The sequence below is a fragment of the Lepisosteus platostomus genome, chromosome 1 (genome assembly GCF_059453375.1).
Source record: "Lepisosteus platostomus isolate fLepPlt1 chromosome 1, fLepPlt1.hap1, whole genome shotgun sequence".
In the NCBI taxonomy this organism is placed as follows: Eukaryota; Metazoa; Chordata; class Actinopteri; order Semionotiformes; family Lepisosteidae; genus Lepisosteus; species Lepisosteus platostomus.
This window is the reverse complement of record NC_142611.1, coordinates 28,879,324-29,023,502: the sequence shown is the minus strand read 5'-3', so window position 1 is coordinate 29,023,502 and position 144,179 is coordinate 28,879,324.

Sequence of the window (144,179 nt, the reverse complement as noted above, 5' to 3'; positions counted from 1 at the left end):
ACTTGCAGAAACATGTTTATTTCTGCTGAAAAACACGTTTTGACACTTTCTGCAAACTGGGGTTAAGAGCAGAGTGTGTGGGCTCTTCTGAGCCTTGCAGTTACATAGGGATTCAGTTGTCTGAAAAAACGCGTTTATTTCGGGCTGAAAAACACGTTTTGAAAAGTGTACTGTAACTGCCCCATAACTTACATGGGGTTGACCAAACTTGCAGAAACATGTTTATTTCTGCTGAAAAACACGTTTTGACACTTTCTGCACACTGGGGTTAAGAGCTGAGTGTGTGGGCTCTTCTGAGCTTTGCAGTTACATAGGTATTCAGGTGTCTGAAAAAACGCGTTTATTTCGTGCTGAAAAACACGTTTTGAAAAGTGTACTGTAACTGCCCCATAACTTACATGGGGTTGACCAAACTTGCAGAAACATGTTTATTTCTGCTGAAAAACACGTTTTGACACTTTCTGCACACTGGGGTTAAGAGCATAGTGTGTGGGCTGTTCTGAGCCTTACAGTTACATAGGGATTCAGTTGTCTGAAAAAACGCGTTTATTTCGGGCTGAAAAACACGTTTTGAAAAAAGTGCTGTTACTGCCCCATAACTTACATGGGGTTGACCAAACTTGCAGAAACATGTTTATTTCTGCTGAAAAACACGTTTTGACACTTTCTGCACACTGGGGTTAAGAGCTGAGTGTGTGGGCTCTTCTGAGCTTTGCAGTTACATAGGTATTCAGTTGTCTGAAAAAACGCGTTTATTTCGGGCTGAAAAACACGTTTTGAAAAGTGTACTGTAACTGCCCCATAACTTACATGGGGTTGACCAAACTTGCAGAAACATGTTTATTTCTGCTGAAAAACACGTTTTGACACTTTCTGCACACTGGGGTTAAGAGCAGAGTGTGTGGGCTCTTCTGAGCCTTGCAGTTACATAGGGATTCACTTGTCTGAAAAAACGCGTTTATTTCGGGCTGAAAAACACGTTTTGAAAAGTGCACTGTAACAGCCCCATAACTTACATGGGGTTGACCAAACTTGCAGAAACATGTTTATTTCTGCTGAAAAATACGTTTTGACATTTTCTGCACACTGGGGTTAAGAGCTGAGTGTGTGGGCTCTTCTGAGCTTTGCAGTTACATAGGGATTCAGTTGTCTGAAAAAACGCGTTTATTTCGGGCTGAAAAACACGTTTTGAAAAGTGTACTGTAACTGCCCCATAACTTACATGGGGTTGACCAAACTTGCAGAAACATGTTTATTTCTGCTGAAAAACACGTTTTGACACTTTCTGCACACTGGGGTTAAGAGCAGAGTGTGTGGGCTCTTCTGAGCCTTGCAGTTACATAGGGATTCAGTTGTCTGAAAAAACGCGTTTATTTCGGGCTGAAAAACACGTTTTGAAAAGTGTACTGTAACTGCCCCATAACTTACATGGGGTTGACCAAACTTGCAGAAACATGTTTATTTCTGCTGAAAAACACGTTTTGACACTTTCTGCACACTGGGGTTAAGAGCAGAGTGTGTGGGCTCTTCTGAGCCTTACAGTTACATAGGGATTCAGTTGTCTGAAAAAACGCGTTTATTTCGGGCTGAAAAACACGTTTTGAAAAAAGTGCTGTTACTGCCCCATAACTTACATGGGGTTGACCAAACTTGCAGAAACATGTTTATTTCTGCTGAAAAACACGTTTTGACACTTTCTGCACACTGGGGTTAAGAGCTGAGTGTGTGGGCTCTTCTGAGCTTTGCAGTTACATAGGTATTCAGTTGTCTGAAAAAACGCGTTTATTTCGGGCTGAAAAACACGTTTTGAAAAGTGTACTGTAACTGCCCCATAACTTACATGGGGTTGACCAAACTTGCAGAAACATGTTTATTTCTGCTGAAAAACACGTTTTGACACTTTCTGCACACTGGGGTTAAGAGCAGAGTGTGTGGGCTCTTCTGAGCTTTGCAGTTACATAGGTATTCAGTTGTCTGAAAAAACGCGTTTATTTCGGGCTGAAAAACACGTTTTGAAAAGTGCACTGTAACTGCCCCATAAGTTACATGGGGTTGACCAAACTTGCAGAAACATGTTTATTTCTGCTGAAAAACACGTTTTGACATTTTCTGCACACTGGGGTTAAGAGCTGAGTGTGTGTGCTCTTCTGAGCTTTGCAGTTACATAGGGATTCAGTTGTCTGAAAAAACGCGTTTATTTCGGGCTGAAAAACACGTTTTGAAAAGTGTACTGTAACTGCCCCATAACTTACATGGGGTTGACCAAACTTGCAGAAACATGTTTATTTCTGCTGAAAAACACGTTTTGACACTTTCTGCACACTGGGGTTAAGAGCAGAGTGTGTGGGCTCTTCTGAGCCTTGCAGTTACATAGGGATTCAGTTGTCTGAAAAAACGCGTTTATTTCGGGCTGAAAAACACGTTTTGAAAAGTGTACTGTAACTGCCCCATAACTTACATGGGGTTGACCAAACTTGCAGAAACATGTTTATTTCTGCTGAAAAACACGTTTTGACACTTTCTGCACACTGGGGTTAAGAGCAGAGTGTGTGGGCTCTTCTGAGCCTTGCAGTTACATAGGGATTCAGTTGTCTGAAAAAACGCGTTTATTTCGGGCTGAAAAACACGTTTTGAAAAGTGTACTGTAACTGCCCCATAACTTCCATGGGGTTGACCAAACTTGCAGAAACATGTTTATTTCTGCTGAAAAACACGTTTTGACACTTTCTGCAAACTGGGGTTAAGAGCTGAGTGTGTGGGCTCTTCTGAGCTTTGCAGTTACATAGGTATTCAGTTGTCTGAAAAAACGCGTTTATTTCGGGCTGAAAAACACGTTTTGAAAAGTGTACTGTAACTGCCCCATAACTTACATGGGGTTGACCAAACTTGCAGAAACATGTTTATTTCTGCTGAAAAACACGTTTTGACACTTTCTGCACACTGGGGTTAAGAGCAGAGTGTGTGGGCTCTTCTGAGCCTTACAGTTACATAGGGATTCAGTTGTCTGAAAAAACGCGTTTATTTCGGGCTGAAAAACACGTTTTGAAAAAAGTGCTGTTACTGCCCCATAACTTACATGGGGTTGACCAAACTTGCAGAAACATGTTTATTTCTGCTGAAAAACACGTTTTGACACTTTCTGCACACTGGGGTTAAGAGCTGAGTGTGTGGGCTCTTCTGAGCTTTGCAGTTACATAGGGATTCAGTTGTCTGAAAAAACGCGTTTATTTCGGGCTGAAAAACACGTTTTGAAAAGTGTACTGTAACTGCCCCATAACTTACATGGGGTTGACCAAACTTGCAGAAACATGTTTATTTCTGCTGAAAAACACGTTTTGACACTTTCTGCACACTGGGGTTAAGAGCTGAGTGTGTGGGCTCTTCTGAGCTTTGCAGTTACATAGGTATTCAGTTGTCTGAAAAAACGCGTTTATTTCGTGCTGAAAAACACGTTTTGAAAAGTGTACTGTAACTGCCCCATAACTTACATGGGGTTGACCAAACTTGCAGAAACATGTTTATTTCTGCTGAAAAACACGTTTTGACACTTTCTGCACACTGGGGTTAAGAGCAGAGTGTGTGGGCTCTTCTGAGCCTTGCAGTTACATAGGGATTCAGTTGTCTGAAAAAACGCGTTTATTTCGGGCTGAAAAACACGTTTTGAAAAGTGTACTGTAACTGCCCCATAACTTACATGGGGTTGACCAAACTTGCAGAAACATGTTTAGTTCTGCTGAAAAACACGTTTTGACACTTTCTGCACACTGGGGTTAAGAGCAGAGTGTGTGGGCTCTTCTGAGCCTTGCAGTTACATAGGGATTCAGTTGTCTGAAAAAACGCGTTTATTTCGGGCTGAAAAACACGTTTTGAAAAGTGTACTGTAACTGCCCCATAACTTACATGGGGTTGACCAAACTTGCAGAAACATGTTTATTTCTGCTGAAAAACACGTTTTGACACTTTCTGCACACTGGGGTTAAGAGCAGAGTGTGTGGGCTCTTCTGAGCCTTACAGTTACATAGGGATTCAGTTGTCTGAAAAAACGCGTTTATTTCGGGCTGAAAAACACGTTTTGAAAAAAGTGCTGTTACTGCCCCATAACTTACATGGGGTTGACCAAACTTGCAGAAACATGTTTATTTCTGCTGAAAAACACGTTTTGACACTTTCTGCACACTGGGGTTAAGAGCTGAGTGTGTGGGCTCTTCTGAGCTTTGCAGTTACATAGGTATTCAGTTGTCTGAAAAAACGCGTTTATTTCGGGCTGAAAAACACGTTTTGAAAAGTGTACTGTAACTGCCCCATAACTTACATGGGGTTGACCAAACTTGCAGAAACATGTTTATTTCTGCTGAAAAACACGTTTTGACACTTTCTGCACACTGGGGTTAAGAGCAGAGTGTGTGGGCTCTTCTGAGCCTTGCAGTTACATAGGGATTCAGTTGTCTGAAAAAACGCGTTTATTTCGGGCTGAAAAACACGTTTTGAAAAAAGTGCTGTTACTGCCCCATAACTTACATGGGGTTGACCAAACTTGCAGAAACATGTTTATTTCTGCTGAAAAACACGTTTTGACACTTTCTGCACACTGGGGTTAAGAGCAGAGTGTGTGGGCTCTTCTGAGCTTTGCAGTTACATAGGTATTCAGTTGTCTGAAAAAACGCGTTTATTTCGGGCTGAAAAACACGTTTTGAAAAGTGCACTGTAACTGCCCCATAACTTACATGGGGTTGACCAAACTTGCAGAAACATGTTTATTTCTGCTGAAAAACACGTTTTGACATTTTCTGCACACTGGGGTTAAGAGCTGAGTGTGTGTGCTCTTCTGAGCTTTGCAGTTACATAGGGATTCAGTTGTCTGAAAAAACGCGTTTATTTCGGGCTGAAAAACACGTTTTGAAAAGTGTACTGTAACTGCCCCATAACTTACATGGGGTTGACCAAACTTGCAGAAACATGTTTATTTCTGCTGAAAAACACGTTTTGACACTTTCTGCACACTGGGGTTAAGAGCAGAGTGTGTGGGCTCTTCTGAGCCTTGCAGTTACATAGGGATTCAGTTGTCTGAAAAAACGCGTTTATTTCGGGCTGAAAAACACGTTTTGAAAAGTGTACTGTAACTGCCCCATAACTTACATGGGGTTGACCAAACTTGCAGAAACATGTTTATTTCTGCTGAAAAACACGTTTTGACACTTTCTGCACACTGGGGTTAAGAGCAGAGTGTGTGGGCTCTTCTGAGCCTTGCAGTTACATAGGGATTCAGTTGTCTGAAAAAACGCGTTTATTTCGGGCTGAAAAACACGTTTTGAAAAGTGTACTGTAACTGCCCCATAACTTCCATGGGGTTGACCAAACTTGCAGAAACATGTTTATTTCTGCTGAAAAACACGTTTTGACACTTTCTGCACACTGGGGTTAAGAGCAGAGTGTGTGGGCTCTTCTGAGCCTTACAGTTACATAGGGATTCAGTTGTCTGAAAAAACGCGTTTATTTCGGGCTGAAAAACACGTTTTGAAAAAAGTGCTGTTACTGCCCCATAACTTACATGGGGTTGACCAAACTTGCAGAAACATGTTTATTTCTGCTGAAAAACACGTTTTGACACTTTCTGCACACTGGGGTTAAGAGCTGAGTGTGTGGGCTCTTCTGAGCTTTGCAGTTACATAGGTATTCAGTTGTCTGAAAAAACGCGTTTATTTCGGGCTGAAAAACACGTTTTGAAAAGTGTACTGTAACTGCCCCATAACTTACATGGGGTTGACCAAACTTGCAGAAACATGTTTATTTCTGCTGAAAAACACGTTTTGACACTTTCTGCACACTGGGGTTAAGAGCTGAGTGTGTGGGCTCTTCTGAGCTTTGCAGTTACATAGGTATTCAGTTGTCTGAAAAAACGCGTTTATTTCGTGCTGAAAAACACGTTTTGAAAAGTGTACTGTAACTGCCCCATAACTTACATGGGGTTGACCAAACTTGCAGAAACATGTTTATTTCTGCTGAAAAACACGTTTTGACACTTTCTGCACACTGGGGTTAAGAGCAGAGTGTGTGGGCATTTCTGAGCCTTACATTACATAGGGATTCAGTTGTCTGAAAAAACGCGTTTATTTCGGGCTGAAAAACACGTTTTGAAAAAAGTGCTGTTACTGCCCCATAACTTACATGGGGTTGACCAAACTTGCAGAAACATGTTTATTTCTGCTGAAAAACACGTTTTGACACTTTCTGCACACTGGGGTTAAGAGCTGAGTGTGTGGGCTCTTCTGAGCTTTGCAGTTACATAGGTATTCAGTTGTCTGAAAAAACGCGTTTATTTCGGGCTGAAAAACACGTTTTGAAAAGTGTACTGTAACTGCCCCATAACTTACATGGGGTTGACCAAACTTGCAGAAACATGTTTATTTCTGCTGAAAAACACGTTTTGACACTTTCTGCACACTGGGGTTAAGAGCAGAGTGTGTGGGCTCTTCTGAGCCTTGCAGTTACATAGGGATTCAGTTGTCTGAAAAAACGCGTTTATTTCGGGCTGAAAAACACGTTTTGAAAAGTGCACTGTAACAGCCCCATAACTTACATGGGGTTGACCAAACTTGCAGAAACATGTTTATTTCTGCTGAAAAACACGTTTTGACACTTTCTGCACACTGGGGTTAAGAGCAGAGTGTGTGGGCTCTTCTGAGCCTTGCAGTTACATAGGGATTCAGTTGTCTGAAAAAACGCGTTTATTTCGGGCTGAAAAACACGTTTTGAAAAGTGTACTGTAACTGCCCCATAACTTACATGGGGTTGACCAAACTTGCAGAAACATGTTTATTTCTGCTGAAAAACACGTTTTGACACTTTCTGCACACTGGGGTTAAGAGCTGAGTGTGTGGGCTCTTCTGAGCTTTGCAGTTACATAGGTATTCAGTTGTCTGAAAAAACGCGTTTATTTCGGGCTGAAAAACACGTTTTGAAAAGTGCACTGTAACTGCCCCATAACTTACATGGGGTTGACCAAACTTGCAGAAACATGTTTATTTCTGCTGAAAAACACGTTTTGACACTTTCTGCACACTGGGGATAAGAGCAGAGTGTGTGGGCTCTTCTGAGCCTTGCAGTTACATAGGGATTCAGTTGTCTGAGAAAACGCGTTTATTTCGGGCTGAAAAACACGTTTTGAAAAAAGTGCTGTTACTGCCCAATAAGTTACATGGGGGTGACCAAACTTGCAGAAACATGTTTATTTCTGCTGAAAAACACGTTTTGACACTTTCTGCACACTGGGGTTAAGAGCAGAGTGTGTGGGCTCTTCTGAGCCTTGCAGTTACATAGGGATTCAGTTGTCTGAAAAAACGCGTTTATTTCGGGCTGAAAAACACGTTTTGAAAAGTGTACTGTAACTGCCCCATAACTTACATGGGGTTGACCAAACTTGCAGAAACATGTTTATTTCTGCTGAAAAACACGTTTTGACACTTTCTGCACACTGGGGTTAAGAGCAGAGTGTGTGGGCTCTTCTGAGCCTTGCCGTTACATAGGGATTCAGTTGTCTGAAAAAACGCGTTTATTTCGGGCTGAAAAACACGTTTTGAAAAGTGTACTGTAACTGCCCCATAACTTACATGGGGTTGACCAAACTTGCAGAAACATGTTTATTTCTGCTGAAAAACACGTTTTGACACTTTCTGCACACTGGGGTTAAGAGCTGAGTGTGGGCTCTTCTGAGCTTTGCAGTTACATAGGTATTCAGTTGTCTGAAAAAACGCGTTTATTTCGGGCTGAAAAACACGTTTTGAAAAGTGTACTGTAACTGCCCCATAACTTACATGGGGTTGACCAAACTTGCAGAAACATGTTTATTTCTGCTGAAAAACACGTTTTGACACTTTCTGCACACTGGGGTTAAGAGCAGAGTGTGTGGGCTCTTCTGAGCCTTGCAGTTACATAGGGATTCAGTTGTCTGAAAAAACGCGTTTATTTCGGGCTGAAAAACACGTTTTGAAAAAAGTGCTGTTACTGCCCCATAACTTACATGGGGTTGACCAAACTTGCAGAAACATGTTTATTTCTGCTGAAAAACATGTTTTGACACTTTCTGCACACTGGGGTTAAGAGCTGAGTGTGTGGGCTGTTCTGAGCCTTGCAGTTACATAGGGATTCAGTTGTCTGAAAAAACGCGTTTATTTCGGGCTGAAAAACACGTTTTGAAAAGTGCACTGTAACTGCCCCATAACTTACATGGGGTTGACCAAACTTGCAGAAACATGTTTATTTCTGCTGAAAAACACGTTTTGACATTTTCTGCACACTGGGGTTAAGAGCTGAGTGTGTGGGCTCTTCTGAGCTTTGCAGTTACATAGGGATTCAGTTGTCTGAAAAAACGCGTTTATTTCGGGCTGAAAAACACGTTTTGAAAAGTGTACTGTAACTGCCCCATAACTTACATGGGGTTGACCAAACTTGCAGAAACATGTTTATTTCTGCTGAAAAACACATTTTGACACTTTCTGCACACTGGGGTTAAGAGCAGAGTGTGTGGGCTCTCCTGAGCCTTGCAGTTACATAGGGATTCAGTTGTCTGAAAAAACGCGTTTATTTCGGGCTGAAAAACACGTTTTGAAAAGTGTACTGTAACTGCCCCATAACTTCCATGGGGTTGACCAAACTTGCAGAAACATGTTTATTTCTGCTGAAAAACACGTTTTGACACCTTCTGCAAACTGGGGTTAAGAGCTGAGTGTGTGGGCTCTTCTGAGCTTTGCAGTTACATAGGTATTCAGTTGTCTGAAAAAACGCGTTTATTTCGGGCTGAAAAACACGTTTTGAAAAGTGTACTGTAACTGCCCCATAACTTACATGGGGTTGACCAAACTTGCAGAAACATGTTTATTTCTGCTGAAAAACACGTTTTGACACTTTCTGCACACTGGGGTTAAGAGCAGAGTGTGTGGGCTCTTCTGAGCCTTACAGTTACATAGGGATTCAGTTGTCTGAAAAAACGCGTTTATTTCGGGCTGAAAAACACGTTTTGAAAAAAGTGCTGTTACTGCCCCATAACTTACATGGGGTTGACCAAACTTGCAGAAACATGTTTATTTCTGCTGAAAAACACGTTTTGACACTTTCTGCACACTGGGGTTAAGAGCAGAGTGTGTGGGCTCTTCTGAGCCTTGCCGTTACATAGGGATTCAGTTGTCTGAAAAAACGCGTTTATTTCGGGCTGAAAAACACGTTTTGAAAAGTGTACTGTAACTGCCCCATAACTTACATGGGGTTGACCAAACTTGCAGAAACATGTTTATTTCTGCTGAAAAACACGTTTTGACACTTTCTGCACACTGGGGTTAAGAGCTGAGTGTGGGCTCTTCTGAGCTTTGCAGTTACATAGGTATTCAGTTGTCTGAAAAAACGCGTTTATTTCGGGCTGAAAAACACGTTTTGAAAAGTGTACTGTAACTGCCCCATAACTTACATGGGGTTGACCAAACTTGCAGAAACATGTTTATTTCTGCTGAAAAACACGTTTTGACACTTTCTGCACACTGGGGTTAAGAGCAGAGTGTGTGGGCTCTTCTGAGCCTTGCAGTTACATAGGGATTCAGTTGTCTGAAAAAACGCGTTTATTTCGGGCTGAAAAACACGTTTTGAAAAAAGTGCTGTTACTGCCCCATAACTTACATGGGGTTGACCAAACTTGCAGAAACATGTTTATTTCTGCTGAAAAACATGTTTTGACACTTTCTGCACACTGGGGTTAAGAGCTGAGTGTGTGGGCTGTTCTGAGCCTTGCAGTTACATAGGGATTCAGTTGTCTGAAAAAACGCGTTTATTTCGGGCTGAAAAACACGTTTTGAAAAGTGCACTGTAACTGCCCCATAACTTACATGGGGTTGACCAAACTTGCAGAAACATGTTTATTTCTGCTGAAAAACACGTTTTGACATTTTCTGCACACTGGGGTTAAGAGCTGAGTGTGTGGGCTCTTCTGAGCTTTGCAGTTACATAGGGATTCAGTTGTCTGAAAAAACGCGTTTATTTCGGGCTGAAAAACACGTTTTGAAAAGTGTACTGTAACTGCCCCATAACTTACATGGGGTTGACCAAACTTGCAGAAACATGTTTATTTCTGCTGAAAAACACATTTTGACACTTTCTGCACACTGGGGTTAAGAGCAGAGTGTGTGGGCTCTCCTGAGCCTTGCAGTTACATAGGGATTCAGTTGTCTGAAAAAACGCGTTTATTTCGGGCTGAAAAACACGTTTTGAAAAGTGTACTGTAACTGCCCCATAACTTCCATGGGGTTGACCAAACTTGCAGAAACATGTTTATTTCTGCTGAAAAACACGTTTTGACACCTTCTGCAAACTGGGGTTAAGAGCTGAGTGTGTGGGCTCTTCTGAGCTTTGCAGTTACATAGGTATTCAGTTGTCTGAAAAAACGCGTTTATTTCGGGCTGAAAAACACGTTTTGAAAAGTGTACTGTAACTGCCCCATAACTTACATGGGGTTGACCAAACTTGCAGAAACATGTTTATTTCTGCTGAAAAACACGTTTTGACACTTTCTGCACACTGGGGTTAAGAGCAGAGTGTGTGGGCTCTTCTGAGCCTTACAGTTACATAGGGATTCAGTTGTCTGAAAAAACGCGTTTATTTCGGGCTGAAAAACACGTTTTGAAAAAAGTGCTGTTACTGCCCCATAACTTACATGGGGTTGACCAAACTTGCAGAAACATGTTTATTTCTGCTGAAAAACACGTTTTGACACTTTCTGCACACTGGGGTTAAGAGCTGAGTGTGTGGGCTCTTCTGAGCTTTGCAGTTACATAGGTATTCAGTTGTCTGAAAAAACGCGTTTATTTCGGGCTGAAAAACACGTTTTGAAAAGTGTACTGTAACTGCCCCATAACTTACATGGGGTTGACCAAACTTGCAGAAACATGTTTATTTCTGCTGAAAAACACGTTTTGACACTTTCTGCACACTGGGGTTAAGAGCAGAGTGTGTGGGCTGTTCTGAGCCTTGCAGTTACATAGGGATTCAGTTGTCTGAAAAAACGCGTTTATTTCGGGCTGAAAAACACGTTTTGAAAAAAGTGCTGTTACTGCCCCATAACTTACATGGGGTTGACCAAACTTGCAGAAACATGTTTATTTCTGCTGAAAAACATGTTTTGACACTTTTTGCACACTGGGGTTAAGAGCTGAGTGTGTGGGCTGTTCTGAGCTTTGCAGTTACATAGGTATTCAGTTGTCTGAAAAAACGCGTTTATTTCGGGCTGAAAAACACGTTTTGAAAAGTGCACTGTAACTGCCCCATAACTTACATGGGGTTGACCAAACTTGCAGAAACATGTTTATTTCTGCTGAAAAACACGTTTTGACATTTTCTGCACACTGGGGTTAAGAGCTGAGTGTGTGTGCTCTTCTGAGCTTTGCAGTTACATAGGGATTCAGTTGTCTGAAAAAACGCATTTATTTCGGGCTGAAAAACACGTTTTGAAAAGTGTACTGTAACTGCCCCATAACTTACATGGGGTTGACCAAACTTGCAGAAACATGTTTATTTCTGCTGAAAAACACGTTTTGACACTTTCTGCACACTGGGGTTAAGAGCAGAGTGTGTGGGCTCTTCTGAGCCTTGCAGTTACATAGGGATTCAGTTGTCTGAAAAAACGCGTTTATTTCGGGCTGAAAAACACGTTTTGAAAAGTGTACTGTAACTGCCCCATAACTTACATGGGGTTGACCAAACTTGCAGAAACATGTTTATTTCTGCTGAAAAACATGTTTTGACACTTTCTGCACACTGGGGTTAAGAGCTGAGTGTGTGGGCTGTTCTGAGCCTTGCAGTTACATAAGGATTCAGTTGTCTGAAAAAACGCGTTTATTTCGGGCTGAAAAACACGTTTTGAAAAGTGCACTGTAACTGCCCCATAACTTACATGGGGTTGACCAAACTTGCAGAAACATGTTTATTTCTGCTGAAAAACACGTTTTGACATTTTCTGCACACTGGGGTTAAGAGCTGAGTGTGTGGGCTCTTCTGAGCTTTGCAGTTACATAGGGATTCAGTTGTCTGAAAAAACGCGTTTATTTCGGGCTGAAAAACACGTTTTGAAAAGTGTACTGTAACTGCCCCATAACTTACATGGGGTTGACCAAACTTGCAGAAACATGTTTATTTCTGCTGAAAAACACGTTTTGACACTTTCTGCACACTGGGGTTAAGAGCAGAGTGTGTGGGCTCTTCTGAGCCTTGCAGTTACATAGGGATTCAGTTGTCTGAAAAAACGCGTTTATTTCGGGCTGAAAAACACGTTTTGAAAAGTGTGCTGTTACTGCCCCATAACTTACATGGGGTTGACCAAACTTGCAGAAACATGTTTATTTCTGCTGAAAAACACGTTTTGACACTTTCTGCACACTGGGGTTAAGAGCTGAGTGTGTGGGCTCTTCTGAGCTTTGCAGTTACATAGGTATTCAGTTGTCTGAAAAAACGCGTTTATTTCGGGCTGAAAAACACGTTTTGAAAAGTGTACTGTAACTGCCCCATAACTTACATGGGGTTGACCAAACTTGCAGAAACATGTTTATTTCTGCTGAAAAACACGTTTTGAAAAGTGTACTGTAACTGCCCCATAACTTACATGGGGTTGACCAAACTTGCAGAAACATGTTTATTTCTGCTGAAAAACACGTTTTGACACTTTCTGCACACTGGGGTTAAGAGCAGAGTGTGTGGGCTCTTCTGAGCCTTGCAGTTACATAGGGATTCAGTTGTCTGAAAAAACGCGTTTATTTCGGGCTGAAAAAACACGTTTTGAAAAAAGTGCTGTTACTGCCCCATAACTTACATGGGGTTGACCAAACTTGCAGAAACATGTTTATTTCTGCTGAAAAACATGTTTTGACACTTTCTGCACACTGGGGTTAAGAGCTGAGTGTGTGGGCTGTTCTGAGCCTTGCAGTTACATAGGGATTCAGTTGTCTGAAAAAACGCGTTTATTTCGGGCTGAAAAACACGTTTTGAAAAGTGCACTGTAACTGCCCCATAACTTACATGGGGTTGACCAAACTTGCAGAAACATGTTTATTTCTGCTGAAAAACATGTTTTGACACTTTCTGCACACTGGGGTTAAGAGCTGAGTGTGTGGGCTCTTCTGAGCTTTGCAGTTACATAGGGATTCAGTTGTCTGAAAAAACGCGTTTATTTAGGGCTGAAAAACACGTTTTGAAAAGTGTACTGTAACTGCCCCATAACTTACATGGGGTTGACCAAACTTGCAGAAACATGTTTATTTCTGCTGAAAAACACGTTTTGACACTTTCTGCACACTGGGGTTAAGAGCAGAGTGTGTGGGCTCTTCTGAGCCTTGCAGTTACATAGGGATTCAGTTGTCTGAAAAAACGCGTTTATTTCGGGCTGAAAAACACGTTTTGAAAAGTGTACTGTAACTGCCCCATAACTTCCATGGGGTTGACCAAACTTGCAGAAACATGTTTATTTCTGCTGAAAAACACGTTTTGACACTTTCTGCAAACTGGGGTTAAGAGCTGAGTGTGTGGGCTCTTCTGAGCTTTGCAGTTACATAGGTATTCAGTTGTCTGAAAAAACGCGTTTATTTCGGGCTAAAAAACACGTTTTGAAAAGTGTACTGTAACTGCCCCATAACTTACATGGGGTTGACCAAACTTGCAGAAACATGTTTATTTCTGCTGAAAAACACGTTTTGACACTTTCTGCACACTGGGGTTAAGAGCAGAGTGTGTGGGCTCTTCTGAGCCTTGCAGTTACATAGGGATTCAGTTGTCTGAAAAAACGCGTTTATTTCGGGCTGAAAAACACGTTTTGAAAAAAGTGCTGTTACTGCCCCATAACTTACATGGGGTTGACCAAACTTGCAGAAACATGTTTATTTCTGCTGAAAAACATGTTTTGACACTTTCTGCACACTGGGGTTAAGAGCTGAGTGTGTGGGCTGTTCTGAGCCTTGCAGTTACATAGGGATTCAGTTGTCTGAAAAAACGCGTTTATTTCGGGCTGAAAAACACGTTTTGAAAAGTGCACTGTAACTGCCCCATAACTTACATGGGGTTGACCAAACTTGCAGAAACATGTTTATTTCTGCTGAAAAACATGTTTTGACACTTTCTGCACACTGGGGTTAAGAGCTGAGTGTGTGGGCTCTTCTGAGCTTTGCAGTTACATAGGGATTCAGTTGTCTGAAAAAACGCGTTTATTTCGGGCTGAAAAACACGTTTTGAAAAGTGTACTGTAACTGCCCCATAACTTACATGGGGTTGACCAAAATTGCAGAAACATGTTTATTTCTGCTGAAAAACACGTTTTGACACTTTCTGCACACTGGGGTTAAGAGCAGAGTGTGTGGGCTCTTCTGAGCTTTGCAGTTACATAGGTATTCAGTTGTCTGAAAAAACGCGTTTATTTCGGGCTGAAAAACACGTTTTGAAAAGTGCACTGTAACTGCCCCATAACTTACATGGGGTTGACCAAACTTGCAGAAACATGTTTATTTCTGCTGAAAAACACGTTTTGACATTTTCTGCACACTGGGGTTAAGAGCTGAGTGTGTGTGCTCTTCTGAGCTTTGCAGTTACATAGGGATTCAGTTGTCTGAAAAAACGCGTTTATTTCGGGCTGAAAAACACGTTTTGAAAAGTGTACTGTAACTGCCCCATAACTTACATGGGGTTGACCAAACTTGCAGAAACATGTTTATTTCTGCTGAAAAACACGTTTTGACACTTTCTGCACACTGGGGTTAAGAGCAGAGTGTGTGGGCTCTTCTGAGCCTTGCAGTTACATAGGGATTCAGTTGTCTGAAAAAACGCGTTTATTTCGGGCTGAAAAACACGTTTTGAAAAGTGTACTGTAACTGCCCCATAACTTACATGGGGTTGACCAAACTTGCAGAAACATGTTTATTTCTGCTGAAAAACATGTTTTGACACTTTCTGCACACTGGGGTTAAGAGCTGAGTGTGTGGGCTGTTCTGAGCCTTGCAGTTACATAAGGATTCAGTTGTCTGAAAAAACGCGTTTATTTCGGGCTGAAAAACACGTTTTGAAAAGTGCACTGTAACTGCCCCATAACTTACATGGGGTTGACCAAACTTGCAGAAACATGTTTATTTATGCTGAAAAACACGTTTTGACACTTTCTGCACACTGGGGTTAAGAGCTGAGTGTGTGGGCTCTTCTGAGCTTTGCAGTTACCTAGGTATTCAGTTGTCTGAAAAAACGCGTTTATTTCGGGCTGAAAAACACGTTTTGAAAAGTGTACTGTAACTGCCCCATAACTTACATGGGGTTGACCAAACTTGCAGAAACATGTTTATTTCTGCTGAAAAACACGTTTTGACACTTTCTGCACACTGGGGTTAAGAGCAGAGTGTGTGGGCTCTTCTGAGCCTTACAGTTACATAGGGATTCAGTTGTCTGAAAAAACGCGTTTATTTCGGGCTGAAAAACACGTTTTGAAAAAAGTGCTGTTACTGCCCCATAACTTACATGGGGTTGACCAAACTTGCAGAAACATGTTTATTTCTGCTGAAAAACTCGTTTTGACATTTTCTGCACACTGGGGTTAAGAGCAGAGAGTGTGGGCTCTTCTGAGCCTTACAGTTACATAGGGATTCAGTTGTCTGAAAAAACGCGTTTATTTCGGGCTGAAAAACACGTTTTGAAAAAAGTGCTGTTACTGCCCCATAACTTACATGGGGTTGACCAAACTTGCAGAAACATGTTTATTTCTGCTGAAAAACACGTTTTGACACTTTCTGCACACTGGGGTTAAGAGCAGAGTGTGTGGGCTGTTCTGAGCCTTGCAGTTACATAGGGATTCAGTTGTCTGAAAAAACGCGTTTATTTCGGGCTGAAAAACACGTTTTGAAAAGTGCACTGTAACTGCCCCATAACTTACATGGGGTTGACCAAACTTGCAGAAACATGTTTATTTCTGCTGAAAAACACGTTTTGACACTTTCTGCACACTGGGGTTAAGAGCAGAGTGTGTGGGCTCTTCTGAGCCTTGCAGTTACATAGGGATTCAGTTGTCTGAAAAAACGCGTTTATTTCGGGCTGAAAAACACGTTTTGAAAAGTGCACTGTAACAGCCCCATAACTTACATGGGGTTGACCAAACTTGCAGAAACATGTTTATTTCTGCTGAAAAATACGTTTTGACATTTTCTGCACACTGGGGTTAAGAGCTGAGTGTGTGGGCTCTTCTGAGCTATGCAGTTACATAGGGATTCAGTTGTCTGAAAAAACGCGTTTATTTCGGGCTGAAAAACACGTTTTGAAAAGTGTACTGTAACTGCCCCATAACTTACATGGGGTTGACCAAACTTCCAGAAACATGTTTATTTCTGCTGAAAAACATGTTTTGACACTTTCTGCACACTGGGGTTAAGAGCTGAGTGTGTGGGCTCTTCTGAGCCTTGCAGTTACATAGGGATTCAGTTGTCTGAGAAAACGCGTTTATTTCGGGCTGAAAAACACGTTTTGAAAAAAGTGCTGTTACTGCCCAATAAGTTACATGGGGGTGACCAAACTTGCAGAAACATGTTTATTTCTGCTGAAAAACATGTTTTGACACTTTCTGCACACTGGGGTTAAGAGCTGAGTGTGTGGGCTGTTCTGAGCCTTGCAGTTACATAGGGATTCAGTTGTCTGAAAAAACGCGTTTATTTCGGGCTGAAAAACACGTTTTGAAAAGTGCACTGTAACTGCCCCATAACTTACATGGGGTTGACCAAACTTGCAGAAACATGTTTATTTCTGCTGAAAAACATGTTTTGACACTTTCTGCACACTGGGGTTAAGAGCAGAGTGTGTGGGCTGTTCTGAGCCTTGCAGTTACATAGGGATTCAGTTGTCTGAAAAAACGCGTTTATTTCGGGCTGAAAAACACGTTTTGAAAAAAGTGCTGTTACTGCCCCATAACTTACATGGGGTTGACCAAACTTGCAGAAACATGTTTATTTCTGCTGAAAAACTCGTTTTGACATTTTCTGCACACTGGGGTTAAGAGCAGAGTGTGTGGGCTCTTCTGAGCCTTACAGTTACATAGGGATTCAGTTGTCTGAAAAAACGCGTTTATTTCGGGCTGAAAAACACGTTTTGAAAAAAGTGCTGTTACTGCCCCATAACTTACATGGGGTTGACCAAACTTGCAGAAACATGTTTATTTCTGCTGAAAAACACGTTTTGACACTTTCTGCACACTGGGGTTAAGAGCAGAGTGTGTGGGCTGTTCTGAGCCTTGCAGTTACATAGGGATTCAGTTGTCTGAAAAAACGCGTTTATTTCGGGCTGAAAAACACGTTTTGAAAAGTGCACTGTAACTGCCCCATAACTTACATGGGGTTGACCAAACTTGCAGAAACATGTTTATTTCTGCTGAAAAACACGTTTTGACACTTTCTGCACACTGGGGTTAAGAGCTGAGTGTGTGGGCTCTTCTGAGCTTTGCAGTTACATAGGTATTCAGTTGTCTGAAAAAACGCGTTTATTTCGGGCTGAAAAACACGTTTTGAAAAGTGTACTGTAACTGCCCCATAACTTACATGGGGTTGACCAAACTTGCAGAAACATGTTTATTTCTGCTGAAAAACACGTTTTGACACTTTCTGCACACTGGGGTTAAGAGCAGAGTGTGTGGGCTCCTCTGAGCCTTGCAGTTACATAGGGATTCAGTTGTCTGAAAAAACGCGTTTATTTCGGGCTGAAAAACACGTTTTGAAAAAAGTGCTGTTACTGCCCCATAACTTACATGGGGTTGACCAAACTTGCAGAAACATGTTTATTTCTGCTGAAAAACATGTTTTGACACTTTCTGCACACTGGGGTTAAGAGCTGAGTGTGTGGGCTGTTCTGAGCCTTGCAGTTACATAGGGATTCAGTTGTCTGAAAAAACGCGTTTATTTCGGGCTGAAAAACACGTTTTGAAAAGTGCACTGTAACTGCCCCATAACTTACATGGGGTTGACCAAACTTGCAGAAACATGTTTATTTCTGCTGAAAAATACGTTTTGACATTTTCTGCACACTGGGGTTAAGAGCTGAGTGTGTGGGCTCTTCTGAGCTATGCAGTTACATAGGGATTCAGTTGTCTGAAAAAACGCGTTTATTTCGGGCTGAAAAACACGTTTTGAAAAGTGTACTGTAACTGCCCCATAACTTACATGGGGTTGACCAAACTTCCAGAAACATGTTTATTTCTGCTGAAAAACATGTTTTGACACTTTCTGCACACTGGGGTTAAGAGCTGAGTGTGTGGGCTCTTCTGAGCCTTGCAGTTACATAGGGATTCAGTTGTCTGAGAAAACGCGTTTATTTCGGGCTGAAAAACACGTTTTGAAAAAAGTGCTGTTACTGCCCAATAAGTTACATGGGGGTGACCAAACTTGCAGAAACATGTTTATTTCTGCTGAAAAACATGTTTTGACACTTTCTGCACACTGGGGTTAAGAGCTGAGTGTGTGGGCTGTTCTGAGCCTTGCAGTTACATAGGGATTCAGTTGTCTGAAAAAACGCGTTTATTTCGGGCTGAAAAACACGTTTTGAAAAGTGCACTGTAACTGCCCCATAACTTACATGGGGTTGACCAAACTTGCAGAAACATGTTTATTTCTGCTGAAAAACATGTTTTGACACTTTCTGCACACTGGGGTTAAGAGCAGAGTGTGTGGGCTGTTCTGAGCCTTGCAGTTACATAGGGATTCAGTTGTCTGAAAAAACGCGTTTATTTCGGGCTGAAAAACACGTTTTGAAAAAAGTGCTGTAACTGCCCCATAACTTACATGGGGTTGACCAAACTTGCAGAAACATGTTTATTTCTGCTGAAAAACACGTTTTGACATTTTCTGCACACTGGGGTTAAGAGCTGAGTGTGTGGGCTCTTCTGAGCTTTGCAGTTACATAGGGATTCAGTTGACTGAAAAAACGCGTTTATTTCGGGCTGAAAAACACGTTTTGAAAAGTGTACTGTAACTGCCCCATAACTTACATGGGGTTGACCAAACTTGCAGAAACATGTTTATTTCTGCTGAAAAACACGTTTTGACACTTTCTACACACTGGGGTTAAGAGCAGAGTGTGTGCGCTCTTCTGAGCCTTGCAGTTACATAGGGATTCAGTTGTCTGAGAAAACGCGTTTATTTCGGGCTGAAAAACACGTTTTGAAAAAAGTGCTGTTACTGCCCAATAAGTTACATGGGGGTGACCAAACTTGCAGAAACATGTTTATTTCTGCTGAAAAACATGTTTTGACACTTTCTGCACACTGGGGTTAAGAGCAGAGTGTGTGGGCTCTTCTGAGCCTTGCAGTTACATAGGGATTCAGTTGTCTGAAAAAACGCGTTTATTTCGGGCTGAAAAACACGTTTTGAAAAGTCTACTGTAACTGCCCCATAACTTACATGGGGTTGACCAAACTTGCAGAAACATGTTTATTTCTGCTGAAAAACACGTTTTGACACTTTCTGCACACTGGGGTTAAGAGCTGAGTGTGTGGGCTCTTCTGAGCTTTGCAGTTACATAGGTATTCAGTTGTCTGAAAAAACGCGTTTATTTCGGGCTGAAAAACACGTTTTGAAAAGTGTACTGTAACTGCCCCATAACTTACATGGGGTTGACCAAACTTGCAGAAACATGTTTATTTCTGCTGAAAAACACGTTTTGACACTTTCTGCACACTGGGGTTAAGAGCAGAGTGTGTGGGCTCTTCTGAGCCTTACAGTTACATAGGGATTCAGTTGTCTGAAAAAACGCGTTTATTTCGGGCTGAAAAACACGTTTTGAAAAAAGTGCTGTTACTGCCCCATAACTTACATGGGGTTGACCAAACTTGCAGAAACATGTTTATTTCTGCTGAAAAACACGTTTTGACACTTTCTGCACACTGGGGTTAAGAGCTGAGTGTGTGGGCTCTTCTGAGCTTTGCAGTTACCTAGGTATTCAGTTGTCTGAAAAAACGCGTTTATTTCGGGCTGAAAAACACGTTTTGAAAAGTGTACTGTAACTGCCCCATAACTTACATGGGGTTGACCAAAATTGCAGAAACATGTTTATTTCTGCTGAAAAACACGTTTTGACACTTTCTGCACACTGGGGTTAAGAGCAGAGTGTGTGGGCTCTTCTGAGCCTTGCAGTTACATAGGGATTCAGTTGTCTGAAAAAACGCGTTTATTTCGGGCTGAAAAACACGTTTTGAAAAAAGTGCTGTTACTGCCCCATAACTTACATGGGGTTGACCAAACTTGCAGAAACATGTTTATTTCTGCTGAAAAACATGTTTTGACACTTTCTGCACACTGGGGTTAAGAGCTGAGTGTGTGGGCTGTTCTGAGCCTTGCAGTTACATAGGGATTCAGTTGTCTGAAAAAACGCGTTTATTTCGGGCTGAAAAACACGTTTTGAAAAGTGCACTGTAACAGCCCCATAACTTACATGGGGTTGACCAAACTTGCAGAAACATGTTTATTTCTGCTGAAAAATACGTTTTGACATTTTCTGCACACTGGGGTTAAGAGCTGAGTGTGTGGGCTCTTCTGAGCTATGCAGTTACATAGGGATTCAGTTGTCTGAAAAAACGCGTTTATTTCGGGCTGAAAAACACGTTTTGAAAAGTGTACTGTAACTGCCCCATAACTTACATGGGGTTGACCAAACTTCCAGAAACATGTTTATTTCTGCTGAAAAACATGTTTTGACACTTTCTGCACACTGGGGTTAAGAGCTGAGTGTGTGGGCTCTTCTGAGCCTTGCAGTTACATAGGGATTCAGTTGTCTGAGAAAACGCGTTTATTTCGGGCTGAAAAACACGTTTTGAAAAAAGTGCTGTTACTGCCCAATAAGTTACATGGGGGTGACCAAACTTGCAGAAACATGTTTATTTCTGCTGAAAAACATGTTTTGACACTTTCTGCACACTGGGGTTAAGAGCAGAGTGTGTGGGCTGTTCTGAGCCTTGCAGTTACATAGGGATTCAGTTGTCTGAAAAAACGCGTTTATTTCGGGCTGAAAAACACGTTTTGAAAAAAGTGCTGTTACTGCCCCATAACTTACATGGGGTTGACCAAACTTGCAGAAACATGTTTATTTCTGCTGAAAAACTCGTTTTGACATTTTCTGCACACTGGGGTTAAGAGCAGAGTGTGTGGGCTCTTCTGAGCCTTACAGTTACATAGGGATTCAGTTGTCTGAAAAAACGCGTTTATTTCGGGCTGAAAAACACGTTTTGAAAAAAGTGCTGTTACTGCCCCATAACTTACATGGGGTTGACCAAACTTGCAGAAACATGTTTATTTCTGCTGAAAAACACGTTTTGACACTTTCTGCACACTGGGGTTAAGAGCAGAGTGTGTGGGCTGTTCTGAGCCTTGCAGTTACATAGGGATTCAGTTGTCTGAAAAAACGCGTTTATTTCGGGCTGAAAAACACGTTTTGAAAAGTGCACTGTAACTGCCCCATAACTTACATGGGGTTGACCAAACTTGCAGAAACATGTTTATTTCTGCTGAAAAACACGTTTTGACACTTTCTGCACACTGGGGTTAAGAGCTGAGTGTGTGGGCTCTTCTGAGCTTTGCAGTTACATAGGTATTCAGTTGTCTGAAAAAACGCGTTTATTTCGGGCTGAAAAACACGTTTTGAAAAGTGTACTGTAACTGCCCCATAACTTACATGGGGTTGACCAAACTTGCAGAAACATGTTTATTTCTGCTGAAAAACACGTTTTGACACTTTCTGCACACTGGGGTTAAGAGCAGAGTGTGTGGGCTCCTCTGAGCCTTGCAGTTACATAGGGATTCAGTTGTCTGAAAAAACGCGTTTATTTCGGGCTGAAAAACACGTTTTGAAAAAAGTGCTGTTACTGCCCCATAACTTACATGGGGTTGACCAAACTTGCAGAAACATGTTTATTTCTGCTGAAAAACATGTTTTGACACTTTCTGCACACTGGGGTTAAGAGCTGAGTGTGTGGGCTGTTCTGAGCCTTGCAGTTACATAGGGATTCAGTTGTCTGAAAAAACGCGTTTATTTCGGGCTGAAAAACACGTTTTGAAAAGTGCACTGTAACTGCCCCATAACTTACATGGGGTTGACCAAACTTGCAGAAACATGTTTATTTCTGCTGAAAAATACGTTTTGACATTTTCTGCACACTGGGGTTAAGAGCTGAGTGTGTGGGCTCTTCTGAGCTATGCAGTTACATAGGGATTCAGTTGTCTGAAAAAACGCGTTTATTTCGGGCTGAAAAACACGTTTTGAAAAGTGTACTGTAACTGCCCCATAACTTACATGGGGTTGACCAAACTTCCAGAAACATGTTTATTTCTGCTGAAAAACATGTTTTGACACTTTCTGCACACTGGGGTTAAGAGCTGAGTGTGTGGGCTCTTCTGAGCCTTGCAGTTACATAGGGATTCAGTTGTCTGAGAAAACGCGTTTATTTCGGGCTGAAAAACACGTTTTGAAAAAAGTGCTGTTACTGCCCAATAAGTTACATGGGGGTGACCAAACTTGCAGAAACATGTTTATTTCTGCTGAAAAACATGTTTTGACACTTTCTGCACACTGGGGTTAAGAGCTGAGTGTGTGGGCTGTTCTGAGCCTTGCAGTTACATAGGGATTCAGTTGTCTGAAAAAACGCGTTTATTTCGGGCTGAAAAACACGTTTTGAAAAGTGCACTGTAACTGCCCCATAACTTACATGGGGTTGACCAAACTTGCAGAAACATGTTTATTTCTGCTGAAAAACATGTTTTGACACTTTCTGCACACTGGGGTTAAGAGCAGAGTGTGTGGGCTGTTCTGAGCCTTGCACTTACATAGGGATTCAGTTGTCTGAAAAAACGCGTTTATTTCGGGCTGAAAAACACGTTTTGAAAAAAGTGCTGTAACTGCCCCATAACTTACATGGGGTTGACCAAACTTGCAGAAACATGTTTATTTCTGCTGAAAAACACGTTTTGACATTTTCTGCACACTGGGGTTAAGAGCTGAGTGTGTGGGCTCTTCTGAGCTTTGCAGTTACATAGGGATTCAGTTGACTGAAAAAACGCGTTTATTTCGGGCTGAAAAACACGTTTTGAAAAGTGTACTGTAACTGCCCCATAACTTACATGGGGTTGACCAAACTTGCAGAAACATGTTTATTTCTGCTGAAAAACACGTTTTGACACTTTCTACACACTGGGGTTAAGAGCAGAGTGTGTGCGCTCTTCTGAGCCTTGCAGTTACATAGGGATTCAGTTGTCTGAGAAAACGCGTTTATTTCGGGCTGAAAAACACGTTTTGAAAAAAGTGCTGTTACTGCCCAATAAGTTACATGGGGGTGACCAAACTTGCAGAAACATGTTTATTTCTGCTGAAAAACATGTTTTGACACTTTCTGCACACTGGGGTTAAGAGCAGAGTGTGTGGGCTCTTCTGAGCCTTGCAGTTACATAGGGATTCAGTTGTCTGAAAAAACGCGTTTATTTCGGGCTGAAAAACACGTTTTGAAAAGTCTACTGTAACTGCCCCATAACTTACATGGGGTTGACCAAACTTGCAGAAACATGTTTATTTCTGCTGAAAAACACGTTTTGACACTTTCTGCACACTGGGGTTAAGAGCTGAGTGTGTGGGCTCTTCTGAGCTTTGCAGTTACATAGGTATTCAGTTGTCTGAAAAAACGCGTTTATTTCGGGCTGAAAAACACGTTTTGAAAAGTGTACTGTAACTGCCCCATAACTTACATGGGGTTGACCAAACTTGCAGAAACATGTTTATTTCTGCTGAAAAACACGTTTTGACACTTTCTGCACACTGGGGTTAAGAGCAGAGTGTGTGGGCTCTTCTGAGCCTTACAGTTACATAGGGATTCAGTTGTCTGAAAAAACGCGTTTATTTCGGGCTGAAAAAAACGTTTTGAAAAAAGTGCTGTTACTGCCCCATAACTTACATGGGGTTGAACAAACTTGCAGAAACATGTTTATTTCTGCTGAAAAACACGTTTTGACACTTTCTGCACACTGGGGTTAAGAGCTGAGTGTGTGGGCTCTTCTGAGCTTTGCAGTTACCTAGGTATTCAGTTGTCTGAAAAAACGCGTTTATTTCGGGCTGAAAAACACGTTTTGAAAAGTGTACTGTAACTGCCCCATAACTTACATGGGGTTGACCAAAATTGCAGAAACATGTTTATTTCTGCTGAAAAACACGTTTTGACACTTTCTGCACACTGGGGTTAAGAGCAGAGTGTGTGGGCTCTTCTGAGCCTTGCAGTTACATAGGGATTCAGTTGTCTGAAAAAACGCGTTTATTTCGGGCTGAAAAACACGTTTTGAAAAAAGTGCTGTTACTGCCCCATAACTTACATGGGGTTGACCAAACTTGCAGAAACATGTTTATTTCTGCTGAAAAACATGTTTTGACACTTTCTGCACACTGGGGTTAAGAGCTGAGTGTGTGGGCTGTTCTGAGCCTTGCAGTTACATAGGGATTCAGTTGTCTGAAAAAACGCGTTTATTTCGGGCTGAAAAACACGTTTTGAAAAGTGTACTGTAACTGCCCCATAACTTACATGGGGTTGACCAAAATTGCAGAAACATGTTTATTTCTGCTGAAAAACACGTTTTGACACTTTCTGCACACTGGGGTTAAGAGCAGAGTGTGTGGGCTCTTCTGAGCCTTGCAGTTACATAGGGATTCAGTTGTCTGAAAAAACGCGTTTATTTCGGGCTGAAAAACACGTTTTGAAAAAAGTGCTGTTACTGCCCCATAACTTACATGGGGTTGACCAAACTTGCAGAAACATGTTTATTTCTGCTGAAAAACATGTTTTGACACTTTCTGCACACTGGGGTTAAGAGCTGAGTGTGTGGGCTGTTCTGAGCCTTGCAGTTACATAGGGATTCAGTTGTCTGAAAAAACGCGTTTATTTCGGGCTGAAAAACACGTTTTGAAAAGTGCACTGTAACTGCCCCATAACTTACATGGGGTTGACCAAACTTGCAGAAACATGTTTATTTCTGCTGAAAAACACGTTTTGACATTTTCTGCACACTGGGGTTAAGAGCTGAGTGTGTGGGCTCTTCTGAGCTTTGCAGTTACATAGGGATTCAGTTGTCTGAAAAAACGCGTTTATTTCGGGCTGAAAAACACGTTTTGAAAAGTGTACTGTAACTGCCCCATAACTTACATGGGGTTGACCAAACTTGCAGAAACATGTTTATTTCTGCTGAAAAACACGTTTTGACACTTTCTGCACACTGGGGTTAAGAGCAGAGTGTGTGGGCTCTTCTGAGCCTTGCAGTTACATAGGGATTCAGTTGTCTGAAAAAACGCGTTTATTTCGGGCTGAAAAACACGTTTTGAAAAGTGTACTGTAACTGCCCCATAACTTACATGGGGTTGACCAAACTTGCAGAAACATGTTTATTTCTGCTGAAAAACACGTTTTGACACTTTCTGCACACTGGGGTTAAGAGCAGAGTGTGTGGGCTCTTCTGAGCCTTGCAGTTACATAGGGATTCAGTTGTCTGAAAAAACGCGTTTATTTCGGGCTGAAAAACACGTTTTGAAAAGTGTACTGTAACTGCCCCATAACTTCCATGGGGTTGACCAAACTTGCAGAAACATGTTTATTTCTGCTGAAAAACACGTTTTGACACTTTCTGCAAACTGGGGTTAAGAGCTGAGTGTGTGGGCTCTTCTGAGCTTTGCAGTTACATAGGTATTCAGTTGTCTGAAAAAACGCGTTTATTTCGGGCTGAAAAACACGTTTTGAAAAGTGTACTGTAACTGCCCCATAACTTACATGGGGTTGACCAAACTTGCAGAAACATGTTTATTTCTGCTGAAAAACATGTTTTGACACTTTCTGCACACTGGGGTTAAGAGCTGAGTGTGTGGGCTCTTCTGAGCCTTGCAGTTACATAGGTATTCAGTTGTCTGAAAAAACGCGTTTATTTCGGGCTGAAAAACACGTTTTGAAAAGTGTACTGTAACTGCCCCATAACTTACATGGGGTTGACCAAACTTGCAGAAACATGTTTATTTCTGCTGAAAAACACGTTTTGACACTTTCTGCACACTGGGGTTAAGAGCAGAGTGTGTGGGCTCTTCTGAGCCTTACAGTTACATAGGGATTCAGTTGTCTGAAAAAACGCGTTTATTTCGGGCTGAAAAACACGTTTTGAAAAAAGTGCTGTTACTGCCCCATAACTTACATGGGGTTGACCAAACTTGCAGAAACATGTTTATTTATGCTGAAAAACACGTTTTGACACTTTCTGCACACTGGGGTTAAGAGCAGAGTGTGTGGGCTCTTCTGAGCCTTACAGTTACATAGGGATTCAGTTGTCTGAAAAAACGCGTTTATTTCGGGCTGAAAAACACGTTTTGAAAAAAGTGCTGTTACTGCCCCATAACTTACATGGGGTTGACCAAACTTGCAGAAACATGTTTATTTCTGCTGAAAAACACGTTTTGACACTTTCTGCACACTGGAGTTAAGAGCTGAGTGTGTGGGCTCTTCTGAGCTTTGCAGTTACCTAGGTATTCAGTTGTCTGAAAAAACGCGTTTATTTCGGGCTGAAAAACACGTTTTGAAAAGTGTACTGTAACTGCCCCATAACTTACATGGGGTTGACCAAACTTGCAGAAACATGTTTATTTCTGCTGAAAAACACGTTTTGACACTTTCTGCACACTGGGGTTAAGAGCAGAGTGTGTGGGCTCTTCTGAGCCTTACAGTTACATAGGGATTCAGTTGTCTGAAAAAACGCGTTTATTTCGGGCTGAAAAACACGTTTTGAAAAAAGTGCTGTTACTGCCCCATAACTTACATGGGGTTGACCAAACTTGCAGAAACATGTTTATTTCTGCTGAAAAACTCGTTTTGACATTTTCTGCACACTGGGGTTAAGAGCAGAGTGTGTGGGCTCTTCTGAGCCTTACAGTTACATAGGGATTCAGTTGTCTGAAAAAACGCGTTTATTTCGGGCTGAAAAACACGTTTTGAAAAAAGTGCTGTTACTGCCCCATAACTTACATGGGGTTGACCAAACTTGCAGAAACATGTTTATTTCTGCTGAAAAACTCGTTTTGACATTTTCTGCACACTGGGGTTAAGAGCTGAGTGTGTGGGCTCTTCTGAGCTTTGCAGTTACATAGGGATTCAGTTGTCTGAAAAAACGCGTTTATTTCGGGCTGAAAAACACGTTTTGAAAAGTGTACTGTAACTGCCCCATAACTTACATGGGGTTGACCAAACTTGCAGAAACATGTTTATTTCTGCTGAAAAACACGTTTTGACACTTTCTGCACACTGGGGTTAAGAGCAGAGTGTGTGGGCTGTTCTGAGCCTTGCAGTTACATAGGGATTCAGTTGTCTGAAAAAACGCGTTTATTTCGGGCTGAAAAACACGTTTTGAAAAGTGCACTGTAACTGCCCCATAACTTACATGGGGTTGACCAAACTTGCAGAAACATGTTTATTTCTGCTGAAAAACACGTTTTGACACTTTCTGCACACTGGGGTTAAGAGCAGAGTGTGTGGGCTCTTCTGAGCCTTGCAGTTACATAGGGATTCAGTTGTCTGAAAAAACGCGTTTATTTCGGGCTGAAAAACACGTTTTGAAAAGTGCACTGTAACAGCCCCATAACTTACATGGGGTTGACCAAACTTGCAGAAACATGTTTATTTCTGCTGAAAAATACGTTTTGACATTTTCTGCACACTGGGGTTAAGAGCTGAGTGTGTGGGCTCTTCTGAGCTATGCAGTTACATAGGGATTCAGTTGTCTGAAAAAACGCGTTTATTTCGGGCTGAAAAACACGTTTTGAAAAGTGTACTGTAACTGCCCCATAACTTACATGGGGTTGACCAAACTTCCAGAAACATGTTTATTTCTGCTGAAAAACATGTTTTGACACTTTCTGCACACTGGGGTTAAGAGCTGAGTGTGTGGGCTCTTCTGAGCCTTGCAGTTACATAGGGATTCAGTTGTCTGAGAAAACGCGTTTATTTCGGGCTGAAAAACACGTTTTGAAAAAAGTGCTGTTACTGCCCAATAAGTTACATGGGGGTGACCAAACTTGCAGAAACATGTTTATTTCTGCTGAAAAACATGTTTTGACACTTTCTGCACACTGGGGTTAAGAGCTGAGTGTGTGGGCTGTTCTGAGCCTTGCAGTTACATAGGGATTCAGTTGTCTGAAAAAACGCGTTTATTTCGGGCTGAAAAACACGTTTTGAAAAGTGCACTGTAACTGCCCCATAACTTACATGGGGTTGACCAAACTTGCAGAAACATGTTTATTTCTGCTGAAAAACATGTTTTGACACTTTCTGCACACTGGGGTTAAGAGCAGAGTGTGTGGGCTGTTCTGAGCCTTGCAGTTACATAGGGATTCAGTTGTCTGAAAAAACGCGTTTATTTCGGGCTGAAAAACACGTTTTGAAAAAAGTGCTGTTACTGCCCCATAACTTACATGGGGTTGACCAAACTTGCAGAAACATGTTTATTTCTGCTGAAAAACTCGTTTTGACATTTTCTGCACACTGGGGTTAAGAGCAGAGTGTGTGGGCTCTTCTGAGCCTTACAGTTACATAGGGATTCAGTTGTCTGAAAAAACGCGTTTATTTCGGGCTGAAAAACACGTTTTGAAAAAAGTGCTGTTACTGCCCCATAACTTACATGGGGTTGACCAAACTTGCAGAAACATGTTTATTTCTGCTGAAAAACACGTTTTGACACTTTCTGCACACTGGGGTTAAGAGCAGAGTGTGTGGGCTGTTCTGAGCCTTGCAGTTACATAGGGATTCAGTTGTCTGAAAAAACGCGTTTATTTCGGGCTGAAAAACACGTTTTGAAAAGTGCACTGTAACTGCCCCATAACTTACATGGGGTTGACCAAACTTGCAGAAACATGTTTATTTCTGCTGAAAAACACGTTTTGACACTTTCTGCACACTGGGGTTAAGAGCTGAGTGTGTGGGCTCTTCTGAGCTTTGCAGTTACATAGGTATTCAGTTGTCTGAAAAAACGCGTTTATTTCGGGCTGAAAAACACGTTTTGAAAAGTGTACTGTAACTGCCCCATAACTTACATGGGGTTGACCAAACTTGCAGAAACATGTTTATTTCTGCTGAAAAACACGTTTTGACACTTTCTGCACACTGGGGTTAAGAGCAGAGTGTGTGGGCTCCTCTGAGCCTTGCAGTTACATAGGGATTCAGTTGTCTGAAAAAACGCGTTTATTTCGGGCTGAAAAACACGTTTTGAAAAAAGTGCTGTTACTGCCCCATAACTTACATGGGGTTGACCAAACTTGCAGAAACATGTTTATTTCTGCTGAAAAACATGTTTTGACACTTTCTGCACACTGGGGTTAAGAGCTGAGTGTGTGGGCTGTTCTGAGCCTTGCAGTTACATAGGGATTCAGTTGTCTGAAAAAACGCGTTTATTTCGGGCTGAAAAACACGTTTTGAAAAGTGCACTGTAACTGCCCCATAACTTACATGGGGTTGACCAAACTTGCAGAAACATGTTTATTTCTGCTGAAAAATACGTTTTGACATTTTCTGCACACTGGGGTTAAGAGCTGAGTGTGTGGGCTCTTCTGAGCTATGCAGTTACATAGGGATTCAGTTGTCTGAAAAAACGCGTTTATTTCGGGCTGAAAAACACGTTTTGAAAAGTGTACTGTAACTGCCCCATAACTTACATGGGGTTGACCAAACTTCCAGAAACATGTTTATTTCTGCTGAAAAACATGTTTTGACACTTTCTGCACACTGGGGTTAAGAGCTGAGTGTGTGGGCTCTTCTGAGCCTTGCAGTTACATAGGGATTCAGTTGTCTGAGAAAACGCGTTTATTTCGGGCTGAAAAACACGTTTTGAAAAAAGTGCTGTTACTGCCCAATAAGTTACATGGGGGTGACCAAACTTGCAGAAACATGTTTATTTCTGCTGAAAAACATGTTTTGACACTTTCTGCACACTGGGGTTAAGAGCTGAGTGTGTGGGCTGTTCTGAGCCTTGCAGTTACATAGGGATTCAGTTGTCTGAAAAAACGCGTTTATTTCGGGCTGAAAAACACGTTTTGAAAAGTGCACTGTAACTGCCCCATAACTTACATGGGGTTGACCAAACTTGCAGAAACATGTTTATTTCTGCTGAAAAACATGTTTTGACACTTTCTGCACACTGGGGTTAAGAGCAGAGTGTGTGGGCTGTTCTGAGCCTTGCAGTTACATAGGGATTCAGTTGTCTGAAAAAACGCGTTTATTTCGGGCTGAAAAACACGTTTTGAAAAAAGTGCTGTAACTGCCCCATAACTTACATGGGGTTGACCAAACTTGCAGAAACATGTTTATTTCTGCTGAAAAACACGTTTTGACATTTTCTGCACACTGGGGTTAAGAGCTGAGTGTGTGGGCTCTTCTGAGCTTTGCAGTTACATAGGGATTCAGTTGACTGAAAAAACGCGTTTATTTCGGGCTGAAAAACACGTTTTGAAAAGTGTACTGTAACTGCCCCATAACTTACATGGGGTTGACCAAACTTGCAGAAACATGTTTATTTCTGCTGAAAAACACGTTTTGACACTTTCTACACACTGGGGTTAAGAGCAGAGTGTGTGCGCTCTTCTGAGCCTTGCAGTTACATAGGGATTCAGTTGTCTGAGAAAACGCGTTTATTTCGGGCTGAAAAACACGTTTTGAAAAAAGTGCTGTTACTGCCCAATAAGTTCCATGGGGGTGACCAAACTTGCAGAAACATGTTTATTTCTGCTGAAAAACATGTTTTGACACTTTCTGCACACTGGGGTTAAGAGCTGAGTGTGTGTGCTCTTCTGAGCTTTGCAGTTACATAGGGATTCAGTTGTCTGAAAAAACGCGTTTATTTCGGGCTGAAAAACACGTTTTGAAAAAAGTGCTGTTACTGCCCCATAACTTACATGGGGTTGACCAAACTTGCAGAAACATGTTTATTTCTGCTGAAAAACACGTTTTGACACTTTCTGCACACTGGGGTTAAGAGCAGAGTGTGTGGGCTCTTCTGAGCCTTACAGTTACATAGGGATTCAGTTGTCTGAAAAAACGCGTTTATTTCGGGCTGAAAAAAACGTTTTGAAAAAAGTGCTGTTACTGCCCCATAACTTACATGGGGTTGAACAAACTTGCAGAAACATGTTTATTTCTGCTGAAAAACACGTTTTGACACTTTCTGCACACTGGGGTTAAGAGCTGAGTGTGTGGGCTCTTCTGAGCTTTGCAGTTACCTAGGTATTCAGTTGTCTGAAAAAACGCGTTTATTTCGGGCTGAAAAACACGTTTTGAAAAGTGTACTGTAACTGCCCCATAACTTACATGGGGTTGACCAAAATTGCAGAAACATGTTTATTTCTGCTGAAAAACACGTTTTGACACTTTCTGCACACTGGGGTTAAGAGCAGAGTGTGTGGGCTCTTCTGAGCCTTGCAGTTACATAGGGATTCAGTTGTCTGAAAAAACGCGTTTATTTCGGGCTGAAAAACACGTTTTGAAAAAAGTGCTGTTACTGCCCCATAACTTACATGGGGTTGACCAAACTTGCAGAAACATGTTTATTTCTGCTGAAAAACATGTTTTGACACTTTCTGCACACTGGGGTTAAGAGCTGAGTGTGTGGGCTGTTCTGAGCCTTGCAGTTACATAGGGATTCAGTTGTCTGAAAAAACGCGTTTATTTCGGGCTGAAAAACACGTTTTGAAAAGTGTACTGTAACTGCCCCATAACTTACATGGGGTTGACCAAAATTGCAGAAACATGTTTATTTCTGCTGAAAAACACGTTTTGACACTTTCTGCACACTGGGGTTAAGAGCAGAGTGTGTGGGCTCTTCTGAGCCTTGCAGTTACATAGGGATTCAGTTGTCTGAAAAAACGCGTTTATTTCGGGCTGAAAAACACGTTTTGAAAAAAGTGCTGTTACTGCCCCATAACTTACATGGGGTTGACCAAACTTGCAGAAACATGTTTATTTCTGCTGAAAAACATGTTTTGACACTTTCTGCACACTGGGGTTAAGAGCTGAGTGTGTGGGCTGTTCTGAGCCTTGCAGTTACATAGGGATTCAGTTGTCTGAAAAAACGCGTTTATTTCGGGCTGAAAAACACGTTTTGAAAAGTGCACTGTAACTGCCCCATAACTTACATGGGGTTGACCAAACTTGCAGAAACATGTTTATTTCTGCTGAAAAACACGTTTTGACATTTTCTGCACACTGGGGTTAAGAGCTGAGTGTGTGGGCTCTTCTGAGCTTTGCAGTTACATAGGGATTCAGTTGTCTGAAAAAACGCGTTTATTTCGGGCTGAAAAACACGTTTTGAAAAGTGTACTGTAACTGCCCCATAACTTACATGGGGTTGACCAAACTTGCAGAAACATGTTTATTTCTGCTGAAAAACACGTTTTGACACTTTCTGCACACTGGGGTTAAGAGCAGAGTGTGTGGGCTCTTCTGAGCCTTGCAGTTACATAGGGATTCAGTTGTCTGAAAAAACGCGTTTATTTCGGGCTGAAAAACACGTTTTGAAAAGTGTACTGTAACTGCCCCATAACTTACATGGGGTTGACCAAACTTGCAGAAACATGTTTATTTCTGCTGAAAAACACGTTTTGACACTTTCTGCACACTGGGGTTAAGAGCAGAGTGTGTGGGCTCTTCTGAGCCTTGCAGTTACATAGGGATTCAGTTGTCTGAAAAAACGCGTTTATTTCGGGCTGAAAAACACGTTTTGAAAAGTGTACTGTAACTGCCCCATAACTTCCATGGGGTTGACCAAACTTGCAGAAACATGTTTATTTCTGCTGAAAAACACGTTTTGACACTTTCTGCAAACTGGGGTTAAGAGCTGAGTGTGTGGGCTCTTCTGAGCTTTGCAGTTACATAGGTATTCAGTTGTCTGAAAAAACGCGTTTATTTCGGGCTGAAAAACACGTTTTGAAAAGTGTACTGTAACTGCCCCATAACTTACATGGGGTTGACCAAACTTGCAGAAACATGTTTATTTCTGCTGAAAAACATGTTTTGACACTTTCTGCACACTGGGGTTAAGAGCTGAGTGTGTGGGCTCTTCTGAGCCTTGCAGTTACATAGGTATTCAGTTGTCTGAAAAAACGCGTTTATTTCGGGCTGAAAAACACGTTTTGAAAAGTGTACTGTAACTGCCCCATAACTTACATGGGGTTGACCAAACTTGCAGAAACATGTTTATTTCTGCTGAAAAACACGTTTTGACACTTTCTGCACACTGGGGTTAAGAGCAGAGTGTGTGGGCTCTTCTGAGCCTTACAGTTACATAGGGATTCAGTTGTCTGAAAAAACGCGTTTATTTCGGGCTGAAAAACACGTTTTGAAAAAAGTGCTGTTACTGCCCCATAACTTACATGGGGTTGACCAAACTTGCAGAAACATGTTTATTTATGCTGAAAAACACGTTTTGACACTTTCTGCACACTGGGGTTAAGAGCAGAGTGTGTGGGCTCTTCTGAGCCTTACAGTTACATAGGGATTCAGTTGTCTGAAAAAACGCGTTTATTTCGGGCTGAAAAACACGTTTTGAAAAAAGTGCTGTTACTGCCCCATAACTTACATGGGGTTGACCAAACTTGCAGAAACATGTTTATTTCTGCTGAAAAACACGTTTTGACACTTTCTGCACACTGGAGTTAAGAGCTGAGTGTGTGGGCTCTTCTGAGCTTTGCAGTTACCTAGGTATTCAGTTGTCTGAAAAAACGCGTTTATTTCGGGCTGAAAAACACGTTTTGAAAAGTGTACTGTAACTGCCCCATAACTTACATGGGGTTGACCAAACTTGCAGAAACATGTTTATTTCTGCTGAAAAACACGTTTTGACACTTTCTGCACACTGGGGTTAAGAGCAGAGTGTGTGGGCTCTTCTGAGCCTTACAGTTACATAGGGATTCAGTTGTCTGAAAAAACGCGTTTATTTCGGGCTGAAAAACACGTTTTGAAAAAAGTGCTGTTACTGCCCCATAACTTACATGGGGTTGACCAAACTTGCAGAAACATGTTTATTTCTGCTGAAAAACTCGTTTTGACATTTTCTGCACACTGGGGTTAAGAGCAGAGTGTGTGGGCTCTTCTGAGCCTTACAGTTACATAGGGATTCAGTTGTCTGAAAAAACGCGTTTATTTCGGGCTGAAAAACACGTTTTGAAAAAAGTGCTGTTACTGCCCCATAACTTACATGGGGTTGACCAAACTTGCAGAAACATGTTTATTTCTGCTGAAAAACTCGTTTTGACATTTTCTGCACACTGGGGTTAAGAGCTGAGTGTGTGGGCTCTTCTGAGCTTTGCAGTTACATAGGGATTCAGTTGTCTGAAAAAACGCGTTTATTTCGGGCTGAAAAACACGTTTTGAAAAGTGTACTGTAACTGCCCCATAACTTACATGGGGTTGACCAAACTTGCAGAAACATGTTTATTTCTGCTGAAAAACACGTTTTGACACTTTCTGCACACTGGGGTTAAGAGCAGAGTGTGTGGGCTGTTCTGAGCCTTGCAGTTACATAGGGATTCAGTTGTCTGAAAAAACGCGTTTATTTCGGGCTGAAAAACACGTTTTGAAAAGTGCACTGTAACTGCCCCATAACTTACATGGGGTTGACCAAACTTGCAGAAACATGTTTATTTCTGCTGAAAAACACGTTTTGACACTTTCTGCACACTGGGGTTAAGAGCAGAGTGTGTGGGCTCTTCTGAGCCTTGCAGTTACATAGGGATTCAGTTGTCTGAAAAAACGCGTTTATTTCGGGCTGAAAAACACGTTTTGAAAAGTGCACTGTAACAGCCCCATAACTTACATGGGGTTGACCAAACTTGCAGAAACATGTTTATTTCTGCTGAAAAATACGTTTTGACATTTTCTGCACACTGGGGTTAAGAGCTGAGTGTGTGGGCTCTTCTGAGCTATGCAGTTACATAGGGATTCAGTTGTCTGAAAAAACGCGTTTATTTCGGGCTGAAAAACACGTTTTGAAAAGTGTACTGTAACTGCCCCATAACTTACATGGGGTTGACCAAACTTCCAGAAACATGTTTATTTCTGCTGAAAAACATGTTTTGACACTTTCTGCACACTGGGGTTAAGAGCTGAGTGTGTGGGCTCTTCTGAGCCTTGCAGTTACATAGGGATTCAGTTGTCTGAGAAAACGCGTTTATTTCGGGCTGAAAAACACGTTTTGAAAAAAGTGCTGTTACTGCCCAATAAGTTACATGGGGGTGACCAAACTTGCAGAAACATGTTTATTTCTGCTGAAAAACATGTTTTGACACTTTCTGCACACTGGGGTTAAGAGCTGAGTGTGTGGGCTGTTCTGAGCCTTGCAGTTACATAGGGATTCAGTTGTCTGAAAAAACGCGTTTATTTCGGGCTGAAAAACACGTTTTGAAAAGTGCACTGTAACTGCCCCATAACTTACATGGGGTTGACCAAACTTGCAGAAACATGTTTATTTCTGCTGAAAAACATGTTTTGACACTTTCTGCACACTGGGGTTAAGAGCAGAGTGTGTGGGCTGTTCTGAGCCTTGCAGTTACATAGGGATTCAGTTGTCTGAAAAAACGCGTTTATTTCGGGCTGAAAAACACGTTTTGAAAAAAGTGCTGTTACTGCCCCATAACTTACATGGGGTTGACCAAACTTGCAGAAACATGTTTATTTCTGCTGAAAAACTCGTTTTGACATTTTCTGCACACTGGGGTTAAGAGCAGAGTGTGTGGGCTCTTCTGAGCCTTACAGTTACATAGGGATTCAGTTGTCTGAAAAAACGCGTTTATTTCGGGCTGAAAAACACGTTTTGAAAAAAGTGCTGTTACTGCCCCATAACTTACATGGGGTTGACCAAACTTGCAGAAACATGTTTATTTCTGCTGAAAAACACGTTTTGACACTTTCTGCACACTGGGGTTAAGAGCAGAGTGTGTGGGCTGTTCTGAGCCTTGCAGTTACATAGGGATTCAGTTGTCTGAAAAAACGCGTTTATTTCGGGCTGAAAAACACGTTTTGAAAAGTGCACTGTAACTGCCCCATAACTTACATGGGGTTGACCAAACTTGCAGAAACATGTTTATTTCTGCTGAAAAACACGTTTTGACACTTTCTGCACACTGGGGTTAAGAGCTGAGTGTGTGGGCTCTTCTGAGCTTTGCAGTTACATAGGTATTCAGTTGTCTGAAAAAACGCGTTTATTTCGGGCTGAAAAACACGTTTTGAAAAGTGTACTGTAACTGCCCCATAACTTACATGGGGTTGACCAAACTTGCAGAAACATGTTTATTTCTGCTGAAAAACACGTTTTGACACTTTCTGCACACTGGGGTTAAGAGCAGAGTGTGTGGGCTCCTCTGAGCCTTGCAGTTACATAGGGATTCAGTTGTCTGAAAAAACGCGTTTATTTCGGGCTGAAAAACACGTTTTGAAAAAAGTGCTGTTACTGCCCCATAACTTACATGGGGTTGACCAAACTTGCAGAAACATGTTTATTTCTGCTGAAAAACATGTTTTGACACTTTCTGCACACTGGGGTTAAGAGCTGAGTGTGTGGGCTGTTCTGAGCCTTGCAGTTACATAGGGATTCAGTTGTCTGAAAAAACGCGTTTATTTCGGGCTGAAAAACACGTTTTGAAAAGTGCACTGTAACTGCCCCATAACTTACATGGGGTTGACCAAACTTGCAGAAACATGTTTATTTCTGCTGAAAAATACGTTTTGACATTTTCTGCACACTGGGGTTAAGAGCTGAGTGTGTGGGCTCTTCTGAGCTATGCAGTTACATAGGGATTCAGTTGTCTGAAAAAACGCGTTTATTTCGGGCTGAAAAACACGTTTTGAAAAGTGTACTGTAACTGCCCCATAACTTACATGGGGTTGACCAAACTTCCAGAAACATGTTTATTTCTGCTGAAAAACATGTTTTGACACTTTCTGCACACTGGGGTTAAGAGCTGAGTGTGTGGGCTCTTCTGAGCCTTGCAGTTACATAGGGATTCAGTTGTCTGAGAAAACGCGTTTATTTCGGGCTGAAAAACACGTTTTGAAAAAAGTGCTGTTACTGCCCAATAAGTTACATGGGGGTGACCAAACTTGCAGAAACATGTTTATTTCTGCTGAAAAACATGTTTTGACACTTTCTGCACACTGGGGTTAAGAGCTGAGTGTGTGGGCTGTTCTGAGCCTTGCAGTTACATAGGGATTCAGTTGTCTGAAAAAACGCGTTTATTTCGGGCTGAAAAACACGTTTTGAAAAGTGCACTGTAACTGCCCCATAACTTACATGGGGTTGACCAAACTTGCAGAAACATGTTTATTTCTGCTGAAAAACATGTTTTGACACTTTCTGCACACTGGGGTTAAGAGCAGAGTGTGTGGCCTGTTCTGAGCCTTGCAGTTACATAGGGATTCAGTTGTCTGAAAAAACGCGTTTATTTCGGGCTGAAAAACACGTTTTGAAAAAAGTGCTGTAACTGCCCCATAACTTACATGGGGTTGACCAAACTTGCAGAAACATGTTTATTTCTGCTGAAAAACACGTTTTGACATTTTCTGCACACTGGGGTTAAGAGCTGAGTGTGTGGGCTCTTCTGAGCTTTGCAGTTACATAGGGATTCAGTTGACTGAAAAAACGCGTTTATTTCGGGCTGAAAAACACGTTTTGAAAAGTGTACTGTAACTGCCCCATAACTTACATGGGGTTGACCAAACTTGCAGAAACATGTTTATTTCTGCTGAAAAACACGTTTTGACACTTTCTACACACTGGGGTTAAGAGCAGAGTGTGTGCGCTCTTCTGAGCCTTGCAGTTACATAGGGATTCAGTTGTCTGAGAAAACGCGTTTATTTCGGGCTGAAAAACACGTTTTGAAAAAAGTGCTGTTACTGCCCAATAAGTTCCATGGGGGTGACCAAACTTGCAGAAACATGTTTATTTCTGCTGAAAAACATGTTTTGACACTTTCTGCACACTGGGGTTAAGAGCAGAGTGTGTGGGCTCTTCTGAGCCTTGCAGTTACATAGGGATTCAGTTGTCTGAAAAAACGCGTTTATTTCGGGCTGAAAAACACGTTTTGAAAAGTCTACTGTAACTGCCCCATAACTTACATGGGGTTGACCAAACTTGCAGAAACATGTTTATTTCTGCTGAAAAACACGTTTTGACACTTTCTGCACACTGGGGTTAAGAGCTGAGTGTGTGGGCTCTTCTGAGCTTTGCAGTTACATAGGTATTCAGTTGTCTGAAAAAACGCGTTTATTTCGGGCTGAAAAACACGTTTTGAAAAGTGTACTGTAACTGCCCCATAACTTACATGGGGTTGACCAAACTTGCAGAAACATGTTTATTTCTGCTGAAAAACACGTTTTGACACTTTCTGCACACTGGGGTTAAGAGCAGAGTGTGTGGGCTCTTCTGAGCCTTACAGTTACATAGGGATTCAGTTGTCTGAAAAAACGCGTTTATTTCGGGCTGAAAAACACGTTTTGAAAAAAGTGCTGTTACTGCCCCATAACTTACATGGGGTTGACCAAACTTGCAGAAACATGTTTATTTCTGCTGAAAAACACGTTTTGACACTTTCTGCACACTGGGGTTAAGAGCTGAGTGTGTGGGCTCTTCTGAGCTTTGCAGTTACCTAGGTATTCAGTTGTCTGAAAAAACGCGTTTATTTCGGGCTGAAAAACACGTTTTGAAAAGTGTACTGTAACTGCCCCATAACTTACATGGGGTTGACCAAAATTGCAGAAACATGTTTATTTCTGCTGAAAAACACGTTTTGACACTTTCTGCACACTGGGGTTAAGAGCAGAGTGTGTGGGCTCTTCTGAGCCTTGCAGTTACATAGGGATTCAGTTGTCTGAAAAAACGCGTTTATTTCGGGCTGAAAAACACGTTTTGAAAAAAGTGCTGTTACTGCCCCATAACTTACATGGGGTTGACCAAACTTGCAGAAACATGTTTATTTCTGCTGAAAAACATGTTTTGACACTTTCTGCACACTGGGGTTAAGAGCTGAGTGTGTGGGCTGTTCTGAGCCTTGCAGTTACATAGGGATTCAGTTGTCTGAAAAAACGCGTTTATTTCGGGCTGAAAAACACGTTTTGAAAAGTGCACTGTAACTGCCCCATAACTTACATGGGGTTGACCAAACTTGCAGAAACATGTTTATTTCTGCTGAAAAACACGTTTTGACACTTTCTGCACACTGGGGTTAAGAGCAGAGTGTGTGGGCTCTTCTGAGCCTTGCAGTTACATAGGGATTCAGTTGTCTGAAAAAACGCGTTTATTTCGGGCTGAAAAACACGTTTTGAAAAGTGTACTGTAACTGCCCCATAACTTCCATGGGGTTGACCAAACTTGCAGAAACATGTTTATTTCTGCTGAAAAACACGTTTTGACACTTTCTGCAAACTGGGGTTAAGAGCTGAGTGTGTGGGCTCTTCTGAGCTTTGCAGTTACATAGGTATTCAGTTGTCTGAAAAAACGCGTTTATTTCGGTTTGAAAAACACGTTTTGAAAAGTGTACTGTAACTGCCCCATAACTTACATGGGGTTGACCAAACTTGCAGAAACATGTTTATTTCTGCTGAAAAACACGTTTTGACACTTTCTGCACACTGGGGTTAAGAGCTGAGTGTGTGGGCTCTTCTGAGCTTTGCAGTTACATAGGTATTCAGTTGTCTGAAAAAACGCGTTTATTTCGGGCTGAAAAACACGTTTTGAAAAGTGTACTGTAACTGCCCCATAACTTACATGGGGTTGACCAAACTTGCAGAAACATGTTTATTTCTGCTGAAAAACATGTTTTGACACTTTCTGCACACTGGGGTTAAGAGCAGAGTGTGTGGGCTCTTCTGAGCCTTACAGTTACATAGGGATTCAGTTGTCTGAAAAAACGCGTTTATTTCGGGCTGAAAAACACGTTTTGAAAAAAGTGCTGTTACTGCCCCATAACTTACATGGGGTTGACCAAACTTGCAGAAACATGTTTATTTCTGCTGAAAAACACGTTTTGACACTTTCTGCACACTGGGGTTAAGAGCTGAGTGTGTGGGCTCTTCTGAGCTTTGCAGTTACCTAGGTATTCAGTTGTCTGAAAAAACGCGTTTATTTCGGGCTGAAAAACACGTTTTGAAAAGTGTACTGTAACTGCCCCATAACTTACATGGGGTTGACCAAACTTGCAGAAACATGTTTATTTCTGCTGAAAAACACGTTTTGACACTTTCTGCACACTGGGGTTAAGAGCAGAGTGTGTGGGCTCTTCTGAGCCTTACAGTTACATAGGGATTCAGTTGTCTGAAAAAACGCGTTTATTTCGGGCTGAAAAACACGTTTTGAAAAAAGTGCTGTTACTGCCCCATAACTTACATGGGGTTGACCAAACTTGCAGAAACATGTTTATTTCTGCTGAAAAACTCGTTTTGACATTTTCTGCACACTGGGGTTAAGAGCAGAGTGTGTGGGCTCTTCTGAGCCTTACAGTTACATAGGGATTCAGTTGTCTGAAAAAACGCGTTTATTTCGGGCTGAAAAACACGTTTTGAAAAAAGTGCTGTTACTGCCCCATAACTTACATGGGGTTGACCAAACTTGCAGAAACATGTTTATTTCTGCTGAAAAACACGTTTTGACACTTTCTGCACACTGGGGTTAAGAGCAGAGTGTGTGGGCTCTTCTGAGCCTTACAGTTACATAGGGATTCAGTTGTCTGAAAAAACGCGTTTATTTCGGGCTGAAAAACACGTTTTGAAAAAAGTGCTGTTACTGCCCCATAACTTACATGGGGTTGACCAAACTTGCAGAAACATGTTTATTTCTGCTGAAAAACACGTTTTGACACTTTCTGCACACTGGGGTTAAGAGCAGAGTGTGTGGGCTGTTCTGAGCCTTGCAGTTACATAGGGATTCAGTTGTCTGAAAAAACGCGTTTATTTCGGGCTGAAAAACACGTTTTGAAAAGTGCACTGTAACTGCCCCATAACTTACATGGGGTTGACCAAACTTGCAGAAACATGTTTATTTCTGCTGAAAAACACGTTTTGACACTTTCTGCACACTGGGGTTAAGAGCTGAGTGTGTGGGCTCTTCTGAGCTTTGCAGTTACATAGGTATTCAGTTGTCTGAAAAAACGCGTTTATTTCGGGCTGAAAAACACGTTTTGAAAAGTGTACTGTAACTGCCCCATAACTTACATGGGGTTGACCAAACTTGCAGAAACATGTTTATTTCTGCTGAAAAACACGTTTTGACACTTTCTGCACACTGGGGTTAAGAGCAGAGTGTGTGGGCTCCTCTGAGCCTTGCAGTTACATAGGGATTCAGTTGTCTGAAAAAACGCGTTTATTTCGGGCTGAAAAACACGTTTTGAAAAAAGTGCTGTTACTGCCCCATAACTTACATGGGGTTGACCAAACTTGCAGAAACATGTTTATTTCTGCTGAAAAACATGTTTTGACACTTTCTGCACACTGGGGTTAAGAGCTGAGTGTGTGGGCTGTTCTGAGCCTTGCAGTTACATAGGGATTCAGTTGTCTGAAAAAACGCGTTTATTTCGGGCTGAAAAACACGTTTTGAAAAGTGCACTGTAACTGCCCCATAACTTACATGGGGTTGACCAAACTTGCAGAAACATGTTAATTTCTGCTGAAAAACACGTTTTGACACTTTCTGCACACTGGGGTTAAGAGCAGAGTGTGTGGGCTGTTCTGAGCCTTGCAGTTACATAGGGATTCAGTTGTCTGAAAAAACGCGTTTATTTCGGGCTGAAAAACACGTTTTGAAAAGTGTACTGTAACTGCCCCATAACTTACATGGGGTTGACCAAACTTGCAGAAACATGTTTATTTCTGCTGAAAAACACGTTTTGACACTTTCTGCACACTGGGGTTAAGAGCAGAGTGTGTGGGCTCTTCTGAGCCTTGCAGTTACATAGGGATTCAGTTGTCTGAAAAAACGCGTTTATTTCGGGCTGAAAAACACGTTTTGAAAAGTGTACTGTAACTGCCCCATAACTTCCATGGGGTTGACCAAACTTGCAGAAACATGTTTATTTCTGCTGAAAAACACGTTTTGACACTTTCTGCAAACTGGGGTTAAGAGCTGAGTGTGTGGGCTCTTCTGAGCTTTGCAGTTACATAGGTATTCAGTTGTCTGAAAAAACGCGTTTATTTCGGGCTGAAAAACACGTTTTGAAAAGTGTACTGTAACTGCCCCATAACTTACATGGGGTTGACCGAACTTGCAGAAACATGTTTATTTCTGCTGAAAAACACGTTTTGACACTTTCTGCACACTGGGGTTAAGAGCAGAGTGTGTGGGCTCTTCTGAGCCTTGCAGTTACATAGGGATTCAGTTGTCTGAAAAAACGCGTTTTTTTCGGGCTGAAAAACACGTTTTGAAAAAAGTGCTGTTACTGCCCCATAACTTACATGGGGTTGACCAAACTTGCAGAAACATGTTTATTTCTGCTGAAAAACACGTTTTGACACTTTCTGCACACTGGGGTTAAGAGCTGAGTGTGTGGGCTCTTCTGAGCTTTGCAGTTACCTAGGTATTCAGTTGTCTGAAAAAACGCGTTTATTTCGGGCTGAAAAACACGTTTTGAAAAGTGTACTGTAACTGCCCCATAACTTACATGGGGTTGACCAAACTTGCAGAAACATGTTTATTTCTGCTGAAAAACACGTTTTGACACTTTCTGCACACTGGGGTTAAGAGCAGAGTGTGTGGGCTCTTCTGAGCCTTACAGTTACATAGGGATTCAGTTGTCTGAAAAAACGCGTTTATTTCGGGCTGAAAAACACGTTTTGAAAAAAGTGCTGTTACTGCCCCATAACTTACATGGGGTTGACCAAACTTGCAGAAACATGTTTATTTCTGCTGAAAAACTCGTTTTGACATTTTCTGCACACTGGGGTTAAGAGCAGAGTGTGTGGGCTCTTCTGAGCCTTACAGTTACATAGGGATTCAGTTGTCTGAAAAAACGCGTTTATTTCGGGCTGAAAAACACGTTTTGAAAAAAGTGCTGTTACTGCCCCATAACTTACATGGGGTTGACCAAACTTGCAGAAACATGTTTATTTCTGCTGAAAAACACGTTTTGACACTTTCTGCACACTGGGGTTAAGAGCAGAGTGTGTGGGCTCTTCTGAGCCTTACAGTTACATAGGGATTCAGTTGTCTGAAAAAACGCGTTTATTTCGGGCTGAAAAACACGTTTTGAAAAAAGTGCTGTTACTGCCCCATAACTTACATGGGGTTGACCAAACTTGCAGAAACATGTTTATTTCTGCTGAAAAACACGTTTTGACACTTTCTGCACACTGGGGTTAAGAGCAGAGTGTGTGGGCTGTTCTGAGCCTTGCAGTTACATAGGGATTCAGTTGTCTGAAAAAACGCGTTTATTTCGGGCTGAAAAACACGTTTTGAAAAGTGCACTGTAACTGCCCCATAACTTACATGGGGTTGACCAAACTTGCAGAAACATGTTTATTTCTGCTGAAAAACACGTTTTGACACTTTCTGCACACTGGGGTTAAGAGCTGAGTGTGTGGGCTCTTCTGAGCTTTGCAGTTACATAGGTATTCAGTTGTCTGAAAAAACGCGTTTATTTCGGGCTGAAAAACACGTTTTGAAAAGTGTACTGTAACTGCCCCATAACTTACATGGGGTTGACCAAACTTGCAGAAACATGTTTATTTCTGCTGAAAAACACGTTTTGACACTTTCTGCACACTGGGGTTAAGAGCAGAGTGTGTGGGCTCCTCTGAGCCTTGCAGTTACATAGGGATTCAGTTGTCTGAAAAAACGCGTTTATTTCGGGCTGAAAAACACGTTTTGAAAAAAGTGCTGTTACTGCCCCATAACTTACATGGGGTTGACCAAACTTGCAGAAACATGTTTATTTCTGCTGAAAAACATGTTTTGACACTTTCTGCACACTGGGGTTAAGAGCTGAGTGTGTGGGCTGTTCTGAGCCTTGCAGTTACATAGGGATTCAGTTGTCTGAAAAAACGCGTTTATTTCGGGCTGAAAAACACGTTTTGAAAAGTGCACTGTAACTGCCCCATAACTTACATGGGGTTGACCAAACTTGCAGAAACATGTTTATTTCTGCTGAAAAACACGTTTTGACACTTTCTGCACACTGGGGTTAAGAGCAGAGTGTGTGGGCTCTTCTGAGCCTTGCAGTTACATAGGGATTCAGTTGTCTGAAAAAACGCGTTTATTTCGGGCTGAAAAACACGTTTTGAAAAGTGTACTGTAACTGCCCCATAACTTACATGGGGTTGACCAAACTTGCAGAAACATGTTTATTTCTGCTGAAAAACACGTTTTGACACTTTCTGCACACTGGGGTTAAGAGCAGAGTGTGTGGGCTCTTCTGAGCCTTGCAGTTACATAGGGATTCAGTTGTCTGAAAAAACGCGTTTATTTCGGGCTGAAAAACACGTTTTGAAAAGTGTACTGTAACTTCCCCATAACTTCCATGGGGTTGACCAAACTTGCACAAACATGTTTATTTCTGCTGAAAAACACGTTTTGACACTTTCTGCAAACTGGGGTTAAGAGCTGAGTGTGTGGGCTCTTCTGAGCTTTGCAGTTACATAGGTATTCAGTTGTCTGAAAAAACGCGTTTATTTCGGGCTGAAAAACACGTTTTGAAAAGTGTACTGTAACTGCCCCATAACTTACATGGGGTTGACCAAACTTGCAGAAACATGTTTATTTCTGCTGAAAAACACGTTTTGACACTTTCTGCACACTGGGGTTAAGAGCAGAGTGTGTGGGCTCTTCTGAGCCTTACAGTTACATAGGGATTCAGTTGTCTGAAAAAACGCGTTTATTTCGGGCTGAAAAACACGTTTTGAAAAAAGTGCTGTTACTGCCCCATAACTTACATGGGGTTGACCAAACTTGCAGAAACATGTTTATTTCTGCTGAAAAACACGTTTTGACACTTTCTGCACACTGGGGTTAAGAGCTGAGTGTGTGGGCTCTTCTGAGCTTTGCAGTTACCTAGGTATTCAGTTGTCTGAAAAAACGCGTTTATTTCGGGCTGAAAAACACGTTTTGAAAAGTGTACTGTAACTGCCCCATAACTTACATGGGGTTGACCAAACTTGCAGAAACATGTTTATTTCTGCTGAAAAACACGTTTTGACACTTTCTGCACACTGGGGTTAAGAGCAGAGTGTGTGGGCTCTTCTGAGCCTTACAGTTACATAGGGATTCAGTTGTCTGAAAAAACGCGTTTATTTCGGGCTGAAAAACACGTTTTGAAAAAAGTGCTGTTACTGCCCCATAACTTACATGGGGTTGACCAAACTTGCAGAAACATGTTTATTTCTGCTGAAAAACACGTTTTGACACTTTCTGCACACTGGGGTTAAGAGCTGAGTGTGTGGGCTCTTCTGAGCTTTGCAGTTACCTAGGTATTCAGTTGTCTGAAAAAACGCGTTTATTTCGGGCTGAAAAACACGTTTTGAAAAGTGTACTGTAACTGCCCCATAACTTACATGGGGTTGACCAAACTTGCAGAAACATGTTTATTTCTGCTGAAAAACACGTTTTGACACTTTCTGCACACTGGGGTTAAGAGCAGAGTGTGTGGGCTCTTCTGAGCCTTACAGTTACATAGGGATTCAGTTGTCTGAAAAAACGCGTTTATTTCGGGCTGAAAAACACGTTTTGAAAAAAGTGCTGTTACTGCCCCATAACTTACATGGGGTTGACCAAACTTGCAGAAACATGTTTATTTCTGCTGAAAAACTCGTTTTGACATTTTCTGCACACTGGGGTTAAGAGCAGAGTGTGTGGGCTCTTCTGAGCCTTACAGTTACATAGGGATTCAGTTGTCTGAAAAAACGCGTTTATTTCGGGCTGAAAAACACGTTTTGAAAAAAGTGCTGTTACTGCCCCATAACTTACATGGGGTTGACCAAACTTGCAGAAACATGTTTATTTCTGCTGAAAAACACGTTTTGACACTTTCTGCACACTGGGGTTAAGAGCAGAGTGTGTGGGCTCTTCTGAGCCTTACAGTTACATAGGGATTCAGTTGTCTGAAAAAACGCGTTTATTTCGGGCTGAAAAACACGTTTTGAAAAAAGTGCTGTTACTGCCCCATAACTTACATGGGGTTGACCAAACTTGCAGAAACATGTTTATTTCTGCTGAAAAACACGTTTTGACACTTTCTGCACACTGGGGTTAAGAGCAGAGTGTGTGGGCTGTTCTGAGCCTTGCAGTTACATAGGGATTCAGTTGTCTGAAAAAACGCGTTTATTTCGGGCTGAAAAACACGTTTTGAAAAGTGCACTGTAACTGCCCCATAACTTACATGGGGTTGACCAAACTTGCAGAAACATGTTTATTTCTGCTGAAAAACACGTTTTGACACTTTCTGCACACTGGGGTTAAGAGCTGAGTGTGTGGGCTCTTCTGAGCTTTGCAGTTACATAGGTATTCAGTTGTCTGAAAAAACGCGTTTATTTCGGGCTGAAAAACACGTTTTGAAAAGTGTACTGTAACTGCCCCATAACTTACATGGGGTTGACCAAACTTGCAGAAACATGTTTATTTCTGCTGAAAAACACGTTTTGACACTTTCTGCACACTGGGGTTAAGAGCAGAGTGTGTGGGCTCTTCTGAGCCTTGCAGTTACATAGGGATTCAGTTGTCTGAAAAAACGCGTTTATTTCGGGCTGAAAAACACGTTTTGAAAAAAGTGCTGTTACTGCCCCATAACTTACATGGGGTTGACCAAACTTGCAGAAACATGTTTATTTCTGCTGAAAAACATGTTTTGACACTTTCTGCACACTGGGGTTAAGAGCTGAGTGTGTGGGCTGTTCTGAGCCTTGCAGTTACATAGGGATTCAGTTGTCTGAAAAAACGCGTTTATTTCGGGCTGAAAAACACGTTTTGAAAAGTGTACTGTAACTGCCCCATAACTTACATGGGGTTGACCAAACTTGCAGAAACATGTTTATTTCTGCTGAAAAACACATTTTGACACTTTCTGCACACTGGGGTTAAGAGCAGAGTGTGTGGGCTCTTCTGAGCCTTGCAGTTACATAGGGATTCAGTTGTCTGAAAAAACGCGTTTATTTCGGGCTGAAAAACACGTTTTGAAAAGTGTACTGTAACTGCCCCATAACTTCCATGGGGTTGACCAAACTTGCAGAAACATGTTTATTTCTGCTGAAAAACACGTTTTGACACTTTCTGCACACTGGGGTTAAGAGCTGAGTGTGTGGGCTCTTCTGAGCTTTGCAGTTACATAGGTATTCAGTTGTCTGAAAAAACGCGTTTATTTCGGGCTGAAAAACACGTTTTGGAAAGTGCACTGTAACTGCCCCATAACTTACATGGGGTTGACCAAACTTGCAGAAACATGTTTATTTCTGCTGAAAAACACGTTTTGACACTTTCTGCACACTGGGGATAAGAGCAGAGTGTGTGGGCTCTTCTGAGCCTTGCAGTTACATAGGGATTCAGTTGTCTGAGAAAACGCGTTTATTTCGGGCTGAAAAACACGTTTTGAAAAAAGTGCTGTTACTGCCCAATAAGTTACATGGGGGTGACCAAACTTGCAGAAACATGTTTATTTCTGCTGAAAAACACGTTTTGACACTTTCTGCACACTGGGGTTAAGAGCAGAGTGTGTGGGCTCTTCTGAGCCTTGCAGTTACATAGGGATTCAGTTGTCTGAAAAAACGCGTTTATTTCGGGCTGAAAAACACGTTTTGAAAAGTGTACTGTAACTGCCCCATAACTTACATGGGGTTGACCAAACTTGCAGAAACATGTTTATTTCTGCTGAAAAACACATTTTGACACTTTCTGCACACTGGGGTTAAGAGCTGAGTGTGTGGGCTCTTCTGAGCTTTGCAGTTACATAGGTATTCAGTTGTCTGAAAAAACGCGTTTATTTCGGGCTGAAAAACACGTTTTGAAAAGTGTACTGTAACTGCCCCATAACTTACATGGGGTTGACCAAACTTGCAGAAACATGTTTATTTCTGCTGAAAAACACGTTTTGACACTTTCTGCACACTGGGGTTAAGAGCAGAGTGTGTGGGCTCTTCTGAGCCTTGCAGTTACATAGGGATTCAGTTGTCTGAAAAAACGCGTTTATTTCGGGCTGAAAAACACGTTTTGAAAAAAGTGCTGTTACTGCCCCATAACTTACATGGGGTTGACCAAACTTGCAGAAACATGTTTATTTCTGCTGAAAAACATGTTTTGACACTTTCTGCACACTGGGGTTAAGAGCTGAGTGTGTGGGCTGTTCTGAGCCTTGCAGTTACATAGGGATTCAGTTGTCTGAAAAAACGCGTTTATTTCGGGCTGAAAAACACGTTTTGAAAAGTGCACTGTAACTGCCCCATAACTTACATGGGGTTGACCAAACTTGCAGAAACATGTTTATTTCTGCTGAAAAACACGTTTTGACATTTTCTGCACACTGGGGTTAAGAGCTGAGTGTGTGGGCTCTTCTGAGCTTTGCAGTTACATAGGGATTCAGTTGTCTGAAAAAACGCGTTTATTTCGGGCTGAAAAACACGTTTTGAAAAGTGTACTGTTACTGCCCCATAACTTACATGGGGTTGACCAAACTTGCAGAAACATGTTTATTTCTGCTGAAAAACACATTTTGACACTTTCTGCACACTGGGGTTAAGAGCTGAGTGTGTGGGCTGTTCTGAGCCTTGCAGTTACATAGGGATTCAGTTGTCTGAAAAAACGCGTTTATTTCGGGCTGAAAAACACGTTTTGAAAAGTGTACTGTAACTGCCCCATAACTTCCATGGGGTTGACCAAACTTGCAGAAACATGTTTATTTCTGCTGAAAAACACGTTTTGACACTTTCTTCAAACTGGGGTTAAGAGCTGAGTGTGTGGGCTCTTCTGAGCTTTGCAGTTACATAGGTATTCAGTTGTCTGAAAAAACGCGTTTATTTCGGGCTGAAAAACACGTTTTGAAAAGTGTACTGTAACTGCCCCATAACTTACATGGGGTTGACCAAACTTGCAGAAACATGTTTATTTCTGCTGAAAAACACGTTTTGACACTTTCTGCACACTGGGGTTAAGAGCAGAGTGTGTGGGCTCTTCTGAGCCTTACAGTTACATAGGGATTCAGTTGTCTGAAAAAACGCGTTTATTTCGGGCTGAAAAACACGTTTTGAAAAAAGTGCTGTTACTGCCCCATAACTTACATGGGGTTGACCAAACTTGCAGAAACATGTTTATTTCTGCTGAAAAACACGTTTTGACACTTTCTGCACACTGGGGTTAAGAGCTGAGTGTGTGGGCTCTTCTGAGCTTTGCAGTTACATAGGTATTCAGTTGTCTGAAAAAACGCGTTTATTTCGGGCTGAAAAACACGTTTTGAAAAGTGTACTGTAACTGCCCCATAACTTACATGGGGTTGACCAAACTTGCAGAAACATGTTTATTTCTGCTGAAAAACACGTTTTGACACTTTCTGCACACTGGGGTTAAGAGCAGAGTGTGTGGGCTCTTCTGAGCCTTGCAGTTACATAGGGATTCAGTTGTCTGAAAAAACGCGTTTATTTCGGGCTGAAAAACACGTTTTGAAAAAAGTGCTGTTACTGCCCCATAACTTACATGGGGTTGACCAAACTTGCAGAAACATGTTTATTTCTGCTGAAAAACACGTTTTGACACTTTCTGCACACTGGGGTTAAGAGCAGAGTGTGTGGGCTCTTCTGAGCCTTACAGTTACATAGGGATTCAGTTGTCTGAAAAAACGCGTTTATTTCGGGCTGAAAAACACGTTTTGAAAAAAGTGCTGTTACTGCCCCATAACTTACATGGGGTTGACCAAACTTGCAGAAACATGTTTATTTCTGCTGAAAAACACGTTTTGACACTTTCTGCACACTGGGGTTAAGAGCTGAGTGTGTGGGCTCTTCTGAGCTTTGCAGTTACCTAGGTATTCAGTTGTCTGAAAAAACGCGTTTATTTCGGGCTGAAAAACACGTTTTGAAAAGTGTACTGTAACTGCCCCATAACTTACATGGGGTTGACCAAACTTGCAGAAACATGTTTATTTCTGCTGAAAAACACGTTTTGACACTTTCTGCACACTGGGGTTAAGAGCAGAGTGTGTGGGCTCTTCTGAGCCTTACAGTTACATAGGGATTCAGTTGTCTGAAAAAACGCGTTTATTTCGGGCTGAAAAACACGTTTTGAAAAAAGTGCTGTTACTGCCCCATAACTTACATGGGGTTGACCAAACTTGCAGAAACATGTTTATTTCTGCTGAAAAACTCGTTTTGACATTTTCTGCACACTGGGGTTAAGAGCAGAGTGTGTGGGCTCTTCTGAGCCTTACAGTTACATAGGGATTCAGTTGTCTGAAAAAACGCGTTTATTTCGGGCTGAAAAACACGTTTTGAAAAAAGTGCTGTTACTGCCCCATAACTTACATGGGGTTGACCAAACTTGCAGAAACATGTTTATTTCTGCTGAAAAACACGTTTTGACACTTTCTGCACACTGGGGTTAAGAGCAGAGTGTGTGGGCTCTTCTGAGCCTTACAGTTACATAGGGATTCAGTTGTCTGAAAAAACGCGTTTATTTCGGGCTGAAAAACACGTTTTGAAAAAAGTGCTGTTACTGCCCCATAACTTACATGGGGTTGACCAAACTTGCAGAAACATGTTTATTTCTGCTGAAAAACACGTTTTGACACTTTCTGCACACTGGGGTTAAGAGCAGAGTGTGTGGGCTGTTCTGAGCCTTGCAGTTACATAGGGATTCAGTTGTCTGAAAAAACGCGTTTATTTCGGGCTGAAAAACACGTTTTGAAAAGTGCACTGTAACTGCCCCATAACTTACATGGGGTTGACCAAACTTGCAGAAACATGTTTATTTCTGCTGAAAAACACGTTTTGACACTTTCTGCACACTGGGGTTAAGAGCTGAGTGTGTGGGCTCTTCTGAGCTTTGCAGTTACATAGGTATTCAGTTGTCTGAAAAAACGCGTTTATTTCGGGCTGAAAAACACGTTTTGAAAAGTGTACTGTAACTGCCCCATAACTTACATGGGGTTGACCAAACTTGCAGAAACATGTTTATTTCTGCTGAAAAACACGTTTTGACACTTTCTGCACACTGGGGTTAAGAGCAGAGTGTGTGGGCTCCTCTGAGCCTTGCAGTTACATAGGGATTCAGTTGTCTGAAAAAACGCGTTTATTTCGGGCTGAAAAACACGTTTTGAAAAAAGTGCTGTTACTGCCCCATAACTTACATGGGGTTGACCAAACTTGCAGAAACATGTTTATTTCTGCTGAAAAACATGTTTTGACACTTTCTGCACACTGGGGTTAAGAGCTGAGTGTGTGGGCTGTTCTGAGCCTTGCAGTTACATAGGGATTCAGTTGTCTGAAAAAACGCGTTTATTTCGAGCTGAAAAACACGTTTTGAAAAGTGCACTGTAACTGCCCCATAACTTACATGGGGTTGACCAAACTTGCAGAAACATGTTTATTTCTGCTGAAAAACACGTTTTGACACTTTCTGCACACTGGGGTTAAGAGCAGAGTGTGTGGGCTCTTCTGAGCCTTGCAGTTACATAGGGATTCAGTTGTCTGAAAAAACGCGTTTATTTCGGGCTGAAAAACACGTTTTGAAAAGTGTACTGTAACTGCCCCATAACTTACATGGGGTTGACCAAACTTGCAGAAACATGTTTATTTCTGCTGAAAAACACGTTTTGACACTTTCTGCACACTGGGGTTAAGAGCAGAGTGTGTGGGCTCTTCTGAGCCTTGCAGTTACATAGGGATTCAGTTGTCTGAAAAAACGCGTTTATTTCGGGCTGAAAAACACGTTTTGAAAAGTGTACTGTAACTGCCCCATAACTTCCATGGGGTTGACCAAACTTGCAGAAACATGTTTATTTCTGCTGAAAAACACGTTTTGACACTTTCTGCAAACTGGGGTTAAGAGCTGAGTGTGTGGGCTCTTCTGAGCTTTGCAGTTACATAGGTATTCAGTTGTCTGAAAAAACGCGTTTATTTCGGGCTGAAAAACACGTTTTGAAAAGTGTACTGTAACTGCCCCATAACTTACATGGGGTTGACCAAACTTGCAGAAACATGTTTATTTCTGCTGAAAAACACGTTTTGACACTTTCTGCACACTGGGGTTAAGAGCAGAGTGTGTGGGCTCTTCTGAGCCTTACAGTTACATAGGGATTCAGTTGTCTGAAAAAACGCGTTTATTTCGGGCTGAAAAACACGTTTTGAAAAAAGTGCTGTTACTGCCCCATAACTTACATGGGGTTGACCAAACTTGCAGAAACATGTTTATTTCTGCTGAAAAACACGTTTTGACACTTTCTGCACACTGGGGTTAAGAGCTGAGTGTGTGGGCTCTTCTGAGCTTTGCAGTTACCTAGGTATTCAGTTGTCTGAAAAAACGCGTTTATTTCGGGCTGAAAAACACGTTTTGAAAAGTGTACTGTAACTGCCCCATAACTTACATGGGGTTGACCAAACTTGCAGAAACATGTTTATTTCTGCTGAAAAACACGTTTTGACACTTTCTGCACACTGGGGTTAAGAGCAGAGTGTGTGGGCTCTTCTGAGCCTTACAGTTACATAGGGATTCAGTTGTCTGAAAAAACGCGTTTATTTCGGGCTGAAAAACACGTTTTGAAAAAAGTGCTGTTACTGCCCCATAACTTACATGGGGTTGACCAAACTTGCAGAAACATGTTTATTTCTGCTGAAAAACTCGTTTTGACATTTTCTGCACACTGGGGTTAAGAGCAGAGTGTGTGGGCTCTTCTGAGCCTTACAGTTACATAGGGATTCAGTTGTCTGAAAAAACGCGTTTATTTCGGGCTGAAAAACACGTTTTGAAAAAAGTGCTGTTACTGCCCCATAACTTACATGGGGTTGACCAAACTTGCAGAAACATGTTTATTTCTGCTGAAAAACACGTTTTGACACTTTCTGCACACTGGGGTTAAGAGCAGAGTGTGTGGGCTCTTCTGAGCCTTACAGTTACATAGGGATTCAGTTGTCTGAAAAAACGCGTTTATTTCGGGCTGAAAAACACGTTTTGAAAAAAGTGCTGTTACTGCCCCATAACTTACATGGGGTTGACCAAACTTGCAGAAACATGTTTATTTCTGCTGAAAAACACGTTTTGACACTTTCTGCACACTGGGGTTAAGAGCAGAGTGTGTGGGCTGTTCTGAGCCTTGCAGTTACATAGGGATTCAGTTGTCTGAAAAAACGCGTTTATTTCGGGCTGAAAAACACGTTTTGAAAAGTGCACTGTAACTGCCCCATAACTTACATGGGGTTGACCAAACTTGCAGAAACATGTTTATTTCTGCTGAAAAACACGTTTTGACACTTTCTGCACACTGGGGTTAAGAGCAGAGTGTGTGGGCTCTTCTGAGCCTTACAGTTACATAGGTATTCAGTTGTCTGAAAAAACGCGTTTATTTCGGGCTGAAAAACACGTTTTGAAAAGTGCACTGTAACTGCCCCATAACTTACATGGGGTTGACCAAACTTGCAGAAACATGTTTATTTCTGCTGAAAAACACGTTTTGACACTTTCTGCACACTGGGGTTAAGAGCTGAGTGTGTGGGCTCTTCTGAGCTTTGCAGTTACATAGGTATTCAGTTGTCTGAAAAAACGCGTTTATTTCGGGCTGAAAAACACGTTTTGAAAAGTGTACTGTAACTGCCCCATAACTTACATGGGGTTGACCAAACTTGCAGAAACATGTTTATTTCTGCTGAAAAACACGTTTTGACACTTTCTGCACACTGGGGTTAAGAGCAGAGTGTGTGGGCTCCTCTGAGCCTTGCAGTTACATAGGGATTCAGTTGTCTGAAAAAACGCGTTTATTTCGGGCTGAAAAACACGTTTTGAAAAAAGTGCTGTTACTGCCCCATAACTTACATGGGGTTGACCAAACTTGCAGAAACATGTTTATTTCTGCTGAAAAACATGTTTTGACACTTTCTGCACACTGGGGTTAAGAGCTGAGTGTGTGGGCTGTTCTGAGCCTTGCAGTTACATAGGGATTCAGTTGTCTGAAAAAACGCGTTTATTTCGAGCTGAAAAACACGTTTTGAAAAGTGCACTGTAACTGCCCCATAACTTACATGGGGTTGACCAAACTTGCAGAAACATGTTTATTTCTGCTGAAAAACACGTTTTGACACTTTCTGCACACTGGGGTTAAGAGCAGAGTGTGTGGGCTCTTCTGAGCCTTGCAGTTACATAGGGATTCAGTTGTCTGAAAAAACGCGTTTATTTCGGGCTGAAAAACACGTTTTGAAAAGTGTACTGTAACTGCCCCATAACTTACATGGGGTTGACCAAACTTGCAGAAACATGTTTATTTCTGCTGAAAAACACGTTTTGACACTTTCTGCACACTGGGGTTAAGAGCAGAGTGTGTGGGCTCTTCTGAGCCTTGCAGTTACATAGGGATTCAGTTGTCTGAAAAAACGCGTTTATTTCGGGCTGAAAAACACGTTTTGAAAAGTGTACTGTAACTGCCCCATAACTTCCATGGGGTTGACCAAACTTGCAGAAACATGTTTATTTCTGCTGAAAAACACGTTTTGACACTTTCTGCAAACTGGGGTTAAGAGCTGAGTGTGTGGGCTCTTCTGAGCTTTGCAGTTACATAGGTATTCAGTTGTCTGAAAAAACGCGTTTATTTCGGGCTGAAAAACACGTTTTGCAAAGTGTACTGTAACTGCCCCATAACTTACATGGGGTTGACCAAACTTGCAGAAACATGTTTATTTCTGCTGAAAAACACGTTTTGACACTTTCTGCACACTGGGGTTAAGAGCAGAGTGTGTGGGCTCTTCTGAGCCTTACAGTTACATAGGGATTCAGTTGTCTGAAAAAACGCGTTTATTTCGGGCTGAAAAACACGTTTTGAAAAAAGTGCTGTTACTGCCCCATAACTTACATGGGGTTGACCAAACTTGCAGAAACATGTTTATTTCTGCTGAAAAACACGTTTTGACACTTTCTGCACACTGGGGTTAAGAGCTGAGTGTGTGGGCTCTTCTGAGCTTTGCAGTTACCTAGGTATTCAGTTGTCTGAAAAAACGCGTTTATTTCGGGCTGAAAAACACGTTTTGAAAAGTGTACTGTAACTGCCCCATAACTTACATGGGGTTGACCAAACTTGCAGAAACATGTTTATTTCTGCTGAAAAACACGTTTTGACACTTTCTGCACACTGGGGTTAAGAGCTGAGTGTGTGGGCTCTTCTGAGCTTTGCAGTTACATAGGTATTCAGTTGTCTGAAAAAACGCGTTTATTTCGGGCTGAAAAACACGTTTTGAAAAGTGTACTGTAACTGCCCCATAACTTACATGGGGTTGACCAAACTTGCAGAAACATGTTTATTTCTGCTGAAAAACTCGTTTTGACATTTTCTGCACACTGGGGTTAAGAGCAGAGTGTGTGGGCTCTTCTGAGCCTTACAGTTACATAGGGATTCAGTTGTCTGAAAAAACGCGTTTATTTCGGGCTGAAAAACACGTTTTGAAAAAAGTGCTGTTACTGCCCCATAACTTACATGGGGTTGACCAAACTTGCAGAAACATGTTTATTTCTGCTGAAAAACACGTTTTGACACTTTCTGCACACTGGGGTTAAGAGCAGAGTGTGTGGGCTCTTCTGAGCCTTACAGTTACATAGGGATTCAGTTGTCTGAAAAAACGCGTTTATTTCGGGCTGAAAAACACGTTTTGAAAAAAGTGCTGTTACTGCCCCATAACTTACATGGGGTTGACCAAACTTGCAGAAACATGTTTATTTCTGCTGAAAAACACGTTTTGACACTTTCTGCACACTGGGGTTAAGAGCAGAGTGTGTGGGCTGTTCTGAGCCTTGCAGTTACATAGGGATTCAGTTGTCTGAAAAAACGCGTTTATTTCGGGCTGAAAAACACGTTTTGAAAAGTGTACTGTAACTGCCCCATAACTTACATGGGGTTGACCAAACTTGCAGAAACATGTTTATTTCTGCTGAAAAACACGTTTTGACACTTTCTGCACACTGGGGTTAAGAGCAGAGTGTGTGGGCTCCTCTGAGCCTTGCAGTTACATAGGGATTCAGTTGTCTGAAAAAACGCGTTTATTTCGGGCTGAAAAACACGTTTTGAAAAAAGTGCTGTTACTGCCCCATAACTTACATGGGGTTGACCAAACTTGCAGAAACATGTTTATTTCTGCTGAAAAACATGTTTTGACACTTTCTGCACACTGGGGTTAAGAGCTGAGTGTGTGGGCTGTTCTGAGCCTTGCAGTTACATAGGGATTCAGTTGTCTGAAAAAACGCGTTTATTTCGGGCTGAAAAACACGTTTTGAAAAGTGCACTGTAACTGCCCCATAACTTACATGGGGTTGACCAAACTTGCAGAAACATGTTTATTTCTGCTGAAAAACACGTTTTGACACTTTCTGCACACTGGGGTTAAGAGCAGAGTGTGTGGGCTGTTCTGAGCCTTGCAGTTACATAGGGATTCAGTTGTCTGAAAAAACGCGTTTATTTCGGGCTGAAAAACACGTTTTGAAAAGTGTACTGTAACTGCCCCATAACTTACATGGGGTTGACCAAACTTGCAGAAACATGTTTATTTCTGCTGAAAAACACGTTTTGACACTTTCTGCACACTGGGGTTAAGAGCAGAGTGTGTGGGCTCTTCTGAGCCTTGCAGTTACATAGGGATTCAGTTGTCTGATAAAACGCGTTTATTTCGGGCTGAAAAACACGTTTTGAAAAGTGTACTGTAACTGCCCCATAACTTCCATGGGGTTGACCAAACTTGCAGAAACATGTTTATTTCTGCTGAAAAACACGTTTTGACAATTTCTGCAAACTGGGGTTAAGAGCTGAGTGTGTGGGCTCTTCTGAGCTTTGCAGTTACATAGGTATTCAGTTGTCTGAAAAAACGCGTTTATTTCGGGCTGAAAAACACGTTTTGAAAAGTGTACTGTAACTGCCCCATAACTTACATGGGGTTGACCAAACTTGCAGAAACATGTTTATTTCTGCTGAAAAACACGTTTTGACACTTTCTGCACACTGGGGTTAAGAGCAGAGTGTGTGGGCTCTTCTGAGCCTTACAGTTACATAGGGATTCAGTTGTCTGAAAAAACGCGTTTATTTCGGGCTGAAAAACACGTTTTGAAAAAAGTGCTGTTACTGCCCCATAACTTACATGGGGTTGACCAAACTTGCAGAAACATGTTTATTTCTGCTGAAAAACACGTTTTGACACTTTCTGCACACTGGGGTTAAGAGCTGAGTGTGTGGGCTCTTCTGAGCTTTGCAGTTACATAGGTATTCAGTTGTCTGAAAAAACGCGTTTATTTCGGGCTGAAAAACACGTTTTGAAAAGTGTACTGTAACTGCCCCATAACTTACATGGGGTTGACCAAACTTGCAGAAACATGTTTATTTCTGCTGAAAAACACGTTTTGACACTTTCTGCACACTGGGGTTAAGAGCAGAGTGTGTGGGCTCTTCTGAGCCTTGCAGTTACATAGGGATTCAGTTGTCTGAAAAAACGCGTTTATTTCGGGCTGAAAAACACGTTTTGAAAAGTGTACTGTAACTGCCCCATAACTTACATGGGGTTGACCAAACTTGCAGAAACATGTTTATTTCTGCTGAAAAACACGTTTTGACACTTTCTGCACACTGGGGTTAAGAGCAGAGTGTGTGGGCTCTTCTGAGCCTTGCAGTTACATAGGGATTCAGTTGTCTGAAAAAACGCGTTTTTTTCGGGCTGAAAAACACGTTTTGAAAAAAGTGCTGTTACTGCCCCATAACTTACATGGGGTTGACCAAACTTGCAGAAACATGTTTATTTCTGCTGAAAAACACGTTTTGACACTTTCTGCACACTGGGGTTAAGAGCTGAGTGTGTGGGCTCTTCTGAGCTTTGCAGTTACCTAGGTATTCAGTTGTCTGAAAAAACGCGTTTATTTCGGGCTGAAAAACACGTTTTGAAAAGTGTACTGTAACTGCCCCATAACTTACATGGGGTTGACCAAACTTGCAGAAACATGTTTATTTCTGCTGAAAAACACGTTTTGACACTTTCTGCACACTGGGGTTAAGAGCAGAGTGTGTGGGCTCTTCTGAGCCTTACAGTTACATAGGGATTCAGTTGTCTGAAAAAACGCGTTTATTTCGGGCTGAAAAACACGTTTTGAAAAAAGTGCTGTTACTGCCCCATAACTTACATGGGGTTGACCAAACTTGCAGAAACATGTTTATTTCTGCTGAAAAACTCGTTTTGACATTTTCTGCACACTGGGGTTAAGAGCAGAGTGTGTGGGCTCTTCTGAGCCTTACAGTTACATAGGGATTCAGTTGTCTGAAAAAACGCGTTTATTTCGGGCTGAAAAACACGTTTTGAAAAAAGTGCTGTTACTGCCCCATAACTTACATGGGGTTGACCAAACTTGCAGAAACATGTTTATTTCTGCTGAAAAACACGTTTTGACACTTTCTGCACACTGGGGTTAAGAGCAGAGTGTGTGGGCTCTTCTGAGCCTTACAGTTACATAGGGATTCAGTTGTCTGAAAAAACGCGTTAATTTCGGGCTGAAAAACACGTTTTGAAAAAAGTGCTGTTACTGCCCCATAACTTACATGGGGTTGACCAAACTTGCAGAAACATGTTTATTTCTGCTGAAAAACACGTTTTGACACTTTCTGCACACTGGGGTTAAGAGCAGAGTGTGTGGGCTGTTCTGAGCCTTGCAGTTACATAGGGATTCAGTTGTCTGAAAAAACGCGTTTATTTCGGGCTGAAAAACACGTTTTGAAAAGTGCACTGTAACTGCCCCATAACTTACATGGGGTTGACCAAACTTGCAGAAACATGTTTATTTCTGCTGAAAAACACGTTTTGACACTTTCTGCACACTGGGGTTAAGAGCTGAGTGTGTGGGCTCTTCTGAGTTTTGCAGTTACATAGGTATTCAGTTGTCTGAAAAAACGCGTTTATTTCGGGCTGAAAAACACGTTTTGAAAAGTGTACTGTAACTGCCCCATAACTTACATGGGGTTGACCAAACTTGCAGAAACATGTTTATTTCTGCTGAAAAACACGTTTTGACACTTTCTGCACACTGGGGTTAAGAGCAGAGTGTGTGGGCTCCTCTGAGCCTTGCAGTTACATAGGGATTCAGTTGTCTGAAAAAACGCGTTTATTTCGGGCTGAAAAACACGTTTTGAAAAAAGTGCTGTTACTGCCCCATAACTTACATGGGGTTGACCAAACTTGCAGAAACATGTTTATTTCTGCTGAAAAACATGTTTTGACACTTTCTGCACACTGGGGTTAAGAGCTGAGTGTGTGGGCTGTTCTGAGCCTTGCAGTTACATAGGGATTCAGTTGTCTGAAAAAACGCGTTTATTTCGGGCTGAAAAACACGTTTTGAAAAGTGCACTGTAACTGCCCCATAACTTACATGGGGTTGACCAAACTTGCAGAAACATGTTTATTTCTGCTGAAAAACACGTTTTGACACTTTCTGCACACTGGGGTTAAGAGCAGATTGTGTGGGCTCTTCTGAGCCTTGCAGTTACATAGGGATTCAGTTGTCTGAAAAAACGCGTTTATTTCGGGCTGAAAAACACGTTTTGAAAAGTGTACTGTAACTGCCCCATAACTTACATGGGGTTGACCAAACTTGCAGAAACATGTTTATTTCTGCTGAAAAACACGTTTTGACACTTTCTGCACACTGGGGTTAAGAGCAGAGTGTGTGGGCTCTTCTGAGCCTTGCAGTTACATAGGGATTCAGTTGTCTGAAAAAACGCGTTTATTTCGGGCTGAAAAACACGTTTTGAAAAGTGTACTGTAACTGCCCCATAACTTACATGGGGTTGACCAAACTTGCAGAAACATGTTTATTTCTGCTGAAAAACACGTTTTGACACTTTCTGCAAACTGGGGTTAAGAGCTGAGTGTGTGGGCTCTTCTGAGCTTTGCAGCTACATAGGTATTCAGTTGTCTGAAAAAACGCGTTTATTTCGGGCTGAAAAACACGTTTTGAAAAGTGTACTGTAACTGCCCCATAACTTACATGGGGTTGACCAAACTTGCAGAAACATGTTTATTTCTGCTGAAAAACACGTTTTGACACTTTCTGCACACTGGGGTTAAGAGCAGAGTGTGTGGGCTCTTCTGAGCCTTACAGTTACCTAGGGATTCAGTTGTCTGAAAAAACGCGTTTATTTCGGGCTGAAAAACACGTTTTGAAAAAAGTGCTGTTACTGCCCCATAACTTACATGGGGTTGACCAAACTTGCAGAAACATGTTTATTTCTGCTGAAAAACACGTTTTGACACTTTCTGCACACTGGGGTTAAGAGCTGAGTGTGTGGGCTCTTCTGAGCTTTGCAGTTACATAGGTATTCAGTTGTCTGAAAAAACGCGTTTATTTCGGGCTGAAAAACACGTTTTGAAAAGTGTACTGTAACTGCCCCATAACTTACATGGGGTTGACCAAACTTGCAGAAACATGTTTATTTCTGCTGAAAAACACGTTTTGACACTTTCTGCACACTGGGGTTAAGAGCAGAGTGTGTGGGCTCTTCTGAGCCTTGCAGTTACATAGGGATTCAGTTGTCTGAAAAAACGCGTTTATTTCGGGCTGAAAAACACGTTTTGAAAAGTGTACTGTAACTGCCCCATAACTTACATGGGGTTGACCAAACTTGCAGAAACATGTTTATTTCTGCTGAAAAACACGTTTTGACACTTTCTGCACACTGGGGTTAAGAGCTGAGTGTGTGGGCTCTTCTGAGCTTTGCAGTTACATAGGTATTCAGTTGTCTGAAAAAACGCGTTTATTTCGTGCTGAAAAACACGTTTTGAAAAGTGTACTGTAACTGCCCCATAACTTACATGGGGTTGACCAAACTTGCAGAAACATGTTTATTTCTGCTGAAAAACACGTTTTGACACTTTCTGCACACTGGGGTTAAGAGCAGAGTGTGTGGGCTCTTCTGAGCCTTACAGTTACATAGGGATTCAGTTGTCTGAAAAAACGCGTTTATTTCGGGCTGAAAAACACGTTTTGAAAAAAGTGCTGTTACTGCCCCATAACTTACATGGGGTTGACCAAACTTGCAGAAACATGTTTATTTCTGCTGAAAAACACGTTTTGACACTTTCTGCACACTGGGGTTAAGAGCTGAGTGTGTGGGCTCTTCTGAGCTTTGCAGTTACATAGGTATTCAGTTGTCTGAAAAAACGCGTTTATTTCGGGCTGAAAAACACGTTTTGAAAAGTGTACTGTAACTGCCCCATAACTTACATGGGGTTGACCAAACTTGCAGAAACATGCTTATTTCTGCTGAAAAACACGTTTTGACACTTTCTGCACACTGGGGTTAAGAGCAGAGTGTGTGGGCTCTTCTGAGCCTTGCAGTTACATAGGGATTCAGTTGTCTGAAAAAACGCGTTTATTTCGGGCTGAAAAACACGTTTTGAAAAGTGCACTGTAACAGCCCCATAACTTACATGGGGTTGACCAAACTTGCAGAAACATGTTTATTTCTGCTGAAAAATACGTTTTGACATTTTCTGCACACTGGGGTTAAGAGCTGAGTGTGTGGGCTCTTCTGAGCTTTGCAGTTACATAGGGATTCAGTTGTCTGAAAAAACGCGTTTATTTCGGGCTGAAAAACACGTTTTGAAAAGTGTACTGTAACTGCCCCATAACTTACATGGGGTTGACCAAACTTGCAGAAACATGTTTATTTCTGCTGAAAAACACGTTTTGACACTTTCTGCACACTGGGGTTAAGAGCAGAGTGTGTGGGCTCTTCTGAGCCTTGCAGTTACATAGGGATTCAGTTGTCTGAAAAAACGCGTTTATTTCGGGCTGAAAAACACGTTTTGAAAAAAGTGCTGTTACTGCCCCATAACTTACATGGGGTTGACCAAACTTGCAGAAACATGTTTATTTCTGCTGAAAAACACGTTTTGACACTTTCTGCACACTGGGGTTAAGAGCTGAGTGTGTGGGCTCTTCTGAGCTTTGCAGTTACATAGGTATTCAGTTGTCTGAAAAAACGCGTTTATTTCGGGCTGAAAAACACGTTTTGAAAAGTGTACTGTAACTGCCCCATAACTTACATGGGGTTGACCAAACTTGCAGAAACATGCTTATTTCTGCTGAAAAACACGTTTTGACACTTTCTGCACACTGGGGTTAAGAGCAGAGTGTGTGGGCTCTTCTGAGCCTTGCAGTTACATAGGGATTCAGTTGTCTGAAAAAACGCGTTTATTTCGGGCTGAAAAACACGTTTTGAAAAGTGCACTGTAACAGCCCCATAACTTACATGGGGTTGACCAAACTTGCAGAAACATGTTTATTTCTGCTGAAAAATACGTTTTGACATTTTCTGCACACTGGGGTTAAGAGCTGAGTGTGTGGGCTCTTCTGAGCTTTGCAGTTACATAGGGATTCAGTTGTCTGAAAAAACGCGTTTATTTCGGGCTGAAAAACACGTTTTGAAAAGTGTACTGTAACTGCCCCATAACTTACATGGGGTTGACCAAACTTGCAGAAACATGTTTATTTCTGCTGAAAAACACGTTTTGACACTTTCTGCACACTGGGGTTAAGAGCAGAGTGTGTGGGCTCTTCTGAGCCTTGCAGTTACATAGGGATTCAGTTGTCTGAAAAAACGCGTTTATTTCGGGCTGAAAAACACGTTTTGAAAAGTGTACTGTAACTGCCCCATAACTTACATGGGGTTGACCAAACTTGCAGAAACATGTTTATTTCTGCTGAAAAACACGTTTTGACACTTTCTGCACACTGGGGTTAAGAGCAGAGTGTGTGGGCTCTTCTGAGCCTTACAGTTACATAGGGATTCAGTTGTCTGAAAAAACGCGTTTATTTCGGGCTGAAAAACACGTTTTGAAAAAAGTGCTGTTACTGCCCCATAACTTACATGGGGTTGACCAAACTTGCAGAAACATGTTTATTTCTGCTGAAAAACACGTTTTGACACTTTCTGCACACTGGGGTTAAGAGCTGAGTGTGTGGGCTCTTCTGAGCTTTGCAGTTACATAGGTATTCAGTTGTCTGAAAAAACGTGTTTATTTCGGGCTGAAAAACACGTTTTGAAAAGTGTACTGTAACTGCCCCATAACTTACATGGGGTTGACCAAACTTGCAGAAACATGTTTATTTCTGCTGAAAAACACGTTTTGACACTTTCTGCACACTGGGGTTAAGAGCAGAGTGTGTGGGCTCTTCTGAGCTTTGCAGTTACATAGGTATTCAGTTGTCTGAAAAAACGCGTTTATTTCGGGCTGAAAAACACGTTTTGAAAAGTGCACTGTAACTGCCCCATAACTTACATGGGGTTGACCAAACTTGCAGAAACATGTTTATTTCTGCTGAAAAACACGTTTTGACATTTTCTGCACACTGGGGTTAAGAGCTGAGTGTGTGTGCTCTTCTGAGCTTTGCAGTTACATAGGGATTCAGTTGTCTGAAAAAACGCGTTTATTTCGGGCTGAAAAACACGTTTTGAAAAGTGTACTGTAACTGCCCCATAACTTACATGGGGTTGACCAAACTTGCAGAAACATGTTTATTTCTGCTGAAAAACACGTTTTGACACTTTCTGCACACTGGGGTTAAGAGCAGAGTGTGTGGGCTCTTCTGAGCCTTGCAGTTACATAGGGATTCAGTTGTCTGAAAAAACGCGTTTATTTCGGGCTGAAAAACACGTTTTGAAAAGTGTACTGTAACTGCCCCATAACTTACATGGGGTTGACCAAACTTGCAGAAACATGTTTATTTCTGCTGAAAAACACGTTTTGACACTTTCTGCACACTGGGGTTAAGAGCAGAGTGTGTGGGCTCTTCTGAGCCTTGCAGTTACATAGGGATTCAGTTGTCTGAAAAAACGCGTTTATTTCGGGCTGAAAAACACGTTTTGAAAAGTGTACTGTAACTGCCCCATAACTTCCATGGGGTTGACCAAACTTGCAGAAACATGTTTATTTCTGCTGAAAAACACGTTTTGACACTTTCTGCAAACTGGGGTTAAGAGCTGAGTGTGTGGGCTCTTCTGAGCTTTGCAGTTACATAGGTATTCAGTTGTCTGAAAAAACGCGTTTATTTCGGGCTGAAAAACACGTTTTGAAAAGTGTACTGTAACTGCCCCATAACTTACATGGGGTTGACCAAACTTGCAGAAACATGTTTATTTCTGCTGAAAAACACGTTTTGACACTTTCTGCACACTGGGGTTAAGAGCAGAGTGTGTGGGCTCTTCTGAGCCTTACAGTTACATAGGGATTCAGTTGTCTGAAAAAACGCGTTTATTTCGGGCTGAAAAACACGTTTTGAAAAAAGTGCTGTTACTGCCCCATAACTTACATGGGGTTGACCAAACTTGCAGAAACATGTTTATTTCTGCTGAAAAACACGTTTTGACACTTTCTGCACACTGGGGTTAAGAGCTGAGTGTGTGGGCTCTTCTGAGCTTTGCAGTTACATAGGTATTCAGTTGTCTGAAAAAACGCGTTTATTTCGGGCTGAAAAACACGTTTTGAAAAGTGTACTGTAACTGCCCCATAACTTACATGGGGTTGACCAAACTTGCAGAAACATGTTTATTTCTGCTGAAAAACACGTTTTGACACTTTCTGCACACTGGGGTTAAGAGCAGAGTGTGTGGGCTCTTCTGAGCCTTGCAGTTACATAGGGATTCAGTTGTCTGAAAAAACGCGTTTATTTCGGGCTGAAAAACACGTTTTGAAAAGTGTACTGTAACTGCCCCATAACTTACATGGGGTTGACCAAACTTGCAGAAACATGTTTATTTCTGCTGAAAAACACGTTTTGACACTTTCTGCACACTGGGGTTAAGAGCTGAGTGTGTGGGCTCTTCTGAGCTTTGCAGTTACATAGGTATTCAGTTGTCTGAAAAAACGCGTTTATTTCGTGCTGAAAAACACGTTTTGAAAAGTGTACTGTAACTGCCCCATAACTTACATGGGGTTGACCAAACTTGCAGAAACATGTTTATTTCTGCTGAAAAACACGTTTTGACACTTTCTGCACACTGGGGTTAAGAGCAGAGTGTGTGGGCTCTTCTGAGCCTTACAGTTACATAGGGATTCAGTTGTCTGAAAAAACGCGTTTATTTCGGGCTGAAAAACACGTTTTGAAAAAAGTGCTGTTACTGCCCCATAACTTACATGGGGTTGACCAAACTTGCAGAAACATGTTTATTTCTGCTGAAAAACACGTTTTGACACTTTCTGCACACTGGGGTTAAGAGCTGAGTGTGTGGGCTCTTCTGAGCTTTGCAGTTACATAGGTATTCAGTTGTCTGAAAAAACGCGTTTATTTCGGGCTGAAAAACACGTTTTGAAAAGTGTACTGTAACTGCCCCATAACTTACATGGGGTTGACCAAACTTGCAGAAACATGTTTATTTCTGCTGAAAAACACGTTTTGACACTTTCTGCACACTGGGGTTAAGAGCAGAGTGTGTGGGCTCTTCTGAGCCTTGCAGTTACATAGGGATTCAGTTGTCTGAAAAAACGCGTTTATTTCGGGCTGAAAAACACGTTTTGAAAAGTGTACTGTAACTGCCCCATAACTTACATGGGGTTGACCAAACTTGCAGAAACATGTTTATTTCTGCTGAAAAACACGTTTTGACACTTTCTGCACACTGGGGTTAAGAGCAGAGTGTGTGGGCTCTTCTGAGCCTTACAGTTACATAGGGATTCAGTTGTCTGAAAAAACGCGTTTATTTCGGGCTGAAAAACACGTTTTGAAAAAAGTGCTGTTACTGCCCCATAACTTACATGGGGTTGACCAAACTTGCAGAAACATGTTTATTTCTGCTGAAAAACACGTTTTGACACTTTCTGCACACTGGGGTTAAGAGCTGAGTGTGTGGGCTCTTCTGAGCTTTGCAGTTACATAGGTATTCAGTTGTCTGAAAAAACGCGTTTATTTCGGGCTGAAAAACACGTTTTGAAAAGTGTACTGTAACTGCCCCATAACTTACATGGGGTTGACCAAACTTGCAGAAACATGTTTATTTCTGCTGAAAAACACGTTTTGACACTTTCTGCACACTGGGGTTAAGAGCAGAGTGTGTGGGCTCCTCTGAGCCTTGCAGTTACATAGGGATTCAGTTGTCTGAAAAAACGCGTTTATTTCGGGCTGAAAAACACGTTTTGAAAAAAGTGCTGTTACTGCCCCATAACTTACATGGGGTTGACCAAACTTGCGGAAACATGTTTATTTCTGCTGAAAAACATGTTTTGACACTTTCTGCACACTGGGGTTAAGAGCTGAGTGTGTGGGCTGTTCTGAGCCTTGCAGTTACATAGGGATTTAGTTGTCTGAAAAAACGCGTTTATTTCGGGCTGAAAAACACGTTTTGAAAAGTGCACTGTAACTGCCCCATAACTTACATGGGGTTGACCAAACTTGCAGAAACATGTTTATTTCTGCTGAAAAACACGTTTTGACACTTTCTGCACACTGGGGTTAAGAGCAGAGTGTGTGGGCTCTTCTGAGCCTTGCAGTTACATAGGGATTCAGTTGTCTGAAAAAACGCGTTTATTTCGGGCTGAAAAACACGTTTTGAAAAGTGTACTGTAACTGCCCCATAACTTACATGGGGTTGACCAAACTTGCAGAAACATGTTTATTTCTGCTGAAAAACACGTTTTGACACTTTCTGCACACTGGGGTTAAGAGCAGAGTGTGTGGGCTCTTCTGAGCCTTGCAGTTACATAGGGATTCAGTTGTCTGAAAAAACGCGTTTATTTCGGGCTGAAAAACACGTTTTGAAAAGTGTACTGTAACTGCCCCATAACTTCCATGGGGTTGACCAAACTTGCAGAAACATGTTTATTTCTGCTGAAAAACACGTTTTGACACTTTCTGCAAACTGGGGTTAAGAGCTGAGTGTGTGGGCTCTTCTGAGCTTTGCAGTTACATAGGTATTCAGTTGTCTGAAAAAACGCGTTTATTTCGGGCTGAAAAACACGTTTTGAAAAGTGTACTGTAACTGCCCCATAACTTACATGGGGTTGACCAAACTTGCAGAAACATGTTTATTTCTGCTGAAAAACACGTTTTGACACTTTCTGCACACTGGGGTTAAGAGCAGAGTGTGTGGGGTCTTCTGAGCCTTACAGTTACATAGGGATTCAGTTGTCTGAAAAAACGCGTTTATTTCGGGCTGAAAAACACGTTTTGAAAAAAGTGCTGTTACTGCCCCATAACTTACATGGGGTTGACCAAACTTGCAGAAACATGTTTATTTCTGCTGAAAAACACGTTTTGACACTTTCTGCACACTGGGGTTAAGAGCTGAGTGTGTGGGCTCTTCTGAGCTTTGCAGTTACATAGGTATTCAGTTGTCTGAAAAAACGCGTTTATTTCGGGCTGAAAAACACGTTTTGAAAAGTGTACTGTAACTGCCCCATAACTTACATGGGGTTGACCAAACTTGCAGAAACATGTTTATTTCTGCTGAAAAACACGTTTTGACACTTTCTGCACACTGGGGTTAAGAGCAGAGTGTGTGGGCTCTTCTGAGCCTTGCAGTTACATAGGGATTCAGTTGTGTGAAAAAACGCGTTTATTTCGGGCTGAAAAACACGTTTTGAAAAGTGTACTGTAACTGCCCCATAACTTACATGGGGTTGACCAAACTTGCAGAAACATGTTTATTTCTGCTGAAAAACACGTTTTGACACTTTCTGCACACTGGGGTTAAGAGCTGAGTGTGTGGGCTCTTCTGAGCTTTGCAGTTACATAGGTATTCAGTTGTCTGAAAAAACGCGTTTATTTCGTGCTGAAAAACACGTTTTGAAAAGTGTACTGTAACTGCCCCATAACTTACATGGGGTTGACCAAACTTGCAGAAACATGTTTATTTCTGCTGAAAAACACGTTTTGACACTTTCTGCACACTGGGGTTAAGAGCAGAGTGTGTGGGCTCTTCTGAGCCTTACAGTTACATAGGGATTCAGTTGTCTGAAAAAACGCGTTTATTTCGGGCTGAAAAACACGTTTTGAAAAAAGTGCTGTTACTGCCCCATAACTTACATGGGGTTGACCAAACTTGCAGAAACATGTTTATTTCTGCTGAAAAACACGTTTTGACACTTTCTGCACACTGGGGTTAAGAGCTGAGTGTGTGGGCTCTTCTGAGCTTTGCAGTTACATAGGTATTCAGTTGTCTGAAAAAACGCGTTTATTTCGGGCTGAAAAACACGTTTTGAAAAGTGTACTGTAACTGCCCCATAACTTACATGGGGTTGACCAAACTTGCAGAAACATGCTTATTTCTGCTGAAAAACACGTTTTGACACTTTCTGCACACTGGGGTTAAGAGCAGAGTGTGTGGGCTCTTCTGAGCCTTGCAGTTACATAGGGATTCAGTTGTCTGAAAAAACGCGTTTATTTCGGGCTGAAAAACACGTTTTGAAAAGTGCACTGTAACAGCCCCATAACTTACATGGGGTTGACCAAACTTGCAGAAACATGTTTATTTCTGCTGAAAAATACGTTTTGACATTTTCTGCACACTGGGGTTAAGAGCTGAGTGTGTGGGCTCTTCTGAGCTTTGCAGTTACATAGGGATTCAGTTGTCTGAAAAAACGCGTTTATTTCGGGCTGAAAAACACGTTTTGAAAAGTGTACTGTAACTGCCCCATAACTTACATGGGGTTGACCAAACTTGCAGAAACATGTTTATTTCTGCTGAAAAACACGTTTTGACACTTTCTGCACACTGGGGTTAAGAGCAGAGTGTGTGGGCTCTTCTGAGCCTTGCAGTTACATAGGGATTCAGTTGTCTGAAAAAACGCGTTTATTTCGGGCTGAAAAACACGTTTTGAAAAGTGTACTGTAACTGCCCCATAACTTACATGGGGTTGACCAAACTTGCAGAAACATGTTTATTTCTGCTGAAAAACACGTTTTGACACTTTCTGCACACTGGGGTTAAGAGCAGAGTGTGTGGGCTCTTCTGAGCCTTACAGTTACATAGGGATTCAGTTGTCTGAAAAAACGCGTTTATTTCGGGCTGAAAAACACGTTTTGAAAAAAGTGCTGTTACTGCCCCATAACTTACATGGGGTTGACCAAACTTGCAGAAACATGTTTATTTCTGCTGAAAAACACGTTTTGACACTTTCTGCACACTGGGGTTAAGAGCTGAGTGTGTGGGCTCTTCTGAGCTTTGCAGTTACATAGGTATTCAGTTGTCTGAAAAAACGCGTTTATTTCGGGCTGAAAAACACGTTTTGAAAAGTGTACTGTAACTGCCCCATAACTTACATGGGGTTGACCAAACTTGCAGAAACATGTTTATTTCTGCTGAAAAACACGTTTTGACACTTTCTGCACACTGGGGTTAAGAGCAGAGTGTGTGGGCTCTTCTGAGCTTTGCAGTTACATAGGTATTCAGTTGTCTGAAAAAACGCGTTTATTTCGGGCTGAAAAACACGTTTTGAAAAGTGCACTGTAACTGCCCCATAACTTACATGGGGTTGACCAAACTTGCAGAAACATGTTTATTTCTGCTGAAAAACACGTTTTGACATTTTCTGCACACTGGGGTTAAGAGCTGAGTGTGTGTGCTCTTCTGAGCTTTGCAGTTACATAGGGATTCAGTTGTCTGAAAAAACGCGTTTATTTCGGGCTGAAAAACACGTTTTGAAAAGTGTACTGTAACTGCCCCATAACTTACATGGGGTTGACCAAACTTGCAGAAACATGTTTATTTCTGCTGAAAAACACGTTTTGACACTTTCTGCACACTGGGGTTAAGAGCAGAGTGTGTGGGCTCTTCTGAGCCTTGCAGTTACATAGGGATTCAGTTGTCTGAAAAAACGCGTTTATTTCGGGCTGAAAAACACGTTTTGAAAAGTGTACTGTAACTGCCCCATAACTTACATGGGGTTGACCAAACTTGCAGAAACATGTTTATTTCTGCTGAAAAACACGTTTTGACACTTTCTGCACACTGGGGTTAAGAGCAGAGTGTGTGGGCTCTTCTGAGCCTTGCAGTTACATAGGGATTCAGTTGTCTGAAAAAACGCGTTTATTTCGGGCTGAAAAACACGTTTTGAAAAGTGTACTGTAACTGCCCCATAACTTCCATGGGGTTGACCAAACTTGCAGAAACATGTTTATTTCTGCTGAAAAACACGTTTTGACACTTTCTGCAAACTGGGGTTAAGAGCTGAGTGTGTGGGCTCTTCTGAGCTTTGCAGTTACATAGGTATTCAGTTGTCTGAAAAAACGCGTTTATTTCGGGCTGAAAAACACGTTTTGAAAAGTGTACTGTAACTGCCCCATAACTTACATGGGGTTGACCAAACTTGCAGAAACATGTTTATTTCTGCTGAAAAACACGTTTTGACACTTTCTGCACACTGGGGTTAAGAGCAGAGTGTGTGGGCTCTTCTGAGCCTTACAGTTACATAGGGATTCAGTTGTCTGAAAAAACGCGTTTATTTCGGGCTGAAAAACACGTTTTGAAAAAAGTGCTGTTACTGCCCCATAACTTACATGGGGTTGACCAAACTTGCAGAAACATGTTTATTTCTGCTGAAAAACACGTTTTGACACTTTCTGCACACTGGGGTTAAGAGCTGAGTGTGTGGGCTCTTCTGAGCTTTGCAGTTACATAGGTATTCAGTTGTCTGAAAAAACGCGTTTATTTCGGGCTGAAAAACACGTTTTGAAAAGTGTACTGTAACTGCCCCATAACTTACATGGGGTTGACCAAACTTGCAGAAACATGTTTATTTCTGCTGAAAAACACGTTTTGACACTTTCTGCACACTGGGGTTAAGAGCAGAGTGTGTGGGCTTTTCTGAGCCTTGCAGTTACATAGGGATTCAGTTGTCTGAAAAAACGCGTTTATTTCGGGCTGAAAAACACGTTTTGAAAAGTGTACTGTAACTGCCCCATAACTTACATGGGGTTGACCAAACTTGCAGAAACATGTTTATTTCTGCTGAAAAACACGTTTTGACACTTTCTGCACACTGGGGTTAAGAGCTGAGTGTGTGGGCTCTTCTGAGCTTTGCAGTTACATAGGTATTCAGTTGTCTGAAAAAACGCGTTTATTTCGTGCTGAAAAACACGTTTTGAAAAGTGTACTGTAACTGCCCCATAACTTACATGGGGTTGACCAAACTTGCAGAAACATGTTTATTTCTGCTGAAAAACACGTTTTGACACTTTCTGCACACTGGGGTTAAGAGCAGAGTGTGTGGGCTCTTCTGAGCCTTACAGTTACATAGGGATTCAGTTGTCTGAAAAAACGCGTTTATTTCGGGCTGAAAAACACGTTTTGAAAAAAGTGCTGTTACTGCCCCATAACTTACATGGGGTTGACCAAACTTGCAGAAACATGTTTATTTCTGCTGAAAAACACGTTTTGACACTTTCTGCACACTGGGGTTAAGAGCTGAGTGTGTGGGCTCTTCTGAGCTTTGCAGTTACATAGGTATTCAGTTGTCTGAAAAAACGCGTTTATTTCGGGCTGAAAAACACGTTTTGAAAAGTGTACTGTAACTGCCCCATAACTTACATGGGGTTGACCAAACTTGCAGAAACATGTTTATTTATGCTGAAAAACACGTTTTGACACTTTCTGCACACTGGGGTTAAGAGCAGAGTGTGTGGGCTCTTCTGAGCCTTGCAGTTACATAGGGATTCAGTTGTCTGAAAAAACGCCTTTATTTCGGGCTGAAAAACACGTTTTGAAAAGTGCACTGTAACAGCCCCATAACTTACATGGGGTTGACCAAACTTGCAGAAACATGTTTATTTCTGCTGAAAAACACGTTTTGACACTTTCTGCACACTGGGGTTAAGAGCAGAGTGTGTGGGCTCTTCTGAGCCTTGCAGTTACATAGGGATTCAGTTGTCTGAAAAAACGCGTTTATTTCGGGCTGAAAAACACGTTTTGAAAAGTGTACTGTAACTGCCCCATAACTTACATGGGGTTGACCAAACTTGCAGAAACATGTTTATTTCTGCTGAAAAACACGTTTTGACACTTTCTGCACACTGGGGTTAAGAGCTGAGTGTGTGGGCTCTTCTGAGCTTTGCAGTTACATAGGTATTCAGTTGTCTGAAAAAACGCGTTTATTTCGGGCTGAAAAACACGTTTTGAAAAGTGCACTGTAACTGCCCCATAACTTACATGGGGTTGACCAAACTTGCAGAAACATGTTTATTTCTGCTGAAAAACACGTTTTGACACTTTCTGCACACTGGGGATAAGAGCAGAGTGTGTGGGCTCTTCTGAGCCTTGCAGTTACATAGGGATTCAGTTGTCTGAGAAAACGCGTTTATTTCGGGCTGAAAAACACGTTTTGAAAAAAGTGCTGTTACTGCCCAATAAGTTACATGGGGGTGACCAAACTTGCAGAAACATGTTTATTTCTGCTGAAAAACACGTTTTGACACTTTCTGCACACTGGGGTTAAGAGCAGAGTGTGTGGGCTCTTCTGAGCCTTGCAGTTACATAGGGATTCAGTTGTCTGAAAAAACGCGTTTATTTCGGGCTGAAAAACACGTTTTGAAAAGTGTACTGTAACTGCCCCATAACTTACATGGGGTTGACCAAACTTGCAGAAACATGTTTATTTCTGCTGAAAAACACGTTTTGACACTTTCTGCACACTGGGGTTAAGAGCAGAGTGTGTGGGCTCTTCTGAGCCTTGCAGTTACATAGGGATTCAGTTGTCTGAAAAAACGCGTTTATTTCGGGCTGAAAAACACGTTTTGAAAAGTGTACTGTAACTGCCCCATAACTTACATGGGGTTGACCAAACTTGCAGAAACATGTTTATTTCTGCTGAAAAACACGTTTTGACACTTTCTGCACACTGGGGTTAAGAGCTGAGTGTGTGGGCTCTTCTGAGCTTTGCAGTTACATAGGTATTCAGTTGTCTGAAAAAACGCGTTTATTTCGGGCTGAAAAACACGTTTTGAAAAGTGCACTGTAACTGCCCCATAACTTACATGGGGTTGACCAAACTTGCAGAAACATGTTTATTTCTGCTGAAAAACACGTTTTGACATTTTCTGCACACTGGGGTTAAGAGCTGAGTGTGTGGGCTCTTCTGAGCTTTGCAGTTACATAGGGATTCAGTTGTCTGTAAAAACGCGTTTATTTCGGGCTGAAAAACACGTTTTGAAAAGTGTACTGTAACTGCCCCATAACTTACATGGGGTTGACCAAACTTGCAGAAACATGTTTATTTCTGCTGAAAAACACGTTTTGACACTTTCTGCAAACTGGGGTTAAGAGCTGAGTGTGTGGGCTCTTCTGAGCTTTGCAGTTACATAGGTATTCAGTTGTCTGAAAAAACGCGTTTATTTCGGGCTGAAAAACACGTTTTGAAAAGTGTACTGTAACTGCCCCATAACTTACATGGGGTTGACCAAACTTGCAGAAACATGTTTATTTCTGCTGAAAAACACGTTTTGACACTTTCTGCACACTGGGGTTAAGAGCAGAGTGTGTGGGCTCTTCTGAGCCTTACAGTTACATAGGGATTCAGTTGTCTGAAAAAACGCGTTTATTTCGGGCTGAAAAACACGTTTTGAAAAAAGTGCTGTTACTGCCCCATAACTTACATGGGGTTGACCAAACTTGCAGAAACATGTTTATTTCTGCTGAAAAACACGTTTTGACACTTTCTGCACACTGGGGTTAAGAGCTGAGTGTGTGGGCTCTTCTGAGCTTTGCAGTTACATAGGTATTCAGTTGTCTGAAAAAACGCGTTTATTTCGGGCTGAAAAACACGTTTTGAAAAGTGTACTGTAACTGCCCCATAACTTACATGGGGTTGACCAAACTTGCAGAAACATGTTTATTTCTGCTGAAAAACACGTTTTGACACTTTCTGCACACTGGGGTTAAGAGCAGAGTGTGTGGGCTCTTCTGAGCCTTGCAGTTACATAGGGATTCAGTTGTCTGAAAAAACGCGTTTATTTCGGGCTGAAAAACACGTTTTGAAAAAAGTGCTGTTACTGCCCCATAACTTACATGGGGTTGACCAAACTTGCAGAAACATGTTTATTTCTGCTGAAAAACATGTTTTGACACTTTCTGCACACTGGGGTTAAGAGCTGAGTGTGTGGGCTGTTCTGAGCCTTGCAGTTACATAGGGATTCAGTTGTCTGAAAAAACGCGTTTATTTCGGGCTGAAAAACACGTTTTGAAAAGTGCACTGTAACTGCCCCATAACTTACATGGGGTTGACCAAACTTGCAGAAACATGTTTATTTCTGCTGAAAAACATGTTTTGACACTTTCTGCACACTGGGGTTAAGAGCTGAGTGTGTGGGCTCTTCTGAGCTTTGCAGTTACATAGGGATTCAGTTGTCTGAAAAAACGCGTTTATTTCGGGCTGAAAAACACGTTTTGAAAAGTGTACTGTAACTGCCCCATAACTTACATGGGGTTGACCAAACTTGCAGAAACATGTTTATTTCTGCTGAAAAACACGTTTTGACACTTTCTGCACACTGGGGTTAAGAGCAGAGTGTGTGGGCTCTTCTGAGCTTTGCAGTTACATAGGTATTCAGTTGTCTGAAAAAACGCGTTTATTTCGGGCTGAAAAACACGTTTTGAAAAGTGCACTGTAACTGCCCCATAACTTACATGGGGTTGACCAAACTTGCAGAAACATGTTTATTTCTGCTGAAAAACACGTTTTGACATTTTCTGCACACTGGGGTTAAGAGCTGAGTGTGTGTGCTCTTCTGAGCTTTGCAGTTACATAGGGATTCAGTTGTCTGAAAAAACGCGTTTATTTCGGGCTGAAAAACACGTTTTGAAAAGTGTACTGTAACTGCCCCATAACTTACATGGGGTTGACCAAACTTGCAGAAACATGTTTATTTCTGCTGAAAAACACGTTTTGACACTTTCTGCACACTGGGGTTAAGAGCAGAGTGTGTGGGCTCTTCTGAGCCTTGCAGTTACATAGGGATTCAGTTGTCTGAAAAAACGCGTTTATTTCGGGCTGAAAAACACGTTTTGAAAAGTGTACTGTAACTGCCCCATAACTTACATGGGGTTGACCAAACTTGCAGAAACATGTTTATTTCTGCTGAAAAACATGTTTTGACACTTTCTGCACACTGGGGTTAAGAGCTGAGTGTGTGGGCTGTTCTGAGCCTTGCAGTTACATAAGGATTCAGTTGTCTGAAAAAACGCGTTTATTTCGGGCTGAAAAACACGTTTTGAAAAGTGCACTGTAACTGCCCCATAACTTACATGGGGTTGACCAAACTTGCAGAAACATGTTTATTTCTGCTGAAAAACACGTTTTGACATTTTCTGCACACTGGGGTTAAGAGCTGAGTGTGTGGGCTCTTCTGAGCTTTGCAGTTACATAGGGATTCAGTTGTCTGAAAAAACGCGTTTATTTCGGGCTGAAAAACACGTTTTGAAAAGTGTACTGTAACTGACCCATAACTTACATGGGGTTGACCAAACTTGCAGAAACATGTTTATTTCTGCTGAAAAACACGTTTTGACACTTTCTGCACACTGGGGTTAAGAGCAGAGTGTGTGGGCTCTTCTGAGCCTTGCAGTTACATAGGGATTCAGTTGTCTGAAAAAACGCGTTTATTTCGGGCTGAAAAACACGTTTTGAAAAGTGTGCTGTTACTGCCCCATAACTTACATGGGGTTGACCAAACTTGCAGAAACATGTTTAATTCTGCTGAAAAACACGTTTTGACACTTTCTGCACACTGGGGTTAAGAGCTGAGTGTGTGGGCTCTTCTGAGCTTTGCAGTTACATAGGTATTCAGTTGTCTGAAAAAACGCGTTTATTTCGGGCTGAAAAACACGTTTTGAAAAGTGTACTGTAACTGCCCCATAACTTACATGGGGTTGACCAAACTTGCAGAAACATGTTTATTTCTGCTGAAAAACACGTTTTGACACTTTCTGCACACTGGGGTTAAGAGCAGAGTGTGTGGGCTCTTCTGAGCCTTGCAGTTACATAGGGATTCAGTTGTCTGAAAAAACGCGTTTATTTCGGGCTGAAAAAACACGTTTTGAAAAAAGTGCTGTTACTGCCCCATAACTTACATGGGGTTGACCAAACTTGCAGAAACATGTTTATTTCTGCTGAAAAACATGTTTTGACACTTTCTGCACACTGGGGTTAAGAGCTGAGTGTGTGGGCTGTTCTGAGCCTTGCAGTTACATAGGGATTCAGTTGTCTGAAAAAACGCGTTTATTTCGGGCTGAAAAACACGTTTTGAAAAGTGTACTGTAACTGCCCCATAACTTCCATGGGGTTGACCAAACTTGCAGAAACATGTTTATTTCTGCTGAAAAACACGTTTTGACACTTTCTGCAAACTGGGGTTAAGAGCTGAGTGTGTGGGCTCTTCTGAGCTTTGCAGTTACATAGGTATTCAGTTGTCTGAAAAAACACGTTTATTTCGGGCTGAAAAACACGTTTTGAAAAGTGTACTGTAACTGCCCCATAACTTACATGGGGTTGACCAAACTTGCAGAAACATGTTTATTTCTGCTGAAAAACACGTTTTGACACTTTCTGCACACTGGGGTTAAGAGCAGAGTGTGTGGGCTCTTCTGAGCCTTACAGTTACATAGGGATTCAGTTGTCTGAAAAAACGCGTTTATTTCGGGCTGAAAAACACGTTTTGAAAAAAGTGCTGTTACTGCCCCATAACTTACATGGGGTTGACCAAACTTGCAGAAACATGTTTATTTCTGCTGAAAAACACGTTTTGACACTTTCTGCACACTGGGGTTAAGAGCTGAGTGTGTGGGCTCTTCTGAGCTTTGCAGTTACATAGGTATTCAGTTGTCTGAAAAAACGCGTTTATTTCGGGCTGAAAAACACGTTTTGAAAAGTGCACTGTAACTGCCCCATAACTTACATGGGGTTGACCAAACTTGCAGAAACATGTTTATTTCTGCTGAAAAACACGTTTTGACACTTTCTGCACACTGGGGATAAGAGCAGAGTGTGTGGGCTCTTCTGAGCCTTGCAGTTACATAGGGATTCAGTTGTCTGAGAAAACGCGTTTATTTCGGGCTGAAAAACACGTTTTGAAAAAAGTGCTGTTACTGCCCAATAAGTTACATGGGGGTGACCAAACTTGCAGAAACATGTTTATTTCTGCTGAAAAACACGTTTTGACACTTTCTGCACACTGGGGTTAAGAGCAGAGTGTGTGGGCTCTTCTGAGCCTTGCAGTTACATAGGGATTCAGTTGTCTGAAAAAACGCGTTTATTTCGGGCTGAAAAACACGTTTTGAAAAGTGTACTGTAACTGCCCCATAACTTACATGGGGTTGACCAAACTTGCAGAAACATGTTTATTTCTGCTGAAAAACACGTTTTGACACTTTCTGCACACTGGGGTTAAGAGCAGAGTGTGTGGGCTCTTCTGAGCCTTGCAGTTACATAGGGATTCAGTTGTCTGAAAAAACGCGTTTATTTCGGGCTGAAAAACACGTTTTGAAAAGTGTACTGTAACTGCCCCATAACTTACATGGGGTTGACCAAACTTGCAGAAACATGTTTATTTCTGCTGAAAAACACGTTTTGACACTTTCTGCACACTGGGGTTAAGAGCTGAGTGTGTGGGCTCTTCTGAGCTTTGCAGTTACATAGGTATTCAGTTGTCTGAAAAAACGCGTTTATTTCGGGCTGAAAAACACGTTTTGAAAAGTGCACTGTAACTGCCCCATAACTTACATGGGGTTGACCAAACTTGCAGAAACATGTTTATTTCTGCTGAAAAACACGTTTTGACATTTTCTGCACACTGGGGTTAAGAGCTGAGTGTGTGGGCTCTTCTGAGCTTTGCAGTTACATAGGGATTCAGTTGTCTGAAAAAACGCGTTTATTTCGGGCTGAAAAACACGTTTTGAAAAGTGTACTGTAACTGCCCCATAACTTACATGGGGTTGACCAAACTTGCAGAAACATGTTTATTTCTGCTGAAAAACACGTTTTGACACTTTCTGCAAACTGGGGTTAAGAGCTGAGTGTGTGGGCTCTTCTGAGCTTTGCAGTTACATAGGTATTCAGTTGTCTGAAAAAACGCGTTTATTTCGGGCTGAAAAACACGTTTTGAAAAGTGTACTGTAACTGCCCCATAACTTACATGGGGTTGACCAAACTTGCAGAAACATGTTTATTTCTGCTGAAAAACACGTTTTGACACTTTCTGCACACTGGGGTTAAGAGCAGAGTGTGTGGGCTCTTCTGAGCCTTACAGTTACATAGGGATTCAGTTGTCTGAAAAAACGCGTTTATTTCGGGCTGAAAAACACGTTTTGAAAAAAGTGCTGTTACTGCCCCATAACTTACATGGGGTTGACCAAACTTGCAGAAACATGTTTATTTCTGCTGAAAAACACGTTTTGACACTTTCTGCACACTGGGGTTAAGAGCTGAGTGTGTGGGCTCTTCTGAGCTTTGCAGTTACATAGGTATTCAGTTGTCTGAAAAAACGCGTTTATTTCGGGCTGAAAAACACGTTTTGAAAAGTGTACTGTAACTGCCCCATAACTTACATGGGGTTGACCAAACTTGCAGAAACATGTTTATTTCTGCTGAAAAACACGTTTTGACACTTTCTGCACACTGGGGTTAAGAGCAGAGTGTGTGGGCTCTTCTGAGCCTTGCAGTTACATAGGGATTCAGTTGTCTGAAAAAACGCGTTTATTTCGGGCTGAAAAACACGTTTTGAAAAAAGTGCTGTTACTGCCCCATAACTTACATGGGGCTGACCAAACTTGCAGAAACATGTTTATTTCTGCTGAAAAACATGTTTTGACACTTTCTGCACACTGGGGTTAAGAGCTGAGTGTGTGGGCTGTTCTGAGCCTTGCAGTTACATAGGGATTCAGTTGTCTGAAAAAACGCGTTTATTTCGGGCTGAAAAACACGTTTTGAAAAGTGCACTGTAACTGCCCCATAACTTACATGGGGTTGACCAAACTTGCAGAAACATGTTTATTTCTGCTGAAAAACATGTTTTGACACTTTCTGCACACTGGGGTTAAGAGCTGAGTGTGTGGGCTCTTCTGAGCTTTGCAGTTACATAGGGATTCAGTTGTCTGAAAAAACGCGTTTATTTCGGGCTGAAAAACACGTTTTGAAAAGTGTACTGTAACTGCCCCATAACTTACATGGGGTTGACCAAACTTGCAGAAACATGTTTATTTCTGCTGAAAAACACGTTTTGACACTTTCTGCACACTGGGGTTAAGAGCAGAGTGTGTGGGCTCTTCTGAGCTTTGCAGTTACATAGGTATTCAGTTGTCTGAAAAAACGCGTTTATTTCGGGCTGAAAAACACGTTTTGAAAAGTGCACTGTAACTGCCCCATAACTTACATGGGGTTGACCAAACTTGCAGAAACATGTTTATTTCTGCTGAAAAACACGTTTTGACATTTTCTGCACACTGGGGTTAAGAGCTGAGTGTGTGTGCTCTTCTGAGCTTTGCAGTTACATAGGGATTCAGTTGTCTGAAAAAACGCGTTTATTTCGGGCTGAAAAACACGTTTTGAAAAGTGTACTGTAACTGCCCCATAACTTACATGGGGTTGACCAAACTTGCAGAAACATGTTTATTTCTGCTGAAAAACACGTTTTGACACTTTCTGCACACTGGGGTTAAGAGCAGAGTGTGTGGGCTCTTCTGAGCCTTGCAGTTACATAGGGATTCAGTTGTCTGAAAAAACGCGTTTATTTCGGGCTGAAAAACACGTTTTGAAAAGTGTACTGTAACTGCCCCATAACTTACATGGGGTTGACCAAACTTGCAGAAACATGTTTATTTCTGCTGAAAAACATGTTTTGACACTTTCTGCACACTGGGGTTAAGAGCTGAGTGTGTGGGCTGTTCTGAGCCTTGCAGTTACATAAGGATTCAGTTGTCTGAAAAAACGCGTTTATTTCGGGCTGAAAAACACGTTTTGAAAAGTGCACTGTAACTGCCCCATAACTTACATGGGGTTGACCAAACTTGCAGAAACATGTTTATTTCTGCTGAAAAACACGTTTTGACATTTTCTGCACACTGGGGTTAAGAGCTGAGTGTGTGGGCTCTTCTGAGCTTTGCAGTTACATAGGGATTCAGTTGTGTGAAAAAATGCGTTTATTTCGGGCTGAAAAACACGTTTTGAAAAGTGTACTGTAACTGCCCCATAACTTACATGGGGTTGACCAAACTTGCAGAAACATGTTTATTTCTGCTGAAAAACACGTTTTGACACTTTCTGCACACTGGGGTTAAGAGCAGAGTGTGTGGGCTCTTCTGAGCCTTGCAGTTACATAGGGATTCAGTTGTCTGAAAAAACGCGTTTATTTCGGGCTGAAAAACACGTTTTGAAAAGTGTGCTGTTACTGCCCCATAACTTACATGGGGTTGACCAAACTTGCAGAAACATGTTTATTTCTGCTGAAAAACACGTTTTGACACTTTCTGCACACTGGGGTTAAGAGCTGAGTGTGTGGGCTCTTCTGAGCTTTGCAGTTACATAGGTATTCAGTTGTCTGAAAAAACGCGTTTATTTCGGGCTGAAAAACACGTTTTGAAAAGTGTACTGTAACTGCCCCATAACTTACATGGGGTTGACCAAACTTGCAGAAACATGTTTATTTCTGCTGAAAAACACGTTTTGACACTTTCTGCACACTGGGGTTAAGAGCAGAGTGTGTGGGCTCTTCTGAGCCTTGCAGTTACATAGGGATTCAGTTGTCTGAAAAAACGCGTTTATTTCGGGCTGAAAAAACACGTTTTGAAAAAAGTGCTGTTACTGCCCCATAACTTACATGGGGTTGACCAAACTTGCAGAAACATGTTTATTTCTGCTGAAAAACATGTTTTGACACTTTCTGCACACTGGGGTTAAGAGCTGAGTGTGTGGGCTGTTCTGAGCCTTGCAGTTACATAGGGATTCAGTTGTCTGAAAAAACGCGTTTATTTCGGGCTGAAAAACACGTTTTGAAAAGTGCACTGTAACTGCCCCATAACTTACATGGGGTTGACCAAACTTGCAGAAACATGTTTATTTCTGCTGAAAAACATGTTTTGACACTTTCTGCACACTGGGGTTAAGAGCTGAGTGTGTGGGCTCTTCTGAGCTTTGCAGTTACATAGGGATTCAGTTGTCTGAAAAAACGCGTTTATTTAGGGCTGAAAAACACGTTTTGAAAAGTGTACTGTAACTGCCCCATAACTTACATGGGGTTGACCAAACTTGCAGAAACATGTTTATTTCTGCTGAAAAACACGTTTTGACACTTTCTGCACACTGGGGTTAAGAGCAGAGTGTGTGGGCTCTTCTGAGCCTTGCAGTTACATAGGGATTCAGTTGTCTGAAAAAACGCGTTTATTTCGGGCTGAAAAACACGTTTTGAAAAGTGTACTGTAACTGCCCCATAACTTCCATGGGGTTGACCAAACTTGCAGAAACATGTTTATTTCTGCTGAAAAACACGTTTTGACACTTTCTGCAAACTGGGGTTAAGAGCTGAGTGTGTGGGCTCTTCTGAGCTTTGCAGTTACATAGGTATTCAGTTGTCTGAAAAAACGCGTTTATTTCGGGCTGAAAAACACGTTTTGAAAAGTGTACTGTAACTGCCCCATAACTTACATGGGGTTGACCAAACTTGCAGAAACATGTTTATTTCTGCTGAAAAACACGTTTTGACACTTTCTGCACACTGGGGTTAAGAGCAGAGTGTGTGGGCTCTTCTGAGCCTTACAGTTACATAGGGATTCAGTTGTCTGAAAAAACGCGTTTATTTCGGGCTGAAAAACACGTTTTGAAAAAAGTGCTGTTACTGCCCCATAACTTACATGGGGTTGACCAAACTTGCAGAAACATGTTTATTTCTGCTGAAAAACACGTTTTGACACTTTCTGCACACTGGGGTTAAGAGCTGAGTGTGTGGGCTCTTCTGAGCTTTGCAGTTACCTAGGTATTCAGTTGTCTGAAAAAACGCGTTTATTTCGGGCTGAAAAACACGTTTTGAAAAGTGTACTGTAACTGCCCCATAACTTACATGGGGTTGACCAAACTTGCAGAAACATGTTTATTTCTGCTGAAAAACACGTTTTGACACTTTCTGCACACTGGGGTTAAGAGCAGAGTGTGTGGGCTCTTCTGAGCCTTACAGTTACATAGGGATTCAGTTGTCTGAAAAAACGCGTTTATTTCGGGCTGAAAAACACGTATTGAAAAAAGTGCTGTTACTGCCCCATAACTTACATGGGGTTGACCAAACTTGCAGAAACATGTTTATTTCTGCTGAAAAACTCGTTTTGACATTTTCTGCACACTGGGGTTAAGAGCAGAGTGTGTGGGCTCTTCTGAGCCTTACAGTTACATAGGGATTCAGTTGTCTGAAAAAACGTGTTTATTTCGGGCTGAAAAACACGTTTTGAAAAAAGTGCTGTTACTGCCCCATAACTTACATGGGGTTGACCAAACTTGCAGAAACATGTTTATTTCTGCTGAAAAACACGTTTTGACACTTTCTGCACACTGGGGTTAAGAGCAGAGTGTGTGGGCTGTTCTGAGCCTTGCAGTTACATAGGGATTCAGTTGTCTGAAAAAACGCGTTTATTTCGGGCTGAAAAACACGTTTTGAAAAGTGCACTGTAACTGCCCCATAACTTACATGGGGTTGACCAAACTTGCAGAAACATGTTTATTTCTGCTGAAAAACACGTTTTGACACTTTCTGCACACTGGGGTTAAGAGCAGAGTGTGTGGGCTCTTCTGAGCCTTGCAGTTACATAGGGATTCAGTTGTCTGAAAAAACGCGTTTATTTCGGGCTGAAAAACACGTTTTGAAAAGTGCACTGTAACAGCCCCATAACTTACATGGGGTTGACCAAACTTGCAGAAACATGTTTATTTCTGCTGAAAAACACGTTTTGACACTTTCTGCACACTGGGGTTAAGAGCAGAGTGTGTGGGCTGTTCTGAGCCTTGCAGTTACATAGGGATTCAGTTGTCTGAGAAAACGCGTTTATTTCGGGCTGAAAAACACGTTTTGAAAAAAGTGCTGTTACTGCCCAATAAGTTACATGGGGGTGACCAAACTTGCAGAAACATGTTTATTTCTTCTGAAAAACATGTTTTGACACTTTCTGCACACTGGGGTTAAGAGCTGAGTGTGTGGGCTCTTCTGAGCCTTGCAGTTACATAGGGATTCAGTTGTCTGAGAAAACGCGTTTATTTCGGGCTGAAAAACACGTTTTGAAAAAAGTGCTGTTACTGCCCAATAAGTTACATGGGGGTGACCAAACTTGCAGAAACATGTTTATTTCTGCTGAAAAACATGTTTTGACACTTTCTGCACACTGGGGTTAAGAGCTGAGTGTGTGGGCTCTTCTGAGCTTTGCAGTTACATAGGGATTCAGTTGTCTGAAAAAACGCGTTTATTTAGGGCTGAAAAACACGTTTTGAAAAGTGTACTGTAACTGCCCCATAACTTACATGGGGTTGACCAAACTTGCAGAAACATGTTTATTTCTGCTGAAAAACACGTTTTGACACTTTCTGCACACTGGGGTTAAGAGCTGAGTGTGTGGGCTCTTCTGAGCTTTGCAGTTACATAGGGATTCAGTTGTCTGAAAAAAACGCGTTTATTTAGGGGCTGAAAAACACGTTTTGAAAAGTGTACTGTAACTGCCCCATAACTTACATGGGGTTGACCAAACTTGCAGAAACATGTTTATTTCTGCTGAAAAACACGTTTTGACACTTTCTGCACACTGGGGTTAAGAGCAGAGTGTGTGGGCTCTTCTGAGCCTTGCAGTTACATAGGGATTCAGTTGTCTGAAAAAACGCGTTTATTTCGGGCTGAAAAACACGTTTTGAAAAGTGTGCTGTTACTGCCCCATAACTTACATGGGGTTGACCAAACTTGCAGAAACATGTTTATTTCTGCTGAAAAACACGTTTTGACACTTTCTGCACACTGGGGTTAAGAGCTGAGTGTGTGGGCTCTTCTGAGCTTTGCAGTTACATAGGTATTCAGTTGTCTGAAAAAACGCGTTTATTTCGGGCTGAAAAACACGTTTTGAAAAGTGTACTGTAACTGCCCCATAACTTACATGGGGTTGACCAAACTTGCAGAAACATGTTTATTTCTGCTGAAAAACACGTTTTGACACTTTCTGCACACTGGGGTTAAGAGCAGAGTGTGTGGGCTCTTCTGAGCCTTGCAGTTACATAGGGATTCAGTTGTATGAAAAAACGCGTTTATTTCGGGCTGAAAAACACGTTTTGAAAAGTGTACTGTAACTGCCCCATAACTTACATGGGGTTGACCAAACTTGCAGAAACATGTTTATTTCTGCTGAAAAACACGTTTTGACACTTTCTGCACACTGGGGTTAAGAGCAGAGTGTGTGGGCTCTTCTGAGCCTTACAGTTACATAGGGATTCAGTTGTCTGAAAAAACGCGTTTATTTCGGGCTGAAAAACACGTTTTGAAAAAAGTGCTGTTACTGCCCCATAACTTACATGGGGTTGACCAAACTTGCAGAAACATGTTTATTTCTGCTGAAAAACACGTTTTGACACTTTCTGCACACTGGGGTTAAGAGCTGAGTGTGTGGGCTCTTCTGAGCTTTGCAGTTACCTAGGTATTCAGTTGTCTGAAAAAACGCGTTTATTTCGGGCTGAAAAACACGTTTTGAAAAGTGTACTGTAACTGCCCCATAACTTACATGGGGTTGACCAAACTTGCAGAAACATGTTTATTTCTGCTGAAAAACACGTTTTGACACTTTCTGCACACTGAGGTTAAGAGCAGAGTGTGTGGGCTCTTCTGAGCCTTACAGTTACATAGGGATTCAGTTGTCTGAAAAAACGCGTTTATTTCGGGCTGAAAAACACGTTTTGAAAAAAGTGCTGTTACTGCCCCATAACTTACATGGGGTTGACCAAACTTGCAGAAACATGTTTATTTCTGCTGAAAAACTCGTTTTGACATTTTCTGCACACTGGGGTTAAGAGCAGAGTGTGTGGGCTCTTCTGAGCCTTACAGTTACATAGGGATTCAGTTGTCTGAAAAAACGCGTTTATTTCGGGCTGAAAAACACGTTTTGAAAAAAGTGCTGTTACTGCCCCATAACTTACATGGGGTTGACCAAACTTGCAGAAACATGTTTATTTCTGCTGAAAAACACGTTTTGACACTTTCTGCACACTGGGGTTAAGAGCAGAGTGTGTGGGCTGTTCTGAGCCTTGCAGTTACATAGGGATTCAGTTGTCTGAAAAAACGCGTTTATTTCGGGCTGAAAAACACGTTTTGAAAAGTGCACTGTAACTGCCCCATAACTTACATGGGGTTGACCAAACTTGCAGAAACATGTTTATTTCTGCTGAAAAACACGTTTTGACACTTTCTGCACACTGGGGTTAAGAGCAGAGTGTGTGGGCTCTTCTGAGCCTTGCAGTTACATAGGGATTCAGTTGTCTGAAAAAACGCGTTTATTTCGGGCTGAAAAACACGTTTTGAAAAGTGCACTGTAACAGCCCCATAACTTACATGGGGTTGACCAAACTTGCTGAAACATGTTTATTTCTGCTGAAAAATACGTTTTGACATTTTCTGCACACTGGGGTTAAGAGCTGAGTGTGTGGGCTCTTCTGAGCTATGCAGTTACATAGGGATTCAGTTGTCTGAAAAAACGCGTTTATTTCGGGCTGAAAAACACGTTTTGAAAAGTGTACTGTAACTGCCCCATAACTTACATGGGGTTGACCAAACTTCCAGAAACATGTTTATTTCTGCTGAAAAACATGTTTTGACACTTTCTGCACACTGGGGTTAAGAGCTGAGTGTGTGGGCTCTTCTGAGCCTTGCAGTTACATAGGGATTCAGTTGTCTGAGAAAACGCGTTTATTTCGGGCTGAAAAACACGTTTTGAAAAAAGTGCTGTTACTGCCCAATAAGTTACATGGGGGTGACCAAACTTGCAGAAACATGTTTATTTCTGCTGAAAAACATGTTTTGACACTTTCTGCACACTGGGGTTAAGAGCTGAGTGTGTGGGCTGTTCTGAGCCTTGCAGTTACATAGGGATTCAGTTGTCTGAAAAAACGCGTTTATTTCGGGCTGAAAAACACGTTTTGAAAAGTGCACTATAACTGCCCCATAACTTACATGGGGTTGACCAAACTTGCAGAAACATGTTTATTTCTGCTGAAAAACTCGTTTTGACATTTTCTGCACACTGGGGTTAAGAGCAGAGTGTGTGGGCTCTTCTGAGCCTTACAGTTACATAGGGATTCAGTTGTCTGAAAAAACGCGTTTATTTCGGGCTGAAAAACACGTTTTGAAAAAAGTGCTGTTACTGCCCCATAACTTACATGGGGTTGACCAAACTTGCAGAAACATGTTTATTTCTGCTGAAAAACACGTTTTGACACTTTCTGCACACTGGGGTTAAGAGCAGAGTGTGTGGGCTGTTCTGAGCCTTGCAGTTACATAGGGATTCAGTTGTCTGAAAAAACGCGTTTATTTCGGGCTGAAAAACACGTTTTGAAAAGTGCACTGTAACTGCCCCATAACTTACATGGGGTTGACCAAACTTGCAGAAACATGTTTATTTCTGCTGAAAAACACGTTTTGACACTTTCTGCACACTGGGGTTAAGAGCTGAGTGTGTGGGCTCTTCTGAGCTTTGCAGTTACATAGGTATTCAGTTGTCTGAAAAAACGCGTTTATTTCGGGCTGAAAAACACGTTTTGAAAAGTGTACTGTAACTGCCCCATAACTTACATGGGGTTGACCAAACTTGCAGAAACATGTTTATTTCTGCTGAAAAACACGTTTTGACACTTTCTGCACACTGGGGTTAAGAGCAGAGTGTGTGGGCTCCTCTGAGCCTTGCAGTTACATAGGGATTCAGTTGTCTGAAAAAACGCGTTTATTTCGGGCTGAAAAACACGTTTTGAAAAAAGTGCTGTTACTGCCCCATAACTTACATGGGGTTGACCAAACTTGCAGAAACATGTTTATTTCTGCTGAAAAACATGTTTTGACACTTTCTGCACACTGGGGTTAAGAGCTGAGTGTGTGGGCTGTTCTGAGCCTTGCAGTTACATAGGGATTCAGTTGTCTGAAAAAACGCGTTTATTTCGGGCTGAAAAACACGTTTTGAAAAGTGTACTGTAACTGCCCCATAACTTACATGGGGTTGACCAAACTTGCAGAAACATGTTTATTTCTGCTGAAAAATACGTTTTGACATTTTCTGCACACTGGGGTTAAGAGCTGAGTGTGTGGGCTCTTCTGAGCTATGCAGTTACATAGGGATTCAGTTGTCTGAAAAAACGCGTTTATTTCGGGCTGAAAAACACGTTTTGAAAAGTGTACTGTAACTGCCCCATAACTTACATGGGGTTGACCAAACTTCCAGAAACATGTTTATTTCTGCTGAAAAACATGTTTTGACACTTTCTGCACACTGGGGTTAAGAGCTGAGTGTGTGGGCTCTTCTGAGCCTTACAGTTACAAAGGGATTCAGTTGTCTGAAAAAACGCGTTTATTTCGGGCTGAAAAACACGTTTTGAAAAGTGCACTGTAACTGCCCCATAACTTACATGGGGTTGACCAAACTTGCAGAAACATGTTTATTTCTGCTGAAAAACATGTTTTGACACTTTCTGCACACTGGGGTTAAGAGCAGAGTGTGTGGGCTGTTCTGAGCCTTGCAGTTACATAGGGATTCAGTTGTCTGAAAAAACGCGTTTATTTCGGGCTGAAAAACACGTTTTGAAAAAAGTGCTGTAACTGCCCCATAACTTACATGGGGTTGACCAAACTTGCAGAAACATGTTTATTTCTGCTGAAAAACACGTTTTGACATTTTCTGCACACTGGGGTTAAGAGCTGAGTGTGTGGGCTCTTCTGAGCTTTGCAGTTACATAGGGATTCAGTTGTCTGAAAAAACGCGTTTATTTCGGGCTGAAAAACACGTTTTGAAAAGTGTACTGTAACTGCCCCATAACTTACATGGGGTTGACCAAACTTGCAGAAACATGTTTATTTCTGCTGAAAAACACGTTTTGACACTTTCTACACACTGGGGTTAAGAGCAGAGTGTGTGCGCTCTTCTGAGCCTTGCAGTTACATAGGGATTCAGTTGTCTGAGAAAACGCGTTTATTTCGGGCTGAAAAACACGTTTTGAAAAAAGTGCTGTTACTGCCCAATAAGTTACATGGGGGTGACCAAACTTGCAGAAACATGTTTATTTCTGCTGAAAAACATGTTTTGACACTTTCTGCACACTGGGGTTAAGAGCAGAGTGTGTGGGGTCTTCTGAGCCTTGCAGTTACATAGGGATTCAGTTGTCTGAAAAAACGCGTTTATTTCGGGCTGAAAAACACGTTTTGAAAAGTCTACTGTAACTGCCCCATAACTTACATGGGGTTGACCAAACTTGCAGAAACATGTTTATTTCTGCTGAAAAACACGTTTTGACACTTTCTGCACACTGGGGTTAAGAGCTGAGTGTGTGGGCTCTTCTGAGCCTTACAGTTACATAGGGATTCAGTTGTCTGAAAAAACGCGTTTATTTCGGGCTGAAAAACACGTTTTGAAAAGTGTACTGTAACTGCCCCATAACTTACATGGGGTTGACCAAACTTGCAGAAACATGTTTATTTCTGCTGAAAAACACGTTTTGACACTTTCTGCACACTGGGGTTAAGAGCAGAGTGTGTGGGCTCTTCTGAGCCTTACAGTTACATAGGGATTCAGTTGTCTGAAAAAACGCGTTTATTTCGGGCTGAAAAACACGTTTTGAAAAAAGTGCTGTTACTGCCCCATAACTTACATGGGGTTGACCAAACTTGCAGAAACATGTTTATTTCTGCTGAAAAACACGTTTTGACACTTTCTGCACACTGGGGTTAAGAGCAGAGTGTGTGGGCTCTTCTGAGCCTTGCAGTTACATAGGGATTCAGTTGTCTGAAAAAACGCGTTTATTTCGGGCTGAAAAACACGTTTTGAAAAAAGTGCTGTTACTGCCCCATAACTTACATGGGGTTGACCAAACTTGCAGAAACATGTTTATTTCTGCTGAAAAACATGTTTTGACACTTTCTGCACACTGGGGTTAAGAGCTGAGTGTGTGGGCTGTTCTGAGCCTTGCAGTTACATAGGGATTCAGTTGTCTGAAAAAACGCGTTTATTTCGGGCTGAAAAACACGTTTTGAAAAGTGCACTGTAACTGCCCCATAACTTACATGGGGTTGACCAAACTTGCAGAAACATGTTTATTTCTGCTGAAAAACACGTTTTGACATTTTCTGCACACTGGGGTTAAGAGCTGAGTGTGTGGGCTCTTCTGAGCTTTGCAGTTACATAGGGATTCAGTTGTCTGAAAAAACGCGTTTATTTCGGGCTGAAAAACACGTTTTGAAAAGTGTACTGTAACTGCCCCATAACTTACATGGGGTTGACCAAACTTGCAGAAACATGTTTATTTCTGCTGAAAAACACGTTTTGACACTTTCTGCACACTGGGGTTAAGAGCAGAGTGTGTGGGCTCTTCTGAGCCTTGCAGTTACATAGGGATTAAGTTGTCTGAAAAAACGCGTTTATTTCGGGCTGAAAAACACGTTTTGAAAAGTGTACTGTAACTGCCCCATAACTTCCATGGGGTTGACCAAACTTGCAGAAACATGTTTATTTCTGCTGAAAAACACGTTTTGACACTTTCTGCAAACTGGGGTTAAGAGCTGAGTGTGTGGGCTCTTCTGAGCTTTGCAGTTACATAGGTATTCAGTTGTCTGAAAAAACGCGTTTATTTCGGGCTGAAAAACACGTTTTGAAAAGTGTACTGTAACTGCCCCATAACTTACATGGGGTTGACCAAACTTGCAGAAACATGTTTATTTCTGCTGAAAAACACGTTTTGACACTTTCTGCACACTGGGGTTAAGAGCTGAGTGTGTGGGCTCTTCTGAGCTTTGCAGTTACATAGGTATTCAGTTGTCTGAAAAAACGCGTTTATTTCGGGCTGAAAAACACGTTTTGAAAAGTGTACTGTAACTGCCCCATAACTTACATGGGGTTGACCAAACTTGCAGAAACATGTTTATTTCTGCTGAAAAACACGTTTTGACACTTTCTGCACACTGGGGTTAAGAGCAGAGTGTGTGGGCTCTTCTGAGCCTTACAGTTACATAGGGATTCAGTTGTCTGAAAAAACGCGTTTATTTCGGGCTGAAAAACACGTTTTGAAAAAAGTGCTGTTACTGCCCCATAACTTACATGGGGTTGACCAAACTTGCAGAAACATGTTTATTTCTGCTGAAAAACACGTTTTGACACTTTCTGCACACTGGGGTTAAGAGCTGAGTGTGTGGGCTCTTCTGAGCTTTGCAGTTACCTAGGTATTCAGTTGTCTGAAAAAACGCGTTTATTTCGGGCTGAAAAACACGTTTTGAAAAGTGTACTGTAACTGCCCCATAACTTACATGGGGTTGACCAAACTTGCAGAAACATGTTTATTTCTGCTGAAAAACACGTTTTGACACTTTCTGCACACTGGGGTTAAGAGCAGAGTGTGTGGGCTCTTCTGAGCCTTACAGTTACATAGGGATTCAGTTGTCTGAAAAAACGCGTTTATTTCGGGCTGAAAAACACGTTTTGAAAAAAGTGCTGTTACTGCCCCATAACTTACATGGGGTTGACCAAACTTGCAGAAACATGTTTATTTCTGCTGAAAAACTCGTTTTGACATTTTCTGCACACTGGGGTTAAGAGCAGAGTGTGTGGGCTCTTCTGAGCCTTACAGTTACATAGGGATTCAGTTGTCTGAAAAAACGCGTTTATTTCAGGCTGAAAAACACGTTTTGAAAAAAGTGCTGTTACTGCCCCATAACTTACATGGGGTTGACCAAACTTGCAGAAACATGTTTATTTCTGCTGAAAAACACGTTTTGACACTTTCTGCACACTGGGGTTAAGAGCAGAGTGTGTGGGCTCTTCTGAGCCTTACAGTTACATAGGGATTCAGTTGTCTGAAAAAACGCGTTTATTTCGGGCTGAAAAACACGTTTTGAAAAAAGTGCTGTTACTGCCCCATAACTTACATGGGGTTGACCAAACTTGCAGAAACATGTTTATTTCTGCTGAAAAACACGTTTTGACACTTTCTGCACACTGGGGTTAAGAGCAGAGTGTGTGGGCTGTTCTGAGCCTTGCAGTTACATAGGGATTCAGTTGTCTGAAAAAACGCGTTTATTTCGGGCTGAAAAACACGTTTTGAAAAGTGCACTGTAACTGCCCCATAACTTACATGGGGTTGACCAAACTTGCAGAAACATGTTTATTTCTGCTGAAAAACACGTTTTGACACTTTCTGCACACTGGGGTTAAGAGCTGAGTGTGTGGGCTCTTCTGAGCTTTGCAGTTACATAGGTATTCAGTTGTCTGAAAAAACGCGTTTATTTCGGGCTGAAAAACACGTTTTGAAAAGTGTACTGTAACTGCCCCATAACTTACATGGGGTTGACCAAACTTGCAGAAACATGTTTATTTCTGCTGAAAAACACGTTTTGACACTTTCTGCACACTGGGGTTAAGAGCAGAGTGTGTGGGCTGTTCTGAGCCTTGCAGTTACATAGGGATTCAGTTGTCTGAAAAAACGCGTTTATTTCGGGCTGAAAAACACGTTTTGAAAAAAGTGCTGTTACTGCCCCATAACTTACATGGGGTTGACCAAACTTGCAGAAACATGTTTATTTCTGCTGAAAAACATGTTTTGACACTTTCTGCACACTGGGGTTAAGAGCTGAGTGTGTGGGCTGTTCTGAGCCTTGCAGTTACATAGGGATTCAGTTGTCTGAAAAAACGCGTTTATTTCGGGCTGAAAAACACGTTTTGAAAAGTGCACTGTAACTGCCCCATAACTTACATGGGGTTGACCAAACTTGCAGAAACATGTTTATTTCTGCTGAAAAACACGTTTTGACACTTTCTGCACACTGGGGTTAAGAGCAGAGTGTGTGGGCTCTTCTGAGCCTTGCAGTTACATAGGGATTCAGTTGTCTGAAAAAACGCGTTTATTTCGGGCTGAAAAACACGTTTTGAAAAGTGTACTGTAACTGCCCCATAACTTCCATGGGGTTGACCAAACTTGCAGAAACATGTTTATTTCTGCTGAAAAACACGTTTTGACACTTTCTGCAAACTGGGGTTAAGAGCTGAGTGTGTGGGCTCTTCTGAGCTTTGCAGTTACATAGGTATTCAGTTGTCTGAAAAAACGCGTTTATTTCGGGCTGAAAAACACGTTTTGAAAAGTGTACTGTAACTGCCCCATAACTTACATGGGGTTGACCAAACTTGCAGAAACATGTTTATTTCTGCTGAAAAACACGTTTTGACACTTTCTGCACACTGGGGTTAAGAGCAGAGTGTGTGGGCTCTTCTGAGCCTTACAGTTACATAGGGATTCAGTTGTCTGAAAAAACGCGTTTATTTCGGGCTGAAAAACACGTTTTGAAAAAAGTGCTGTTACTGCCCCATAACTTACATGGGGTTGACCAAACTTGCAGAAACATGTTTATTTCTGCTGAAAAACACGTTTTGACATTTTCTGCACACTGGGGTTAAGAGCTGAGTGTGTGTGCTCTTCTGAGCTTTGCAGTTACATAGGGATTCAGTTGTCTGAAAAAACGCGTTTATTTCGGGCTGAAAAACACGTTTTGAAAAGTGTACTGTAACTGCCCCATAACTTACATGGGGTTGACCAAACTTGCAGAAACATGTTTATTTCTGCTGAAAAACACGTTTTGACACTTTCTGCACACTGGGGTTAAGAGCTGAGTGTGTGGGCTCTTCTGAGCCTTGCAGTTACATAGGGATTCAGTTGTCTGAAAAAACGCGTTTATTTCGGGCTGAAAAACACGTTTTGAAAAGTGTACTGTAACTGCCCCATAACTTACATGGGGTTGACCAAACTTGCAGAAACATGTTTATTTCTGCTGAAAAACACGTTTTGACACTTTCTGCACACTGGGGTTAAGAGCAGAGTGTGTGGGCTCTTCTGAGCCTTGCAGTTACATAGGGATTCAGTTGTCTGAAAAAACGCGTTTATTTCGGGCTGAAAAACACGTTTTGAAAAGTGTACTGTAACTGCCCCATAACTTCCATGGGGTTGACCAAACTTGCAGAAACATGTTTATTTCTGCTGAAAAACACGTTTTGACACTTTCTGCACACTGGGGTTAAGAGCTGAGTGTGTGGGCTCTTCTGAGCTTTGCAGTTACATAGGTATTCAGTTGTCTGAAAAAACGCGTTTATTTCGGGCTGAAAAACACGTTTTGAAAAGTGTACTGTAACTGCCCCATAACTTACATGGGGTTGACCAAACTTGCAGAAACATGTTTATTTCTGCTGAAAAACACGTTTTGACACTTTCTGCACACTGGGGTAAAGAGCAGAGTGTGTGGGCTCTTCTGAGCTTTGCAGTTACATAGGTATTCAGTTGTCTGAAAAAACGCGTTTATTTCGGGCTGAAAAACACGTTTTGAAAAGTGCACTGTAACTGCCCCATAACTTACATGGGGTTGACCAAACTTGCAGAAACATGTTTATTTCTGCTGAAAAACACGTTTTGACATTTTCTGCACACTGGGGTTAAGAGCTGAGTGTGTGTGCTCTTCTGAGCTTTGCAGTTACATAGGGATTCAGTTGTCTGAAAAAACGCGTTTATTTCGGGCTGAAAAACACGGTTTGAAAAGTGTACTGTAACTGCCCCATAACTTACATGGGGTTGACCAAACTTGCAGAAACATGTTTATTTCTGCTGAAAAACACGTTTTGACACTTTCTGCACACTGGGGTTAAGAGCAGAGTGTGTGGGCTCTTCTGAGCCTTGCAGTTACATAGGGATTCAGTTGTCTGAAAAAACGCGTTTATTTCGGGCTGAAAAACACGTTTTGAAAAGTGTACTGTAACTGCCCCATAACTTACATGGGGTTGACCAAACTTGCAGAAACATGTTTATTTCTGCTGAAAAACACGTTTTGACACTTTCTGCACACTGGGGTTAAGAGCAGAGTGTGTGGGCTCTTCTGAGCCTTGCAGTTACATAGGGATTCAGTTGTCTGAAAAAACGCGTTTATTTCGGGCTGAAAAACACGTTTTGAAAAGTGTACTGTAACTGCCCCATAACTTCCATGGGGTTGACCAAACTTGCAGAAACATGTTTATTTCTGCTGAAAAACACGTTTTGACACTTTCTGCAAACTGGGGTTAAGAGCTGAGTGTGTGGGCTCTTCTGAGCTTTGCAGTTACATAGGTATTCAGTTGTCTGAAAAAACGCGTTTATTTCGGGCTGAAAAACACGTTTTGAAAAGTGTACTGTAACTGCCCCATAACTTACATGGGGTTGACCAAACTTGCAGAAACATGTTTATTTCTGCTGAAAAACACGTTTTGACACTTTCTGCACACTGGGGTTAAGAGCAGAGTGTGTGGGCTCTTCTGAGCCTTACAGTTACATAGGGATTCAGTTGTCTGAAAAAACGCGTTTATTTCGGGCTGAAAAACACGTTTTGAAAAAAGTGCTGTTACTGCCCCATAACTTACATGGGGTTGACCAAACTTGCAGAAACATGTTTATTTCTGCTGAAAAACACGTTTTGACACTTTCTGCACACTGGGGTTAAGAGCTGAGTGTGTGGGCTCTTCTGAGCTTTGCAGTTACATAGGTATTCAGTTGTCTGAAAAAACGCGTTTATTTCGGGCTGAAAAACACGTTTTGAAAAGTGTACTGTAACTGCCCCATAACTTACATGGGGTTGACCAAACTTGCAGAAACATGTTTATTTCTGCTGAAAAACACGTTTTGACACTTTCTGCACACTGGGGTTAAGAGCAGAGTGTGTGGGCTCTTCTGAGCCTTGCAGTTACATAGGGATTCAGTTGTCTGAAAAAACGCGTTTATTTCGGGCTGAAAAACACGTTTTGAAAAGTGTACTGTAACTGCCCCATAACTTACATGGGGTTGACCAAACTTGCAGAAACATGTTTATTTCTGCTGAAAAACACGTTTTGACACTTTCTGCACACTGGGGTTAAGAGCTGAGTGTGTGGGCTCTTCTGAGCTTTGCAGTTACATAGGTATTCAGTTGTCTGAAAAAACGCGTTTATTTCGTGCTGAAAAACACGTTTTGAAAAGTGTACTGTAACTGCCCCATAACTTACATGGGGTTGACCAAACTTGCAGAAACATGTTTATTTCTGCTGAAAAACACGTTTTGACACTTTCTGCACACTGGGGTTAAGAGCAGAGTGTGTGGGCTCTTCTGAGCCTTACAGTTACATAGGGATTCAGTTGTCTGAAAAAACGCGTTTATTTTGGGCTGAAAAACACGTTTTGAAAAAAGTGCTGTTACTGCCCCATAACTTACATGGGGTTGACCAAACTTGCAGAAACATGTTTATTTCTGCTGAAAAACACGTTTTGACACTTTCTGCACACTGGGGTTAAGAGCTGAGTGTGTGGGCTCTTCTGAGCTTTGCAGTTACATAGGTATTCAGTTGTCAGAAAAAACGCGTTTATTTCGGGCTGAAAAACACGTTTTGAAAAGTGTACTGTAACTGCCCCATAACTTACATGGGGTTGACCAAACTTGCAGAAACATGTTTATTTCTGCTGAAAAACACGTTTTGACACTTTCTGCACACTGGGGTTAAGAGCAGAGTGTGTGGGCTCTTCTGAGCCTTGCAGTTACATAGGGATTCAGTTGTCTGAAAAAACGCGTTTATTTCGGGCTGAAAAACACGTTTTGAAAAGTGCACTGTAACAGCCCCATAACTTACATGGGGTTGACCAAACTTGCAGAAACATGTTTATTTATGCTGAAAAATACGTTTTGACATTTTCTGCACACTGGGGTTAAGAGCTGAGTGTGTGGGCTCTTCTGAGCTTTGCAGTTACATAGGGATTCAGTTGTCTGAAAAAACGCGTTTATTTCGGGCTGAAAAACACGTTTTGAAAAGTGTACTGTAACTGCCCCATAACTTACATGGGGTTGACCAAACTTGCAGAAACATGTTTATTTCTGCTGAAAAACACGTTTTGACACTTTCTGCACACTGGGGTTAAGAGCAGAGTGTGTGGGCTCTTCTGAGCCTTGCAGTTACATAGGTATTCAGTTGTCTGAAAAAACGCGTTTATTTCGGGCTGAAAAACACGTTTTGAAAAGTGCACTGTAACTGCCCCATAACTTACATGGGGTTGACCAAACTTGCAGAAACATGTTTATTTCTGCTGAAAAACACGTTTTGACACTTTCTGCACACTGGGGATAAGAGCAGAGTGTGTGGGCTCTTCTGAGCCTTGCAGTTACATAGGGATTCAGTTGTCTGAGAAAACGCGTTTATTTCGGGCTGAAAAACACGTTTTGAAAAAAGTGCTGTTACTGCCCAATAAGTTACATGGGGTTGACCAAACTTGCAGAAACATGTTTATTTCTGCTGAAAAACACGTTTTGACACTTTCTGCACACTGGGGTTAAGAGCAGAGTGTGTGGGCTCTTCTGAGCCTTGCAGTTACATAGGGATTCAGTTGTCTGAAAAAACGCGTTTATTTCGGGCTGAAAAACACGTTTTGAAAAGTGTACTGTAACTGCCCCATAACTTCCATGGGGTTGACCAAACTTGCAGAAACATGTTTATTTCTGCTGAAAAACACGTTTTGACACTTTCTGCAAACTGGGGTTAAGAGCTGAGTGTGTGGGCTCTTCTGAGCTTTGCAGTTACATAGGTATTCAGTTGTCTGAAAAAACGCGTTTATTTCGGGCTGAAAAACACGTTTTGAAAAGTGTACTGTAACTGCCCCATAACTTACATGGGGTTGACCAAACTTGCAGAAACATGTTTATTTCTGCTGAAAAACACGTTTTGACACTTTCTGCACACTGGGGTTAAGAGCAGAGTGTGTGGGCTCTTCTGAGCCTTACAGTTACATAGGGATTCAGTTGTCTGAAAAAACGCGTTTATTTCGGGCTGAAAAACACGTTTTGAAAAAAGTGCTGTTACTGCCCCATAACTTACATGGGGTTGACCAAACTTGCAGAAACATGTTTATTTCTGCTGAAAAACACGTTTTGACATTTTCTGCACACTGGGGTTAAGAGCTGAGTGTGTGTGCTCTTCTGAGCTTTGCAGTTACATAGGGATTCAGTTGTCTGAAAAAACGCGTTTATTTCGGGCTGAAAAACACGTTTTGAAAAGTGTACTGTAACTGCCCCATAACTTACATGGGGTTGACCAAACTTGCAGAAACATGTTTATTTCTGCTGAAAAACACGTTTTGACACTTTCTGCACACTGGGGTTAAGAGCAGAGTGTGTGGGCTCTTCTGAGCCTTGCAGTTACATAGGGATTCAGTTGTCTGAAAAAACGCGTTTATTTCGGGCTGAAAAACACGTTTTGAAAAGTGTACTGTAACTGCCCCATAACTTACATGGGGTTGACCAAACTTGCAGAAACATGTTTATTTCTGCTGAAAAACACGTTTTGACACTTTCTGCACACTGGGGTTAAGAGCAGAGTGTGTGGGCTCTTCTGAGCCTTGCAGTTACATAGGGATTCAGTTGTCTGAAAAAACGCGTTTATTTCGGGCTGAAAAACACGTTTTGAAAAGTGTACTGTAACTGCCCCATAACTTCCATGGGGTTGACCAAACTTGCAGAAACATGTTTATTTCTGCTGAAAAACACGTTTTGACACTTTCTGCACACTGGGGTTAAGAGCTGAGTGTGTGGGCTCTTCTGAGCTTTGCAGTTACATAGGTATTCAGTTGTCTGAAAAAACGCGTTTATTTCGGGCTGAAAAACACGTTTTGAAAAGTGTACTGTAACTGCCCCATAACTTACATGGGGTTGACCAAACTTGCAGAAACATGTTTATTTCTGCTGAAAAACACGTTTTGACACTTTCTGCACACTGGGGTAAAGAGCAGAGTGTGTGGGCTCTTCTGAGCTTTGCAGTTACATAGGTATTCAGTTGTCTGAAAAAACGCGTTTATTTCGGGCTGAAAAACACGTTTTGAAAAGTGCACTGTAACTGCCCCATAACTTACATGGGGTTGACCAAACTTGCAGAAACATGTTTATTTCTGCTGAAAAACACGTTTTGACATTTTCTGCACACTGGGGTTAAGAGCTGAGTGTGTGTGCTCTTCTGAGCTTTGCAGTTACATAGGGATTCAGTTGTCTGAAAAAACGCGTTTATTTCGGGCTGAAAAACACGGTTTGAAAAGTGTACTGTAACTGCCCCATAACTTACATGGGGTTGACCAAACTTGCAGAAACATGTTTATTTCTGCTGAAAAACACGTTTTGACACTTTCTGCACACTGGGGTTAAGAGCAGAGTGTGTGGGCTCTTCTGAGCCTTGCAGTTACATAGGGATTCAGTTGTCTGAAAAAACGCGTTTATTTCGGGCTGAAAAACACGTTTTGAAAAAAGTGCTGTTACTGCCCCATAACTTACATGGGGTTGACCAAACTTGCAGAAACATGTTTATTTCTGCTGAAAAACACGTTTTGACACTTTCTGCACACTGGGGTTAAGAGCAGAGTGTGTGGGCTCTTCTGAGCCTTACAGTTACATAGGGATTCAGTTGTCTGAAAAAACGCGTTTATTTCGGGCTGAAAAACACGTTTTGAAAAAAGTGCTGTTACTGCCCCATAACTTACATGGGGTTGACCAAACTTGCAGAAACATGTTTATTTCTGCTGAAAAACACGTTTTGACATTTTCTGCACACTGGGGTTAAGAGCTGAGTGTGTGTGCTCTTCTGAGCTTTGCAGTTACATAGGGATTCAGTTGTCTGAAAAAACGCGTTTATTTCGGGCTGAAAAACACGTTTTGAAAAGTGTACTGTAACTGCCCCATAACTTACATGGGGTTGACCAAACTTGCAGAAACATGTTTATTTCTGCTGAAAAACACGTTTTGACACTTTCTGCACACTGGGGTTAAGAGCAGAGTGTGTGGGCTCTTCTGAGCCTTGCAGTTACATAGGGATTCAGTTGTCTGAAAAAACGCGTTTATTTCGGGCTGAAAAACACGTTTTGAAAAGTGTACTGTAACTGCCCCATAACTTACATGGGGTTGACCAAACTTGCAGAAACATGTTTATTTCTGCTGAAAAACACGTTTTGACACTTTCTGCACACTGGGGTAAAGAGCAGAGTGTGTGGGCTCTTCTGAGCTTTGCAGTTACATAGGTATTCAGTTGTCTGAAAAAACGCGTTTATTTCGGGCTGAAAAACACGTTTTGAAAAGTGCACTGTAACTGCCCCATAACTTACATGGGGTTGACCAAACTTGCAGAAACATGTTTATTTCTGCTGAAAAACACGTTTTGACATTTTCTGCACACTGGGGTTAAGAGCTGAGTGTGTGTGCTCTTCTGAGCTTTGCAGTTACATAGGGATTCAGTTGTCTGAAAAAACGCGTTTATTTCGGGCTGAAAAACACGGTTTGAAAAGTGTACTGTAACTGCCCCATAACTTACATGGGGTTGACCAAACTTGCAGAAACATGTTTATTTCTGCTGAAAAACACGTTTTGACACTTTCTGCACACTGGGGTTAAGAGCAGAGTGTGTGGGCTCTTCTGAGCCTTGCAGTTACATAGGGATTCAGTTGTCTGAAAAAATGCGTTTATTTCGGGCTGAAAAACACGTTTTGAAAAGTGTACTGTAACTGCCCCATAACTTACATGGGGTTGACCAAACTTGCAGAAACATGTTTATTTCTGCTGAAAAACACGTTTTGACACTTTCTGCACACTGGGGTTAAGAGCAGAGTGTGTGGGCTCTTCTGAGCCTTGCAGTTGCATAGGGATTCAGTTGTCTGAAAAAACGCGTTTATTTCGGGCTGAAAAACACGTTTTGAAAAGTGTACTGTAACTGCCCCATAACTTCCATGGGGTTGACCAAACTTGCAGAAACATGTTTATTTCTGCTGAAAAACACGTTTTGACACTTTCTGCAAACTGGGGTTAAGAGCTGAGTGTGTGGGCTCTTCTGAGCTTTGCAGTTACATAGGTATTCAGTTGTCTGAAAAAACGCGTTTATTTCGGGCTGAAAAACACGTTTTGAAAAGTGTACTGTAACTGCCCCATAACTTACATGGGGTTGACCAAACTTGCAGAAACATGTTTATTTCTGCTGAAAAACACGTTTTGACACTTTCTGCACACTGGGGTTAAGAGCAGAGTGTGTGGGCTCTTCTGAGCCTTACAGTTACATAGGGATTCAGTTGTCTGAAAAAACGCGTTTATTTCGGGCTGAAAAACACGTTTTGAAAAAAGTGCTGTTACTGCCCCATAACTTACATGGGGTTGACCAAACTTGCAGAAACATGTTTATTTCTGCTGAAAAACACGTTTTGACACTTTCTGCACACTGGGGTTAAGAGCTGAGTGTGTGGGCTCTTCTGAGCTTTGCAGTTACATAGGTATTCAGTTGTCTGAAAAAACGCGTTTATTTCGGGCTGAAAAACACGTTTTGAAAAGTGTACTGTAACTGCCCCATAACTTACATGGGGTTGACCAAACTTGCAGAAACATGTTTATTTCTGCTGAAAAACACGTTTTGACACTTTCTGCACACTGGGGTTAAGAGCAGAGTGTGTGGGCTCTTCTGAGCCTTGCAGTTACATAGGGATTCAGTTGTCTGAAAAAACGCGTTTATTTCGTGCTGAAAAACACGTTTTGAAAAGTGTACTGTAACTGCCCCATAACTTACATGGGGTTGACCAAACTTGCAGAAACATGTTTATTTCTGCTGAAAAACACGTTTTGACACTTTCTGCACACTGGGGTTAAGAGCAGAGTGTGTGGGCTCTTCTGAGCCTTACAGTTACATAGGGATTCAGTTGTCTGAAAAAACGCGTTTATTTTGGGCTGAAAAACACGTTTTGAAAAAAGTGCTGTTACTGCCCCATAACTTACATGGGGTTGACCAAACTTGCAGAAACATGTTTTTTTCTGCTGAAAAACACGTTTTGACACTTTCTGCACACTGGGGTTAAGAGCTGAGTGTGTGGGCTCTTCTGAGCTTTGCAGTTACATAGGTATTCAGTTGTCAGAAAAAACGCGTTTATTTCGGGCTGAAAAACACGTTTTGAAAAGTGTACTGTAACTGCCCCATAACTTACATGGGGTTGACCAAACTTGCAGAAACATGTTTATTTCTGCTGAAAAACACGTTTTGACACTTTCTGCACACTGGGGTTAAGAGCAGAGTGTGTGGGCTCTTCTGAGCCTTGCAGTTACATAGGGATTCAGTTGTCTGAAAAAACGCGTTTATTTCGGGCTGAAAAACACGTTTTGAAAAGTGCACTGTAACAGCCCCATAACTTACATGGGGTTGACCAAACTTGCAGAAACATGTTTATTTCTGCTGAAAAATACGTTTTGACATTTTCTGCACACTGGGGTTAAGAGCTGAGTGTGTGGGCTCTTCTGAGCTTTGCAGTTACATAGGGATTCAGTTGTCTGAAAAAACGCGTTTATTTCGGGCTGAAAAACACGTTTTGAAAAGTGTACTGTAACTGCCCCATAACTTACATGGGGTTGACCAAACTTGCAGAAACATGTTTATTTCTGCTGAAAAACACGTTTTGACACTTTCTGCACACTGGGGTTAAGAGCAGAGTGTGTGGGCTCTTCTGAGCCTTGCAGTTACATAGGGATTCAGTTGTCTGAAAAAACGCGTTTATTTCGGGCTGAAAAACACGTTTTGAAAAGTGTACTGTAACTGCCCCATAACTTACATGGGGTTGACCAAACTTGCAGAAACATGTTTATTTCTGCTGAAAAACACGTTTTGACACTTTCTGCACACTGGGGTTAAGAGCTGAGTGTGTGGGCTCTTCTGAGCTTTGCAGTTACATAGGTATTCAGTTGTCTGAAAAAACGCGTTTATTTCGGGCTGAAAAACACGTTTTGAAAAGTGCACTGTAACTGCCCCATAACTTACATGGGGTTGACCAAACTTGCAGAAACATGTTTATTTCTGCTGAAAAACACGTTTTGACACTTTCTGCACACTGGGGATAAGAGCAGAGTGTGTGGGCTCTTCTGAGCCTTGCAGTTACATAGGGATTCAGTTGTCTGAGAAAACGCGTTTATTTCGGGCTGAAAAACACGTTTTGAAAAAAGTGCTGTTACTGCCCAATAAGTTACATGGGGGTGACCAAACTTGCAGAAACATGTTTATTTCTGCTGAAAAACACGTTTTGACACTTTCTGCACACTGGGGTTAAGAGCAGAGTGTGTGGGCTCTTCGAGCCTTGCAGTTACATAGGGATTCAGTTGTCTGAAAAAACGCGTTTATTTCGGGCTGAAAAACACGTTTTGAAAAGTGTACTGTAACTGCCCCATAACTTCCATGGGGTTGACCAAACTTGCAGAAACATGTTTATTTCTGCTGAAAAACACGTTTTGACACTTTCTGCAAACTGGGGTTAAGAGCTGAGTGTGTGGGCTCTTCTGAGCTTTGCAGTTACATAGGTATTCAGTTGTCTGAAAAAACGCGTTTATTTCGGGCTGAAAAACACGTTTTGAAAAGTGTACTGTAACTGCCCCATAACTTACATGGGGTTGACCAAACTTGCAGAAACATGTTTATTTCTGCTGAAAAACACGTTTTGACACTTTCTGCACACTGGGGTTAAGAGCAGAGTGTGTGGGCTCTTCTGAGCCTTACAGTTACATAGGGATTCAGTTGTCTGAAAAAACGCGTTTATTTCGGGCTGAAAAACACGTTTTGAAAAAAGTGCTGTTACTGCCCCATAACTTACATGGGGTTGACCAAACTTGCAGAAACATGTTTATTTCTGCTGAAAAACACGTTTTGACACTTTCTGCACACTGGGGTTAAGAGCTGAGTGTGTGGGCTCTTCTGAGCTTTGCAGTTACATAGGTATTCAGTTGTCTGAAAAAACGCGTTTATTTCGGGCTGAAAAACACGTTTTGAAAAGTGTACTGTAACTGCCCCATAACTTACATGGGGTTGACCAAACTTGCAGAAACATGTTTATTTCTGCTGAAAAACACGTTTTGACACTTTCTGCACACTGGGGTTAAGAGCAGAGTGTGTGGGCTCTTCTGAGCCTTGCAGTTACATAGGGATTCAGTTGTCTGAAAAAACGCGTTTATTTCGGGCTGAAAAACACGTTTTGAAAAGTGTACTGTAACTGCCCCATAACTTACATGGGGTTGACCAAACTTGCAGAAACATGTTTATTTCTGCTGAAAAACACGTTTTGACACTTTCTGCACACTGGGGTTAAGAGCTGAGTGTGTGGGCTCTTCTGAGCTTTGCAGTTACATAGGTATTCAGTTGTCTGAAAAAACGCGTTTATTTCGTGCTGAAAAACACGTTTTGAAAAGTGTACTGTAACTGCCCCATAACTTACATGGGGTTGACCAAACTTGCAGAAACATGTTTATTTCTGCTGAAAAACACGTTTTGACACTTTCTGCACACTGGGGTTAAGAGCAGAGTGTGTGGGCTCTTCTGAGCCTTACAGTTACATAGGGATTCAGTTGTCTGAAAAAACGCGTTTATTTTGGGCTGAAAAACACGTTTTGAAAAAAGTGCTGTTACTGCCCCATAACTTACATGGGGTTGACCAAACTTGCAGAAACATGTTTATTTCTGCTGAAAAACACGTTTTGACACTTTCTGCACACTGGGGTTAAGAGCTGAGTGTGTGGGCTCTTCTGAGCTTTGCAGTTACATAGGTATTCAGTTGTCAGAAAAAACGCGTTTATTTCGGGCTGAAAAACACGTTTTGAAAAGTGTACTGTAACTGCCCCATAACTTACATGGGGTTGACCAAACTTGCAGAAACATGTTTATTTCTGCTGAAAAACACGTTTTGACACTTTCTGCACACTGGGGTTAAGAGCAGAGTGTGTGGGCTCTTCTGAGCCTTGCAGTTACATAGGGATTCAGTTGTCTGAAAAAACGCGTTTATTTCGGGCTGAAAAACACGTTTTGAAAAGTGCACTGTAACAGCCCCATAACTTACATGGGGTTGACCAAACTTGCAGAAACATGTTTATTTATGCTGAAAAATACGTTTTGACATTTTCTGCACACTGGGGTTAAGAGCTGAGTGTGTGGGCTCTTCTGAGCTTTGCAGTTACATAGGGATTCAGTTGTCTGAAAAAACGCGTTTATTTCGGGCTGAAAAACACGTTTTGAAAAGTGTACTGTAACTGCCCCATAACTTACATGGGGTTGACCAAACTTGCAGAAACATGTTTATTTCTGCTGAAAAACACGTTTTGACACTTTCTGCACACTGGGGTTAAGAGCAGAGTGTGTGGGCTCTTCTGAGCCTTGCAGTTACATAGGTATTCAGTTGTCTGAAAAAACGCGTTTATTTCGGGCTGAAAAACACGTTTTGAAAAGTGCACTGTAACTGCCCCATAACTTACATGGGGTTGACCAAACTTGCAGAAACATGTTTATTTCTGCTGAAAAACACGTTTTGACACTTTCTGCACACTGGGGATAAGAGCAGAGTGTGTGGGCTCTTCTGAGCCTTGCAGTTACATAGGGATTCAGTTGTCTGAGAAAACGCGTTTATTTCGGGCTGAAAAACACGTTTTGAAAAAAGTGCTGTTACTGCCCAATAAGTTACATGGGGTTGACCAAACTTGCAGAAACATGTTTATTTCTGCTGAAAAACACGTTTTGACACTTTCTGCACACTGGGGTTAAGAGCAGAGTGTGTGGGCTCTTCTGAGCCTTGCAGTTACATAGGGATTCAGTTGTCTGAAAAAACGCGTTTATTTCGGGCTGAAAAACACGTTTTGAAAAGTGTACTGTAACTGCCCCATAACTTCCATGGGGTTGACCAAACTTGCAGAAACATGTTTATTTCTGCTGAAAAACACGTTTTGACACTTTCTGCAAACTGGGGTTAAGAGCTGAGTGTGTGGGCTCTTCTGAGCTTTGCAGTTACATAGGTATTCAGTTGTCTGAAAAAACGCGTTTATTTCGGGCTGAAAAACACGTTTTGAAAAGTGTACTGTAACTGCCCCATAACTTACATGGGGTTGACCAAACTTGCAGAAACATGTTTATTTCTGCTGAAAAACACGTTTTGACACTTTCTGCACACTGGGGTTAAGAGCAGAGTGTGTGGGCTCTTCTGAGCCTTACAGTTACATAGGGATTCAGTTGTCTGAAAAAACGCGTTTATTTCGGGCTGAAAAACACGTTTTGAAAAAAGTGCTGTTACTGCCCCATAACTTACATGGGGTTGACCAAACTTGCAGAAACATGTTTATTTCTGCTGAAAAACACGTTTTGACATTTTCTGCACACTGGGGTTAAGAGCTGAGTGTGTGTGCTCTTCTGAGCTTTGCAGTTACATAGGGATTCAGTTGTCTGAAAAAACGCGTTTATTTCGGGCTGAAAAACACGTTTTGAAAAGTGTACTGTAACTGCCCCATAACTTACATGGGGTTGACCAAACTTGCAGAAACATGTTTATTTCTGCTGAAAAACACGTTTTGACACTTTCTGCACACTGGGGTTAAGAGCAGAGTGTGTGGGCTCTTCTGAGCCTTGCAGTTACATAGGGATTCAGTTGTCTGAAAAAACGCGTTTATTTCGGGCTGAAAAACACGTTTTGAAAAGTGTACTGTAACTGCCCCATAACTTACATGGGGTTGACCAAACTTGCAGAAACATGTTTATTTCTGCTGAAAAACACGTTTTGACACTTTCTGCACACTGGGGTTAAGAGCAGAGTGTGTGGGCTCTTCTGAGCCTTGCAGTTACATAGGGATTCAGTTGTCTGAAAAAACGCGTTTATTTCGGGCTGAAAAACACGTTTTGAAAAGTGTACTGTAACTGCCCCATAACTTCCATGGGGTTGACCAAACTTGCAGAAACATGTTTATTTCTGCTGAAAAACACGTTTTGACACTTTCTGCACACTGGGGTTAAGAGCTGAGTGTGTGGGCTCTTCTGAGCTTTGCAGTTACATAGGTATTCAGTTGTCTGAAAAAACGCGTTTATTTCGGGCTGAAAAACACGTTTTGAAAAGTGTACTGTAACTGCCCCATAACTTACATGGGGTTGACCAAACTTGCAGAAACATGTTTATTTCTGCTGAAAAACACGTTTTGACACTTTCTGCACACTGGGGTAAAGAGCAGAGTGTGTGGGCTCTTCTGAGCTTTGCAGTTACATAGGTATTCAGTTGTCTGAAAAAACGCGTTTATTTCGGGCTGAAAAACACGTTTTGAAAAGTGCACTGTAACTGCCCCATAACTTACATGGGGTTGACCAAACTTGCAGAAACATGTTTATTTCTGCTGAAAAACACGTTTTGACATTTTCTGCACACTGGGGTTAAGAGCTGAGTGTGTGTGCTCTTCTGAGCTTTGCAGTTACATAGGGATTCAGTTGTCTGAAAAAACGCGTTTATTTCGGGCTGAAAAACACGGTTTGAAAAGTGTACTGTAACTGCCCCATAACTTACATGGGGTTGACCAAACTTGCAGAAACATGTTTATTTCTGCTGAAAAACACGTTTTGACACTTTCTGCACACTGGGGTTAAGAGCAGAGTGTGTGGGCTCTTCTGAGCCTTGCAGTTACATAGGGATTCAGTTGTCTGAAAAAACGCGTTTATTTCGGGCTGAAAAACACGTTTTGAAAAAAGTGCTGTTACTGCCCCATAACTTACATGGGGTTGACCAAACTTGCAGAAACATGTTTATTTCTGCTGAAAAACACGTTTTGACACTTTCTGCACACTGGGGTTAAGAGCAGAGTGTGTGGGCTCTTCTGAGCCTTACAGTTACATAGGGATTCAGTTGTCTGAAAAAACGCGTTTATTTCGGGCTGAAAAACACGTTTTGAAAAAAGTGCTGTTACTGCCCCATAACTTACATGGGGTTGACCAAACTTGCAGAAACATGTTTATTTCTGCTGAAAAACACGTTTTGACATTTTCTGCACACTGGGGTTAAGAGCTGAGTGTGTGTGCTCTTCTGAGCTTTGCAGTTACATAGGGATTCAGTTGTCTGAAAAAACGCGTTTATTTCGGGCTGAAAAACACGTTTTGAAAAGTGTACTGTAACTGCCCCATAACTTACATGGGGTTGACCAAACTTGCAGAAACATGTTTATTTCTGCTGAAAAACACGTTTTGACACTTTCTGCACACTGGGGTTAAGAGCAGAGTGTGTGGGCTCTTCTGAGCCTTGCAGTTACATAGGGATTCAGTTGTCTGAAAAAACGCGTTTATTTCGGGCTGAAAAACACGTTTTGAAAAGTGTACTGTAACTGCCCCATAACTTACATGGGGTTGACCAAACTTGCAGAAACATGTTTATTTCTGCTGAAAAACACGTTTTGACACTTTCTGCACACTGGGGTAAAGAGCAGAGTGTGTGGGCTCTTCTGAGCTTTGCAGTTACATAGGTATTCAGTTGTCTGAAAAAACGCGTTTATTTCGGGCTGAAAAACACGTTTTGAAAAGTGCACTGTAACTGCCCCATAACTTACATGGGGTTGACCAAACTTGCAGAAACATGTTTATTTCTGCTGAAAAACACGTTTTGACATTTTCTGCACACTGGGGTTAAGAGCTGAGTGTGTGTGCTCTTCTGAGCTTTGCAGTTACATAGGGATTCAGTTGTCTGAAAAAACGCGTTTATTTCGGGCTGAAAAACACGGTTTGAAAAGTGTACTGTAACTGCCCCATAACTTACATGGGGTTGACCAAACTTGCAGAAACATGTTTATTTCTGCTGAAAAACACGTTTTGACACTTTCTGCACACTGGGGTTAAGAGCAGAGTGTGTGGGCTCTTCTGAGCCTTGCAGTTACATAGGGATTCAGTTGTCTGAAAAAATGCGTTTATTTCGGGCTGAAAAACACGTTTTGAAAAGTGTACTGTAACTGCCCCATAACTTACATGGGGTTGACCAAACTTGCAGAAACATGTTTATTTCTGCTGAAAAACACGTTTTGACACTTTCTGCACACTGGGGTTAAGAGCAGAGTGTGTGGGCTCTTCTGAGCCTTGCAGTTGCATAGGGATTCAGTTGTCTGAAAAAACGCGTTTATTTCGGGCTGAAAAACACGTTTTGAAAAGTGTACTGTAACTGCCCCATAACTTCCATGGGGTTGACCAAACTTGCAGAAACATGTTTATTTCTGCTGAAAAACACGTTTTGACACTTTCTGCAAACTGGGGTTAAGAGCTGAGTGTGTGGGCTCTTCTGAGCTTTGCAGTTACATAGGTATTCAGTTGTCTGAAAAAACGCGTTTATTTCGGGCTGAAAAACACGTTTTGAAAAGTGTACTGTAACTGCCCCATAACTTACATGGGGTTGACCAAACTTGCAGAAACATGTTTATTTCTGCTGAAAAACACGTTTTGACACTTTCTGCACACTGGGGTTAAGAGCAGAGTGTGTGGGCTCTTCTGAGCCTTACAGTTACATAGGGATTCAGTTGTCTGAAAAAACGCGTTTATTTCGGGCTGAAAAACACGTTTTGAAAAAAGTGCTGTTACTGCCCCATAACTTACATGGGGTTGACCAAACTTGCAGAAACATGTTTATTTCTGCTGAAAAACACGTTTTGACACTTTCTGCACACTGGGGTTAAGAGCTGAGTGTGTGGGCTCTTCTGAGCTTTGCAGTTACATAGGTATTCAGTTGTCTGAAAAAACGCGTTTATTTCGGGCTGAAAAACACGTTTTGAAAAGTGTACTGTAACTGCCCCATAACTTACATGGGGTTGACCAAACTTGCAGAAACATGTTTATTTCTGCTGAAAAACACGTTTTGACACTTTCTGCACACTGGGGTTAAGAGCAGAGTGTGTGGGCTCTTCTGAGCCTTGCAGTTACATAGGGATTCAGTTGTCTGAAAAAACGCGTTTATTTCGTGCTGAAAAACACGTTTTGAAAAGTGTACTGTAACTGCCCCATAACTTACATGGGGTTGACCAAACTTGCAGAAACATGTTTATTTCTGCTGAAAAACACGTTTTGACACTTTCTGCACACTGGGGTTAAGAGCAGAGTGTGTGGGCTCTTCTGAGCCTTACAGTTACATAGGGATTCAGTTGTCTGAAAAAACGCGTTTATTTTGGGCTGAAAAACACGTTTTGAAAAAAGTGCTGTTACTGCCCCATAACTTACATGGGGTTGACCAAACTTGCAGAAACATGTTTTTTTCTGCTGAAAAACACGTTTTGACACTTTCTGCACACTGGGGTTAAGAGCTGAGTGTGTGGGCTCTTCTGAGCTTTGCAGTTACATAGGTATTCAGTTGTCAGAAAAAACGCGTTTATTTCGGGCTGAAAAACACGTTTTGAAAAGTGTACTGTAACTGCCCCATAACTTACATGGGGTTGACCAAACTTGCAGAAACATGTTTATTTCTGCTGAAAAACACGTTTTGACACTTTCTGCACACTGGGGTTAAGAGCAGAGTGTGTGGGCTCTTCTGAGCCTTGCAGTTACATAGGGATTCAGTTGTCTGAAAAAACGCGTTTATTTCGGGCTGAAAAACACGTTTTGAAAAGTGCACTGTAACAGCCCCATAACTTACATGGGGTTGACCAAACTTGCAGAAACATGTTTATTTCTGCTGAAAAATACGTTTTGACATTTTCTGCACACTGGGGTTAAGAGCTGAGTGTGTGGGCTCTTCTGAGCTTTGCAGTTACATAGGGATTCAGTTGTCTGAAAAAACGCGTTTATTTCGGGCTGAAAAACACGTTTTGAAAAGTGTACTGTAACTGCCCCATAACTTACATGGGGTTGACCAAACTTGCAGAAACATGTTTATTTCTGCTGAAAAACACGTTTTGACACTTTCTGCACACTGGGGTTAAGAGCAGAGTGTGTGGGCTCTTCTGAGCCTTGCAGTTACATAGGGATTCAGTTGTCTGAAAAAACGCGTTTATTTCGGGCTGAAAAACACGTTTTGAAAAGTGTACTGTAACTGCCCCATAACTTACATGGGGTTGACCAAACTTGCAGAAACATGTTTATTTCTGCTGAAAAACACGTTTTGACACTTTCTGCACACTGGGGTTAAGAGCTGAGTGTGTGGGCTCTTCTGAGCTTTGCAGTTACATAGGTATTCAGTTGTCTGAAAAAACGCGTTTATTTCGGGCTGAAAAACACGTTTTGAAAAGTGCACTGTAACTGCCCCATAACTTACATGGGGTTGACCAAACTTGCAGAAACATGTTTATTTCTGCTGAAAAACACGTTTTGACACTTTCTGCACACTGGGGATAAGAGCAGAGTGTGTGGGCTCTTCTGAGCCTTGCAGTTACATAGGGATTCAGTTGTCTGAGAAAACGCGTTTATTTCGGGCTGAAAAACACGTTTTGAAAAAAGTGCTGTTACTGCCCAATAAGTTACATGGGGGTGACCAAACTTGCAGAAACATGTTTATTTCTGCTGAAAAACACGTTTTGACACTTTCTGCACACTGGGGTTAAGAGCAGAGTGTGTGGGCTCTTCGAGCCTTGCAGTTACATAGGGATTCAGTTGTCTGAAAAAACGCGTTTATTTCGGGCTGAAAAACACGTTTTGAAAAGTGTACTGTAACTGCCCCATAACTTACATGGGGTTGACCAAACTTGCAGAAACATGTTTATTTCTGCTGAAAAACACGTTTTGACACTTTCTGCACACTGGGGTTAAGAGCAGAGTGTGTGGGCTCTTCTGAGCCTTGCAGTTACATAGGGATTCAGTTGTCTGAAAAAACGCGTTTATTTCGGGCTGAAAAACACGTTTTGAAAAAAGTGCTGTTACTGCCCCATAACTTACATGGGGTTGACCAAACTTGCAGAAACATGTTTATTTCTGCTGAAAAACACGTTTTGACATTTTCTGCACACTGGGGTTAAGAGCTGAGTGTGTGGGCTCTTCTGAGCTTTGCAGTTACATAGGGATTCAGTTGTCTGAAAAAACGCGTTTATTTCGGGCTGAAAAACACGTTTTGAAAAGTGTACTGTAACTGCCCCATAACTTACATGGGGTTGACCAAACTTGCAGAAACATGTTTATTTCTGCTGAAAAACACATTTTGACACTTTCTGCACACTGGGGTTAAGAGCAGAGTGTGTGGGCTCTTCTGAGCCTTGCAGTTACATAGGGATTCAGTTGTCTGAAAAAACGCGTTTATTTCGGGCTGAAAAACACGTTTTGAAAAGTGTACTGTAACTGCCCCATAACTTCCATGGGGTTGACCAAACTTGCAGAAACATGTTTATTTCTGCTGAAAAACACGTTTTGACACTTTCTGCAAACTGGGGTTAAGAGCTGAGTGTGTGGGCTCTTCTGAGCTTTGCAGTTACATAGGTATTCAGTTGTCTGAAAAAACGCGTATATTTCGGGCTGAAAAACACGTTTTGAAAAGTGTACTGTAACTGCCCCATAACTTACATGGGGTTGACCAAACTTGCAGAAACATGTTTATTTCTGCTGAAAAACACGTTTTGACACTTTCTGCACACTGGGGTTAAGAGCAGAGTGTGTGGGCTCTTCTGAGCCTTACAGTTACATAGGGATTCAGTTGTCTGAAAAAACGCGTTTATTTCGGGCTGAAAAACACGTTTTGAAAAAAGTGCTGTTACTGCCCCATAACTTACATGGGGTTGACCAAACTTGCAGAAACATGTTTATTTCTGCTGAAAAACACGTTTTGACACTTTCTGCACACTGGGGTTAAGAGCTGAGTGTGTGGGCTCTTCTGAGCTTTGCAGTTACATAGGTATTCAGTTGTCTGAAAAAACGCGTTTATTTCGGGCTGAAAAACACGTTTTGAAAAGTGTACTGTAACTGCCCCATAACTTACATGGGGTTGACCAAACTTGCAGAAACATGTTTATTTCTGCTGAAAAACACGTTTTGACACTTTCTGCACACTGGGGTTAAGAGCAGAGTGTGTGGGCTCTTCTGAGCCTTGCAGTTACATAGGGATTCAGTTGTCTGAAAAAACGCGTTTATTTCGGGCTGAAAAACACGTTTTGAAAAAAGTGCTGTTACTGCCCCATAACTTACATGGGGTTGACCAAACTTGCAGAAACATGTTTATTTCTGCTGAAAAACATGTTTTGACACTTTCTGCACACTGGGGTTAAGAGCTGAGTGTGTGGGCTGTTCTGAGCCTTGCAGTTACATAGGGATTCAGTTGTCTGAAAAAACGCGTTTATTTCGGGCTGAAAAACACGTTTTGAAAAGTGTACTGTAACTGCCCCATAACTTACATGGGGTTGACCAAACTTGCAGAAACATGTTTATTTCTGCTGAAAAACACATTTTGACACTTTCTGCACACTGGGGTTAAGAGCAGAGTGTGTGGGCTCTTCTGAGCCTTGCAGTTACATAGGGATTCAGTTGTCTGAAAAAACGCGTTTATTTCGGGCTGAAAAACACGTTTTGAAAAGTGTACTGTAACTGCCCCATAACTTCCATGGGGTTGACCAAACTTGCAGAAACATGTTTATTTCTGCTGAAAAACACGTTTTGACACTTTCTGCACACTGGGGTTAAGAGCTGAGTGTGTGGGCTCTTCTGAGCTTTGCAGTTACATAGGTATTCAGTTGTCTGAAAAAACGCGTTTATTTCGGGCTGAAAAACACGTTTTGGAAAGTGCACTGTAACTGCCCCATAACTTACATGGGGTTGACCAAACTTGCAGAAACATGTTTATTTCTGCTGAAAAACACGTTTTGACACTTTCTGCACACTGGGGATAAGAGCAGAGTGTGTGGGCTCTTCTGAGCCTTGCAGTTACATAGGGATTCAGTTGTCTGAGAAAACGCGTTTATTTCGGGCTGAAAAACACGTTTTGAAAAAAGTGCTGTTACTGCCCAATAAGTTACATGGGGGTGACCAAACTTGCAGAAACATGTTTATTTCTGCTGAAAAACACGTTTTGACACTTTCTGCACACTGGGGTTAAGAGCAGAGTGTGTGGGCTCTTCTGAGCCTTGCAGTTACATAGGGATTCAGTTGTCTGAAAAAACGCGTTTATTTCGGGCTGAAAAACACGTTTTGAAAAGTGTACTGTAACTGCCCCATAACTTACATGGGGTTGACCAAACTTGCAGAAACATGTTTATTTCTGCTGAAAAACACGTTTTGACACTTTCTGCACACTGGGGTTAAGAGCAGAGTGTGTGGGCTCTTCTGAGCCTTGCAGTTACATAGGGATTCAGTTGTCTGAAAAAACGCGTTTATTTCGGGCTGAAAAACACGTTTTGAAAAGTGTACTGTAACTGCCCCATAACTTACATGGGGTTGACCAAACTTGCAGAAACATGTTTATTTCTGCTGAAAAACACATTTTGACACTTTCTGCACACTGGGGTTAAGAGCTGAGTGTGTGGGCTCTTCTGAGCTTTGCAGTTACATAGGTATTCAGTTGTCTGAAAAAACGCGTTTATTTCGGGCTGAAAAACACGTTTTGAAAAGTGTACTGTAACTGCCCCATAACTTACATGGGGTTGACCAAACTTGCAGAAACATGTTTATTTCTGCTGAAAAACACGTTTTGACACTTTCTGCACACTGGGGTTAAGAGCAGAGTGTGTGGGCTCTTCTGAGCCTTGCAGTTACATAGGGATTCAGTTGTCTGAAAAAACGCGTTTATTTCGGGCTGAAAAACACGTTTTGAAAAAAGTGCTGTTACTGCCCCATAACTTACATGGGGTTGACCAAACTTGCAGAAACATGTTTATTTCTGCTGAAAAACATGTTTTGACACTTTCTGCACACTGGGGTTAAGAGCTGAGTGTGTGGGCTGTTCTGAGCCTTGCAGTTACATAGGGATTCAGTTGTCTGAAAAAACGCGTTTATTTCGGGCTGAAAAACACGTTTTGAAAAGTGCACTGTAACTGCCCCATAACTTACATGGGGTTGACCAAACTTGCAGAAACATGTTTATTTCTGCTGAAAAACACGTTTTGACATTTTCTGCACACTGGGGTTAAGAGCTGAGTGTGTGGGCTCTTCTGAGCTTTGCAGTTACATAGGGATTCAGTTGTCTGAAAAAACGCGTTTATTTCGGGCTGAAAAACACGTTTTGAAAAGTGTACTGTTACTGCCCCATAACTTACATGGGGTTGACCAAACTTGCAGAAACATGTTTATTTCTGCTGAAAAACACATTTTGACACTTTCTGCACACTGGGGTTAAGAGCTGAGTGTGTGGGCTGTTCTGAGCCTTGCAGTTACATAGGGATTCAGTTGTCTGAAAAAACGCGTTTATTTCGGGCTGAAAAACACGTTTTGAAAAGTGTACTGTAACTGCCCCATAACTTCCATGGGGTTGACCAAACTTGCAGAAACATGTTTATTTCTGCTGAAAAACACGTTTTGACACTTTCTTCAAACTGGGGTTAAGAGCTGAGTGTGTGGGCTCTTCTGAGCTTTGCAGTTACATAGGTATTCAGTTGTCTGAAAAAACGCGTTTATTTCGGGCTGAAAAACACGTTTTGAAAAGTGTACTGTAACTGCCCCATAACTTACATGGGGTTGACCAAACTTGCAGAAACATGTTTATTTCTGCTGAAAAACACGTTTTGACACTTTCTGCACACTGGGGTTAAGAGCAGAGTGTGTGGGCTCTTCTGAGCCTTACAGTTACATAGGGATTCAGTTGTCTGAAAAAACGCGTTTATTTCGGGCTGAAAAACACGTTTTGTAAAAAGTGCTGTTACTGCCCCATAACTTACATGGGGTTGACCAAACTTGCAGAAACATGTTTATTTCTGCTGAAAAACACGTTTTGACACTTTCTGCACACTGGGGTTAAGAGCTGAGTGTGTGGGCTCTTCTGAGCTTTGCAGTTACATAGGTATTCAGTTGTCTGAAAAAACGCGTTTATTTCGGGCTGAAAAACACGTTTTGAAAAGTGTACTGTAACTGCCCCATAACTTACATGGGGTTGACCAAACTTGCAGAAACATGTTTATTTCTGCTGAAAAACACGTTTTGACACTTTCTGCACACTGGGGTTAAGAGCAGAGTGTGTGGGCTCTTCTGAGCCTTGCAGTTACATAGGGATTCAGTTGTCTGAAAAAACGCGTTTATTTCGGGCTGAAAAACACGTTTTGAAAAAAGTGCTGTTACTGCCCCATAACTTACATGGGGTTGACCAAACTTGCAGAAACATGTTTATTTCTGCTGAAAAACATGTTTTGACACTTTCTGCACACTGGGGTTAAGAGCTGAGTGTGTGGGCTGTTCTGAGCCTTGCAGTTACATAGGGATTCAGTTGTCTGAAAAAACGCGTTTATTTCGGGCTGAAAAACACGTTTTGAAAAGTGTACTGTAACTGCCCCATAACTTACATGGGGTTGACCAAACTTGCAGAAACATGTTTATTTCTGCTGAAAAACACATTTTGACACTTTCTGCACACTGGGGTTAAGAGCAGAGTGTGTGGGCTCTTCTGAGCCTTGCAGTTACATAGGGATTCAGTTGTCTGAAAAAACGCGTTTATTTCGGGCTGAAAAACACGTTTTGAAAAGTGTACTGTAACTGCCCCATAACTTCCATGGGGTTGACCAAACTTGCAGAAACATGTTTATTTCTGCTGAAAAACACGTTTTGACACTTTCTGCACACTGGGGTTAAGAGCTGAGTGTGTGGGCTCTTCTGAGCTTTGCAGTTACATAGGTATTCAGTTGTCTGAAAAAACGCGTTTATTTCGGGCTGAAAAACACGTTTTGGAAAGTGCACTGTAACTGCCCCATAACTTACATGGGGTTGACCAAACTTGCAGAAACATGTTTATTTCTGCTGAAAAACACGTTTTGACACTTTCTGCACACTGGGGATAAGAGCAGAGTGTGTGGGCTCTTCTGAGCCTTGCAGTTACATAGGGATTCAGTTGTCTGAGAAAACGCGTTTATTTCGGGCTGAAAAACACGTTTTGAAAAAAGTGCTGTTACTGCCCAATAAGTTACATGGGGGTGACCAAACTTGCAGAAACATGTTTATTTCTGCTGAAAAACACGTTTTGACACTTTCTGCACACTGGGGTTAAGAGCAGAGTGTGTGGGCTCTTCTGAGCCTTGCAGTTACATAGGGATTCAGTTGTCTGAAAAAACGCGTTTATTTCGGGCTGAAAAACACGTTTTGAAAAGTGTACTGTAACTGCCCCATAACTTACATGGGGTTGACCAAACTTGCAGAAACATGTTTATTTCTGCTGAAAAACACGTTTTGACACTTTCTGCACACTGGGGTTAAGAGCAGAGTGTGTGGGCTCTTCTGAGCCTTGCAGTTACATAGGGATTCAGTTGTCTGAAAAAACGCGTTTATTTCGGGCTGAAAAACACGTTTTGAAAAGTGTACTGTAACTGCCCCATAACTTACATGGGGTTGACCAAACTTGCAGAAACATGTTTATTTCTGCTGAAAAACACATTTTGACACTTTCTGCACACTGGGGTTAAGAGCTGAGTGTGTGGGCTCTTCTGAGCTTTGCAGTTACATAGGTATTCAGTTGTCTGAAAAAACGCGTTTATTTCGGGCTGAAAAACACGTTTTGAAAAGTGTACTGTAACTGCCCCATAACTTACATGGGGTTGACCAAACTTGCAGAAACATGTTTATTTCTGCTGAAAAACACGTTTTGACACTTTCTGCACACTGGGGTTAAGAGCAGAGTGTGTGGGCTCTTCTGAGCCTTGCAGTTACATAGGGATTCAGTTGTCTGAAAAAACGCGTTTATTTCGGGCTGAAAAACACGTTTTGAAAAAAGTGCTGTTACTGCCCCATAACTTACATGGGGTTGACCAAACTTGCAGAAACATGTTTATTTCTGCTGAAAAACATGTTTTGACACTTTCTGCACACTGGGGTTAAGAGCTGAGTGTGTGGGCTGTTCTGAGCCTTGCAGTTACATAGGGATTCAGTTGTCTGAAAAAACGCGTTTATTTCGGGCTGAAAAACACGTTTTGAAAAGTGCACTGTAACTGCCCCATAACTTACATGGGGTTGACCAAACTTGCAGAAACATGTTTATTTCTGCTGAAAAACACGTTTTGACATTTTCTGCACACTGGGGTTAAGAGCTGAGTGTGTGGGCTCTTCTGAGCTTTGCAGTTACATAGGGATTCAGTTGTCTGAAAAAACGCGTTTATTTCGGGCTGAAAAACACGTTTTGAAAAGTGTACTGTAACTGCCCCATAACTTACATGGGGTTGACCAAACTTGCAGAAACATGTTTATTTCTGCTGAAAAACACATTTTGACACTTTCTGCACACTGGGGTTAAGAGCAGAGTGTGTGGGCTCTTCTGAGCCTTGCAGTTACATAGGGATTCAGTTGTCTGAAAAAACGCGTTTATTTCGGGCTGAAAAACACGTTTTGAAAAGTGTACTGTAACTGCCCCATAACTTCCATGGGGTTGACCAAACTTGCAGAAACATGTTTATTTCTGCTGAAAAACACGTTTTGACACTTTCTGCAAACTGGGGTTAAGAGCTGAGTGTGTGGGCTCTTCTGAGCTTTGCAGTTACATAGGTATTCAGTTGTCTGAAAAAACGCGTTTATTTCGGGCTGAAAAACACGTTTTGAAAAGTGTACTGTAACTGCCCCATAACTTACATGGGGTTGACCAAACTTGCAGAAACATGTTTATTTCTGCTGAAAAACACGTTTTGACACTTTCTGCACACTGGGGTTAAGAGCAGAGTGTGTGGGCTCTTCTGAGCCTTACAGTTACATAGGGATTCAGTTGTCTGAAAAAACGCGTTTATTTCGGGCTGAAAAACACGTTTTGAAAAAAGTGCTGTTACTGCCCCATAACTTACATGGGGTTGACCAAACTTGCAGAAACATGTTTATTTCTGCTGAAAAACACGTTTTGACACTTTCTGCACACTGGGGTTAAGAGCTGAGTGTGTGGGCTCTTCTGAGCTTTGCAGTTACATAGGTATTCAGTTGTCTGAAAAAACGCGTTTATTTCGGGCTGAAAAACACGTTTTGAAAAGTGTACTGTAACTGCCCCATAACTTACATGGGGTTGACCAAACTTGCAGAAACATGTTTATTTCTGCTGAAAAACACGTTTTGACACTTTCTGCACACTGGGGTTAAGAGCAGAGTGTGTGGGCTCTTCTGAGCCTTGCAGTTACATAGGGATTCAGTTGTCTGAAAAAACGCGTTTATTTCGGGCTGAAAAACACGTTTTGAAAAAAGTGCTGTTACTGCCCCATAACTTACATGGGGTTGACCAAACTTGCAGAAACATGTTTATTTCTGCTGAAAAACATGTTTTGACACTTTCTGCACACTGGGGTTAAGAGCTGAGTGTGTGGGCTGTTCTGAGCCTTGCAGTTACATAGGGATTCAGTTGTCTGAAAAAACGCGTTTATTTCGGGCTGAAAAACACGTTTTGAAAAGTGTACTGTAACTGCCCCATAACTTACATGGGGTTGACCAAACTTGCAGAAACATGTTTATTTCTGCTGAAAAACACATTTTGACACTTTCTGCACACTGGGGTTAAGAGCAGAGTGTGTGGGCTCTTCTGAGCCTTGCAGTTACATAGGGATTCAGTTGTCTGAAAAAACGCGTTTATTTCGGGCTGAAAAACACGTTTTGAAAAGTGTACTGTAACTGCCCCATAACTTCCATGGGGTTGACCAAACTTGCAGAAACATGTTTATTTCTGCTGAAAAACACGTTTTGACACTTTCTGCAAACTGGGGTTAAGAGCTGAGTGTGTGGGCTCTTCTGAGCTTTGCAGTTACATAGGTATTCAGTTGTCTGAAAAAACGCGTTTATTTCGGGCTGAAAAACACGTTTTGAAAAGTGTACTGTAACTGCCCCATAACTTACATGGGGTTGACCAAACTTGCAGAAACATGTTTATTTCTGCTGAAAAACACGTTTTGACACTTTCTGCACACTGGGGTTAAGAGCAGAGTGTGTGGGCTCTTCTGAGCCTTACAGTTACATAGGGATTCAGTTGTCTGAAAAAACGCGTTTATTTCGGGCTGAAAAACACGTTTTGAAAAAAGTGCTGTTACTGCCCCATAACTTACATGGGGTTGACCAAACTTGCAGAAACATGTTTATTTCTGCTGAAAAACACGTTTTGACACTTTCTGCACACTGGGGTTAAGAGCTGAGTGTGTGGGCTCTTCTGAGCTTTGCAGTTACATAGGTATTCAGTTGTCTGAAAAAACGCGTTTATTTCGGGCTGAAAAACACGTTTTGAAAAGTGTACTGTAACTGCCCCATAACTTACATGGGGTTGACCAAACTTGCAGAAACATGTTTATTTCTGCTGAAAAACACGTTTTGACACTTTCTGCACACTGGGGTTAAGAGCAGAGTGTGTGGGCTCTTCTGAGCCTTGCAGTTACATAGGGATTCAGTTGTCTGAAAAAACGCGTTTATTTCGGGCTGAAAAACACGTTTTGAAAAAAGTGCTGTTACTGCCCCATAACTTACATGGGGTTGACAAAACTTGCAGAAACATGTTTATTTCTGCTGAAAAACATGTTTTGACACTTTCTGCACACTGGGGTTAAGAGCTGAGTGTGTGGGCTGTTCTGAGCCTTGCAGTTACATAGGGATTCAGTTGTCTGAAAAAACGCGTTTATTTCGGGCTGAAAAACACGTTTTGAAAAGTGCACTGTAACTGCCCCATAACTTACATGGGGTTGACCAAACTTGCAGAAACATGTTTATTTCTGCTGAAAAACATGTTTTGACACTTTCTGCACACTGGGGTTAAGAGCTGAGTGTGTGGGCTCTTCTGAGCTTTGCAGTTACATAGGGATTCAGTTGTCTGAAAAAACGCGTTTATTTCGGGCTGAAAAACACGTTTTGAAAAGTGTACTGTAACTGCCCCATAACTTACATGGGGTTGACCAAACTTGCAGAAACATGTTTATTTCTGCTGAAAAACACGTTTTGACACTTTCTGCACACTGGGGTTAAGAGCAGAGTGTGTGGGCTCTTCTGAGCCTTGCAGTTACATAGGGATTCAGTTGTCTGAAAAAACGCGTTTATTTCGGGCTGAAAAACACGTTTTGAAAAGTGTACTGTAACTGCCCCATAACTTACATGGGGTTGACCAAACTTGCAGAAACATGTTTATTTCTGCTGAAAAACACGTTTTGACACTTTCTGCACACTGGGGTTAAGAGCTGAGTGTGTGGGCTCTTCTGAGCTTTGCAGTTACATAGGTATTCAGTTGTCTGAAAAAACGCGTTTATTTCGGGCTGAAAAACACGTTTTGAAAAGTGCACTGTAACTGCCCCATAACTTACATGGGGTTGACCAAACTTGCAGAAACATGTTTATTTCTGCTGAAAAACACGTTTTGACACTTTCTGCACACTGGGGATAAGAGCAGAGTGTGTGGGCTCTTCTGAGCCTTGCAGTTACATAGGGATTCAGTTGTCTGAGAAAACGCGTTTATTTCGGGCTGAAAAACACGTTTTGAAAAAAGTGCTGTTACTGCCCAATAAGTTACATGGGGGTGACCAAACTTGCAGAAACATGTTTATTTCTGCTGAAAAACACGTTTTGACACTTTCTGCACACTGGGGTTAAGAGCAGAGTGTGTGGGCTCTTCTGAGCCTTGCAGTTACATAGGGATTCAGTTGTCTGAAAAAACGCGTTTATTTCGGGCTGAAAAACACGTTTTGAAAAGTGTACTGTAACTGCCCCATAACTTACATGGGGTTGACCAAACTTGCAGAAACATGTTTATTTCTGCTGAAAAACACGTTTTGACACTTTCTGCACACTGGGGTTAAGAGCAGAGTGTGTGGGCTCTTCTGAGCCTTGCAGTTACATAGGGATTCAGTTGTCTGAAAAAACGCGTTTATTTCGGGCTGAAAAACACGTTTTGAAAAGTGCACTGTAACTGCCCCATAACTTACATGGGGTTGACCAAACTTGCAGAAACATGTTTATTTCTGCTGAAAAACACGTTTTGACATTTTCTGCACACTGGGGTTAAGAGCTGAGTGTGTGGGCTCTTCTGAGCTTTGCAGTTACATAGGGATTCAGTTGTCTGAAAAAACGCGTTTATTTCGGGCTGAAAAACACGTTTTGAAAAGTGTACTGTAACTGCCCCATAACTTACATGGGGTTGACCAAACTTGCAGAAACATGTTTATTTCTGCTGAAAAACACATTTTGACACTTTCTGCACACTGGGGTTAAGAGCAGAGTGTGTGGGCTCTTCTGAGCCTTGCAGTTACATAGGGATTCAGTTGTCTGATAAAACGCGTTTATTTCGGGCTGAAAAACACGTTTTGAAAAGTGTACTGTAACTGCCCCATAACTTCCATGGGGTTGACCAAACTTGCAGAAACATGTTTATTTCTGCTGAAAAACACGTTTTGACACTTTCTGCAAACTGGGGTTAAGAGCTGAGTGTGTGGGCTCTTCTGAGCTTTGCAGTTACATAGGTATTCAGTTGTCTGAAAAAACACGTTTATTTCGGGCTGAAAAACACGTTTTGAAAAGTGTACTGTAACTGCCCCATAACTTACATGGGGTTGACCAAACTTGCAGAAACATGTTTATTTCTGCTGAAAAACACGTTTTGACACTTTCTGCACACTGGGGTTAAGAGCAGAGTGTGTGGGCTCTTCTGAGCCTTACAGTTACATAGGGATTCAGTTGTCTGAAAAAACGCGTTTATTTCGGGCTGAAAAACACGTTTTGAAAAAAGTGCTGTTACTGCCCCATAACTTACATGGGGTTGACCAAACTTGCAGAAACATGTTTATTTCTGCTGAAAAACACGTTTTGACACTTTCTGCACACTGGGGTTAAGAGCTGAGTGTGTGGGCTCTTCTGAGCTTTGCAGTTACATAGGTATTCAGTTGTCTGAAAAAACGCGTTTATTTCGGGCTGAAAAACACGTTTTGAAAAGTGTACTGTAACTGCCCCATAACTTACATGGGGTTGACCAAACTTGCAGAAACATGTTTATTTCTGCTGAAAAACACGTTTTGACACTTTCTGCACACTGGGGTTAAGAGCAGAGTGTGTGGGCTCTTCTGAGCCTTGCAGTTACATAGGGATTCAGTTGTCTGAAAAAACGCGTTTATTTCGGGCTGAAAAACACGTTTTGAAAAAAGTGCTGTTACTGCCCCATAACTTACATGGGGTTGACCAAACTTGCAGAAACATGTTTATTTCTGCTGAAAAACATGTTTTGACACTTTCTGCACACTGGGGTTAAGAGCTGAGTGTGTGGGCTGTTCTGAGCCTTGCAGTTACATAGGGATTCAGTTGTCTGAAAAAACGCGTTTATTTCGGCTGAAAAACACGTTTTGAAAAGTGTACTGTAACTGCCCCATAACTTACATGGGGTTGACCAAACTTGCAGAAAAGTGTTTATTTCTGCTGAAAAACACATTTTGACACTTTCTGCACACTGGGGTTAAGAGCAGAGTGTGTGGGCTCTTCTGAGCCTTGCAGTTACATAGGGATTCAGTTGTCTGAAAAAACGCATTTATTTCGGGCTGAAAAACACGTTTTGAAAAGTGTACTGTAACTGCCCCATAACTTCCATGGGGTTGACCAAACTTGCAGAAACATGTTTATTTCTGCTGAAAAACACGTTTTGACACTTTCTGCAAACTGGGGTTAAGAGCTGAGTGTGTGGGCTCTTCTGAGCTTTGCAGTTACATAGGTATTCAGTTGTCTGAAAAAACGCGTTTATTTCGGGCTGAAAAACACGTTTTGAAAAGTGTACTGTAACTGCCCCATAACTTACATGGGGTTGACCAAACTTGCAGAAACATGTTTATTTCTGCTGAAAAACACGTTTTGACACTTTCTGCACACTGGGGTTAAGAGCAGAGTGTGTGGGCTCTTCTGAGCCTTACAGTTACATAGGGATTCAGTTGTCTGAAAAAACGCGTTTATTTCGGGCTGAAAAACACGTTTTGAAAAAAGTGCTGTTACTGCCCCATAACTTACATGGGGTTGACCAAACTTGCAGAAACATGTTTATTTCTGCTGAAAAACACGTTTTGACACTTTCTGCACACTGGGGTTAAGAGCTGAGTGTGTGGGCTCTTCTGAGCTTTGCAGTTACATAGGTATTCAGTTGTCTGAAAAAACGCGTTTATTTCGGGCTGAAAAACACGTTTTGAAAAGTGTACTGTAACTGCCCCATAACTTACATGGGGTTGACCAAACTTGCAGAAACATGTTTATTTCTGCTGAAAAACACGTTTTGACACTTTCTGCACACTGGGGTTAAGAGCAGAGTGTGTGGGCTCTTCTGAGCCTTGCAGTTACATAGGGATTCAGTTGTCTGAAAAAACGCGTTTATTTCGGGCTGAAAAACACGTTTTGAAAAAAGTGCTGTTACTGCCCCATAACTTACATGGGGTTGACCAAACTTGCAGAAACATGTTTATTTCTGCTGAAAAACATGTTTTGACACTTTCTGCACACTGGGGTTAAGAGCTGAGTGTGTGGGCTGTTCTGAGCCTTGCAGTTACATAGGGATTCAGTTGTCTGAAAAAACGCGTTTATTTCGGGCTGAAAAACACGTTTTGAAAAAAGTGCTGTTACTGCCCAATAAGTTACATGGGGGTGACCAAACTTGCAGAAACATGTTTATTTCTGCTGAAAAACACGTTTTGACACTTTCTGCACACTGGGGTTAAGAGCAGAGTGTGTGGGCTCTTCTGAGCCTTGCAGTTACATAGGGATTCAGTTGTCTGAAAAAACGCGTTTATTTCGGGCTGAAAAACACGTTTTGAAAAGTGTACTGTAACTGCCCCATAACTTACATGGGGTTGACCAAACTTGCAGAAACATGTTTATTTCTGCTGAAAAACACGTTTTGACACTTTCTGCACACTGGGGTTAAGAGCAGAGTGTGTGGGCTCTTCTGAGCCTTGCAGTTACATAGGGATTCAGTTGTCTGAAAAAACGCGTTTATTTCGGGCTGAAAAACACGTTTTGAAAAGTGTACTGTAACTGCCCCATAACTTACATGGGGTTGACCAAACTTGCAGAAACATGTTTATTTCTGCTGAAAAACACATTTTGACACTTTCTGCACACTGGGGTTAAGAGCTGAGTGTGTGGGCTCTTCTGAGCTTTGCAGTTACATAGGTATTCAGTTGTCTGAAAAAACGCGTTTATTTCGGGCTGAAAAACACGTTTTGAAAAGTGTACTGTAACTGCCCCATAACTTACATGGGGTTGACCAAACTTGCAGAAACATGTTTATTTCTGCTGAAAAACACGTTTTGACACTTTCTGCACACTGGGGTTAAGAGCAGAGTGTGTGGGCTCTTCTGAGCCTTGCAGTTACATAGGGATTCAGTTGTCTGAAAAAACGCGTTTATTTCGGGCTGAAAAACACGTTTTGAAAAAAGTGCTGTTACTGCCCCATAACTTACATGGGGTTGACCAAACTTGCAGAAACATGTTTATTTCTGCTGAAAAATATGTTTTGACACTTTCTGCACACTGGGGTTAAGAGCTGAGTGTGTGGGCTGTTCTGAGCCTTGCAGTTACATAGGGATTCAGTTGTCTGAAAAAACGCGTTTATTTCGGGCTAAAAAACACGTTTTGAAAAGTGCACTGTAACTGCCCCATAACTTACATGGGGTTGACCAAACTTGCAGAAACATGTTTATTTCTGCTGAAAAACACGTTTTGACATTTTCTGCACACTGGGGTTAAGAGCTGAGTGTGTGGGCTCTTCTGAGCTTTGCAGTTACATAGGGATTCAGTTGTCTGAAAAAACGCGTTTATTTCGGGCTGAAAAACACGTTTTGAAAAGTGTACTGTAACTGCCCCATAACTTACATGGGGTTGACCAAACTTGCAGAAACATGTTTATTTCTGCTGAAAAACACGTTTTGACACTTTCTGCACACTGGGGTTAAGAGCAGAGTGTGTGGGCTCTTCTGAGCCTTGCAGTTACATAGGGATTCAGTTGTCTGAAAAAACGCGTTTATTTCGGGCTGAAAAACACGTTTTGAAAAAAGTGCTGTTACTGCCCCATAACTTACATGGGGTTGACCAAACTTGCAGAAACATGTTTATTTCTGCTGAAAAACATGTTTTGACACTTTCTGCACACTGGGGTTAAGAGCTGAGTGTGTGGGCTGTTCTGAGCCTTGCAGTTACATAGGGATTCAGTTGTCTGAAAAAACGCGTTTATTTCGGGCTGAAAAACACGTTTTGAAAAGTGTACTGTAACTGCCCCATAACTTACATGGGGTTGACCAAACTTGCAGAAACATGTTTATTTCTGCTGAAAAACACGTTTTGACACTTTCTGCACACTGGGGTTAAGAGCAGAGTGTGTGGGCTCTTCTGAGCCTTGCAGTTACATAGGGATTCAGTTGTCTGAAAAAACGCGTTTATTTCGGGCTGAAAAACACGTTTTGAAAAGTGCACTGTAACAGCCCCATAACTTACATGGGGTTGACCAAACTTGCAGAAACATGTTTATTTCTGCTGAAAAATACGTTTTGACACTTTCTGCACACTGGGGTTAAGAGCTGAGTGTGTGGGCTCTTCTGAGCTTTGCAGTTACATAGGGATTCAGTTGTCTGAGAAAACGCGTTTATTTCGGGCTGAAAAACACGTTTTGAAAAAAGTGCTGTTACTGCCCAATAAGTTACATGGGGGTGACCAAACTTGCAGAAACATGTTTATTTCTGCTGAAAAACACGTTTTGACACTTTCTGCACACTGGGGTTAAGAGCAGAGTGTGTGGGCTCTTCTGAGCCTTGCAGTTACATAGGGATTCAGTTGTCTGAAAAAACGCGTTTATTTCGGGCTGAAAAACACGTTTTGAAAAGTGTACTGTAACTGCCCCATAACTTCCATGGGGTTGACCAAACTTGCAGAAACATGTTTATTTCTGCTGAAAAACACGTTTTGACACTTTCTGCACACTGGGGTTAAGAGCAGAGTGTGTGGGCTCTTCTGAGCCTTGCAGTTACATAGGGATTCAGTTGTCTGAAAAAACGCGTTTATTTCGGGCTGAAAAACACGTTTTGAAAAGTGTACTGTAACTGCCCCATAACTTACATGGGGTTGACCAAACTTGCAGAAACATGTTTATTTCTGCTGAAAAACACATTTTGACACTTTCTGCACACTGGGGTTAAGAGCTGAGTGTGTGGGCTCTTCTGAGCTTTGCAGTTACATAGGTATTCAGTTGTCTGAAAAAACGCGTTTATTTCGGGCTGAAAAACACGTTTTGAAAAGTGTACTGTAACTGCCCCATAACTTACATGGGGTTGACCAAACTTGCAGAAACATGTTTATTTCTGCTGAAAAACACGTTTTGACACTTTCTGCACACTGGGGTTAAGAGCAGAGTGTGTGGGCTCTTCTGAGCCTTGCAGTTACATAGGGATTCAGTTGTCTGAAAAAACGCGTTTATTTCGGGCTGAAAAACACGTTTTGAAAAAAGTGCTGTTACTGCCCCATAACTTACATGGGGTTGACCAAACTTGCAGAAACATGTTTATTTCTGCTGAAAAACATGTTTTGACACTTTCTGCACACTGGGGTTAAGAGCTGAGTGTGTGGGCTGTTCTGAGCCTTGCAGTTACATAGGGATTCAGTTGTCTGAAAAAACGCGTTTATTTCGGGCTGAAAAACACGTTTTGAAAAGTGCACTGTAACTGCCCCATAACTTACATGGGGTTGACCAAACTTGCAGAAACATGTTTATTTCTGCTGAAAAACACGTTTTGACATTTTCTGCACACTGGGGTTAAGAGCTGAGTGTGTGGGCTCTTCTGAGCTTTGCAGTTACATAGGGATTCAGTTGTCTGAAAAAACGCGTTTATTTCGGGCTGAAAAACACGTTTTGAAAAGTGTACTGTAACTGCCCCATAACTTACATGGGGTTGACCAAACTTGCAGAAACATGTTTATTTCTGCTGAAAAACACATTTTGACACTTTCTGCACACTGGGGTTAAGAGCAGAGTGTGTGGGCTCTTCTGAGCCTTGCAGTTACATAGGGATTCAGTTGTCTGAAAAAACGCGTTTATTTCGGGCTGAAAAACACGTTTTGAAAAGTGTACTGTAACTGCCCCATAACTTCCATGGGGTTGACCAAACTTGCAGAAACATGTTTATTTCTGCTGAAAAACACGTTTTGACACTTTCTGCAAACTGGGGTTAAGAGCTGAGTGTGTGGGCTCTTCTGAGCTTTGCAGTTACATAGGTATTCAGTTGTCTGAAAAAACGCGTTTATTTCGGGCTGAAAAACACGTTTTGAAAAGTGTACTGTAACTGCCCCATAACTTCCATGGGGTTGACCAAACTTGCAGAAACATGTTTATTTCTGCTGAAAAACACGTTTTGACACTTTCTGCACACTGGGGTTAAGAGCAGAGTGTGTGGGCTCTTCTGAGCCTTACAGTTACATAGGGATTCAGTTGTCTGAAAAAACGCGTTTATTTCGGGCTGAAAAACACGTTTTGAAAAAAGTGCTGTTACTGCCCCATAACTTACATGGGGTTGACCAAACTTGCAGAAACATGTTTATTTCTGCTGAAAAACACGTTTTGACACTTTCTGCACACTGGGGTTAAGAGCTGAGTGTGTGGGCTCTTCTGAGCTTTGCAGTTACATAGGTATTCAGTTGTCTGAAAAAACGCGTTTATTTCGGGCTGAAAAACACGTTTTGAAAAGTGCACTGTAGCTGCCCCATAACTTACATGGGGTTGACCAAACTTGCAGAAACATGTTTATTTCTGCTGAAAAACACGTTTTGACATTTTCTGCACACTGGGGTTAAGAGCTGAGTGTGTGGGCTCTTCTGAGCCTTGCAGTTACATAGGGATTCAGTTGTCTGAAAAAACGCGTTTATTTCGGGCTGAAAAACACGTTTTGAAAAGTGTACTGTAACTGCCCCATAACTTCCATGGGGTTGACCAAACTTGCAGAAAAATGTTTATTTCTGCTGAAAAACACGTTTTGACACTTTCTGCACACTGGGGTTAAGAGCAGAGTGTGTGGGCTCTTCTGAGCCTTGCAGTTACATAGGGATTCAGTTGTCTGAAAAAACGCGTTTATTTCGGGCTGAAAAACACGTTTTGAAAAGTGTACTGTAACTGCCCCATAACTTACATGGGGTTGACCAAACTTGCAGAAACATGTTTATTTCTGCTGAAAAACACATTTTGACACTTTCTGCACACTGGGGTTAAGAGCTGAGTGTGTGGGCTCTTCTGAGCTTTGCAGTTACATAGGTATTCAGTTGTCTGAAAAAACGCGTTTATTTCGGGCTGAAAAACACGTTTTGAAAAGTGTACTGTAACTGCCCCATAACTTACATGGGGTTGACCAAACTTGCAGAAACATGTTTATTTCTGCTGAAAAACACGTTTTGACACTTTCTGCACACTGGGGTTAAGAGCAGAGTGTGTGGGCTCTTCTGAGCCTTGCAGTTACATAGGGATTCAGTTGTCTGAAAAAACGCGTTTATTTCGGGCTGAAAAACACGTTTTGAAAAAAGTGCTGTTACTGCCCCATAACTTACATGGGGTTGACCAAACTTGCAGAAACATGTTTATTTCTGCTGAAAAACATGTTTTGACACTTTCTGCACACTGGGGTTAAGAGCTGAGTGTGTGGGCTGTTCTGAGCCTTGCAGTTACATAGGGATTCAGTTGTCTGAAAAAACGCGTTTATTTCGGGCTGAAAAACACGTTTTGAAAAGTGCACTGTAACTGCCCCATAACTTACATGGGGTTGACCAAACTTGCAGAAACATGTTTATTTCTGCTGAAAAACACGTTTTGACATTTTCTGCACACTGGGGTTAAGAGCTGAGTGTGTGGGCTCTTCTGAGCTTTGCAGTTACATAGGGATTCAGTTGTCTGAAAAAACGCGTTTATTTCGGGCTGAAAAACACGTTTTGAAAAGTGTACTGTAACTGCCCCATAACTTACATGGGGTTGACCAAACTTGCAGAAACATGTTTATTTCTGCTGAAAAACACATTTTGACACTTTCTGAGTGTGTGGAGTGTGTGTGTGCAGAGTGTGTGGGCTCTTCTGAGCCTTGCAGTTACATAGGGATTCAGTTGTCTGAAAAAACGCGTTTATTTCGGGCTGAAAAACACGTTTTGAAAAGTGTACTGTAACTGCCCCATAACTTCCATGGGGTTGACCAAACTTGCAGAAACATGTTTATTTCTGCTGAAAAACACGTTTTGACACTTTCTGCAAACTGGGGTTAAGAGCTGAGTGTGTGGGCTCTTCTGAGCTTTGCAGTTACATAGGTATTCAGTTGTCTGAAAAAACGCGTTTATTTCGGGCTGAAAAACACGTTTTGAAAAGTGTACTGTAACTGCCCCATAACTTCCATGGGGTTGACCAAACTTGCAGAAACATGTTTATTTCTGCTGAAAAACACGTTTTGACACTTTCTGCACACTGGGGTTAAGAGCAGAGTGTGTGGGCTCTTCTGAGCCTTACAGTTACTTAGGGATTCAGTTGTCTGAAAAAACGCGTTTATTTCGGGCTGAAAAACACGTTTTGAAAAAAGTGCTGTTACTGCCCCTTAACTTACATGGGGTTGACCAAACTTGCAGAAACATGTTTATTTCTGCTGAAAAACACGTTTTGACACTTTCTGCACACTGGGGTTAAGAGCTGAGTGTGTGGGCTCTTCTGAGCTTTGCAGTTACATAGGTATTCAGTTGTCTGAAAAAACGCGTTTATTTCGGGCTGAAAAACACGTTTTGAAAAGTGTACTGTAACTGCCCCATAACTTACATGGGGTTGACCAAACTTGCAGAAACATGTTTATTTCTGCTGAAAAACACGTTTTGACACTTTCTGCACACTGGGGTTAAGAGCAGAGTGTGTGGGCTCTTCTGAGCCTTGCAGTTACATAGGGATTCAGTTGTCTGAAAAAACGCGTTTATTTCGGGCTGAAAAACACGTTTTGAAAAAAGTGCTGTTACTGCCCCATAACTTACATGGTGTTGACCAAACTTGCAGAAACATGTTTATTTCTGCTGAAAAACATGTTTTGACACTTTCTGCACACTGGGGTTAAGAGCTGAGTGTGTGGGCTGTTCTGAGCCTTGCAGTTACATAGGGATTCAGTTGTCTGAAAAAACGCGTTTATTTCGGGCTGAAAAACACGTTTTGAAAAGTGCACTGTAACTGCCCCATAACTTACATGGGGTTGACCAAACTTGCAGAAACATGTTTATTTCTGCTGAAAAACATGTTTTGACACTTTCTGCACACTGGGGTTAAGAGCTGAGTGTGTGGGCTCTTCTGAGCTTTGCAGTTACATAGGGATTCAGTTGTCTGAAAAAACGCGTTTATTTCGGGCTGAAAAACACGTTTTGAAAAGTGTACTGTAACTGCCCCATAACTTACATGGGGTTGACCAAACTTGCAGAAACATGTTTATTTCTGCTGAAAAACACGTTTTGACACTTTCTGCACACTGGGGTTAAGAGCAGAGTGTGTGGGCTCTTCTGAGCCTTGCAGTTACATAGGGATTCAGTTGTCTGAAAAAACGCGTTTATTTCGGGCTGAAAAACACGTTTTGAAAAGTGTACTGTAACTGCCCCATAACTTACATGGGGTTGACCAAACTTGCAGAAACATGTTTATTTCTGCTGAAAAACACGTTTTGACACTTTCTGCACACTGGGGTTAAGAGCTGAGTGTGTGGGCTCTTCTGAGCTTTGCAGTTACATAGGTATTCAGTTGTCTGAAAAAACGCGTTTATTTCGGGCTGAAAAACACGTTTTGAAAAGTGCACTGTAACTGCCCCATAACTTACATGGGGTTGACCAAACTTGCAGAAACATGTTTATTTCTGCTGAAAAACACGTTTTGACACTTTCTGCACACTGGGGATAAGAGCAGAGTGTGTGGGCTCTTCTGAGCCTTACAGTTACATAGGGATTCAGTTGTCTGAAAAAACGCGTTTATTTCGGGCTGAAAAACACGTTTTGAAAAGTGTACTGTAACTGCCCCATAACTTACATGGGGTTGACCAAACTTGCAGAAACATGTTTATTTCTGCTGAAAAACACGTTTTGACACTTTCTGCACACTGGGGTTAAGAGCTGAGTGTGTGGGCTCTTCTGAGCTTTGCAGTTACATAGGTATTCAGTTGTCTGAAAAAACGCGTTTATTTCGGGCTGAAAAACACGTTTTGAAAAGTGCACTGTAACTGCCCCATAACTTACATGGGGTTGACCAAACTTGCAGAAACATGTTTATTTCTGCTGAAAAACACGTTTTGACACTTTCTGCACACTGGGGATAAGAGCAGAGTGTGTGGGCTCTTCTGAGCCTTACAGTTACATAGGGATTCAGTTGTCTGAAAAAACGCGTTTATTTCGGGCTGAAAAACACGTTTTGAAAAGTGTACTGTAACTGCCCCATAACTTCCATGGGGTTGACCAAACTTGCAGAAAAATGTTTATTTCTGCTGAAAAACACGTTTTGACACTTTCTGCACACTGGGGTTAAGAGCAGAGTGTGTGGGCTCTTCTGAGCCTTGCAGTTACATAGGGATTCAGTTGTCTGAAAAAACGCGTTTATTTCGGGCTGAAAAACACGTTTTGAAAAGTGTACTGTAACTGCCCCATAACTTACATGGGGTTGACCAAACTTGCAGAAACATGTTTATTTCTGCTGAAAAACACATTTTGACACTTTCTGCACACTGGGGTTAAGAGCTGAGTGTGTGGGCTCTTCTGAGCTTTGCAGTTACATAGGTATTCAGTTGTCTGAAAAAACGCGTTTATTTCGGGCTGAAAAACACGTTTTGAAAAGTGTACTGTAACTGCCCCATAACTTACATGGGGTTGACCAAACTTGCAGAAACATGTTTATTTCTGCTGAAAAACACGTTTTGACACTTTCTGCACACTGGGGTTAAGAGCAGAGTGTGTGGGCTCTTCTGAGCCTTGCAGTTACATAGGGATTCAGTTGTCTGAAAAAACGCGTTTATTTCGGGCTGAAAAACACGTTTTGAAAAAAGTGCTGTTACTGCCCCATAACTTACATGGGGTTGACCAAACTTGCAGAAACATGTTTATTTCTGCTGAAAAACATGTTTTGACACTTTCTGCACACTGGGGTTAAGAGCTGAGTGTGTGGGCTGTTCTGAGCCTTGCAGTTACATAGGGATTCAGTTGTCTGAAAAAACGCGTTTATTTCGGGCTGAAAAACACGTTTTGAAAAGTGCACTGTAACTGCCCCATAACTTACATGGGGTTGACCAAACTTGCAGAAACATGTTTATTTCTGCTGAAAAACACGTTTTGACATTTTCTGCACACTGGGGTTAAGAGCTGAGTGTGTGGGCTCTTCTGAGCTTTGCAGTTACATAGGGATTCAGTTGTCTGAAAAAACGCGTTTATTTCGGGCTGAAAAACACGTTTTGAAAAGTGTACTGTAACTGCCCCATAACTTACATGGGGTTGACCAAACTTGCAGAAACATGTTTATTTCTGCTGAAAAACACATTTTGACACTTTCTGAGTGTGTGGAGTGTGTGTGTGCAGAGTGTGTGGGCTCTTCTGAGCCTTGCAGTTACATAGGGATTCAGTTGTCTGAAAAAACGCGTTTATTTCGGGCTGAAAAACACGTTTTGAAAAGTGTACTGTAACTGCCCCATAACTTCCATGGGGTTGACCAAACTTGCAGAAACATGTTTATTTCTGCTGAAAAACACGTTTTGACACTTTCTGCAAACTGGGGTTAAGAGCTGAGTGTGTGGGCTCTTCTGAGCTTTGCAGTTACATAGGTATTCAGTTGTCTGAAAAAACGCGTTTATTTCGGGCTGAAAAACACGTTTTGAAAAGTGTACTGTAACTGCCCCATAACTTCCATGGGGTTGACCAAACTTGCAGAAACATGTTTATTTCTGCTGAAAAACACGTTTTGACACTTTCTGCACACTGGGGTTAAGAGCAGAGTGTGTGGGCTCTTCTGAGCCTTACAGTTACTTAGGGATTCAGTTGTCTGAAAAAACGCGTTTATTTCGGGCTGAAAAACACGTTTTGAAAAAAGTGCTGTTACTGCCCCTTAACTTACATGGGGTTGACCAAACTTGCAGAAACATGTTTATTTCTGCTGAAAAACACGTTTTGACACTTTCTGCACACTGGGGTTAAGAGCTGAGTGTGTGGGCTCTTCTGAGCTTTGCAGTTACATAGGTATTCAGTTGTCTGAAAAAACGCGTTTATTTCGGGCTGAAAAACACGTTTTGAAAAGTGTACTGTAACTGCCCCATAACTTACATGGGGTTGACCAAACTTGCAGAAACATGTTTATTTCTGCTGAAAAACACGTTTTGACACTTTCTGCACACTGGGGTTAAGAGCAGAGTGTGTGGGCTCTTCTGAGCCTTGCAGTTACATAGGGATTCAGTTGTCTGAAAAAACGCGTTTATTTCGGGCTGAAAAACACGTTTTGAAAAAAGTGCTGTTACTGCCCCATAACTTACATGGGGTTGACCAAACTTGCAGAAACATGTTTATTTCTGCTGAAAAACATGTTTTGACACTTTCTGCACACTGGGGTTAAGAGCTGAGTGTGTGGGCTGTTCTGAGCCTTGCAGTTACATAGGGATTCAGTTGTCTGAAAAAACGCGTTTATTTCGGGCTGAAAAACACGTTTTGAAAAGTGTACTGTAACTGCCCCATAACTTACATGGGGTTGACCAAACTTGCAGAAACATGTTTATTTCTGCTGAAAAACACATTTTGACACTTTCTGCACACTGGGGTTAAGAGCAGAGTGTGTGGGCTCTTCTGAGCCTTGCAGTTACATAGGGATTCAGTTGTCTGAAAAAACGCGTTTATTTCGGGCTGAAAAACACGTTTTGAAAAGTGTACTGTAACTGCCCCATAACTTCCATGGGGTTGACCAAACTTGCAGAAACATGTTTATTTCTGCTGAAAAACACGTTTTGACATTTTCTGCAAACTGGGGTTAAGAGCTGAGTGTGTGGGCTCTTCTGAGCTTTGCAGTTACATAGGTATTCAGTTGTCTGAAAAAACGCGTTTATTTCGGGCTGAAAAACACGTTTTGAAAAGTGTACTGTAACTGCCCCATAACTTACATGGGGTTGACCAAACTTGCAGAAACATGTTTATTTCTGCTGAAAAACACGTTTTGACACTTTCTGCACACTGGGGTTAAGAGCTGAGTGTGTGGGCTCTTCTGAGCTTTGCAGTTACATAGGTATTCAGTTGTCTGAAAAAACGCGTTTATTTCGGGCTGAAAAACACGTTTTGAAAAGTGTACTGTAACTGCCCCATAACTTACATGGGGTTGACCAAACTTGCAGAAACATGTTTATTTCTGCTGAAAAACACGTTTTGACACTTTCTGCACACTGGGGTTAAGAGCTGAGTGTGTGGGCTCTTCTGAGCTTTGCAGTTACATAGGTATTCAGTTGTCTGAAAAAACGCGTTTATTTCGGGCTGAAAAACACGTTTTGAAAAGTGTACTGTAACTGCCCCATAACTTACATGGGGTTGACCAAACTTGCAGAAACATGTTTATTTCTGCTGAAAAACACGTTTTGACACTTTCTGCACACTGGGGTTAAGAGCAGAGTGTGTGGGCTCTTCTGAGCCTTGCAGTTACATAGGGATTCAGTTGTCTGAAAAAACGCGTTTATTTCGGGCTGAAAAACACGTTTTGAAAAAAGTGCTGTTACTGCCCCATAACTTACATGGGGTTGACCAAACTTGCAGAAACATGTTTATTTCTGCTGAAAAACATGTTTTGACACTTTCTGCACACTGGGGTTAAGAGCTGAGTGTGTGGGCTGTTCTGAGCCTTGCAGTTACATAGGGATTCAGTTGTCTGAAAAAACGCGTTTATTTCGGGCTGAAAAACACGTTTTGAAAAGTGCACTGTAACTGCCCCATAACTTACATGGGGTTGACCAAACTTGCAGAAACATGTTTATTTCTGCTGAAAAACATGTTTTGACACTTTCTGCACACTGGGGTTAAGAGCTGAGTGTGTGGGCTCTTCTGAGCTTTGCAGTTACATAGGGATTCAGTTGTCTGAAAAAACGCGTTTATTTCGGGCTGAAAAACACGTTTTGAAAAGTGTACTGTAACTGCCCCATAACTTACATGGGGTTGACCAAACTTGCAGAAACATGTTTATTTCTGCTGAAAAACACGTTTTGACACTTTCTGCACACTGGGGTTAAGAGCAGAGTGTGTGGGCTCTTCTGAGCCTTGCAGTTACATAGGGATTCAGTTGTCTGAAAAAACGCGTTTATTTCGGGCTGAAAAACACGTTTTGAAAAGTGTACTGTAACTGCCCCATAACTTACATGGGGTTGACCAAACTTGCAGAAACATGTTTATTTCTGCTGAAAAACACGTTTTGACACTTTCTGCACACTGGGGTTAAGAGCTGAGTGTGTGGGCTCTTCTGAGCTTTGCAGTTACATAGGTATTCAGTTGTCTGAAAAAACGCGTTTATTTCGGGCTGAAAAACACGTTTTGAAAAGTGCACTGTAACTGCCCCATAACTTACATGGGGTTGACCAAACTTGCAGAAACATGTTTATTTCTGCTGAAAAACACGTTTTGACACTTTCTGCACACTGGGGATAAGAGCAGAGTGTGTGGGCTCTTCTGAGCCTTACAGTTACATAGGGATTCAGTTGTCTGAAAAAACGCGTTTATTTTGGGCTGAAAAACACGTTTTGAAAAAAGTGCTGTTACTGCCCCATAACTTACATGGGGTTGACCAAACTTGCAGAAACATGTTTATTTCTGCTGAAAAACACGTTTTGACACTTTCTGCACACTGGGGTTAAGAGCTGAGTGTGTGGGCTCTTCTGAGCTTTGCAGTTACATAGGTATTCAGTTGTCTGAAAAAACGCGTTTATTTCGGGCTGAAAAACACGTTTTGAAAAGTGTACTGTAACTGCCCCATAACTTACATGGGGTTGACCAAACTTGCAGAAACATGTTTATTTCTGCTGAAAAACACGTTTTGACACTTTCTGCACACTGGGGTTAAGAGCTGAGTGTGTGGGCTCTTCTGAGCTTTGCAGTTACATAGGTATTCAGTTGTCTGAAAAAACGCGTTTATTTCGGGCTGAAAAACACGTTTTGAAAAGTGCACTGTAACTGCCCCATAACTTACATGGGGTTGACCAAACTTGCAGAAACATGTTTATTTCTGCTGAAAAACACGTTTTGACACTTTCTGCACACTGGGGATAAGAGCAGAGTGTGTGGGCTCTTCTGAGCCTTACAGTTACATAGGGATTCAGTTGTCTGAAAAAACGCGTTTATTTTGGGCTGAAAAACACGTTTTGAAAAAAGTGCTGTTACTGCCCCATAACTTACATGGGGTTGACCAAACTTGCAGAAACATGTTTATTTCTGCTGAAAAACACGTTTTGACACTTTCTGCACACTGGGGTTAAGAGCTGAGTGTGTGGGCTCTTCTGAGCTTTGCAGTTACATAGGTATTCAGTTGTCTGAAAAAACGCGTTTATTTCGGGCTGAAAAACACGTTTTGAAAAGTGTACTGTAACTGCCCCATAACTTACATGGGGTTGACCAAACTTGCAGAAACATGTTTATTTCTGCTGAAAAACACGTTTTGACACTTTCTGCACACTGGGGTTAAGAGCAGAGTGTGTGGGCTCTTCTGAGCCTTGCAGTTACATAGGGATTCAGTTGTCTGAAAAAACGCGTTTATTTCGGGCTGAAAAACACGTTTTGAAAAGTGCACTGTAACAGCCCCATAACTTACATGGGGTTGACCAAACTTGCAGAAACATGTTTATTTCTGCTGAAAAATACGTTTTGACATTTTCTGCACACTGGGGTTAAGAGCTGAGTGTGTGGGCTCTTCTGAGCTTTGCAGTTACATAGGGATTCAGTTGTCTGAAAAAACGCGTTTATTTCGGGCTGAAAAACACGTTTTGAAAAGTGTACTGTAACTGCCCCATAACTTACATGGGGTTGACCAAACTTGCAGAAACATGTTTATTTCTGCTGAAAAACACGTTTTGACACTTTCTGCACACTGGGGTTAAGAGCAGAGTGTGTGGGCTCTTCTGAGCCTTGCAGTTACATAGGGATTCAGTTGTCTGAAAAAACGCGTTTATTTCGGGCTGAAAAACACGTTTTGAAAAGTGTACTGTAACTGCCCCATAACTTACATGGGGTTGACCAAACTTGCAGAAACATGTTTATTTCTGCTGAAAAACACGTTTTGACACTTTCTGCACACTGGGGTTAAGAGCTGAGTGTGTGGGCTCTTCTGAGCTTTGCAGTTACATAGGTATTCAGTTGTCTGAAAAAACGCGTTTATTTCGGGCTGAAAAACACGTTTTGAAAAGTGCACTGTAACTGCCCCATAACTTACATGGGGTTGACCAAACTTGCAGAAACATGTTTATTTCTGCTGAAAAACACGTTTTGACACTTTCTGCACACTGGGGATAAGAGCAGAGTGTGTGGGCTCTTCTGAGCCTTGCAGTTACATAGGGATTCAGTTGTCTGAGAAAACGCGTTTATTTCGGGCTGAAAAACACGTTTTGAAAAAAGTGCTGTTACTGCCCCATAACTTACATGGGGTTGACCAAACTTGCAGAAACATGTTTATTTCTGCTGAAAAACATGTTTTGACACTTTCTGCACACTGGGGTTAAGAGCTGAGTGTGTGGGCTGTTCTGAGCCTTGCAGTTACATAGGGATTCAGTTGTCTGAAAAAACGCGTTTATTTCGGCCTGAAAAACACGTTTTGAAAAGTGCACTGTAACTGCCCCATAACTTACATGGGGTTGACCAAACTTGCAGAAACATGTTTATTTCTGCTGAAAAACACGTTTTGACATTTTCTGCACACTGGGGTTAAGAGCTGAGTGTGTGGGCTCTTCTGAGCTTTGCAGTTACATAGGGATTCAGTTGTCTCTAAAAAACGCGTTTATTTCGGGCTGAAAAACACGTTTTGAAAAGTGTACTGTAACTGCTCCATAACTTACATGGGGTTGACCAAACTTGCAGAAACATGTTTATTTCTGCTGAAAAACACATTTTGACACTTTCTGCACACTGGGGTTAAGAGCAGAGTGTGTGGGCTCTTCTGAGCCTTGCAGTTACATAGGGATTCAGTTGTCTGAAAAAACGCGTTTATTTCGGGCTGAAAAACACGTTTTGAAAAGTGTACTGTAACTGCCCCATAACTTCCATGGGGTTGACCAAACTTGCAGAAACATGTTTATTTCTGCTGAAAAACACGTTTTGACACTTTCTGCAAACTGGGGTTAAGAGCTGAGTGTGTGGGCTCTTCTGAGCTTTGCAGTTACATAGGTATTCAGTTGTCTGAAAAAACGCGTTTATTTCGGGCTGAAAAACACGTTTTGAAAAGTGTACTGTAACTGCCCCATAACTTACATGGGGTTGACCAAACTTGCAGAAACATGTTTATTTCTGCTGAAAAACACGTTTTGACACTTTCTGCACACTGGGGTTAAGAGCAGAGTGTGTGGGCTCTTCTGAGCCTTACAGTTACATAGGGATTCAGTTGTCTGAAAAAACGCGTTTATTTCGGGCTGAAAAACACGTTTTGAAAAAAGTGCTGTTACTGCCCCATAACTTACATGGGGTTGACCAAACTTGCAGAAACATGTTTATTTCTGCTGAAAAACACGTTTTGACACTTTCTGCACACTGGGGTTAAGAGCTGAGTGTGTGGGCTCTTCTGAGCTTTGCAGTTACATAGGTATTCAGTTGTCTGAAAAAACGCGTTTATTTCGGGCTGAAAAACACGTTTTGAAAAGTGTACTGTAACTGCCCCATAACTTACATGGGGTTGACCAAACTTGCAGAAACATGTTTATTTCTGCTGAAAAACACGTTTTGACACTTTCTGCACACTGGGGTTAAGAGCAGAGTGTGTGGGCTCTTCTGAGCCTTGCAGTTACATAGGGATTCAGTTGTCTGAAAAAACGCGTTTATTTCGGGCTGAAAAACACGTTTTGAAAAAAGTGCTGTTACTGCCCCATAACTTACATGGGGTTGACCAAACTTGCAGAAACATGTTTATTTCTGCTGAAAAACATGTTTTGACACTTTCTGCACACTGGGGTTAAGAGCTGAGTGTGTGGGCTGTTCTGAGCCTTGCAGTTACATAGGGATTCAGTTGTCTGAAAAAACGCGTTTATTTCGGGCTGAAAAACACGTTTTGAAAAGTGTACTGTAACTGCCCCATAACTTACATGGGGTTGACCAAACTTGCAGAAACATGTTTATTTCTGCTGAAAAACACATTTTGACACTTTCTGCACACTGGGGTTAAGAGCAGAGTGTGTGGGCTCTTCTGAGCCTTGCAGTTACATAGGGATTCAGTTGTCTGAAAAAACGCGTTTATTTCGGGCTGAAAAACACGTTTTGAAAAGTGTACTGTAACTGCCCCATAACTTCCATGGGGTTGACCAAACTTGCAGAAACATGTTTATTTCTGCTGAAAAACACGTTTTGACACTTTCTGCAAACTGGGGTTAAGAGCTGAGTGTGTGGGCTCTTCTGAGCTTTGCAGTTACATAGGTATTCAGTTGTCTGAAAAAACGCGTTTATTTCGGGCTGAAAAACACGTTTTGAAAAGTGTACTGTAACTGCCCCATAACTTACATGGGGTTGACCAAACTTGCAGAAACATGTTTATTTCTGCTGAAAAACACGTTTTGACACTTTCTGCACACTGGGGTTAAGAGCAGAGTGTGTGGGCTCTTCTGAGCCTTACAGTTACATAGGGATTCAGTTGTCTGAAAAAACGCGTTTATTTCGGGCTGAAAAACACGTTTTGAAAAAAGTGCTGTTACTGCCCCATAACTTACATGGGGTTGACCAAACTTGCAGAAACATGTTTATTTCTGCTGAAAAACACGTTTTGACACTTTCTGCACACTGGGGTTAAGAGCTGAGTGTGTGGGCTCTTCTGAGCTTTGCAGTTACATAGGTATTCAGTTGTCTGAAAAAACGCGTTTATTTCGGGCTGAAAAACACGTTTTGAAAAGTGTACTGTAACTGCCCCATAACTTACATGGGGTTGACCAAACTTGCAGAAACATGTTTATTTCTGCTGAAAAACACGTTTTGACACTTTCTGCACACTGGGGTTAAGAGCAGAGTGTGTGGGCTCTTCTGAGCCTTGCAGTTACATAGGGATTCAGTTGTCTGAAAAAACGCGTTTATTTCGGGCTGAAAAACACGTTTTGAAAAAAGTGCTGTTACTGCCCCATAACTTACATGGGGTTGACCAAACTTGCAGAAACATGTTTATTTCTGCTGAAAAACATGTTTTGACACTTTCTGCACACTGGGGTTAAGAGCTGAGTGTGTGGGCTGTTCTGAGCCTTGCAGTTACATAGGGATTCAGTTGTCTGAAAAAACGCGTTTATTTCGGGCTGAAAAACACGTTTTGAAAAGTGTACTGTAACTGCCCCATAACTTACATGGGGTTGACCAAACTTGCAGAAACATGTTTATTTCTGCTGAAAAACACATTTTGACACTTTCTGCACACTGGGGTTAAGAGCAGAGTGTGTGGGCTCTTCTGAGCCTTGCAGTTACATAGGGATTCAGTTGTCTGAAAAAACGCGTTTATTTCGGGCTGAAAAACACGTTTTGAAAAGTGTACTGTAACTGCCCCATAACTTCCATGGGGTTGACCAAACTTGCAGAAACATGTTTATTTCTGCTGAAAAACACGTTTTGACACTTTCTGCAAACTGGGGTTAAGAGCTGAGTGTGTGGGCTCTTCTGAGCTTTGCAGTTACATAGGTATTCAGTTGTCTGAAAAAACGCGTTTATTTCGGGCTGAAAAACACGTTTTGAAAAGTGTACTGTAACTGCCCCATAACTTACATGGGGTTGACCAAACTTGCAGAAACATGTTTATTTCTGCTGAAAAACACGTTTTGACACTTTCTGCACACTGGGGTTAAGAGCAGAGTGTGTGGGCTCTTCTGAGCCTTACAGTTACATAGGGATTCAGTTGTCTGAAAAAACGCGTTTATTTCGGGCTGAAAAACACGTTTTGAAAAAAGTGCTGTTACTGCCCCATAACTTACATGGGGTTGACCAAACTTGCAGAAACATGTTTATTTCTGCTGAAAAACACGTTTTGACACTTTCTGCACACTGGGGTTAAGAGCTGAGTGTGTGGGCTCTTCTGAGCTTTGCAGTTACATAGGTATTCAGTTGTCTGAAAAAACGCGTTTATTTCGGGCTGAAAAACACGTTTTGAAAAGTGTACTGTAACTGCCCCATAACTTACATGGGGTTGACCAAACTTGCAGAAACATGTTTATTTCTGCTGAAAAACACGTTTTGACACTTTCTGCACACTGGGGTTAAGAGCAGAGTGTGTGGGCTCTTCTGAGCCTTGCAGTTACATAGGGATTCAGTTGTCTGAAAAAACGCGTTTATTTCGGGCTGAAAAACACGTTTTGAAAAAAGTGCTGTTACTGCCCCATAACTTACATGGGGTTGACCAAACTTGCAGAAACATGTTTATTTCTGCTGAAAAACATGTTTTGACACTTTCTGCACACTGGGGTTAAGAGCTGAGTGTGTGGGCTGTTCTGAGCCTTGCAGTTACATAGGGATTCAGTTGTCTGAAAAAACGCGTTTATTTCGGGCTGAAAAACACGTTTTGAAAAGTGCACTGTAACTGCCCCATAACTTACATGGGGTTGACCAAACTTGCAGAAACATGTTTATTTCTGCTGAAAAACATGTTTTGACACTTTCTGCACACTGGGGTTAAGAGCTGAGTGTGTGGGCTCTTCTGAGCTTTGCAGTTACATAGGGATTCAGTTGTCTGAAAAAACGCGTTTATTTCGGGCTGAAAAACACGTTTTGAAAAGTGTACTGTAACTGCCCCATAACTTACATGGGGTTGACCAAACTTGCAGAAACATGTTTATTTCTGCTGAAAAACACGTTTTGACACTTTCTGCACACTGGGGTTAAGAGCAGAGTGTGTGGGCTCTTCTGAGCCTTGCAGTTACATAGGGATTCAGTTGTCTGAAAAAACGCGTTTATTTCGGGCTGAAAAACACGTTTTGAAAAGTGTACTGTAACTGCCCCATAACTTACATGGGGTTGACCAAACTTGCAGAAACATGTTTATTTCTGCTGAAAAACACGTTTTGACACTTTCTGCACACTGGGGTTAAGAGCTGAGTGTGTGGGCTCTTCTGAGCTTTGCAGTTACATAGGTATTCAGTTGTCTGAAAAAACGCGTTTATTTCGGGCTGAAAAACACGTTTTGAAAAGTGCACTGTAACTGCCCCATAACTTACATGGGGTTGACCAAACTTGCAGAAACATGTTTATTTCTGCTGAAAAACACGTTTTGACACTTTCTGCACACTGGGGATAAGAGCAGAGTGTGTGGGCTCTTCTGAGCCTTACAGTTACATAGGGATTCAGTTGTCTGAAAAAACGCGTTTATTTTGGGCTGAAAAACACGTTTTGAAAAAAGTGCTGTTACTGCCCCATAACTTACATGGGGTTGACCAAACTTGCAGAAACATGTTTATTTCTGCTGAAAAACACGTTTTGACACTTTCTGCACACTGGGGTTAAGAGCTGAGTGTGTGGGCTCTTCTGAGCTTTGCAGTTACATAGGTATTCAGTTGTCTGAAAAAACGCGTTTATTTCGGGCTGAAAAACACGTTTTGAAAAGTGTACTGTAACTGCCCCATAACTTACATGGGGTTGACCAAACTTGCAGAAACATGTTTATTTCTGCTGAAAAACACGTTTTGACACTTTCTGCACACTGGGGTTAAGAGCTGAGTGTGTGGGCTCTTCTGAGCTTTGCAGTTACATAGGTATTCAGTTGTCTGAAAAAACACGTTTATTTCGGGCTGAAAAACACGTTTTGAAAAGTGCACTGTAACTGCCCCATAACTTACATGGGGTTGACCAAACTTGCAGAAACATGTTTATTTCTGCTGAAAAACACGTTTTGACATTTTCTGCACACTGGGGTTAAGAGCTGAGTGTGTGGGCTCTTCTGAGCTTTGCAGTTACATAGGGATTCAGTTGTCTGAAAAAACGCGTTTATTTCGGGCTGAAAAACACGTTTTGAAAAGTGTACTGTAACTGCCCCATAACTTACATGGGGTTGACCAAACTTGCAGAAACATGTTTATTTCTGCTGAAAAACACGTTTTGACACTTTCTGCACACTGGGGTAAGAGCAGAGTGTGTGGGCTCTTCTGAGCCTTGCAGTTACATAGGGATTCAGTTGTCTGAAAAAACGCGTTTATTTCGGGCTGAAAAACACGTTTTGAAAAGTGTACTGTAACTGCCCCATAACTTACATGGGGTTGACCAAACTTGCAGAAACATGTTTATTTCTGCTGAAAAACACGTTTTGACACTTTCTGCACACTGGGGTTAAGAGCTGAGTGTGTGGGCTCTTCTGAGCTTTGCAGTTACATAGGTATTCAGTTGTCTGAAAAAACGCGTTTATTTCGGGCTGAAAAACACGTTTTGAAAAGTGCACTGTAACTGCCCCATAACTTACATGGGGTTGACCAAACTTGCAGAAACATGTTTATTTCTGCTGAAAAACACGTTTTGACACTTTCTGCACACTGGGGTTAAGAGCAGAGTGTGTGGGCTCTTCTGAGCCTTGCAGTTACATAGGGATTCAGTTGTCTGAAAAAACGCGTTTATTTCGGGCTGAAAAACACGTTTTGAAAAGTGTACTGTAACTGCCCCATAACTTACATGGGGTTGACCAAACTTGCAGAAACATGTTTATTTCTGCTGAAAAACACGTTTTGACACTTTCTGCACACTGGGGTTAAGAGCAGAGTGTGTGGGCTCTTCTGAGC